This window comes from Psammomys obesus, unplaced genomic scaffold, assembly GCF_907164565.1.
Source record: "Psammomys obesus unplaced genomic scaffold, mPsaObe1.curated_primary_1811, whole genome shotgun sequence".
NCBI classification, from domain to species: domain Eukaryota; kingdom Metazoa; phylum Chordata; class Mammalia; order Rodentia; family Muridae; genus Psammomys; species Psammomys obesus.
In genome coordinates this window covers 3,936,535-4,080,713 of record NW_026590663.1, presented here as the reverse complement: position 1 = coordinate 4,080,713, position 144,179 = coordinate 3,936,535, and the positions used below count along the sequence as shown (strand labels likewise).

General features: G+C 41.0%; 5 protein-coding genes across 7 annotated transcripts in view; 3 read left to right on the top strand and 2 right to left on the bottom strand.

The window, feature by feature from the left end:
- Positions 1 to 19,514, top strand: part of Wasl (WASP like actin nucleation promoting factor) — a 49,891-nt gene extending 30,377 nt beyond the window's left edge. Inside the window, exons 5-11 of the mRNA XM_055608128.1 lie at positions 2,129 to 2,152; positions 6,530 to 6,698; positions 7,696 to 7,738; positions 8,492 to 8,645; positions 13,296 to 13,813; positions 14,596 to 14,704; positions 17,001 to 19,514. Coding sequence (XP_055464103.1) covers positions 2,129 to 2,152; positions 6,530 to 6,698; positions 7,696 to 7,738; positions 8,492 to 8,645; positions 13,296 to 13,813; positions 14,596 to 14,704; positions 17,001 to 17,062 — 1,079 coding nt within the window. The 3' untranslated portion in view covers positions 17,063 to 19,514. The remainder of the gene's footprint in view (positions 1 to 2,128; positions 2,153 to 6,529; positions 6,699 to 7,695; positions 7,739 to 8,491; positions 8,646 to 13,295; positions 13,814 to 14,595; positions 14,705 to 17,000) is intronic.
- Positions 19,515 to 27,511: 7,997 nt separating this feature from the next.
- Positions 27,512 to 35,733, bottom strand: Lmod2 (leiomodin 2). Of its 2 annotated transcripts, none has more exons than XM_055608207.1 (3): positions 35,457 to 35,733; positions 28,434 to 29,779; positions 27,512 to 27,960 (listed from the first exon to the last, which is right to left on the bottom strand). In XM_055608207.1, exons 1-3 carry the CDS (start codon positions 35,731 to 35,733, stop codon positions 27,934 to 27,936), a joined length of 1,650 nt encoding a protein of 549 aa, XP_055464182.1. In that variant the 3' UTR covers positions 27,512 to 27,933. The 2 variants fall into 2 exon arrangements, with proteins under 2 accessions (XP_055464182.1, XP_055464181.1); XM_055608206.1 differs by having other exon boundaries at positions 28,434 to 29,786; positions 35,461 to 35,733.
- A 15,634-nt stretch (positions 35,734 to 51,367) lies between these two features.
- On the bottom strand, positions 51,368 to 66,932 carry Asb15 (ankyrin repeat and SOCS box containing 15). The gene is made up of 9 exons (XM_055608141.1): positions 66,826 to 66,932; positions 65,091 to 65,143; positions 64,872 to 65,003; positions 63,336 to 63,494; positions 59,842 to 60,087; positions 58,115 to 58,286; positions 55,855 to 56,425; positions 55,290 to 55,443; positions 51,368 to 51,543 (listed from the first exon to the last, which is right to left on the bottom strand). Exons 1-9 carry the CDS (start codon positions 66,930 to 66,932, stop codon positions 51,368 to 51,370), a joined length of 1,770 nt encoding a protein of 589 aa, XP_055464116.1.
- A 34,546-nt stretch (positions 66,933 to 101,478) lies between these two features.
- On the top strand, positions 101,479 to 112,111 carry Ndufa5 (NADH:ubiquinone oxidoreductase subunit A5). Of its 2 annotated transcripts, XM_055608187.1 has the most exons (5): positions 101,520 to 101,624; positions 101,793 to 101,837; positions 105,925 to 106,041; positions 111,504 to 111,569; positions 111,950 to 112,111. In XM_055608187.1, exons 1-5 carry the CDS (start codon positions 101,604 to 101,606, stop codon positions 112,049 to 112,051), a joined length of 351 nt encoding a protein of 116 aa, XP_055464162.1. In that variant the 5' UTR covers positions 101,520 to 101,603; the 3' UTR covers positions 112,052 to 112,111. The 2 variants fall into 2 exon arrangements, with proteins under 2 accessions (XP_055464161.1, XP_055464162.1); XM_055608186.1 differs by lacking the exons at positions 111,504 to 111,569; positions 111,950 to 112,111 and adding an exon at positions 110,420 to 110,569 and having other exon boundaries at positions 101,479 to 101,624; positions 105,925 to 106,079.
- A 9,025-nt stretch (positions 112,112 to 121,136) lies between these two features.
- Iqub (IQ motif and ubiquitin domain containing) overlaps positions 121,137 to 144,179 on the top strand; it is a 61,590-nt gene continuing 38,547 nt past the window's right edge. The window contains exons 1-6 of the mRNA XM_055608203.1: positions 121,137 to 121,536; positions 123,952 to 124,086; positions 127,478 to 127,639; positions 127,726 to 127,898; positions 128,554 to 128,709; positions 132,378 to 132,588. Of these exons, the coding sequence (XP_055464178.1) occupies positions 121,137 to 121,536; positions 123,952 to 124,086; positions 127,478 to 127,639; positions 127,726 to 127,898; positions 128,554 to 128,709; positions 132,378 to 132,588 (1,237 nt within the window). The remainder of the gene's footprint in view (positions 121,537 to 123,951; positions 124,087 to 127,477; positions 127,640 to 127,725; positions 127,899 to 128,553; positions 128,710 to 132,377; positions 132,589 to 144,179) is intronic.

Here is a 144,179-nt window from a genome sequence, read left to right as displayed (position 1 = left end):
CCTGTCTCTGCCATCTGCAAAGCTTTTTCATGAATTCTGGAATCCTCACACTTGCCACGCAAGCACAGCATCCCTGAATCTTCTCTCGGGCCTTCAGTGTTGGTTTTAGTGACATTTTATGATGGTCATCTAGTAGAGCTTTGGGAAAACCTTTAGCAGAATAAATGGCATTTTGATGTGAAAAAATCAAAAGCACTTGTTAAAAGTAATTTATTTGAAACCCATAGGTAAGTTCAGGATGCGTTTTACCTAGGATAGGAATTCTGCATATAGTGGCTGTCTAAACTTTAGGTAAAGGATTTCAGCCACACAGAGAACATGGCCTTAGGGATACAGCCATGTTGTTAACTGTTTCTAGCTCTCGTACCAAGTCAAACCCTGTCTCCTCTGTTACCTTAGTCACACGGGTCTAGCTTGTACCAGTAGATTAATCTGTTTTCTCTCCTTCACTGCTTGCCATTTGTAGCCCTTACCTCACACTCTCTCAGGCTTTCTCTTTAGTCTTGCTGGGTCCATGTTTGAAGTAGTTTTATGATACAGTTTTAGATTAGTCGTCTTGAGTACTGTACTTGCAGTTCAGCAGCTTGCATGGTTTTCAGTGTATAAAAGACTTGAGCACGGCACATTGTAGTGTGAGCAGGCCAGTGATACTGAGACATGGCCGCACAGCAAACACACTGTTCTGTTAATACGATCAGCAAGTGTCGCGCAGGAGCCTCCGATTCTGTCCTGTTCAACCTGCTTTTTTTTTTTTTTTTTTAACTTAAGTGCCTTCCAACCAAGGATATATGTTTTCCAAGTTTGCTCTTAAAACTTGCATTTTAAACCTCTTATTCATCTCAGTAGAGTTTATATTTAAGTAAACACCATTCTGCATGCAGAGATGTCACTATGAAAATAAAGAGTCACAGTATAGAAACAGCTTTCCTTAAATGATCAAATTATTGCTTCATTTGATCATGAGATGGAATATTATATCTTTGTTTCCCGTTGGTAGGATTTTTAATTTGTCTACCAATTGAATCTTACTGATAAGGCTTGTTATTATTTATAAGCTAATTATTTTACTACATTAGTCATTGATATTTCTCTTAAAATTTCGAAAAAGTTAGAAAAATATGTAAAGATTATAATTGTTTAAAAGTCTTTAAACACAGCCAGTCATGGTGGTGCATGCCTGTAACCTTGGCTCTTGAGAGGCAGATGCAGGGTAATTGTCCATGAATTTTGGCCAGCCTGGCCTACATAGCAATTTCTGGGTCAGCCAGTGCTGTCTATCAAGATCCTGCCTCCAACAAACAAAAAAATTGTTGAAGTGTACTTTTTTTTTGGGGGGGGGGGATGAGGATCTCTGTTTTCTTCATTATTTGGCTATATCATTTTAGAGCTCATATGTATATGTATGTATGTATTATGTATACATGTATATGTATGTACATGTATACCCCTCAAAGTCCCTCCGTTTCAGCTGTCTCTCTCCATGTTCCCTCCCACTACACTACCCTTCCTATTCCCACTTGATCCTCCTAGAAAATCCCACTCATAAAAATTTATTTTATTTTCCTTTCCTAATGAGATCGCTGTTCCCTCTAGTCCCTTGCTCTATACCTACCCTGTGTGGTTCTGTATGTACATTGTAGCTTGGCTGTCATTGGCTTCACAGCTAATACCCACCTATCACTAGTTTCCCAGCCTGCTGTCCATTTCTTCCCCTGTTGTCTCTTTGCACACAACACTGAGACTAGACGTGGAGTGTAGACTTTTCATGTCACTTGTCCTCCCACCGGAAAGCTTTCTGTACGTGCTAAGTAAACTGCGGCTCACAGCCTTCCACCCGAGCACCAGCATGATGAGCCCCTGCGGTGTTGACTGGCTTCCCCGTGCACTCCTCTCCAGTCCTCATGGCATCCCCGCACTGAGCTTAAGCTTTTGAATGCGGTTTTTCTTTTACTTGGATATCTACATTATTTCTGATTTTCAGAAAGATTCCTTAAACAGCTGCACATCACCTCAAAAGTAAGGGTTTAGATAAAGTCTGTTACAAAGATTTTCTTTTCATTAGGTATATAGTCTGTTTTTAAAATGTATTTTGTGTATAATTAATGCTGTTTTTTTTTTATTCTAACAGAAAAAAGACGAGATGGTCAAAATGGTAAGCTTTTGGTGATTATTGACCAAAAATAAATAAATAAAGTCTCAAATTATAGTTTAATTATTGTAGAAATGTATAGCATGAATTAATACTTAACAGTTATGATCGAATACGATAGTCTAAGTTCTTATTTTCATCTTATAGAATGATAGGCAAAACTTAGAAATTTACTGTTCTTAATTTGTTTCCTCTCATAAAGTGAAAGCATAGTGTGAATGTGGGAATTATTCTGTTTTCTTTTCCCAAATTCATTGTTTAGAAACTGCATGCTCTTAGGGCATTCTTAAAGATATTGCATTTATTTGGTATATGTGTTTATTTCTTTTCAAGTTTTTTTTTTCCATTTTAAAACACTTCACAACATAATATTTAATATTTGTCATGTATTATGTAACACACTTTGTTAAATGAACATTTACTTGTGAAAGTGTGTTTAGTATTAACTGTAGTTGCATATAGCCTGCTTGAGTTTGGCAGTGAACTCTTAAATGTGATGATAATTATTCTTCTCTGCATCATCATGCTCCATGTTTTTTTCTCTGGAGATAGGCTCCATTGCTTTCATTACATTTTAATGTGAACCTTAAAAGTAAAATCCTATTGCTCAGGAATCTTATGAAAGAAGGGGGAGATGAAAGACCTGGAGGGGACAGGAGCGCCACAAGGAGAGCAACGGAACTAAAAAATCTGGGCCCAGGAGTTTTGTGTGTGTGTTGTTGTTTTTTTGTTTTTGTTTTTTGAGACTGATACTCCAACCAAGGAGCATTCATGGAGATAACCTAGAACCCCTGCACAGATATAGCCCAGGCTGCATCAGTCTCCCAAGTGGGTGTCCTAGTAAGGGGAACAGGGACTGTCTCTGACATAAACTCAATACCTGGCTCTTTGATCACCTCACCCTTAGTGGGGAGCAGCCTTACCAGGCCACAGAGGAAGACTTTGCAGCCAGCCAGTCCTGATGGGACCTGAAAGGCTAGGGTCAGATGGAAGTGGGGGAGGACCTCCCTTATCAGTGGACTAACTGCTGTTTTTTAAATGCTTCCTAAATCTTTCCTTCAGAACTTAGATTATTCGGGGAAATTTGTTTAACACTTAATATAGGATGACCGTTAGTGATTATTGAGGTCTGTGTTCTTTATACAAGTAGATTACCTTTTAATTTTGTTCTTAAATCTATTTTCCAGATACAAAACATAGACCAAAGATAGATGTATTAATTTTATTTTTTTAACCTTTTAAAAATTTCAGTGGGCAATTGCCTTCAGTATTGTTTACTCTGTACCAAAGTTTGACACAGTTTGCCTTTTGCATAGGAATATTACTAATAATAGCTGCTGTGGAATATAAAAGATAATCAAATGCTTAGCATAATGATCAATAAATTAATTATCATAACAATAATAACAGTAATAATGAAGGAGGGCCCAGTTAATTATCATTTACCACCTGCCAGGCATTATTCAATGTCTTTTGAAGTAGCTCCTGTTTTCTCCCCTGAAATAGATGAAAAATAGGAATATATAAGTAACTTGCACTGTTAATATTGGGGAAAACTTCTTTCCCAAGTGACCTGACTCAAGAGTTGGCATAATCACTGTAATGTTAAAATGATTTTGAAAGAGAAACCTAGTCCTAAAACAGAGTAAATAACACATCTCAAGATAGGAAGGTGGTATGTGGCTGCAACAAAAAACAAACAAACAAACAAAAAAAACCCAGCTGAATCATGGGTTGTTCATCTGTGAACCTTTAATACAGTTTAGAGGTTTTTCCTGATAAGTGCCAGTATTTTAATTTGGGAAGGGGGGTTATTATATTGAATACTAGTTGTAAAGTCCTTGTAGGGGTACCATCTAATTTTGTAGAAAATTACTTGAAATATTAAAATAATAGATTCATGAACCGTAGTTTAAAATTTCTGGAAACATTTTATTTCAGCGTGCACAACATGTGTTGTCATCAGACCCCTAATTGCTGTGAATACATACAATTTTAATATTCCTACTGAGTTGCTCATAATTTTCTTATCTTTCTTGGATTGTTCTTGGTTTTGGTTCGTTGGGTGGGTGGTTTTATTAAGACAGAATCTTTGCACAGCCCTGACTGTTCTGGAACTCACAGTCTAGACCAGGCTGGCCTTGAACTCACAGAGATTCTCCTGCCTCTGCCTCCTGAATGCTGGGGTTAAAGGTACTCTTGGTTTTTAATTCCTGAGTATATAGTTTTGGCCTTTTGGTCTAATAGTCCTAACTTGTTTTCATTAAATAAATGGGAAAGTTTGTTTGTTTGTTTTGTTGTGTTGTTAAAGGGAAAAATGCTGCCAGTATTGCCAATGCATTCATACTTTCCAATTTATAAAAATATTTAAATGTACCGATATATCACATATATGATAGTGAGTGATGAGATACATTATGGGAGTTTTAAGACAGCAAGTTTTGCTCTCTCCATGGTGTGGAGAGCAGTAGCTTTGATGCATATTTGTACTGAATTTTGATGTGTCACCACTAGATGGCAGTGGACACCTTAACCATGGTTTGCTCTGACTGCTGGCACTCTCAGGTCCTCATGTGTTAGTGTATGAAACCTTTTCAATATGTAACTGTTGTAGGTGGCAATTAAAATTTACTATGGGTTTATCTTCTAGTAACGCTGCTGTTAATCCTCAGCAGCTAACCAAATCACCACACAGAGACTGGGTTTTTAGTTAATCTAGAACACAATGCTGGGCAATATTTACTCCCTCCTAAACCTCCAAGCCCTCAGTTTCCTAACATTTAGATTTCCCACATTATACTTGCTTCTTGTGAAATCTTAGGTCTGGTTCATGCTCCAAGTCCTCCAAGCTCTCTCCTCTGGCTCTGCTCTCCTCGTCTCCTCTCTTCAAGCTCCTCCTCCTTCTTGCCCCTTCCTGTTCTCTAGCTCCTCCCCTCTTTCCTGTCCTCTGGCTCCTCCCCTTGCACAACATTGTATCTAGTTGCTTTATTTGTGTCCTGTTTACACAAGAGTGAGTATCACAATGCAATATCCAGATTGAAACCAGAGAGTTGGGGGTGGGGAAATCAGCATTTGAATTAACAAGGGTAAGGCATATACATTTTAAAAGAACATTATACCAACATTTTCAATATGTAACTATTAAAAAGACACTTTATTTAGAAGTTATATATATTCCTAAAATGTAATTTAGTTTTCTGCCTCAGTAGGCCTCTCTGCCACCTGTTTCTCAACTCTTACCTTAGTATAGTTCTCTGTTCTCATTATAACTAAATGGAAACTTGAGTTACTTTAGATTACAGAGTGAGAGGTAGAGTCCAGGACCATCATGGTGAGGAGCATGGCAGCCAGTGGGCCAGCAGGGTGCTGGAGCAGTAGCAGAAAGTTTACTTCTGGATCCAGAAGCAAGAGGCAAAGAGAGAGCTGACTGGGAATGACAAGGGCTTCTGAAACCTCAAAGCTCTCCAATGACCACACCTCCTACTCCTTCCCAAACAGTTCCACCAACTGGAGGCCTTTGTATTCAAACATGTAAGCCAGTGGGGACCGTTTTCATTCAAACCAACTCACCAGACTCAAGCTTTGATTCTTCTTTATAACTAGTGATATTTTGATATATTTTGAAAATTGTTGTTAGTGTAATGAATTCAAAGGAAACTTGGTCTTAGAGGTTTTGTCAGAGAATTACATATTACAATGGGATGTTTAAAAAACGTGTTGACTTTAAGTTTGGGAACTCATAAGAATTTTTAAATTGAATGTGTTGTACTGAGACTTTTATTTCTTTAGATAATCTTTGTGAATCATACACAAGTGTGGGCATCATTTATATAACTCCTAAAGAAATTACTGACATTCTCTGAAGGTCCCTAGGTACTTCTACCATTAGATCTTTGCAAGAGTTCTGAGTGTTAGAATTTCTTCTACTTTAAGTATTTGAGCCTTGTGCCTTCTGGTAGCCAACATATATATATATATATATATATATAATATATATACACCGGTCCTTGACTCTTCCAGTTTGGGGTAGGGGACAGGGTGGTAGTAAAACATTTTTTTAAGGGTTTTTTGTTTGTTTGTTTTTTGTTTTTTGGGGTTTTTTTTGTAAATAAGGTTGAAACAAAGAAGACAAGGTTAAGGATTTCATCACTTTCTTTATAACTGTTGTTTTGTGTTGTATATATCATTTTACCAGCATTACAGTAAAAAAAAGAAATTTAAGGGACCAGGTTAATTAAATTTTATAGACATTAATGTATTTCATGAGTTTTAAGATAAAATAAGTAGGCATAAGTTACATAAAATACAGCAAATTATAAATTATTCTACAAACTTCTCTTAAATTATATGTCTCTCATACAAATTTGGCTCTTTTTGTAGGTCCCAATCTACCTATGGCTACAGTTGACATAAAAAATCCAGAAATCACAACAAATAGGTTTTATGGTTCACAAGTCAACAACATCTCCCACACCAAAGAAAAGAAGAAAGGAAAAGCTAAAAAGAAAAGATTAACCAAGGCAGATATTGGAACACCAAGTAATTTCCAGTAAGGCTCTTTTTCTGTGCTATCTTCACTTAAAAAGTAACAAAGACTGATCTTGCTGTATTGTCTAGGCTGGCCTTGAATTTACAGAGTAGTACCTGGGATTACAGGTGTGTACTACCACACCCAAATTGATCCTCATTCTTTTATGTAAAGAATGCTTTTGATTTTGGTTTGGGAGGTACTATGTAATAATCGCTTTTCTGTTGCTGGGGTAGACTATTCCAATAAAAAGCAACTTTGAGGAAAGTTTATTTTGGTTTACTTTTCCAGAGGGGAGGTCAGCCATCCTGATGGAGAAGCATTACTACAGGAGTGTTGGACCAGCTGGGCATTTGGGATGAGAGAGCAGGGCCAGGCTATAAACCTCAGTCTTGTCACCAGTGGTAAACTCCTGTAGCAAGGCTCCACCTCATAAAGGGTCTGCAGCCTCTCATATGACATCATCAGCTCGGGACAGTGTTCAGATACACGAGCCTTTGGGGGACATTTAACATTCAAAATACAGCAGGAAGGATGTGTACATTCATCAGGTTTTTTAAATTTCTGTTGTACACAGAAAGAACAGATGAGGAAAAAGTGAGAAGGATCTCCGAAGGAGCAGGCTTTCAGAAAAAATACCCACATCGTCTGATTTTAATAATTAGATATATCTCAGTAGTGTTTATATTACTTGCTTCTTGAAACACTGTGGATTTTTTGTGTTGCCCAAGCTGGCCTAGAATTCCAAGTGTCCAGGTGTGTGTGTACTACCAAGCCAGGCTTGTGCCATGAATCTGGCAGTTTACTTTTCAACTCATCTGAAAAGAAAAATTAGATGTCATTTTTTTAAATTCAACTAGTTGTTGAACATAATGTTTTTTCACTTTGATGTATAAATAGAATGGAAGATGTCTGCAAGAAATGTATAGAAGCAAAAGAAATTGGGCTGTATATAACAGACTTCAGGTATTTAGGCACTGTATGCATTACTTTTCTAATTTTTCTGTTTTTCTATTAGGCACATTGGACATGTTGGATGGGATCCAAATACGGGTTTTGACGTGAGTATATTTTTAAGTTGTATTTCCTATCGCTCAAATACATAGGAATGCTATGGCTTATCCTTGGATTTTTATTTATAGTTTTAAAACCATTTTACAGCTCATAAACAGTTTTAAATTATATAACCATTTTAAACCTAGTATATAGTGCTGCTGAGGTTTGAATTCATAGTAATCTGTCACAGTTGCTAAGTCTCTTAAGACAAAATGTTTGTTTTCCTTGATTTTGTGCTTTGAATGCAAAAAAAATAATTTAAGTAATAATTTCAGGAGAATATGTATCATATTATTGGAAAAAATAGTATAATTAAATTCTGAGTATCCTGTTACAGAATTATCCTGTTTGTTTCTAAACTGATTATTCTTTGAGGCATTATCATTACTCATTTGATTAGCACTGATAGCACAAAGAGGTTTTTGCCCTCAAATTTTCAAACTTTCTGTGTAATTCAGGATTAAAGCTAAATCTTACTTAGGACAAGTTGGAATAGATGAACACAAGGTCTAGTCTTGAGTGGGTTAATAAAAATAGAAATAGGATGCCCTTTTTGAAGGCATAGAAGAGATGAGATAAAATAGAATATCTCTTGTTTGTATCTCTTAATAAAAATATTTAGTGTTAGCATTTAAATTACATAACCATTCTAAAAGTCTGTGAATCTTAACTTCAGAAGGACATAAGTAAATTTTAAGTTTTGTCGTGTTTGTGTTGGAACAGAATTGCCTACTTAGAAGTTGTCCTATCTTTTGTAGCTAAATAATTTGGATCCAGAATTGAAGAATCTTTTTGATATGTGTGGGATCTCTGAGGCCCAGCTTAAAGACAGAGAAACATCAAAAGTTATTTATGACTTTATTGAGAAAACAGGAGGTGTAGAAGCTGTTAAGAATGAACTCCGAAGGCAAGGTAACTTTTAGTCTATTTTGGCACGTGGCTATTTTTTCTTTTGAATTTTCTAAGATTAGCTTTATGGTGGGCAACTATGCGCCCCTCCTTGAACAGAATGTTAAATTTATGGATGGCAAATTTGACGCAGTGTCACTACATCCTACATTATTTTGGTACTAACAAAAGCGAGCGAGGCGTGATAGGTTGACCTTTAATCCTAGCGCTCCAGAGGCCGAGCCGGCAGATTCCTGTGAGGAGTCTCCTTGGGGTTCAAGGGATACGTAGATAACTACATAGTGAGACCCTCTCTTTAAAACAAAGAGATGACGGGCTGGAGAGATGGCTCAGTACTGCCTGTTCCTCCAGAGGTCCTGAGTTCAATTCCCAGCAACCACATGGTGTCTCACAACAACCATCTATACTGAATCTGATGCCCTCTTCTGACATGCAGGCACATATGCAGAAAGAGTGCTCACATATAAAATAAATAAATAAATAAATAAAATTTTAAGGAGCAGGCAAAAACTTAACATTATTATTGGTATAAAAGGCACCATATAATCTGTAATAAAAACGTTTTCAGAATATAAATTAAAATTATGTAAAATCTTTCATTTTTGAAATAATTCTTTCTGCTAGAGTGTAATACTTTCTCTTGGCAACCTTGATGTGGGTAGTTTATAGGGCTTTGTGATTTGGTAGCTCCCCAACACTTAGGACAGTCGGGGGCAAAGCGGATTGGTAACCTTGGCAGTCACAGTCAGTACTTTGCACTGTCCGCACTTGGAACCCAGTTTCCCTACTCCGTGCTCACACCAGTGTAGCTGAGGTAGAGCTCCAGTTCAAGTCTTGAATCTATCATTTGAAAATGGGTATTTAGCTTACCCTTGTCTGCTTTGAACTGCTGACTCTCACTTGATCTTTGATTGAAAATGTTCATAGTAACGTCTCACAGTCTTTATAGCTTAAGGTGGAAGCAAACAGGTCATATTGCTGCTGTCTACGCAGCTAGCTCAATAGAAACTAGCATGGAGCTAATTTATCTTACTAGCAGACAAATTATACTTGAAATAGTGTAGATTTTAAAACATACTGTGCTACAGTGTCATTTTACAAGCTGTACAATGTTTACTGGTATGTCCAGGTACAGGAAGGTCTTGAGGATGTCTCTGCCTTGCCACTGGTGCTCAGGGCTGTTCAGCTCTGTTAGTAAGTGTGCAAGTTGTTTTTTGTGCCTAAAGAAAAGTGGATCATACTAATTGAACTTTTTTTTGTTTAACTTTGCTATAGCTATCTTAAAGACAGTTGGGCAAGGCTTTTCCTTAAATTGAGTTACCCTAAAAACAAAGTCACAGACTTTGAAAATTATGTTGGCACCAAATGTCAAATTTAAAAAAAAAAAAAAATTATATTTCAAAAACCAGACCTTTTCAGTGTGGAACCTATTATACATCAAAAGATGATTTTATGTAAAATGTTTTTGTTTTTGTTTTTGTTTTTTAATATTAATCACAGGTTATTTACTTTGTATTCCAGCTGTAGCCCCCTCCCTCATTTCTTCACAATCCCACCCTCCCTCTCTCATCTCCTCCCTATCCCTTTCCAAGTCCACTTAAGGGAGGTCCTCCTCCCCTTCCATCTGACCCTAGTTTATTAGGAATCTTCAGGACTGGCTGCAATGTCCTCCTCTGTGGCCTAGCAAGGGGAGGGGCGAGGTAAAGAAGATGTTTTTTAAAAAGAAGATTTTATTTGTAATTATGGATTTGTTTATGGGGGTTGGATATTATGTGCTTCTCTATGGAGGTCAGTTATGCCTGGTGCAGTGCTTGCAGAGCCAGAAGAGGACATTGGTCCATCATGGGTTAGGAACTAAGCTGGGTTCCTCTTAGCAGTTAATGCTCTTAGCAGTGAGCCATCTCTCCAGCCCAGATATATATATGTATGTATATTTTTTTTAATTAAGAGCAAAAAGGTAAATTAACGGCTTATTTTTTTCTAATTAACATTTTTTTTTCTAGAGACAACACATGTAAATTAATGGAGACGTTAATGAAATTTGTCTTGCTTGAATTAAATCTTAAGTCATTTATTTTATAAAGTCATGGGATCAGATTTATAAAGGCAAATGTGTGATTTCCATCGTATCTTTATGTGTAGCTTGTAGGTATTTAGTCTGTTAACTTGTAACAATCTGTTCTTCAGGTCCACCACAGTGGAGCGGTATGTAGAACAGCGTTTGAACCAGTGCTCTGAATTTTGCATGATTTGCTGTGTTGATTTTAGAGTAGCTAGACTTCTTAAGTCCAGCCTTCAACAACTAATGTTTTGACCAAAAAGATTTTTGTTTGTTTGTTGGGTTTTGGTTTTGTTTTGTTTTGATTTTGATTTTTTGAGACAGGGTTTCTCTGTGTAGTCTTGGCTGTCCTGGAACTTGCTCTGTAGACCAGGCTGGCCGAACTCATAAAAATCTGCCTGCCTCTCTCTCAGGAGTGCTGGGATTAAAGACATGCACCACCACCACCTGGCCTGAATTAATAATTTTCAAATGTGTCAGCCTTTTTCTGTGCATGAACACAAGGATTTTTTTCCCTCCTATGAGATTCCACATTCTTGTAGATTAATCAAGGGTATTTATATATGTATTGTATATTGGATCTGTATTGAAAGTATCTATTTTTGTAACATTCATGTTTTCCTCTTCGTTACTTTTTAAAAAAAAAATTGAAAAATAACAATTGCCATTTCCTTGTGGTGTTTGTGGGTGACTCTTAAAGTTTCTCACACTGGTGCCTGAGTGCCTAGCATCTTGGTGCATCTGTCCTAACCACGTGACAGCTGTCTTTACTCTTCTCTGCTAATTCTTTCACCTCTGTCCCTGTGGTGTGGTGTGTTTCTGTGTTCGATAGAATAGAGATAGTACAAAGTAAGGATTGGAAATACATTATTTAAAAAAAAAAAAAAAAAGCAGTGAAGTTTGCTGTCAGACCTCGCAGGCAAGAACACTCGCAGGCAGGAACACTCAGAGGACTCGGGTTTGATTCCCAGCTCCCCCATGGCACCTTACAGCTGTAACGGTAGTTCTGGCTTCCATGGGCGCTCATGGTGTACTGCGTACACACAGGTGGAACACTTAATGTAGATGAAACAAAATAAATACATATTTAAAAATAATGGAAGTGTCAGTAGTGTGAGAGCTCCTTTCCTCTTGTGCCAGGCAGATGCTCGTAACAGTGGCTTGAATAATGTTACTCAGTTCTCTGTACACTTTACATAGCTAAGTATCTAGGTATGCTTCTACGGTCCCTAAAAGTCAGCTTTTTTCTGATCAGTCTTTAAACAAATGGAGAAATGATGTAGGACTTAATGTTACATGGATTTGCTTATGTCATTGGTAAAAATCAGTCTCCAGAAATACAAGATTTACTCCTTAAAGAATTTACTATTTCCCAGTATATTCTGATATCTGTACTTTTGACTATTTTTCTTAATATGTCTTACATCCTCACTTAATGAGACTAAGGATAGAAGTGTGGCTATTGTGGTAGGGCTAAGTTTGTATTAATAACGTCAGTGTAATTCTGTAGTTTATAAAAAATCTGTCATTAATAATCAGTTCAGTTCTAAATAAGTAATTGAACACTTAACCAAACAACCATCCTCTCTTGATACCATGTCTAGAACTGCTGAGCAGTTTTTGGTGATGTAAAACACTGTATTACAAAGTAGAAGGACATGTAAAGTAGACAATGGAACTTTACGTTTCAAAGAGAAAGTTTTATGTTTAGGTTTAACTAATTAATGTTAATTTTAATCTTGCCACACTATAAAATTTGTATCTAAGTTTATTTTATACAAAATCTAAATGTATTTAATTCTAAAGGGAAGTCACTCAGTTACTATGAAAATGTAATTACAGTCAAAATATAAGATAAGGCTTACAGGCAGTGTTTAATTACATTGTTATATAAATAAAAAAGTGTATTTTCCTAAGTATTTTGGGGTTGGGGTGGGTGCTGGTGACCAACCGCAGGGCATGTTAGGCAGCTTTGCCAACGAGCTCTGACTTGGCTTTTACCCTTTGTGTAACGGCCTTCATGTGCATGCCATGCACAGCTGTGTGTGTATGTGCATGCCGACAGTCCAGAGGGAGATCAGAGCCTCTGGACTCCCAGGCTTGGGAGCGCAGCTTATTTATTCCCCCATGTTTTTCTTATCGCCCTCATAACTAGATTGTATTGTTTATTGACAGCAGGAAGGTAATTTTTTTTTTATTTCATTTTATTTATTTATTTTAGGCAGGGTTTCTCTGTGTAGCCCTGGCTCTCCTGGACTCATTTTGTAAACTCAGATCCACCTACCTTAGCCTCCCCAAGTGCTGGAATTACAGGCATGCACCATGGTGCCAGGCTTCAGGAAGGTGTTTTTTGTTGTTGTTGTTGTTGTTGTTTGTTTTTTGGGAGGTTTTTTGTTTTGTTTTGTTTTTAATTTATAAAGATTTTTTGTTGTTTTTAAGCTCAATATTTGTTTCCAAATAAAATTGGAAGATAGCACCTGTAAATAGATTGCAGAGCTTTGCTCTTTGTTTTGTACTGAGTTTGTGTGTGTTAAAGTAAATTGCTTTATTAATGTGTTTATGCTTTTATTTTTTTTTCTCTGCTCTTATTTCAGCACCACCACCTCCTCCACCCTCAAGGGGAGGACCTCCTCCTCCTCCTCCCCCTCCTCATAGCTCAGGTCCTCCTCCCCCGCCTGCCCGTGGAAGAGGGGCTCCTCCCCCACCACCTTCAAGAGCTCCCACTGCCGCACCTCCACCGCCGCCTCCTTCCAGGCCTGGTGTTGTTGTTCCTCCACCCCCTCCAAACAGGATGTACCCTCCCCCACCGCCAGCGCTGCCCTCTTCAGCACCTGCAGGCCCACCACCACCTCCACCGCTGTCTGTGGCAGGGTCCACAGCACCACCGCCTCCTCCTCCCCCTCCGCCTCCACCAGGCCCTCCCCCTCCCCCTGGCCTGCCTTCTGATGGTGACCATCAAGTTCCAGCTCCTTCAGGAAACAAAGCAGCTCTTTTGGATCAAATTAGAGAGGGTGCTCAGCTAAAAAAAGTGGAGCAGAATAGTCGGCCGGTGTCCTGCTCAGGAAGGGATGCTCTTTTAGACCAGATACGACAGGGCATTCAGTTGAAATCTGTAAGTAATGTCTTCTTTTAATTTTGAACGTTTTTAGTGTTGTGGGCTTTTACCATAGCTCATTATAAGGTGTCTACCTTAGAAGCTTATTCTTTAACTTTTTATAATTTTTTAAATGGCTGTGTACAATGAAATGTACACATTTTGGGTGAATATCTGTAGGTGTGTAATCCATACTTAACATCAAATATAAAATATCTGTCACCATAGAAAGTTATCTTACACTTCCTCTCAGCAGTCACTGATCTGATTGCAACGTGCTATTTCTGTCTATTCTAAATTTCACATGGATGGATTCTTACAGTATGTTTGCGGTGAATTGTTGCATACTTTAAATAAAAGATACTTTAAAGAACCTACTAAACTAAGGGGAATTTAAAGTAGCCCTGCTTAGAAGCAGTTGCAGTAATCATGGTAAGTCCAAGCAAGTAACTCTGAAAATGGAAGCATACTCTTAAACACTAAAGGTTTATATTTGAAATAAAAAATAAGAGTCCTTAGACAATTGAAAGAAATTCCAACTCTGAGAATTTACAGCAGTGATGGTGTGTAAGTTTGGATTCTCTGACTTCGAGAAAATAAGATTATTTAATCATCTTCTAAAGGCTAAAAACACTCCACCTTGCACTTCAGTTACAGATAAGCTATCTCACCTTGCAGTATGTGGGCTAGAGATCAGAGCTCAGGTCCTAATGCTTACAGGGCAAGTACTCTGCCCCCTGCAGCCACAGAGATTCTCTGCCAAGGATTTGTAATTGAACTGGATAATTTTTTCCTCCGAGGTGTCTGATGGCCAAGAGTCCACACCACCAACACCCGCACCCACTTCAGGAATTGTGGGTGCACTCATGGAAGTGATGCAGAAAAGGAGCAAAGCCATTCATTCCTCAGGTATTTTCCAATGATCTAAATGGCAGTGGGGATGCTTTCATATGACAGCTGAAGCTCTGCAGTTTGTTTGTTTTTGTAATTTTCTGTGTTACCATTTTCACTGCTAATTGAGCAGCTCACTGTTAACGAGTTTTACAGCATATTTAATCATATTGTTTCTTCAGTGGCTGATCTGACTAAAATTTTATAGGTATCAGGACACCATAGCCAAACATAAACTAGAAGAAAAACTGGATAAAAAATGATGAATTTCCCATATTGGGAAATGCTAATGGAATCAGCCGGACATGGTAGCACATTCCTTTAGTCCCAGAGCCTCTGGAGGCAGATAGATCTCTGTGCGTTTGAGGCCAGCCTGATCTACAAAGCTAGTTCAGGCTAACCAAGACTACACAGGGAAACCCTGTTTGGAAAAGAAAGAAAGGAAGGAAGGAGAAAATGCTAATAGAATCTTTGACAAGTGGACTCTAAACAAGGCATGAGATTGCGTATTCTGTTAATGAGAGCTATAGTAGCAAAGATAGCGTGCACTGGTACAAAAATGGACACCCTGACCAATAGGAAAAATAGAGGAGTTCAGAGATAAACACAGTGATGGACAGAAAGTGCACACTTGAAAAGGGACAGCCTGCTGCGGAAAGGTGCCGGCAAAACTGAATATGCACGTGCACAGGAGTGCATTCATCCTGCACAAAAATCAGTTAATACCAGATCAAAAGACCTTATTTTAAAACTTGGAATGCTGAGTGGTATGCTAGTGTTAATCCTAACACTGGGGAGGCAGAGCTCAGCAGATCTCTGAGTTCAAGGACAGCCGGTGCTACCCAGAGAAACCCTGTTTTACAAACAAAAAATTGGAATGCTAGAGAGAGGGGATTAGATTTCTTTTGCTTTTCTCTCCCCTCTGTTACTTTTCAGATTCTGATACTAATAATGAAATAGTTCCTTATAGGATCGTTGTCATACAGAGGAAGAGAAGATACTCTGTGCGTTTATCTGGTCTACATATTTAGTGTAATATGCTGGGTACTTTCTGGTTCTTTGTTGTTTTAAATATAAGTATTCAGTAGTGTCACTTATAAACTTGGCCTTCTTAGATTTTGTGAGGTGTAGGTATGGAGAAACTGATAGAATGTGGACCTGAGCTTGTAGAATTGGATGACATCAAACCCTGAATTCATTCAGAGAGTAATGACTGACTACCACTAAACAGTACTTCTGTGCTGTGGATCCTCTGATACATAACAAACCAATTTTCCTCTGATACATAACAAACCAATTTTTAGCCTTTGTGGAGCTTGTATTCTAGTATGAAGATATAAATTCAGTCTAAGAAACTGAGGTAGTAGAATTATGAGGAAAGGGAAATGGAATAGACAGTTATTGATTCTGGAGTAGGGTTACACAGAATGGTCAGGAAAAGCATCTTTCATGAGGTGCTTTCTCGTTGGGTGATGAGACAGCCAGAAGGAGGAAAGAGCTACTTCAGATGCTGGAATGTGAAGGAAAAGTTTAAAGAGAGTGAGGGACGGAACTGCAAATGATTGTGCTAGAGATGGTGAGTGGAAACAGAGAAGTAGGAAGACCTAGGAGAGCAGAAGGGCTGCGCAAGTCACGTGGTGGTTCAGAGGGAGCTCAGAGTGCTCCCGGGCAGCAGTAGGCAGCCTCGGAGACCTTTAAGAGGAAGAAGGTGACATTTTAAATGTAGAGTTTGAGTATCCCTCCTTCTGCCTAAGGTGAATCTACTGGAGAACAGCAGTAATTGAGGCAAAACCTGACAGTAGGTATGCACTGTGGTAGAAAGGCAGAGACTTGATGGAGGAAGAGGAAAAATAAATCGTAAATGACTCATGCCTGCTCACCTGAAAGAATGATGATGTCACTAAGACAGGGCAGCTAGAGTCAAGGGAGAAAAGCAGATTGTGGGAAGAGAAAAAAACTTAAGTTCTGCTTTGCAAATTTATGTAAAGAATATGAAAGTAGTTGTGCTTAGCATGTAGACCCTAAGTGCTCAGCATCTGAACCCTAAGTTCAGAAACCCAAGTTTCAGACTGACCGAGATCTTTTTCACATAGGTACTGAGGGGCTAAAACCCAAATCTTGGATCTTCTGGTCTCATCTTTTTCACCATTTAGAGACTGTAGAATGATTTTATTGGATTAATTTTAAACTATCGTAGTAAGTAGATTTTAGAATTAAATGTATCGTTCAGGAGTTAGCTACTTGGAGAAGTGACCCGAAAATTATGCCATTTTATTTATGTGTGCTTAACTCTTGGTTTTGGGTTAATTTTTAGATGAAGATGAAGATGATGATGATGAAGAAGATTTTGAGGATGATGATGAGTGGGAAGACTGATCTATATATTATATATATATTTTTAAGGTGAAATACTAAACACTACTTTCTGTCTATTGATCTGTAAAATTATCATGTAAATGTTCTACCAATTTGCTGTATATTTTTGTTGCCTTTTTTTGCTTTTTTTTTTAAATTAATCTGTGCAATACCTCATTTAATCTGTAAAGGTTTGTTATAATCTTATAAAAAGCTACTCCCTGTTACTGTGTGCAAGTTTACAGCAGGATGCTCACGTGATTTGTGAATATTTTCATTCCATCAACAAGGGAGTTTAATTATGTGTGAGACTGACACAAACCTTAATGTAATTTAGTTAGAATGCCAGAAGGAGAACACTATTTTCATACCCTACTTTTTCTGTACCTAAATTTTCTTAATAAAATTTAGTATAGCACTACATTCTTTTTCAAGTGATGTAAACTTTAGTTTCTTTAGCCCCTTCCTTTTGAATATGATGCCACACATGAATGTTGAAGCGGATACATTGCACAATTCTCTAGACACCACTACACTAATGCAGGTTTTCAATAGTAGTAATATGTTTTGCTTAACATCACTACAGACATACTAATGCAAAGAACAGCAGCAGTGTTACCTGCTGTAGGTAAGCAGAGGTCTCTGCAGGCAGGAACCCTGATGAACCCTCACATACCTGTACATGACCAAGGTTACCTTAATGCTGTGACAATTGTGACAGGCTCTTTTTAGCAAGGAATTCAACACTTGGAATCAGTCCTCAAAATAGTTTAAGTTAACATTTTTGGATGTAGTTCCATGCATCCTAAACGATTGTTGTCGTGCCCGTATTTGGCTCAAAGTGGTATCAGAACAAGGCTAAAATGGAATGCATAAAATGGAATGGAACTATAAAAATTTTATAGTTATTGTATTCACAAATACCAATTGTAAAAGTCAGATTTTTTTTTTTTTTTTGGCAAAAGTATACATGAATGCTAAGTCTTGCATATACTATATGTTTTTACTTTGATGGTTTCTCAAGGTTTTTGTCAAATATCAGGTGTAGAGTTATATTTTTCTTAAGATGGTCCCAATTGCATATTTCTTAAAATACATAATTGATATGATAGACTTTTTTAAAATAAGCCTTTACAGCCTGAACAGTTGTTACACATACAACATGGTATGTTAAAATTAGGGTTTCCTTGCCTCGTTACAATTCACTAATCTGCCTAAAGGTGACCAGTTCACATTTACAGTAATAATTATCTTACCTACCTACTTTAAATAAATTTTAGGTAGACGATTATCTGATCTAAATACGAACATTTTTCTCACATTGAGTTGTATGCAGAATGTAGCTTCAAGTATATTCATTAGAGTCGCACTATCCAACTAAAAATTACGCTATCTAGAAGTATACCGACCAAATCTAGTATTGACATGGTCTTGACAGGCTGGACCTGTAAGATACGGTTTGAATTTTAACCAGTTTATCACATAAACTCTAGTGACCGTGCATCTAGTTACTGTCAGGAATAATTTAAAAGGTTTAGTCGCTGAAAGCAGTTAAATGGTCTAGTAAGATAGTTAAGTTATTCAAAGAATGTTGCCCTCCTTGCAAGAGTAATTAAAGCACATTGGAAAGATTCTCAATTTTGTGTTTCCTATAAAAACAGTTCGCTCTGCTGCTAGGAACCTTTCTCTGCTTTACTGTCATTTTCATGTGGCTTGAGCTCCGGTGAGACTGGTGTGGATGAGGCTGAACAACTACCCATAAAATTAGGAATTTGTGTAAATAGTAATTATTTTAAATAAGTAACATTGGGCTTTTGTATTTTTCTTTTTCACATTATAAAAATATTTTTAATTCCAAAAAATGTTTTTGAGATAATGCCAATTCTGATGTCCCTTACCTTTTGGTCATTTGATGTTTGACTGGGAGCTTATCTAGGAAGATTCTCAGTTCTTTGAGTTGGATATATACGGGGGCTGTATTATTTGCCAAAGGTAATTGAGTTTATTCTTTTTCATACAGAAAAGGGTTCTTTTTGTTGTTTTGCTTTTTATTTTTGTGTGAAGTCTAAATTACAGGAGCTGCGGGATTCAGTCCAGGCATGAAGACTAAATCCATTCTACTGAGTAAGGCATCAGGCATTTGTCTCAGCCCTCCACCGTCTTGCACTGTGGGTGGCACTCTTCCTGTGCAGCATCTGGAAGCCTCGTGGGTATATCCAGCTACGCGCTTGTCTGGTAGCCTTTGCGTTTAACAAACTAGCATGAGGCCTTTTATATCTAAATGCTATGTGATAGACAATTTCAGCTAGCCACATATTGTATTATGAAATTCATAAAGATTTTCAATCATTCAGTTCCATTTATCAACTGAAATTCTGCTTAGTATGTGAATTTTTTTTGAAATGTGTAGTAAATAAGATGTTGCACTGGTGGCAATTCATCAAGGAGCATAATAAAATTAATTTGACCCAAAGAGTGTAAAATAGTGTGTCTTATTTGTTTATTAAGACATTAAAACAAGTTTAAAATTTTAACTGTTGAGTCTAAGCCAAGCGTGCACAACAGTGCTGGGTAATGGTTGAGGTATCCCTGCGTGCCCTGAGAGGCAGCATATGCCATGAAGTAAACAGGGTGAGTAAAAGAATTCTGTAGCGTGTTTCCTGGGAGACCTGTTGGCTGCTCAGTGCCTGCTGTGAAGCCTGTGTGGTGCAGAGCCTCTGTGTGGAACATTAACAGTGCAAGCTCAGATTGCTGGACTTTCAAACCAGAAATGTTGAGGTCTTCCAGACTGGAGTGATCCTAGAGTCAGTAGGAGTTTTAATAAGTACCGAACATGGTTCGTGTGGGACATTTAATAGACAGTAGTAGATAGAGGTGATGCCCATTTAAACCGGAAGCTTAGTTGTTGATAAGTAGCGTGCTCTATTCCACTGACCCTGGCCCAACTGGGAGTCTCAAGTTGAAGCTGGCTTTGGATGTGCAGGATGCGGCAGAACGCTTTTCAAGAGCTTTGTTCTGTGAAAATTTTTTGTTGTACAAATGTGAACACTTAATGTATTAAACTGTTTGAAAAAGTTGTCACAGGAGCAGCATGCCTTAGAATTATCCTGTTCTGTTTTACTTATCTAGATGAAGATTGGACTCCTGAAGGACAAGTATACACACATTGAACAGTCCAACTGGAAATCCTTTACAGAAAAGTTGAAACATCTTACATTGCTTGCTACACGTCTCCACTCGACACCATTTTTCTCCCATTTTCTCTTGTCTTTTAACTCAGACTCAAATTGCTCAGAGCTGGAGCGGTGGCAGAGATTTAGAGCACTGGCTCTAACAGGCCCCAGGGTTCAGTTCCCAGCACCCACATGAAGGCTTACTGCTGTCTGTACTTCAGCCCTAGAGGATCCAACAAACTTTTCTGGCTTTCTCGGCACCTGGCTCCTGTGTGGCGCACAAACACACATAGCAGCAAAGTAGACACATAGAACTTAAAGAAAAGTTTTTTTAAGAAATTTAAATTTGAGAAGTCCGAGAAAGATACGCTCGCAGCTCATTACAGAAAAGATGGTATGAATGCTCTGGATTTGTAGAGGTTTGTGGCTACAAATTTCACCTTATCTACTGAGTGTTGATAGAAGCCACCAGCACCTGTGCCCGTCTCTGCCCCTAAAAGCTGAAGGAGTCAGCCTTTGCCTGTAACACATGGTAGACACTCAGCATGCCTTGCCCAGACATTTAGACATTGCAAGAGACTTAGGGGTTGAAATGAGTTTGAGCTTTTGATTGCACATCCAAATTATTTCATTAGTTTCTTTGTAGTCATTAATAGACAGTGTTTTTACTTAGACGTAAGTATTCTATAAACTCTTACACAACTTACCTGAAAGAAAAAATAGTTTGCAAAGTGAGTACCTGAATAATTTTTAACCAGCAGAGGTACTGTCAAAGACTGGGAGTTCTTCCAAGGAGCCCAGGAACAACATGGACATTTAAACCCAATGTCCTAGTTTTACTGAGAAAGGGGACGGTCTGCTTTGACTGCATGCACTTCAGGTTTATCAGAGAAAAAACGGAGAAGTAAAACAGCTTGTATTTGTCAGGCTGAAAGAAACAGGTGGCACAAAAGCGATTATTATGCAAAGTGTCTGCTGGGAAACAATGCTGATAATGTTTGGAGGTCTGTGGAACCCATTAGCCAGCAACTCAAAAAGAGGTAACCCATTGGTATAGTAGGCTTTTGGTTTGGGGCAGCGAATGGTGTCTATTTAGGGTACTGTTCCCCCCCCCCGCCCCCGCCTTTATAGCCTCCATTTAAGTTACTCGTGTATGTGTTAGGAAGCATCTCTAGCATGAGGTTTCCATATGGCTTTCTCAAAAGGCCATTAGTGTTATCCCTCCTCATTCTTCCCTCTACACTACCCTCCCATCTATCCTTCCTATTCCATTTCTCCCTTTCCTCCTTTTATAACATGGTGAACTAGTCAGTTTAATGGGAAGAAACAGACATGAGAAGTCATTTTCTATCGTATCCATATGTCTTCATAAGTTTCCAGGGGTCTGAAATACCTTTTAAACCAAAGACAAATTCACTTGAGTACATGTGTTAGTATCTCAGAGCCCTACAATAAAGCCATTAAAAATAATTAGTTACTTACTATATACTGAAAATAAACACTAGAATGAAATCTCTCCATGAACTAACCTTTATAATAGTGGTTCTTAACCTTCCTGATGCTGTGACACTTTATTATAGTTCCTCATGTTGTGGTGAGCCCAACCATAAAATTTTGTTGCTACTTTGTAACTATAATTTTGCTATTGTCACAAATCGTAATTATTTGATATGCAGCCCCTGTGAAAGGGTCATTTGACCCTCTGCCAAAGGGGTCATGACCCACAACTTGAAAACCATTACTCTGTAAGATTATGGTAGTAGAAAAAATTTCCTATGGCCATATATAGTACTAATCCATCTGAGGACCTTCTTTCTGTGTTTTTGGGGGAGGGGGGAAGCTTTGTTGAGACTAGGTCCCTTTATACCTGCAAAGAGATCCTCCTGCCTCTCCCTCCCAAAAACTGGGATTAAAGGCCTGTACCACTACACCCAGCCTATTGAGGAACCTTTTTAAAACTGTTTCTGATTCTTAACAGGTTTTAGTGATTTTGTGAATTAACTTGACCCAGGATTGGAGGTGTGCTCATGATCAAGAAAGAACAGAAAGACATTAATTGGTGAAGTCAGAACAGCTGACTGACACTAAATATTAGATGTACAAAGATAACTTTTGATTGTTCTCTTAACATCCTTGAGGTGGCATATGCTGGTTTTAGCTTTAATAAATGAAATTTTCAGAAGTTAAATAATAATGCAAAGGCAGATCTTAACTGCCTTATGACCTTGGCACAGGTGACATTAGCTATCAGTAATGATCTGGGTAAGAAATTAAAATGTTACTTCAGTACCTTTAGATGTATAAGCTTTGCTTTTTTCATGCTTTATAAATAGAAAGATCTGAGTGGAATGCTGTGTTCTGTTTTCAGAACAAAACAAAATGCAACAGAAAGGAAAATACGTTATAACCATGCAGCTAAGCCAAAGCCTCTTATGCAAACCCGAGGTCAGAATGGCCCAGAAGATATGACTGAATATAATGTTTACGTTTTAATTACTACTTTTAAATACTCTTCCTTGATTTGACTATCTCTGGCGTACATTCTCTCCTCTATCACAGTTAAAACATTTTTCCATTTGAAATATCAGATTAGGTAACTGTCGTTTGAGTAATCCCAAATGCCTAACAAGTGGTTGTGTAAGAATTACAAAGAATTTATTTGGAATTACCTCAAGGTCCTTCTTGTGAATTTAAAGTAAACCTTGACAGTATATCTTAAAATTTTCTTACTCATTTCATATTTCTTTAGCAACTAAGTGTCAGTTTTTACAAAGAGGTTTGGTTTCATCTGTTTTAACCAGCAATTATGTAATTTTACTTTAGTTTGTTATATTTCTTTTGGAGGTTGTAGGGGTTTGTTTGTTTGTTTGTTTTGGGGGGGGTGTTTTTGTTGTTTTGTTTTTGCAGTTTTCTTTAGGGCCATTCTCTATAGGAAGGTGACTGATCCAGCGTGGGTTTTGAGAGCTTGAAGTTGCAGTCAGGTGTTCTGAGTGAGGAGTTGCCAGGCTTCTTGGCAGCATGTAGAAAAGAAATGTTGATACTGCCTTGATTCTGTCCGTTATCGCCTGCAGGCTAAGCATCCCTCAACCGGGGCTGTGTCAGAAAAGCAGAAGCTGTATAAGGCTAAAGTAACTTACAAGAAGACAGTCACAAACAGGCATAAACAAAGTGGTTTTTCTCTGACTTTTCTCTTTTTAGTGTAATTTATTTTCCAACTCTTTATCTAGGTCAAGGACAGGTTTGGGCTTCTAGTTGAATCTTCTGGTTTCGAATGAGGATTCTTCTGTGATAAATTTACAAAGGACAACTTGCAAAATTGTAACCTAAAGTGACTCTAGACCATTTGTTGCTGTTTATATAACAGTGAGTAATGGGTCATCAGATTTCATTCAGGAAGAGAAATGTAGTACTCGTGCCAATGATGGCTTACGCTTAAGCTGAGGAGAGTGGATTGGAATGCTTCTCAATTGGGAGCCTAATTTTTAAAAATTTAAATATATGACTCCATAATTTTTATGTTGCCAAATGTTTACGGGGGGGGGGGGGTAATTACTCTACAGCTAATTGCACTGTTTTGGTTGGGAAAGAACTTGTCTAAAAAGCAGTGCACAGAAGCATCAGCCTTAGGTGCCAATTTGTTTAATCTCAAAACAAGGATTTAGAGGATACAGTAGCTTACCTCAGGGACAAGATTTTCACTTTCCGGTTGTAAGTACTTTCCTTTCTCTACTAGTGGAGCCTGCACAGCTTCCCAGCAGTATCCTGACCACTGCCCACCATCACACATGGGAACACTGTGTGATGTCACTGTGTGATGTCGGTGAGAAGGGGCCACCTGGCTGCTCCCCAATGGTACTCTCTTGAGAGAGAACTTAATGGCTGTCCATAGGCAGCCTGAGTTGGACTGAGACCAATCCTGTATGCTCATATTTCAACCATTATCTCTTTGAATCAGCATAACAGCTTTGAATTTGGGAGCTGAACATAACTAGCTTGCTTTCAAGTGGTACACAAGACTTGGCTGGCTGCTTTCCTTTTCATAGCATTCTCTAAAGCTAAGCTAACCTCCACTGTGAGGATCCAAGATGCTACAAGGAGCTCAAAGCCCTTTGCTCTTGAACCCAAACAGCGACAGACAGGTTTTGCTCTGGCCTTCATCTGCATCCCCATGCCTGTTGGTGGATGTCTTCCTAGAAGCAGACTGGGACCTGGGACTTGCTGTTCAACTGGCATGGCTGGCCAGCAAGGCTCAAGGGTCTTCCTGTTCCCCCTCTCAGTGCTGGGATGGCCACAGCAGGGTTTTGTGCAGGCTCCTGAGTACCAAACCGCATTCCCAACTGAACCATCCCCCAGCCCTGAAAAGTTCACTTAAACACCGACTTTTCATCAAACTGTCTTATTACACAACAAATAACATTAAATCTTGATATCTGGTCACCTACTATAACACACCCTAACTGAAATGTTACCCCACATCATTGGGCTTTTAGGTTGTGTTGCTTGTGTGTGTGTGTGTGTGTGTGTGTGTGTGTGTGTGTTTGTTTTAAGCCTGGTAACATCTTTATTAAAAAATTCAAATTGTCATCCTGTCTAAAAAGCTCTCCTTCATCCATGTCCACTTTAGATAAAGGGTCTGTGGTAAAATGTGACTCACCAACAAAAGCCACCCAATGCCTATTTTTGAACAACTTGTCAATTAAAGAGGGAGTTGACCTTCCTGAAAGGGTTGGTGTCCTTGGGATTCCCACGGCTTTAATGTACAGTGTTTCTGGCTCAGCGATACTCCTAGCATAAAGCAGAGTACCTCAGCTTGCAACCATTGGGTACTAAGGGCGAGGCATGCTGTAAGCACCTCCTGGCACCGGAATACAGGTCCTAGCTCCTTGGTTCCTAGTGTTTGGAACAATGTCTGGATACATAGTAAGCACTTAGGAAATACTGGTGGAAATAAAATCCATCCAGTAATCTTTAACCTTTTATATCATTTCTTGATGAACAGAAATAAAAGTCTGCCTCAAGACCCTTACAGAAGAGATTGTTTACTGAATCTATCTCTCTCTCACTCTCTCTCACTCTTTCTCTCTCTCTATGTGTGTGTGTCCCTTCCTCCCTCTCTCTTATCACACACACACACAGCACCTGGAAGACTTAGTCACAAAAGGAAGTTGTTAGGAAGTCTTTACAGGAACATACTGATTTACTTCCGTCTTTGAAGCATCTCAGTGTGGCATGGCCTGTTCCTGTTGCCTCCTCTCACTCCTTGGTAGTAAGTATCTCAGGGCAGGTGGTAAGCCAAGATCTTGCTGACACAAAGTTATTAAAACCTTTGACCATGGAGCACTGCCTGGGAAGCATAGTGAGACGTGATTTGGGCCCAATTTCAACTCAGGATGAGGTGTATTCTCAGAGACCAGTGTGCACACATAAATCAACACCTAAACACTTCCTCTGGGCTTGGGTAGCCCTCAGTGAGCTGACTGCTTTTTATAGAAGCTGACCTAGTTTTCTCATCAGCTCTGAGTTTTCAGGCTGTTGAGTGGGGGTTATAGTGCTCTGCCTTCTTGCAGTACCAGATCCTGACAGAGCATATCCTACACCTGTTTCTCGTTACTAACGTGCTCACTGGATACCTGGCTACATCGCACTTGTCCTTTTTCTGAACTTTGTGATATACTGTTTTGTGAGCCATGAGAATCCATGTGTATTCTGTGTTTGTGACATGCCTTGTAGGTCATTCTGTACTCTCCTAAGGTTCACAAAGATCCAGCAAGGCAGCCTTTTGCAATGCAAAGAAGAAATGAGTCTTCTACACACTTGCTTCTGGAGAGAAGCGTATCCAGCCTCCACAAACCGGTAACACGCTATCAGCCATTCCCCTTTAGGAAGTCCTGTGTGGTCTTACTAAGCGGTTCCTCGGGACCACTGTCATTCCTCCCTACCGTAGGTGTACTAGAGCCTGTCTGCAAGCAAAGGTCTGGAATTCTCTTCTGAATCTTTGTGCACGGGAACACAAAATGTGATTTTGCACACAAATGGAAAGGCTAGAAGTAGTGAAAAACGCCACCACCACAGGACACAGCTGACCACAGGACTCCTAGACACACAGTTGACACTGAGTGTCTAGGAGTAAGGGCCATTGGGAGGCAGCATCTGGGTGGAAGCAGTCAGAAGCAGTGCACAAGAGCCGCTGGGCAGTCAGTCAACAGTGCCCAGCTTCACACGCTATATCTTCTGCTGCTCCACTTCCTGCTTATTACATGGCAGTGGCACCTCTTAATGCTGTGAAATGTACACAAAATACCTTATTTCAGAAAATGACCCTCATCTATTGCCTCCTAGTGTGGGTCCCAGGCACTGACTAAACATATAGCCTCTGGGATCTTCTGGGATACTAAGAGCTGGGTTGAACAGAAAAAAATCCTGAGAATTCCTAGAGATGTTTCAAAGCATAACACAATCCTCTCAATTGGAAAGCATTAAAAGCTCTGCCCATGAGGCAAAGCATTATTGACTAAATGTCTCAGAGAACCTGCAGGGCAGGAGTGACACCCCCCATGAGCTAAAGGATCAGGAGAACGGAGAGAAGGAGGTCTGGAAAGCATGTTTCTCTTACCTGAATTCAGATGACTCTTGAAAGGCAAGGGAAGAGAGGAGTTGTAGTTGGAACTGTGAACAAGCAAGCCTAGGGCCTCAAGTGTGGGTTTGTGGGTGTTGGCACCATTCAGATTTGCCGAGGGCAAGAAAAGAAATGATTCAAGGGAAAAAGAGGCAGGAACGAAAGGAAGAGATGGAGAGATGGGGGAAGAACAGGGAAGGGAGAAACCAAAGGCTAGGAGGTAGAGCAAGGGGAAGGGAAGATAAAACAGATAGAGCTGAGATTCACTGGGCCCGCAGTGTCAGCAGGAGTGCCCAGGGGGATGGCTGCAAGTTCTTCAGCAGCCACAGGAGGACACCCTCATCTTTACCCTCCATCATTTCCTGAGCACTTTTTCCACCCATGGGACTTGCCAACATCCCACATTCTCCTTTCCAGAACTTGTTGATTAGTAATGATTAGATCCACTTCTGGTTGTCCACTGGACTGAAAACACAGCAGCCGCTGCTGCCGCCTGTCTTTACAGATCAGTGAATCCGGGGAAATGGCCACATGGAAATCTTTCCCAAACCTGTTTCATACTACCCAAAGAGTTAAAGTTCTTTAATTTTGTCTTCTAGAAGAGATTTGGCCAGAATTTCTTGGACATGAAGAAGGAAAGCAAATGCCAAGCGCGTGAACACTTTTGGTGTGAGAACGTAATGATTTTAATATTTAGCAATATTACACATACCCAGCCGATGTACTAACTCACAGAAAAATATTAGTTTCTTTAAAAAAAAAAAAGAAAGAAAGAAAAGAACTTTAATCTAAGGTTATTGGGATTACAAAAATACATTTCTTTAAGTGATTTGAGCTCAGTAATCGAGAGCCAGAGATGAGAAGAGATCTTCCGAAGCTTCTGCTCATATGACTCTCATGACATAAAAAAAAAAAAAAAGTTTATTTCCATATTTACAGAAGAAACATGCTGATTGCTTCTTAAAATTCCCTTTGGAATTCCACAGTGACCCTATCTTTAAAGTTGGGAAGTATTTCAAATTAAAGAAGGCAGTTTGGCAACAGCTCCCAAAGCACCTGGGGCCACACCACCGACCAGTTCCGGGTCCTCTTCTAGGGTTGTTCTATCTCAGAGCATCGGGAACTTCCACCTACAAAAACAGCGAAGCGACGTGCATGTTAGAGTAAATTCTCACGCCACCACCGGGAGGGTTTACCTGTAGCAGTATTCCCCAAGAATAATATAGATGTGGCATCTACATTGTAAATGTGGAGGCGAATCACCTACAGTTTCGTGGTGAACATTCTGACAAGTGATGGATCCTTTTAGAATGCAGATGATACTGTTTTGTTTTGTTTTTTTAAGGAAATTTGAATGTTTATATGTTGGAGTATCGCAAAATGATCCTGGCTGAGACAATAAGTTGGCACAAATGTACTGGTCGGCATGGAAATGTGTTAATTCGCTCACTCATTGCACCCACCCCTTGGGTTCACACTTGTGGTCTCGCGAGCACAAATATTTAAAAGATTGGCAGGAATTTGGAGAGGCGGCTTTGAGAGCAGCCGTCCGTGGAGGCTGACTCACGGAATCCATTTCACCTTAGGGTCTGGGGGGACTTACCCTCCGGAGCTGTCTTATGCTGCTCCCGCGGATGGCTTCCATGAGGTTCTCGTGAGCCGATCTCTGTGGGGTAGAGGGCCGGGAGCTGTCTTCCATTTTCTTCTCTTGCACTGACCTCAGAGAATTCTTTATTTCCTTGAGGATGTTGTTTGGCTGTTTCTTCACCTTTTTCCCTTTCTTCTTTCGCTGTCCATTTTGTAGAGCCCGCTGGGCGCTTTCCTGCTGTTTAATGACTTCTGCAATGTTTCTGGTGATGAGCTTTTTCTCTGGGAGAGGAGGAGCAGGGGGAGGAGGAGGAGGAGGGAGCAGGTGAGGAGGAAGGGGAGGAGGGGGCGGGGGCGGGGGCGGGGCCACAGGAGATGGGGGTCTGCTCCTCCCGGTGTGGACTTTCTTGGAGACCTTGGGAGATGACCAGGGAGACTGTCTCGGCGATGGGTACGGAGAAGAGCCAGGCGTCCCTCTTTGCCAGACTTTGGTCCTTAGCGTAGCACCTGCCTCAGACCCCTCTTGCTGTTTTTGCTCCTGCATGCGTTTTTGCCTCTGTTTATCCATATTCCTTGTTAAAATACTTGTCATACTCATTCTTGGTCCTGGGAGCTCAAAATGGTAGCCCAGCCGCAGCAGCGTGGTGTTCTCCTTGAGCAGCTTGACGATCTCCATCTCCACTTGGGAACCCATGATGTGCCTCTGGTTGTGGAAGCGCAGCTCCGTGAGCACCGTGTTGTGCTTCAGGGCTCGCATGATGGCCAGGATCCCCTTGCCGGTGATGAAGTTGGACTCCACGTTCACGCTGGTGATGTGCCCGTTGACCTTGAGCATTTCTGCAATGGCAGTGGCCGCAGCATCGTCAGCGTGTGTGTTGGCCAGACTGAATGTCTTCACCACTGTGTTCTCCTTGAGAGCCTCTGCAAACCGAGAGAGGGTCTGCGTGGTGATGTTCTCGATATTGTTCAGATTAACCTCTGTGGTATCAGGGTCATTGCTTTTAATCTTTTCCAGAGCATCCTCAATAACAGTGGGATTTCCACAAGGGTGAATGGCGGCTGGTGACTCTGTGTTCCTCTGTGTCCCTCCACTGTTGCCATTGGTTAAATTTATATTTTCTATTTGACTTTTAAATGTCTTTGGCTTCGAGTTGTCAGAATTAACACTATTGTGGCTTACAGTGCCATTCATATGCTTTATGGCTTCAGCAGTAGTTTCCTCTTCCTCACTGTCCTCCTCTTCTTCCTCTTGAGACTCCTCTTGTCCCTCCTCTTCCTCCTCTTCTGTACACACCTCCTCAGAGACTTCACTGTTGCTCTCAGTGAAGATTAGTTCTTCCTCACTCTCTTCCTTGTCTTCTTCTGCAAACTAAGGAGTATAGTGACATCGTTAAGGTTTCTACTTGAAGCGTATTTACAGTGTACAAAAGTAGCACATGAGCCTGTAATCCCAGCACTCAGGGAGGCAGAGGCAGGTGGATCTCTGTGAATTTGAGGCCAGTCTGGTCTACAAAGCAAGTCCAAAACAGCCAAGGCTACAAAGAAAAACCCTGTCTCAAATAAAATAACACATGTACCACAGAGGTCTGTAGTGAGCAGAATTAGCAAGTCCTTGTTTCTGACTCTAGTTTAAGTGACCAAGGTCACCATTTTGTTGCATAACCAGTAACAGCTTTTCTGTAAACATTTGTCTTCTACCAAATAGCCAGCATCTATTGAATAAAAAATATGGGATTATTTTTCTAGTTTGAACACATAAGTCCGAGCTTCAACTTCAGAAAATGCCAGATAAATTCTTCAACATTTTAGGCCTAGCAAGATACATCAACAGATAAAGGTAGTCAAGGCCTGAGCGCAATAGAATCCGATCTCTGGGTCCCACGTAAAGGAGAAAGGAGAGAACTGAGTGCACAAAGTTATCATTTGCTGCATGTGCCGTCATGAATAACAAAATAAAACAAGAAAGTTTAAACTGACTCATTTTTTTCCAGTTTTGCCAGGCCACGCCTCTCTCCGGAATCAGTGCACCAACCTTTCTATTTCTTCATGCCAAGCAAGTACAGCAAAAGTCAACAATATGGTAGGGAATTCCTTTGTTTATTTTTTTTTCTTTTCATTTTTTGATTTTTCAAGACACGAGTTTCTCTCTGTGAAGCCTCGGCCATCCTGGACTCACTTTGTAGACCAGACTGCCTCAGACTCACAGAGATCCACCTCTCTGCCTCTCCGAGTGCTGGGATTATAGGCATGCACCACTGTGCCCAGCTGAATTCCTTTTTCTTAATGCTCAAAATTTTACCAGGTCTGTTGGGACACACTATCCTGGCTAATTGGGAGTTGAAGGAAGAGGGTAGTGAGTTCAAGGCTTGTCTAGGATAGAGAGTGAGTCAGAGGTCAGCCTAAGCAATTTAGACTGTCTCAGAGGAGCCAGGGCTGGTACATGGCTGAGCAAAAGACTTTTTAGTCAATTGCAGATATGGCCATGCCAAGTGCCCTCTGTCCTGTTTTCTTTCCGAGTACAGAAGCAGATGCAGTTTGCTGCTCTGGCCTTTGTCTGTTGTGTGCTGGCATCTCCACACTCCCATATTACTGCTGATCAGGGGCAGAGCAAAACCTGCTCTCTGGAAAAACAACAATCAGAACCGTTAGCAGAGGCCATTATCACAAGGGTAAAACCTGAGAGCCTGAAGAGCAGTAGCTTCCCCAAGTCCCCCAGCAGTGTGCATTAGCAGACAGCAGCAGAAAAGCTTGAAACAAGGGCTGGCCAAGCCCAAAGCTTTAAACTTACTTAGCACCCATTGTAAAAGGCTTTCGGGTAAATGGGATTTGAAGCTGGGTGGCAGTGACACACTCCTTTAATCCCAGCACTCTAGAGAGGCAGAGGAAGGTGGATCTCTGAGAGTTCAAGGCCAGCCTGGTCTGCAAATCCAGGACAGCCAAGGCTACAGAAAAAATCCGAAAACAAAACAGACAAATAAAAATGGGATTTGATTTAGCTTTGCTACTTCTGTTCAACTAGGACCTCTGTACACTCTCCCAAAAGACTGTTTTCTCTTCTCTTTCTTATCTTTTAATACAAAAGGTGTTAGAAGCGCTGAATGTGTCTGATTTTTCTTTACTCTCTTGTGAGTCCTTCTTATCTTTTTGAGAAGCCCCAGGGCCCCTACTGCCCCCACAGCCTGAATTCTTTCCTCTACATTGAAGTACTTTTTTTTTTTTTTTTTTTTTTCTCAACTTCAAGGGGCGTTGTTGTCCGTGGCATGTGGATGGATGGAGCTTTGGAAAACACTGTGTTGGGCTCCAGGTTTCTCTGCCCAGCTGCTGTCACAATTAGCCTCCAGTTAGCCACACTTGTTTGGAGTGGCAGGCACCAAGTGATGGCCTGGGAAAGGGTCAGCCTCTCCTGGGGTGACCTAGCCAGTCTCAATTTACTTGATGTATTAGGAGAGAGAGAGACTGTGCGTGTCTGTGTCTCTGTGTCTGTATGCCTGTTTGTCTGCCAAAAGATCGGTAGAGGGACAAAGTTATAAGTCAGTAATACAAAACACCCTGCAAATAAATAAATGAATAAATGCTTGCATCAGTGGGACAGAGTTCTGACAACCCCACCCCAAGTCCCTTTGTTTTATGTACATTCTTGCAAGAGGAACCCCATCAGCTTCCTACAGTTGTGCACTGTCCTGTCTCCAAATCGAGAGTATGCTGCCTTTCAGACAACCACGAAATCTCGTCTCCTTTATGTTTAAAGGTCTTTAGGCTCTATTTGCAAAAGTTGTTCCCCTTCAAAATACATCTAAAAATCATGTCACCTCTAGCAACGTGAGCTGTTGCTAATATCTAAAAATGCCTCTTCCTGGGGTCTTACTTCAACACTTCCTGAGTTGTCCCTGGAATGATGTCGGGGCTTCTCGGATGGAAGCTATGTCTCACCTTAACTGCTTGTTTCCCATTTCCTCAATAGACTGTTAAAGTGTTTTTTTTCACCTAGCACAGTTCTTAGCGTGCTATAGAGGCTCAGTAAACATTGTTTATTGGGTAGATGATCTAAGTTGACATTAGTTAACTCCATCTCATAGTCAGGACTCTATCTAGAAGAAAATACTGATAAGGTCAGCGAGGGCAAGGTAACCAGTTATCCTGGATGTTTGCCTGAGCCCAAGCGGTTTACCAGGATACAGGAATTTTCTAAAGCAGTCCAGGGCACTCTGAGAATCATTGACCACCCCAGGAGGAGAGCATGTGAGAGAAAAATAGCAGGACAAAGGGGAAGGTAGCGTGATTCATAGAGCAATCCCTGCTCCTTTATGAATCCATCCTATACTGGAGGGGGTGGGCAGTGCTTCCTACATCTGCTGTGCTGGAGTTCGATCCGATCCTTTGGGGAATAGGGTTGGAAAGATATGCACAGAGGATGAGGTGGGAGGGACTGAGCAGAGAGAATGCAAATGCTGCTGAGTGGGGAGTAAATAGAGCCACAATGAGGAGATAGCCATTGACAGCCTCTTCCATCACCTCCATGACATCATCACATCCACAAGGAAGCAAGAGGCTTGGCTGTCAGCCCTTGTCCTGGTTCTCCCTATAATAGGCTGGTTCACTTCAGATAAATCACTAAACTTTTCTGGGTCTCCAGAAAGTGAGTGATTCTTGCAGTCCTAGTGTTAACATATGCCCTAATCGCTGGGGGGAGTTGAGAGACCACAGCTGGTTGGGCCCTACCCCAAGTTCTCCTCTGCAGGTGTTGAAGAGGCTCAGCATGTGTGCTTTCTGAAGTACCAGGTGAAGTTCATCGGGCTGGCCAGGCTAGTCTACAAGTCTGGAAGACAGCCTTCGCGCCGAGTCTCTAATTTCAATTGCAATTTGACTGACAAGCTGCTACCCTCACATAAGTTGCTTAATTTCTCCTTGTCTCAGCTCTCAAGTGAAGAAGAGTAAGATGAGATGAGACAATGTGAGGAAAGTCATTGGCACCTGTGCCTTAAACCCAGCAGCTACTCTAGCGAGGAGAACTGGACTGTTGCGTGTCCAGGGTGCCTAGAGCTGGTGTGGTACACATTTGTGTCGCCCTAGATGGACTGGAAAAAAAAGGCTGTCACAAGGTGCTACACAGAATATTCCAAAACCTTCACAAGGCCTGGTCCCTCCGGCCGCCCAGACCCCAACTCCTCCTCACGGACCCTCTTTGAGCCATTGTCACTGAGACCTGTCCCCTCTCCCCTCAGCTGCTTGGAAGTTTTCCCTGCTGGTGGGCCTGGATCTACTCCCTCGGTCAACCGCTTCTGCTCAGTACCCTTGTGACCCCAGAGACAGCTGGCTGGGACAGTGAAGTGGGAGAAAAGTGAACCAGATGAGAAAGGAATCAAAGTCAGTAAAGAAGGCAGCCGCTCTAAGGACCGATAAGCCATTGGCAGGATCAGCAAAACCTTTGGCAGCGGGAGGTGGGGGTCAGCGACAGCTGACAACAGGCTTTGCCCTTTAGTTCCCTCTCTGTCATAACATCATGACATTAAAATGCCTTTGTCCTGTTATTGTCGTAGGTGCCTCTATGTCCTGGCTTCTTACAGATAGTTGTGTTCTTATTTTGAAGAAAATTCTTTAGTGAGTATGATAAGATGTCATCCTATTTCATCAGACTGTTGACTCTCATTTCCGTTCCAAACCAAAAATCAGAAACAAATAAGGAAACCAAGCAAACCAACTCTTAAGTCATGGTTGGGGAAGAAGTGGCTAGTTCAAATCTTGACTGGTGCCCCCTCTGCCATCTCCCCCTGTTCCTCGCTACTGTAGCCATAGTGGCCTTGAAAGATCCTGGCTTGGTCCCAGTGGCCCTTTCCAAGATGACTAACAAGGGCATAGCTCACACACATTTGCTGCAAATGTGAACAGAGCAGCTATCACCAAGTTCTCCACAGCTCCCACATCAGTATGGTAGAAAGCTGGCCACCATGAGCCTTTTCAATCATAAGTGATTTCAGTGGAGCACATAGGCTTTTAAATAAATGGCTGTTCCTGGCCTGTTTCCTCGCATGAACTCAGGGTTTCTTTCCTCTACTAACATTATACTGTAATGACTTTCCTCAAGAAAAGTCTTCTGAATTTCCTTTCAGTAATAATTCATTGGCGAATTCAAAATGGCTCTTCCCTGGGCAGCACTCAGGGCTTCCTAGCCCTGAGTTGTCCAATACAAGTGTGGTTCCTTGTCTCAGAATCTCAAGGAGAAGTAGGAAGATTCTCAGGGATGGATCTGCACCTGTGGGCTTAATCTGCATCTTTGGTGGGTTTCATCATGTAGAATCCTGTGTGGACATGTGCATTTTCTTTGGTGAACCTCTAGAACTTGTTAAAATCTCAAAGAAGTGGGGAATCTTGATTCACAAAGGAAACAAGAAATTGAACCCACTCAATCCATAGATGGAAAGAGAACCCTGAAGAAATCTTTGTGTGTACAAACTCTAACAACTTAAGGACAGAAGAGCACGAAGAACAAGGGCTCTTGACTCCCACACCCTTACTGAAGCCTTGAAAACATAAAAATAATTTTACTGCTGCCATTATTGCTGCCAAAGAAACAGGAACTAAATGTATTTAGCTGAAAAAAAAATGTATCAGAAACATACAATGCAATATCAATTTGAGTATTTGGTGACTCATCCAAACCCATACTCTGGTTGTGAAACATTTTCTGCTCCAGGTTCCCATCTTAATAAAAGAGAGAGAGAGAGAGAGAGAGAGAGAGAGAGAGAGAAAGGAAGAAAGGAAGGAAGGAAGGAAGGAAGGAAGGAAGAAAGAAAGAAAGAAAGAAAGAAAAAGAAAGAAAGAAAGAAAGGAAAGAAAAGAAGAAGAAGAAAAAAAAAACCTCACCAAGATTTGTTTTACTTACAAAATTGGTGAGACCATTTTTGGCCTGGAAAATATTTCAGTAATGAATACAACTGAGTTATGAGATGAAGATTGAAAGCTACAGAAAAGAGAGGTGTCGGGCATTGGAGTGGGGTTGGGGGTAAGAATGATAGGTGCAGACGGGCACAGTGCTTGAAGCCTACCTTTCCATATTCCCCCAGCCGTTCCTTCTCCAAAAGTTTTTGGGACTCCTTTTCCCAGTATGCCATCAGCGCCTCCCTGCTGAAGTTCCCTGTGGGGGTTTTCTCTGTCAGACTCTTTTGCCTTAGCCCCACTGGAAGGGTTCGGTCGGGTTCAATGTCTTCCAGCTCCCTCTCAAGCTCCTTCAGCTCCTCAGCCGAGAGGGAGGCCAGGAGTTCATCCTCATCGATAGATTCATATTTACTAAGTCCCCTTCGGTAGCCAAACGTAGACATAGTCCCGGCCGCGTCAGACACCCCAAGAGCTTGGAGAACCAGGCATTCAAGGCAAGCAGAGGCTGACAGGGAGGCAAGGCAAGCGTCAGGCTGGTCGGCAGCTGCTGTGAGGAGTGGCCTCGGGAGCCTTTTAAGAGCGGTGATTCAGGGCTGTGACAATGTGGAGAGGGTGAAAGCATGGGCTGTTTTAGGCATCAGACGTCAGCTAGACATTTGAACACAAAGAATGTCCCATCGGTGGTGGATGGAGGTCTCAGAACCGGCAGGGATTATTCTCTCAGCGGCCAGAGCCATATTTAGCCGAGCCTGATAGCTGCTGAGTGTTTCAGATAGGAGGCGACATGGTTCTCCTTACTTTGTGTTCAAACAACGGAGGATAAACTTTGTTTTGAAAATGTCTTGCCACACAGACACTGAGATTAACGAGCGGCCTCTTTCATTGTGAATTTAGGGGTTGAGAAACAGCATCACCATGTCCTATGGGCAGTTAGTGTGGTTCTTCTGTAAACATATCCTGGATGGTGGGATGGGGACAGGAACTACAATACAGGATTCTACAATTTATTATGCTTTGCCGTATATGTCATACGAGGCCCTCGCTGTATGTACTTCAGACTAACAGTTTGACCCTGGTTTACAGATTTGGGCAATGGAGATTGCCATGTCACCAAATGGCTGCCTCCTTCCTATGAGTGAGTACAAACTTCATTATTCCAATTTATTAAAGACCGTCACTGTGACAGTCCAATGCCAAGCACTCCGCATATTTCGTATCATTTAATCCCATCATCTTATGAGGAGTATTATCATTGCCCATCTCTGACAAGCACAGACCCCTGAAAGGTTGTGTAACTAGCCTGGAAAAAAGAAGCCAAGAAGTAGAAGGCCTCTAATTTTAACCCAGGTAGTATTGGGGCTGAAAATCAGAAAGACACTAATTTTTAATTACACATATGCATTCATTCTTGTGAAGGTGTTATAATATTTACGGTTTGTAGGATTTCACACTAATTTTAGAATGCAGATGTCTAACGCTGTAGTGATACATGAGTGTAGAAAGATACAGACACACGTGCACATCTATGCAACCAGCTGCTGGTGACTATCTGGGTTATCTCTAGGTTTGGGCTTTGGATGAGGCTGCTTCATGTGCTTACCTGAGAGTCTTTGAGTTCTCGTGGCTTTTGCTGCTCTGCAGTAGAAGCATTGGGCTATAAGCTACACTCACGTTTAATGAAGTTGCAGCACCATTTTCTAAAGTGGCTCACCTCGCACATTCCCAGGAGTGGAGAGTGTCCAGTTTCCTTACACCCCCTGCTACTATTCCTTTTCCTGGTCACAGTCATTTTAGTGAGAACAAAATGGTGGTTCTCAGTTTCCTGTTCACTAATGATGTTGAGTGGCCCTTGGTAAAATGTTTGTGCTCATTTCTAAATTGAGCTGTTTTTTTTTTTTTTTTTTTTTTTTTTTATTAACTGAGTTGTGGGAAACAAATATATATATGAGAAACAAATACTTCAATGACATTAATGATTTGTATATATTTCCTCAAATTCATTGCTTTGTCTTTTAGTATTTTTAGAAGGGTGATTTTTCTTTAAAATTTTGATGAGGTTCATCAGATCATTTGTTATTCCATTGGTTGTTTCTTGGTGTTTATTGTTAAAAAGCATTTTCCTAATCCCAGGCTACAGAGATTTACTCCTGTGTTTTGCTCAAAAGTTTTTCAGATTTTGCTTTTTAGGTTTAGGCTTCTGGCCCATTTTGACTAAATGTTTGTTTACATAGAAAATAAGGTTTGCATTTTTTTTTTATACAGATATCTATTCTTCTCAATACTATTTGTCAAGAGGATTCTCTTCTCTGGCAAGTGGTTTGGCACCTTTGTGGAAACGTAACTGACCATTGATGTAAGAATCAACTTCTGGGCAGTTCTTGTCTGTTGACATGTGTCTATCTATCTCTCTGCCAGCGCTCTATAATCTCACTTTCTGTAGCTTTGTAGTGCAGTTGAACTCAGAGAGTGTGAGTTCTTGCACTTAATTCTTTTGCATGAATGGTTTAGCTAAATATGTTTCATATTAACTCATAGTATTCTGACTTCGGAATCAGACACTTTGCAGAAATGACATTCAAATAGAGAATAATGAAACTGTGAATTATTAACCAATATTTAAAAATTACTTTTATATCTTGAGGACAGAGAATATTTGTTTATATTTCTGAAGTTCAATGTGGTTGAGTGATCATTAAGTCAAGGTGATTAACATCATTGGGTTTTGGTTTTGATCTTAAGCCAGTAGCATACACTTTTGTGGAAAATGTGGTGCTTTTTTTTGTAATTAAGAAATAGATTTGAGTTTGGGTAGTGCCAAAATATGATGTAGATATGACAGATATATAAATCTGGTGAATGAAATGAATTATTCATCTTAACAATGATATTTTACATAAAAATAGTCAAAAGTATGCAAAAACTGCTTTAAAAAGGAGAAAATTTTATGAATTCTAGCATTGGTCAGTGCAAATATTTGAGAACAAATAATTATGTAAAATTAGGAGAACTGTGTTTGAATCTTTTCTTTGTAAGTTTTTGATATATTTAATTCACTTTTGTCTTGAAATTTACTGAATACACAGCATGTGTTAGACTTCAGTTGAAGTACTTGGATTAGAGCAGTGAACAAAACAACCAAGTCTTTTTTCATGGAGAACAACAGAAACACATAAACACAGAACATCTTAACAGAGTGTCTACAGAGAAGATTGGACAAGGTGGGAGCATGAAGATTTGGGGAGGGCAACACTTATTTCAAAGGCTTCTGTAATAAGACAGCATTTTGAACACAGATCTGGAGAGGCCCTCTATGCGTGTAGAATATGACATACACGATACATGATCATGAAATCATTGCACAGATATTCTCAAAATTATAGACTTGGAATTCAAAGGATCATTTTGAAATAACTTTAACTAACATATAATAGATAATTTAACTTTTTCTTATGTCAAGAAAAGAACAAAACATCCCATTGGACATGTATTCTAAGTGTCAATATTTTATATTTTAGAATTTTCACTTGGTCTAATTGATCAATATAATTAGAAACAATGTAGTATAATACAGTACAAAGCCCTTTTAAGATTAGTGTGCTTTGTTTAAAAAAAAAATCTCTGCCTGTTGAAAATTTTTTGTTGTTCTTGAGGGGCTGATTCACTAAAACATGTAACGTCTCATGATAATGCAGTTCCTTGTTAAGGGAAAACTGAGTTTTCTCTTTCAAACTGTTGCTCTTTTCCCTTTTAGTTTTTCCTTGAAAACGTTCCTGGCTGTTCGTCCACATAGTCACTCACTACTTGTGAGGTGTCTCTGCTCTGCAAGCTAGGACTGAAGACAAGAACCCAGAAACCAGTCCAGTTTCTGCCCTCAAGGAGTAGAGACAGAGAGGCAATGTGGAGCCACCAGCCAGGTGCCAGAGGGGGAGCCAGAGCCCTGCACGGAGGAAGATGAGGGAGATGTGGACTGGTGGAAGGCACAGGGTTGGGAAGAGGTTCCAGGCAGAGAGGCAGCCTCTGAGGAAGCGCTCAGCAGAGAGAAAACAAAAGTGAACTTTGCTTGACAGAGTGGGGGTGTAGATGGAGACCAGGCAGAAACTTCCCTGGTTCAAAACTTGCTTAGGAAGTTAGTTCCAGCACACTCTGCACCAGCGCAGTGCCCTCCTCGTGCTGAGTGCTCACAGAAGTCGAGTTTTTGATACGAAGATCTCTGTAGGTCATGATGAGGGGCTCCTTAATACCGCCTAGCACTGTGTGCTTATCTCTCCCGTCAACCCACACAGCTGCCATGTGTCATGTCGCCTGAAAGTCCATTGTTTAGGCAAGTGCCGTGACAACCATCAGAACTCCAAGAGACGGGAAACAGGTCGTCGGTTCCTCCAGAGGTCGGTAGTACCACTCTTGCCAGCAGGCTGGTACTCCGTTTACGTTTTGTCTCTTCACTTTCTGTAGTTTATTTGAATGCTTTACACACATAGTGGAGTTTGTTACGACGTTTTCTTTTTTAACATAAGCCTCCATGAGAATACTGGGAACTGCCCTTGGGTCCTTTGCCAGAGCAGTTAGCGCTCTTAACTTCTGAGCCATCTCTCCAGCCCCGAGTTTGACGTTTTCATCCATGCACACGCTATGCTCATACTCTTGCCTCCCCGACTACCCATCCCCTCCTGTTTCCAAATAACTCCTACGTTCATCTTTGCTCTTTAGTGTGGATTGCCTCAGACACAGGCAGTAAGTGTTCTCCTAAATACCCAGGCGCGTAGAACTACTTCAGCCTAACAGAGGGAGAACACCTCTTGTAAGAACGATTTTGGCAATGGTTTCTGTACTATTGGTGGCTACTATTTAGAGGCGTTAAAGGGCCATATAATTGCCTTTTACTTTAAGCTCAAATCTACCAGAACTGCCTTCAGAGAAAGCTTTTCTATCCCTAACACAGTGACCGCCCCCCTAACTTTCTCCTGCTCCTGGACAGCGGAACACTTACAAAGGCCACTGGCCATGCTTTTTGGTCACTTTCCCCTCATCTGTGTGTGATTCACAGCTAAGAACCAGCCCAACTGCCCAGGAAGCACTCCAACTTTAGGGTGATAGTTTTGTTCATTTCATGAATGTTTCTCTCTCTCTCTCTCCCTCTCATCCATCTATCTATCTATCTATCTATCTATCTATCCATCATCTATCTATCTATCATCTATCTTATTGTGATACTGTGAATTGGACCCAGGACCACATTCATATCTGCTCTCCGAGCACACCCACTCCCTTTGGTTTTTGAAATAGGATCTTACTGAGTTTCCTGCATTGGCATTGAACTCACTCTGTAGCCTCAGTGGACTTTGAACATGTGAGCCTCTTGCATTTACCTCCAATGTAGCTGAGAATACAGGCAACTGTCACCAGTCCAGGGTAACTTTTTTTTTATTATTATTATTGTCAGTAAGTTGTTGAGGAGAACAGAAATCACATTATACTGCCATTTGTTAGCATGGAAATTTTCTTTCACAAATGTCGAAGATGTTTTGCCTGCTTTATAATTATTATTAAGTTTTACCTAATCCCCCCCTGTGCAGATACAAAGCTGCTTCCTGGAATAAGGCTAACACGTTTTCCACTTACACAGAAGGCCTTGAGTTTCCCCACTTCTGGCAGCTGGTTTGCATCAAGGCTGATGTGGTGTAGTTCCTAAGAAAGTTAAGCTTCCAAATTTGCTCAGACTGTTTACTGGAGCCTCTAAGAAGACTAGAGGAAGGTTCCCAGGAGAGAAGTTTAGGGACTGGCCAAGCTCTGGACAGACAGCAAACAGCAGACAGGCCCCAGGGATTTGATGAGAACTAGCGATTCCCTTATCAAGCCTGCACTCTCTGGCTTGGCAGACAAGCAACTCTCCCAGCTATGCCAACTTGTGGCGGAGAGTGTGAGTCAAATTTAAAATTATTAGGGCTATTTATAATAGCATCTCACAATTGTATAACATTTACAGTTTACAAAATAGTTTTTATATAGCCATAGTGCCAGACAGTACATGATCTCTCTTTATTAATGTATATTCTAATTATGTGTCTCAGATAGCATTTCATGAATATGATTTATTCCATTTTACAAAAGATAAAAGTGGGTTCTGAGAATTTAACAATATCTTATATCACCTCCCTCTAGGGGATGCAGCCTTGCCAGGCCACAGAGAAAGATGAGGCAACCAGTCCTGATGAGACCTGATAGGCTAGGGTCAGATGGAAGAGAGGAGGTCCTCTCCCATCAGTGGATTAGGGGAAGGGCATAGGGGAAGAAGGGGGAGGGAGGGTGGGAATCGGAGGATATGAGGGAGGGGGCCACAGCCAGGATACAAATTGAATAAATTTTAATAAATGATAATAAAAAGAAAAATATTTATATTCATCCAGATAACAAGTGATGAACATGGTTATTATGTTCTATAACTCCGAGCTGCTTCTCACACTGGTCTTACTAGTTTGACATTTTGTGTACCAAAAGGAAGGACACATAAAATGAAAGAGTGAACTTTGGAACGGAGCTTCTGTGGTTTTTGGTCACATACAGCTGATCTGTATGTGACTTAAATCTTCATCAGACTTAAACATATAGAAATAATTGTATCGTATGCAAATGAAAAGGTGAACTAACAATGTTAAAACTATATATATATATATATATAGTCACAGTCTTTGAGGAAAAAAAAATCCCAAAATGGGAAATGAATGAATGAATTCCATTAATCAAGCCTTTTATCTTATACAACGTCCTAGGTGTGAAATTCCACGTTTTATCTTTTATCTTATACAACGTCCTGGGTGTGAAATTCCAGATTTTATACTTATCATCTGAAGTGCTAACAGCTTTTGCTTGAGGTGCAGGAAAGGCTCTCTCATTGATTTCCCAGCCAAACCAAGGATACTTTCCTACGCAGTTTTCTCCTCAACTTCAGGGCGGCCTCCACTTAGAAGCAAGTCCTGCTGGAAACCATCAGGTACATAGGCCCTGCTCTGAAGAGGGTGGGAGGGCAGTAAGATCAGAGCAAAGTACTGGAATATGGGGGTGCTTATGTGGAACAGACACTGGGGATCTCTCTTTGGCACTTCTGTCAGGAAAATCCAAGACTCAAAGCAGTAACTGACCTTTCCTTCCAAACAGCTCTGACTTGTTGAGATTCACACTCGTTTCTGTAACCCCATCTTCCCTTGTTTCCTATTTGGAGCTGTTTTTCAAGGTTTTTATATGATTCTTTGCCAGTTAACACCCTACAGAGAACTAAAAAACCTCCCTTTTAGCTCTTCAATCTACACACAGTGTGTGTGAATGTGTGTGTGTGTGTGTGTGTGCATGTGTATGCGTGTGTAAATATCCTTTGAGAACCAGTATGAAAATATCAGAAGCTGGCAAAGATACCTCTGTTGATCTGGGAAGAATCGTGCTGCCTCTGAGGGCTCTCGTCTTCTGCTCTTAATGGTCTTATCCGCACAGTGACAACAATAAACTGTGCCACCCGCCCAAGAACCAAGCTCTTTCTCTGAGGCAGAAGATTCCACCGGGTGCGGGTAGGTGTTGGGTGGAGGGCCCCTGAGCGGCTGCTCACATTGTCCTTTCCTGTCAGATATGGGTTCCTCCTGTTCTTTCTTCTAAAGTGACTCTTTAAGGTTGCAATTTATATAAAACTCATCTATTGTAAGATTAAATTTACATGGCCTTTTAAAAATATATAAATTTGCCAAGCTGTGTCACCATCATCATAAAAAACCAAGTCTGAACATATCTCTTGGTCCCCAAATATTCTTTATTGCAATTAACCCTCTTCCTAGCACACATAGCCTTGGCTGCCCTGGACTCACTTTGTAGACCAGGCTGGCCTTGAACTTACAGCAGTCTTCTTCCCTCTGCCTCCCAGGGTGCTGGGATTAAAAGTGTACACCACCATGCCCAGCTACTAAAATATTTTCTGTTTTAGACTTGCTTTGTAGACCAGGCTGGCCTTGAACTTTCAAGAGATCCACTTGCCTCTGCCTCCCCAGTGCTGGGATAAAAGGTGTGTGCCACCATGCCTGGCTAACTTTTTTTTATTTTATGTATGTTTTTAAAATATATCTTAAAATATTTTATTTTTTATTACAATTTTAGAGACAGCACCATGGAATCGCCTGCAAATGAGTAAGTAAGCCAAGCTTGTCTTAAACTCATGACCATTCTTTTGAGTTCTGGAATTACAGGTAAACACCAACACCCCTGTTTTAAACTTTTTTAGCTGTCAAGTAAGAGAATTTATCTGTACTTTTGAGAAGCTATCTGATGATCATAGATGTTTACAGTTCAGATAAGTGATATTTGGGTTTTATTAGGACATCCTTCAGCCTGCAGTCACCCTTTAGCTTCTCAAGTACCTCCAATGAGGTGCCAGAATGGAGACTGAAAGGTACCAATGAGTCAAAGCAAAGCCTAAGCAGGTGTTAGCAGCCTCCCATCAAAAGTGGTTGGAAGTATTACTGCATTGAAATAATCTGGAAAACAGTTTAGTTTCAGGTGTCCAGAGGCATTCAGACGTTCAGGAACACAGTATGCCAACCAAGACCGCCATGCCCACCTCCTCGGTTATCAGAGAACAAGTACTGTGTGTGGAAAGAGAACATGGACTTTACCTCGAACAGAAAGAAGTGGATTCTGGCATCTCCCACAGTTTCTAATTAAATACTATAGGTGATTTCCAAAATGCTTTAGCTTAAATTGCCTTGGGAAATCCCAGCAGGGACATCTCACATGGTAAAAGCAATGGCTGTCTTCTTCCTGGGATCCAGACTGCAGAATGAGTGTTCTTGTCCAGGCCCTGTGATGGAACTGCCGGATTCAAATTACGAGACCGTCTCCTGTTGAAAACAGCAAATCCCCAGACATCCCCAGCACTCCTTAATGTTGCACAACACGGACTACTGAGGTCAAATGAGTCTCCTTTTCCTACACATCTCTTCCCTAAGAAGCTCTCTTCTTCTGTTGGCAGCAATAGATGACTAGGACTCCATAAACCCGAAGAAGACATGAGGATTTTATGTGCTAGGCTCAAGAGTTCTGTGCTGAGTTTTTATCTTCTGAATGTTTTCCAAGTATTTAGAGATGACGGCGAGACGCCACACACGGCGCTAACATAGGTTTCTGTGTTCGGAGACGCCACCATGACAGTGTGCAGGCTTGTTCCTTAGGATGGACATGTTCACTTCCACAGTGTCAGTGCCAGTTCCATCGCTCTATGATAACAGCAGCGGGAAGTGGTTTTCTCGTGCTCCTGGTTTAGGTATGTGTAATGACTGAAACGAAGCTAAATAACCTGCAAAGCATGATTCAGACTGTTTCAGCGTCTATCTTAATGATCAGATATATTTGCATGCTTCATCTAAGGATGCAGAGGCAATTAATTTTTTAATATTTGTTAGTTGACAAAATTATATACATATGTATGACATGGAACATGCTGTTTTAAAATATGTATATATTGTAGAATGGCTAAATTGAGTCAATTAGCATACACATTGTCTCACATATTTAATATTTTATGGTGAGAATGCCTAACATCTAAACTACCCTTTTCTTCTTGGAGGGTGGAGAGGGTTTGTTCTGGTTTATGGTTTGAAAGAATATAGTCCACCATGTTGGTTTGATGGCTGGCACTATGGCAGAGGAAGTACACAGGAACTGGTCACAGTGGGTCAGCAGCCAGGAGACAGACGCCAGTTTGGAAGTGGGCCTCATTACAAAGTCTCAAGGTTCCACTAGCTCAGTCTCACCTCCTAGGGTAGTGGTTCTCAACCTTCTTAACACTAGGGCGCTTTCATACAGTTCCTCAGGTTTTGGTGATTCCCCAACCGTAAGATTATTTTTGCTGCTACTGCATAACTGCAACTCTGCTACGCTAACAATCATAATGTCAATATTTTCAGAGATACAGGTTTTCCAAAGGGGTTGTGACCTACAGGTTGAGAACGGCTGTCCTGTAGGCTCTACGACTGACAAAACCAGTGTCAGCTGTTCAAGCAGGTGTGCAAATACGCAGGCGTGCAATGACATGAGTCTGTGAATCCCTGCCCCTCGTTGGCTGTAAGCTTCTCATATGTGAAATCCATTCAGTCCAACTGACTCTTATAGCTTAGTTCTGATACTGTTTGAAAGTCCAAAGCCTCTTCTAAAACTCAAGGTAATCTCTTAAACCATGAGCCCACGTAAAAATCATGAAATACATCGCACACACCCACCAAACCATTACACAGAGTGGACATTCTCATTCTAAATGTGAGGAAAGACATAACAAGAAAAGATCGGACCAAAGGAAGGCTTTAAACCAGCAATCAAGTACAAGGCCTGACTGCTCCTGGTCCAGCTCATGTCATGTCATCTGGGCACCAATAGGCTTAGGTAGTCCTTCCCCTACAACAAGTTTGCTTTCATCCTGAATGGCCTCCCTCGGGCCATCTCTACTTGGCTCTTTCGGCTTTTCTTAGCAGATATCCTAACTTCTGACATGTTCAGTATCCTAGAGTCTCCATCACAGCTTAGGCTATATATCCATAGCTTCACGCACAGCCTACTCAAGAGTTCTTGTAGAGACTCCAACCTTGCTACATTTTGTTTGGTCTCAGAGGCTTACTGAAGTTTTGGGTAAGCTTACATGGCTCTCTTACTCTTGCATCTTGCAAGCCTATAAACACAACACTACAAGATTTGGTGCCAGCTTGAGATGAAGTGTGGGCCTCTTAGATCATAGCTTCAGTGGCTAAAATCTGTAACAACTGTACCCATTTTGTCAACACTGCACTGCCCTTAACTTGGTTAGGTTTACATTTCTTTCTTAACCAAACAACACATTTTTCCTATATTTCTGCTTTCTTTGCTCAACATACGTGTGTCTTTGACAAGTGAGTACAGACTATGCCACAGCCTGGATGCCATACTGTCTTAAAAATTTCTTCCTCCAAAATACTTGGTTGCTTTTTAATTTAGCGTCACTCAACTTTTTCAGACATGGGCAGAATGCAGTCAGACTCTTTGCCATAATACAACATCAGTGTTCTCTATCTCGGGTCCAGGTGTAATCCTTCATTTTCCTGGGACTTTCTCACCCTTCCTACAAACCACTTCAGTGAGTCTATGACTCACATCATCATCTTCAGCAAGGCAGTGACTCAACTACTTGGTACGAATTTCCTGTATCGGTTGTTTTTCTGATTGATGTGACCAAAGACTCAGGAAGGACTTTAACGGATGCAGAGCTTATCTGGCTCTTCTTAAAGAGATACGGCCCGTCAGAGTGGAGAAGGCTTGGTGGCGAATGACTTCATGGAACATGAGCATATGGCTGGGGTACCTCTGTATTATGGTGAAGGAGGCATGGTGGCAGGTTCCTTCATGGAAGGTGAGCGTGAATGGAGGACTCTTCTACAGTCTATCATGGCAGAGAAGCCATGGCTTTGGATGATCTCACGGAGAATGGGTGTGCATGTGGCACTCCTCTCCTGCTCGTGTCTTGGCAGAACAAGCAGCAGAATTCTTTTGGTAGTTTCTATATTGTGGTGGCTCATCTTCACTGTCTACTTGTCTGCATTTAGAATCACTTAGAAGATACACCTCTGCGCTTGTCTGTGAAGGTATTTTTAGAGAAGATTAGTGTAGGAGGGAAGACCTACCCTAAAGTTTGGGATGCTATCCCATGGCTTAGGAATCTAGACTAAACAAACAAGCTGGATGAGTACTCACCGACTCTCTCAACATTCCCTGTTTCATCATTCAGACAGGTGTGAGAAAGCAGCCTCGTGCTCTTATGGCTGTGCCCCTTCCATCACAATGAGTGGGACCCTCTAAACCTGAGAGACGAGCAAGCCATTCCCTCCTTACGTTACCTACTTTCAAATATCCCATTTACAAAGGAGAAAAATGACACTAGATGCTGGTGGCACACACCTTTCATTCCCACACTCAGGAGGCTGACGCAGGTGGGCCTCTGTCAGTTTAAGACCAGCTTGGTCTACAAAGAGAGTTCCATAACAGCGAGGACTGTTACACTGTTACACAGAGAAACCTTGTCTCAAAACACCAAAAAAAAAAAAAAAAAGAGAGAGAGAGAAAAAGACTAACACAGATATACACTGTGTTGTCATTAATGATGGCTACCATGTTGCATAATTAAATTTTTTAAATTATTCATGTCTAACTGATAGCTGCTATCACTTGAGATATCCCCAATCTCCTCTCCTGCTTACCAATTTCTTGTGATTACTACTTTCCTTGCCTTTCCAGATTTTGCATTTAAGTGAGATCCTGTGATTTCTGTCTTTCTGTGCTTGACTTAGTCCACTTAAGGAAATGGATACTTAGTACAAAGTACATGTTCTTGCATTATATACATGTACTAGTTAGGTTTTTTTTTTTAATTGGTATACACTGGAGGCACTTGGGAAGAGGAACTCTCAATTGACAAGCTGTCTCTATAAGATTAGCCTATAGGCAAGTCTATCCATCATTTACTTGGTTATAGATTAATGGGGGAGGGCTCATCGAAATTTAGGGGTTATTACCTCTAGGCGAGTGGTCCTAGATAATATAAGAATTCCTGCTGAGCAATCTATAGGGAGCAAGCAAGTAAGCAGAATTCTTCCATAGCCTCTATATCAGTTCCTGCCTTGAGTTCCTACCTTGACGTCCCTGCATAATGGACAATAAGCTTTAAAATTAAATAAACCCTTTCCTCCCTAAGTTTGCTTTTGGTTGTGTCTTATCAAACCAATAAAACTTCTAATATAATATGGTACTGCAACAGTATATTAGAATATATATACATACATAAGTGTTACCTTAAGTGCTCAAATAGCATACATGTATTGTATATATATATATATGTATATATATATACATATATATATATGTATTTATGTGTAATGTTAATTTTTAATGAATAAGTTGAAGCAGATGCAATTTTTATATGTTCTAAATAACTTATGATTTGGGAAGTAGATGTATACACAAGCATAATGACAATTAAAACCCAAATTTTGGCAGGAATATCTAATAAAAGGTTAAGGACTATTAAAAAGATTAAGTATTTCCTGTTATGAATCTCTTGTATTTTTCTTGCTGTCGGATGTCTGTATTTTTTAAAGCCTACTTTGAAGGGAATATTGCACATTTAGATAACTGTTTTCACATTTCCTACACTGTCTTTCTTTTGCCTGAAAATATGTCCTGTAATCAGTTAAAATTATTAAACCATATTCTTCAAGAACATGGTTTCAATGCAGCTGTTGAATATGTTTTACCAGAAATGAAAGTATGAATTGACTGAGGTCTATTGAAATACTAACCCAAACCCCACTCAGCTAAGAGATCATTTTCACTTTTTCCCACCCAGATTCTCTGAATGACACTAAAGAGGAGCTACAGTGACTAAAACAGCCACAGGCCGGTTGGCAGCATGGGGAGATGGCATCCACACCCCGTCCTGTCAGGGCACAGTGGAGACATTGGCACCACTGCAGAGTGCTTGGCATCTTAGCCTGACTGGAGGAGCAGCTGCTGACCTCCTCCAGATCAAGTGACACAGGAGGAGACACACAGCTCTGGTTAGGCAGGGATCAACATCTCTCAGAAAACAACAAACACCGTTGGAAAAGTCCAAATTGTAACGAGTGTCAGATGTAGGATCATTTCCAATTCTTAAGATGAATTTTGTCCTTTAGAAGAGTCAAGGCAGTAACTTTAAAAGCCTTTACCATGTGCACCCAGTTCTTATCTTTATGTCCAGGTATTTTTTGTACTTATTATTCCAAATACATTTAATACCTGAAGCATCAAACAGCAGACTCACATCTTCAGTTTTATTTTTCATTTATTTAGAGCAAAATTTATAAGAAGCAATGAATTTTAAGCAAAATAAAGAAAGCAACACAAGAATTAGGAAATATAGTACATGAAACATCACACTTCAAATTAAGTACATTATGATATAATTTGTATTGAAAAACACTGAAGGAAACAAGTACATTAAAACCATAACCCTAATTATATATAGTTTTCTTTCCAGACTTATTTATCTTTCAAAGATAACTGAAAGTAAACACACTTCAGAAAATTTAGAAACTAATGAGATGTTACTGCCAAAAAAATGTAAAAAAATTACACTATTAAAATGAAAGAATAATTAATTTAAATAAATAATTACATTACTAAGTTTACACACCCAGTCAGAAATTCTATCACTTCACCATGAAGTCACTGACTATTTTAGACTGGCTCTTGTAGGACATTCACAGTCTAGGAAATGTGTTGGGCTCTGAGGACACACTGGCAGATAAAGCAGACACGATCCTGCCCTCGAGGAGCTTCCAGTCTAATGTAACACAGACTACTGCGATACCCCATGAGCAGCTCTGGGCAATGTCCTCCATTACAGAGGAAGCGACAGCTGAGCCAAGCTCTGCAGTGTGAGGATTAGTTAATCTGTGGGAGAGGAAAGAAAGATGCATGAAGAGGGTAAAGGAAGCAGAGGTCCTGGGTTCACAGTGGTTTCCATCAAAAAGATGCAGATACTTGTTGACCACAGTGACAGTTCGCTCGTCCATGAGGAGATGAGAACAGTATGGTCAGTCTTTTCAAGGCTAACATCAATCCATTTTAATGAGTGAGCTTACCACCATCTTGTTTCCTAGCATCCTAAGGAATAACCTCTTTTAAAAATGAAATGGTTGTAATAGACAGTATCCTTTAAAACGATGGCCTTATTTTTGCTAATAAAATGAAAACCTCTGGTATTATAAAACTTATGCATAAGACCTGAGGATCACCGTGGAAAGTATGTAACAATGACACTGCTGAGGGGGTGTGGGGGATGCGGGCAGGCTACAGAGGACAGGGTAGTTAAAGCATGGAGGTCATGTGAGAACTCAGGATTTTTATCCCAAAATACTGGAAGTGATTTTCAACAAGGGAATGAGCCATATCAAAGTCTCTGAAAGATCATTCTGAAATGCTGTGTGTAGACTCTGTAGAGGACAGAAAAACACAAAGGCAGACAAGCCAGAGAAGCAGCCCTGAATTGTCTCAGAAAGAGGAAGAATACAGTCAGTTGGATAGTGAAATTTCTGGAACTGAGTAGGAAATGGTGGGTTTAAAAGAGAAAGTTAATGACATTTGGTGAGATGGAATGCTGGGTGAGAAAAGGGCAGGTTGGGGTGGAGGAGACTGACACCAAGTCTTTTTCATTTGGAAACTGAATTGACTGTGCTAATATTGAACAGCAGAATATAAGAGAAAAATGCCTGGTGAAGGGAGGATTTGAGGACATGCTGCACTGCAGATATCTTTGTGTTTCGATGTGTTAGGTCAATGTTTAGCAGGTCTGAAGCCTAGGAGACAAAAGGTTGAACTTGAGCTGTAAATGTTATAGTCCCCAGCAAAATGGTCACAACCACCAAAGTGAATGGAGTTTCCCAGAGAACACAGCATATCAGAAAAGGACAGAGGATGTCGTTGGAGGAAGAGGAGCAGCATAAGGAAGCAGAGACAGAGGAGAGGCAGGGGAGGAGGGCTCAGAGGGAAAACTGAGCTATCAGCGTGGGAAAAACCAAGGGCAGAACAGTAAACAGAGTCAGATGCTGTAAGAGTCAACAGGAAGGTGGGTAAGGGAGAGGCCAGGATGTAGGGTGAATCTGCAGGTGCACATGAGCTCTTCTAGATGGTGGTTCTAACAACAGAACAGGACAGCAGCTGGCATGGGGTGATGGGGGATTTGAGCAAGCGGCTTTTTACCTTTTAAGCCTAGACTCTCAAACGTTGATACTCTGTTGATAGGGAGGATTTGAAGACTTGTAACAACTGAAGACAATCAATAGAAATTCAGATACCAGATATTGCTTATCTTAGAAGCCTAAAAGTCTTTAAGAGGGTGCATGTTCTTCCCACAGAGACATGACTTGACTACAAAGTTCTCAGTGGATTTAAATATACTTACGAATATGAAACAATTCCAGTGACCTCTAGGGAATCACATTTTAAAATACTTTAAGAATCACATTTTAAAATACAATTTAAAAGTTATATCATTAACTCCAGCTGTTGTCCATAGAGATCATATTCTTTAAATAATAAGTATCTCCGAATCGCTGCTGGGAGGGGAAGCTTCTCCATGGAGGCTGGCTGGCACAGTCGCTGAAGTCCCATAACTCTACGAATTTTTAACCGGCACAGATGCTTTAATGAGCAAGGACTCTCTAAAAGAAATGAGGGAACAAACAGAAAGTTGAAAAGTCCTATTGGCTTCACATGTAAGATACAGATTGTTTCAGAGTAGCATACAGAGTGTTTTTCTGCAAATATGCACATTACCAGGTGATAATTTTGACCTCAATACACATTTCAATGAAGTACTCCAGCCCTTTCCTCATGATCTGAGCTCCATGAGGATGGAAATTCCATCTGCATCTTTGTGAAGAGAGCCAAGTCTGGCTCCTCATGGGTGTCCAACTATAGTTGGTTAAAAAGACAAATGGAGTTGACTTTAAAAGCAAATGGTCACACTTTTCTTTTTTTTTTTAAGAACTAAATATTATACAGACATATTTCTTTATTTCCTCTCTTTTCTACTAGTTTTTCTGATAAATAATTATCAGTAAAACATTACTCAATGATTTTATATAACATTTATGATTCAGTCCGAGGCCTGTTCCCAGTGTCTGTGACACATTGGCTACTAATGTTTACATATTTCATGATATGTAAACATATTCTTCGTATCAGAATTATAAAAGAGCCAGTGAGGAGGCAGCACAGTACAGATATACAAGTAAATGATGGCTCTGGACTCTGTCAGCTGGCATTACAATCCTGCCCGTTACTTTGCATGACCTTGCACAGTGGCTTAACCTTATAATTAGTATTCTCATTTATGTAAGGTGGATAACAATAGTACCTACTTCACTGGATCATCTAAAGGCTAAATACACCATATGAGCTGCTAGAAAAGCCTATGATGCCAAAACATTCAACAAATGCTGGGGTTGGGGCCGCTCCATAGGTAACGTGTTGCCTGTGCAGCATTAAGACCTGAGTTTACCAGAGAGGCAGAAACAGGGGGTACTGGAAGCTCACTGGCCAGCCAGCCTGCCTCATCAGGAAACCCCAGAGGAAGGACATCCGATGTGGACTTCTGGCCCGCATACACACATACACGTCCACTTGAACTGCCACAGACACAACCAAAGAAACGTGAGGGAGCATTCACTTCACGTGATGGCGTCTTTGGTATAGCTGGTGATAAAATTTCAAATCACGTTCTTTTAATAGTAAAACAAAGTTAGCATTGGTGGCATATGCCTGTAATCCCAGCATTTGGAGGCCAAGGCAGGAAGGTTTGAGGTCAGCCTGGGATAGAGAGAGAGTTTCAGACTAGATTGGGCTGCATAGCAAAATCCCATCCCAAAAATAAATTAGGACAATTTTCTACAAACTTGAGGCAAAAATAATAGGGACATGGCATTATGAAACTATGAAGCCAGGCATAGCGGCGCACGTCTGTAATCCCAGCACTCAGGGAAGAGAGCCAGGCAGATCACTGTGAGTTCAAGGCCAGCCTGGTCTACAAAGTGAGTCCAGGGCAGCCAAGGCTACACAGAGAAACCCTGTCTCGAAAAACATGAAACAAACAAACGATAAAAGAAAATATGAAAAGGTTAGGATCAAAGTGGGCACTCTCCCATGTTTTAATAAAACTGTGATTTTATTTTGCTACTTAACATACAAACCACCTATGGCTGGAGGAACGCTGGCATCCAGTGATTTTCTCGGCTCCCAGCAACCAGCTGATGCTGGCTGCAGGAATAAGCCACTGAAATAGCAGAAAAGCACCCTGACTTCATTCTTACCTAGAGTTTCTTTCTTTCTCTTTCTTTCTTTAAAGATTTATACAGGATTTATACAGTATTCTGCCTGCAAGAGGGCACCAGATCTCATTATAGGTGGTTATGAGCCACCATGTGGTTGGTGGGAATTGAACTCAGGACCTTTGGAAGAACAGCCAGTGCTCTTAACCTCTGAGCTATCTCTCCAGCCCTCCCCACAGAATATCTTTCTAAAATCATCACAACTAGGAGTTTGTTTGAGATAAAAACACATGGACCATTAATTCTCATTTCCTAAAAAAAAAAAAAAAAAGAAAGAAAGAAAGAAAAAAGAAAAAAATTTCTGCTACTTATGATAGAAATAACAGTAATTACTGCAGAAACAGCCAATGTTATCAAGTAGGATAAATGAGGCTCAACCAACCCCTGGCTTTGTTATCGCCCCAAACTTTGGGAAATTAATTTATTTATGCTTCACTGGTGTTTTCATTTTTGAAAACACCATTTAAGGTGAATCATTTAAGCTTTTTTGCCTTTAAAATTTTAAATATGAGACTAACTACAAACATGCATAGTTTCATGAATTAAGAATACCAAATAGATGAACATCTTTGACTGCCTCTCAGGTTATGAAATAAAACTTTGTCAGCCACAGAAGATGGCTGCTCAGCCTTGCCAACCTTCGTTCTTCCTTCTCCCACAAACCACCACGACACTGATTTGTACAGCAATTACCCCATTTGAAGCGTCATCATCTAAGGGGTCTGTCCTTACACTAACTATAGGATTGATACAAAGTGTGGCTTTCCTGCCTTGGCCTCCGAATGCTGGGATTACAGGCATATGTCACCAACGCTAACTTTGTTTTACTATTAAAAGAATGTGATTTGAAATTTTATCACCAAACATAACAAAGATGCCATCACTCTCATCATTGAAGTGAATGCTCCCTCAGCTTTCTTTTGTTGTGTTTGTGTATGTACACACACACACACACACACACACACACACACACACACACACAGTGTGTATATCACCAGCTATACCAAAGACGCCATCATGTGAAGTGAATGCTCCCTCACGTTTCTTTGGTTGTGTCTGTGGCAGTTCAAGTGGACGTGTATGGGTGTATGTGGGCCAGAAGTCCACATCAGATGTCATTCCTCTGGAGGATGTCATTCCTGCAGCTGGAGGATTAAAAAGTTATGCAATATCCTTAAGCATCTTAAGATATTCAGTTCTTCATCCATTTTTTAGCACGTCACTTAATCACTGAAGAACCCAACTGCCTGTTTTCCTGGGGCTGGAATGTATCGCCACCGTGAAGCTCCATGTCAGTTTGCCTCCTCTGTTTTTTGAAAGGTGGTAGCTGCATCCAGAGATTGAGCATACGTATGCCTGATTTCTCTGGCAAATGATTTTCTCTCATCTACAACCTCCGTAATAAGATACTGGCAATAGCCAAGGTGTGACAAACACATCAATTCATTTATTTGGGCTATAAAATGAAGTTATGTAAAAGTTCACTTATTACTTGAGACACTTTCATGGAGAGATTTTGCTCATCTATTTTGGTTACCTATGACAGGTATATAAACATATATGGTGTATGTTGTTTGTATGACATATAAACAAGGCAGAAAAATGGCTTAAGTGTTTTTTTTAACAAGTTTCAAATTAAGTCAATTTCCTATAAACCCTTTGAAATGATCAGGTTTTAAGGTACCGTGTATTTAGACATTTGGACATAATTTGGTTACTCTTTGAAAGAACCATGTTTTTGAAACTTGAATAGTCCTGTTTGTCCATTGAGAGTCTCAAGTTGGCTCATGGACTCTCAGACCCAGCTCTGGTAGCCACTGGTGCCTGGTATGAGCAGATACTTCAGGTTCACGCTTACGAGTTTCCTTCCTCAGATCTGGAATCATCACATATAATTTATTATTTCGGGGATTGGCTTTTCTGCACCAAATTCTGTGTGACAAGGATGCTCAGAACTATGGTCACTGCTAATTGTAAGTTTCTCTGAGGAAACACACTCATCATCACATTCACAACAACACATACACACAATAAACACGTAAACAAAAATTTGAAGTAAAGAAAACATCTGCTTTTACCTATTATTTGGCGGATTTCTGGCCATTCTCTCTGTGCTTCTAGCACAGACTTCAGTTTGGCACACAGAGGGACGTAGTCCATGTAGTCTATGAGTATACGGACGGTGCTGCCCACCAGGTGCTTCATCCATGGAACTGTAATAAACTCACAGAACTGAGAAAATTGAGAAGTTAATTTAGTGGTTTTAAAATATATCATACACATAATCAGTATTGCTATAAAAAGTTGCCCTTTGTCTTTTTACAGGAAACATATTCTTGATATGTTCTTGATATATTCTTGATATATATATATATATATATATATATATATATATATATATTCTTGATGATAAACAAAAATGAAAAAGAAATGCCATGATTATTACTTAGGACTAAAGTACTAAACGCATATTCATGTTCCTGTTGGGATCAGAGCAAACATGACATGGAAGATTGTTTTTCTCCCTAGCCCCAGTATAATAACCCAGTATAATAACCCCAGGGTTAAAAAAGAATCAAAACTTAAAGACAGATGTGAATTAGGGTACTGATCCAAATTGAAGAAGGAAAGGATGCAACTCACTGGGTTATCTTTTATTATGCATGATGTCCATCCTGGCAGTTCCTCCTCCTCCATCTCTGACCACGCAAATGAATTTCCAAAGATGTCACCGTGCAAGCAGTCAAAGCACAGCTCCACCCGGTAGCCATTGTTCAGCAGGAGCCTCAGCATAAGCTCATCATTTAGGGCATACTGAATGGCACTGGGAAAGTGAGTGTCATTCACATGCATAAAATAACAATTGACGTTAGCTCCGTAGGAGAGAAGCAGCCGGACAATCTCGTGGCTGTTGGCCCTCACTGCCACCAGCAGACAGTTGAGGGGATCTAAGTTGGGCTCTGCACCTGCAGCCAGAAGGATTTCCGTGCAGTGGACATCATTATTAGAGACGGCAAAATACAGTGCAGTCTTCCTCTCATCGTCGTAGCTCTGGGAAATGTGGTCCGCGAGCAGGGCATTGACGTCAAAACCATTTTCAATGAGCAGTTCGAGGCACTGAGCATTTTGTCCATCTGTGGCTGAGTGAATTGGGGTTAGGCCACTTTTCTGGATTGCATGTTTGGATGTGACTGGGATAAGATATTTCAGAGCACTAGAGCAAAAACAAACAAACAAAAAACAACAACAAAAGTCTTTAAATACCCTTATTGTATAAAGAAAATTAAATAATTGAATAAAACTTTCTCATTAGACAAGTGAATTCGCTTTGTTTAGTTTAATGCAGTTTAGTTGAGTTTTAATTTAGTTTCCCATTCTAAAAATTCCCAAGGAACATCCTGGATCTTACATGTTTGGTTCTAAGTTTGAATCCTCAGGACTCTCCCCACTTTTACAATTCTGCCTCTTAAGAGTACAATTTTTAAAACCAACAGGTGTGATTGTAATTTGCCAAAGAGCATAAGTGCCTCTGATGGCATAGAAAAACAATGGACAATCCTGGCCACTAGAAACCATGCAGTCTTGGGCAGATGACTTGGACAGCATAAATATAGCCTTCTCACTTAAAGATGTACACTACAAGGGCTTAACAAGGAGATGACTTGTCTAAGGGCCTAAGCTCTATGTGAAAGAGTCTTTTGAATCTTATTAATTTTTTCCATTAATGTTAAGACACTTATCCATATTGTCTGTGTACGTCTTGTCTCTTATACAGCTCACAGGTGAATTCTTTTTTTTTTTTTTAATTTTTATTTTACTTTATTTTTGGGTTTTTGAGAAAGGGTTTCTCTGTGTAGCCTTGGCTCTCCTGGAACTCAAACTGTAGGGCAGGCTGGCCTTGAACTCAGAGATCCACCTGCCTCTGCATCTGTGTTGGGATTAAAGGTGTGCAGATGGCTCAGTTTTCTCCACAGGAGGGTTCTTAGTGAAAAGAAGGATCTTTAGCGTTCCAACATACTTGCATCCATCCTGATGACATAGCTGTCCCTAGCTCAAGTTTCTAAATACATGTGATGATACTTGTCAATTTCACACTTCACTAACCATCTAGACATTCATACGAGCCACAAGCAAGGATAACTCGATCCCCTGTGCCTAAGTCAGAGCTATCATGTGTGAATTTATGAACACTGGGAGTAAATCCAGTGAAACTTTAACAACATGTCACTTCACATCAATTATGCATCATTGGTCCCTTAACTTTGCCAATGTGGCTACCAGAAATAATAAAGCCTAGCTATTTCAAAGTTTTTGAACTTGTGAGATACTTTTAATTTCTTAAAACCATCTTCTCTTGGAGGATAGTTTAATGTTGTGATTTTAGACTTCTATTACTATATTGGTTATAACATATTTTGTGGTTGAAAATTATACTCAATCTACGTTATAATGAATCTTTTCTATTTATTATAATATATCCACTATTATAGTATTATGTACATCATGGCAATGCTAGGAAATGACCAGACTAAAAGTAGCATTACAAATTCTAATCCTCAGTCAATGGCAAAATGTTTAGAAACTTTGTAGCCGTTTGTTGAACCATTTTTTTTTAAATACAAAATGACATTCCTGCTAGTTGGTGAAGATTTCTCAATTACAACTTTATTCCTCTACAATGAATACTTTTTATTTAAAAAAATTCTATAAATTCATCCTGTGAAAATCAAGGCTATAGAACGGAAGACAGTAAGCTATGAAATCAATTTCAAGCAATGAAATACAAAATGTGTGAATCTCTACCTTTGAGATTTGGGGAGTATCCTATATTGAGAGATTTTACTGTACATACAACTTAGCTTTTTTTTTTAACGTAAAGCAATCGCCTCAGTATATTACTCACAGGTAATGTCCCTCATAGGCAGCTCGGTGTATTGGAAGATGCCCTGCCCTGTTAGGCACATTGCCGCTTCCTCCGTATTTCAGCAGGAGGGAAATGCAGTCAGGGTTTCCGCCTCCTGCTGCCTCAAATAGCACAGATGCCCCATCATCCGCCAAAGCAAACACATCACCACCTGGCGGGGTAAAGCACATGGCTTAGATGGCAGTGCTGAGAGAGTCTGCTAACGTAACCTCTCGGCTTCCTTTCTGATTCAAATCAAACAGTGTAGAATTTTGACCAGCTATGTCTGCTTGTTTTAATAGCTTCAATAACAGCTAGGCAACATGCTTCATTTTATTAAACTTTCAGGAAGAGAGAGTAAAAAACCATGAATGAAAACAAGTCAGTTTTTATGATGGACACATGCTTTAAGAAATATGATCACAGGACTTTTTAATTTGATGAGAACAGGTATCACTCTTCCAATTCAACAAATATTTATGGATACCTATGAGGTGTAGACACTGTGTGCGGCCCAGTCTGAGCTTAATAAGCCTGACTAAAGGAGCTTAAACAATAAACGAAGACGTAACTAGAGCACACACAGTGTACGATGCCGGTGGGATGACAGCTTGAGGAGGACTCATGCTCTGAAGGGAGGAGAGCTGTCTTTGATAATGGATCTGCTGTTTGACTTCATGGATAAGGATGAGGTTTTCACGTGTCCATGTTTCTCCATCTATAAACTCATGTAGCATTTTTCCCAAGGTTATGTGGTTATCCAATGAAGTCTATATTGGGAAGCACAAAAAAAATGTTACCTTTCTTTGGGGGATCATGTGATTCATTTATGGATGAGGACTCTGGGTCCTGAGCATGTAAGTAGACAAGTGTTTCATAAAGACAAGGTGGGGTAGGAGCTAGGAGATAGGAATTGACTTTCTTTATTCCTGGTTGTACAGCTTAAGCATTTTGAAGTTTCAGGGGTGGAGAATGTCACCATTTGTTGAAGAGACTTAGGAAGTATTTATGAGAATGTATCAAGAGACTGCATATTATTCCAAATGAGAGCAAGGATCTGACCTAAACTGAGGCACCAAGAACATCCATATTCTGTTTTTCCTGGAGTGGAATACACAGGATTGGAATAGTGAAGCGCAAGTCTGGAAAAACAATTCTCATTATCAAAAGCAGCTGCGGTGGAGTTTTGAGTAGAATACACTATTGATATTGTGCTTGTGCAAGAGGAACTAAGTTGTACATAGTATGGAGTCTCTGACATGCAGAATGGAAATCTGGAGAAGAGTTAGCAAATGATCACACGGGTCCAGGGAAGATGGGAAGGACCTAGCCAGGGAGGCAGACAGATGGCCACATGGAGACAAGACAGACTTTTATACTTTGCAACCATCTGGATTTGGGAAAGAAAGTGACAGATATTTAGTGGTAAATCCAACCTCTAGGTCCTGGTTAAGAGAGACTGTGACATCAACAAGTGGAAAAAGAGGAGGAATTAACAAGGATTACAGTAAAAGCCTTCCCACAAGATCGATGTGGAAACTAGGCTGTCTCTAGAGAAAGCAATCAGGGCTGCTCTTCCCAATCTCTGCTGGTCACAACAAACAGAGCCTCAGTGGTGGGATAAGGGCTTAATGAGGCACTAGGATAAAGCCTCACCCAAAGGAGGAGGAGGCCATGTGCAACAGAGGAGAGCCTGAGGTCAAGACAGAATAACTCATTCCACATACCTTTGTGAATAAGATGTTCTAACACATCACAGTGGCCGTACTCAGCAGCAACTCCTAACGGTGTCACTCCAAATCCGTCTCTCAGGTGGACGTCGCCTCTGTGGTTCAGCAGCAGGGCTATAATATCTTTGCGGCCTTGCTTAGCCGCTTCGTGCATTGCTGACCATTGCTTGACACAGGGCTGGTCAAGGCTGGTGTTGTATTTAATCAGTTCAGATACCATGTCATAGGAGCCCTTTTTTATAGCTTGAACAGGAATATTAACATGAAGTTGCCTTATCAACTTGAGTATTTTATATGGAATTAAACTAATATCAAAATAGGTAGAAGCTATTCCATTTCTTCTATAAAAGGATATGGTATTTCTCATGTGCTTTCTCTTTCACGTGCTTAATTTTTGTCTGTGGAGTCTTCAGGACTCAGAATGGGTAAGAACTTCATAAGAAATGTTTATCATCAAGATAGAATTTTGTCACCCGTGGTGACATGTGTCTTTAATTACAGCCCTTGGAAGGCAGAGGCAGGCAAACCTCCATGAGTTCAAGCCAGCCTGGTCTACAGAGTGAGTTCCAGGACAGCCAGGGCTACACGAAGAAACCCTGTCTTGAAAAACAAAAAAGAGGGGAAAAAAGACAGAATTTTATGTGTACCCATTCCAAACATCAACCTCTTTAAAAAAAAAAATGGGAACAGCACACTATAGGGTTATGCCAATTAAATAATGTATGTTAACCATTTAGTATAGTACCCGGTATACAATATATATACAATAAATTATTCTTAGCATCAATATCATTTCTAGGACTCCGGTCCTCCACAAATGAATATTTATTAGGTTTCTCCCCGACAGAAACAAGTATTATTTTTCCCACCAAGGACAGTATTTGTCAGACAGTGAACAGGTAGGGAGCTGGACCTAGAAGAGAGGGATAAAGTCCCTCTCCTCCTCCTATACTGCATGCTGCTAACTAAGTGGCTCTTCCTGACCTGTCCACCTTCCACCGTGGCTCTACCTGTGGTGCCCTGCTCGTCCTAGCCACTGTCACGGCAGAGAGGAGTGAGCCTGACTGTCTCTCACAGCTACTGTTTCATGTTTTTAGATTTTGGGGGAAAATGTTTTACATAATAAGGCTCTTCCCTTTATGGTGCTGCCCTTCTGCTCCCCTCTGGAACGTACTAGTAGCAAGATTAAGCTTTCTTCGTGAAAACAACAGTGTAAGCAGGGAATCTTCAACTTAAAGTAATTTCTTAAAATTTATATTTTCAGTTCTTATTTAATACTTTGGAAGAATGTATTTTCCATAGAAATCATACCAATGGTAGGGACTTTTTCTTTTCAGATAACCTGTAAAGACAGTCTAAACTAACAACCAACTGAAATATTTACATCCATAAGGCACATTGTACATTGAATATAGTTGATAATACAATATGAACTTACATATACAGTTTTGTGCATAGTCTTTCATATATGGTCTACATATAAATTCTATAGAATTTTTTGGAAAATCCAATTTCAGTTGCTTTATTTACATGCTTTACATATAAATTCTATAGAATCCAAAATTCATATTTCAATTAGAATTGCCTAGTGTTATTTAAGATTTCTTTGGAAGTCTGTGGTTTTCCGGCTTTCCCTTTTTATTTCTACTTTGTCATTTTCTTCCTTTTCCTGAATATATGAGTTTTGCTAATAACTTACAGAGCAACTCCTAGGGATTTTCTGACTCATAAGCACACAGAGAAGGGAGCGCTGAGACTTCTGGGTAAGGAAGTGAAAAAGTGAAAGAGCTGAGAAGGGTGTGCTTTGATTTGTGAGCAAGACGCTGTCAGAAGTGATGCGAACTGATGTCAGAATGCGGAGTGCCGTGAGAATGGAGGCCAGCGGATCTGAGCCCCGTGAGGAAGACTTCTCAGCGCTTCTTACACATCCAGTTGTGCTGGCGAGGGTAAGCATGCCTACCCAGCAGAAGAAAGGGGACGCATCCTTTGGATGAGCAGAGAGTCCATCCAAGAGAGGAAACCCATAAGTGTCAGATCACCACAAATCTGATACCTACCACTCATCAAGAAGACTAACATGGCTGTGAGGCATCAAACACTGCAAGTCACAGCCAGATGACTGAGTGAGAGGAAGAGCCCTGAGTAGATTTAAGGTTATTTTATTTTAGCCATCTGAGCATGCTTCATAAATAGACACAGAGATGAAGAATTGAGACAAAAAAAATATTGAAGTGAGTTACACAGAACAAGGGCCATTCCTTCTCTTTTCTCTCTTTTGCAAATAATGATCCATGAGGAGCAAATTTCAAGGTAGCCCAAGAGCAAACCTGTTAAACTCACATGGATGACCCTTTTATTATAACTTAAAAGCCCTATTGATGCTGTCTCTATATTGCTCAAGACAGTTCAGGGAATTACATCCCTATACAGTTTTTGCAGATGCAATGATTTTATTTTTATTCCCTTAATTTACTTTAAGTGTCTGCCTTCATTGTGGCAGTTACATTAATTTTCCGCTTATGTTTACCTAGCTCTCCTACAATTTTCAAGCAAAAGATTAATCAATGTCTTTATATCCGGAATGCCCAGCAAAGCATCTGGCTTAATATGACTTCTCTTTCCTTGGACAACTGTCATTGTAAAGCCCATTTTCATGGTCTCACAGCCAAGGTTTGAGTCCACAGATCTAAGGCACCAAACCCCAAACTATTATGCCATCCCTTTGTCCCTCAGAAAAGGCAATGATTATCTTGGGTCATATACAGTCAGGCTCATCTCTTTTTTTTTTTTTTTTTTTTATCAGTCATCAGATTCTTTTTGTTGTTGTTTGTTTTTGTCTTGAGACAGGGTTTCTCTGTGTTGCCCTGGCTGTCCTGGACCTCTCTCTGTAGATCAGGCTGACCTTGAACTCAGAGATCCATTTTCTTCTGCCTCCCTGAGTGCTAGAATTAAAGCTGTGCACCACCACTTTCTTATTCAACACTAGCGGAGGACGGAGATTGTAAGGCACAGAAGGTTTCCATTGCCACCCTTTCTGCTCAGAGTCACTGCTGTAAACCCTCATGGGGACCAGGCTCAGTACCTCCCACAGAATCTCCTCTTTCTTTCCTTCTGTCTTGTTTGACTATTCCAATTCAGAACTGTATTTTTTTTCTTTTGGTCATCTGCTTTCTACTCTTTTTGCTGGCAGTGTCTTGCACACACAACCCTGCCTTCACTCTACCTCAAGGGTATTTCTTTAGACTTGACACCTCTGGTATCACTGAACTAACTTGGGTCCCTCCTGTGCCCACCTCTCATGATGCTCTTTGTAGGGGAGGACAATGAAACTTATGGACAGGTGAAATGGGACTGGGAACGTGGAAAAGTTGTGGAAGGGAAAGAATTCAGGTAGCAAAATTTAGCCAGTGCACAGTAGTTACTAATAAACACTTATTAAATATTTGTATTTGCTTAAAATTATAAAAATTTTAGAAAAAAACATCATTTACCAATCAGAAGAGGCGTCTCTCCTTTGTCATTTTTGGTGTTGGGCCAGACCCCTTTTTCTAGCAATGTCTTGACATTTTCCACCAAACCAGCTTTGACTGCCAGAGTCAAGGGTGTTTCCCCATTACGGGTTTTGAATTCCCAGTGTGTCTTATAGGATGCTGCGACATGAAAGCATTTTGTTGAGAAGTTAAAAATTATATCTGCTTATGTGATTTTATGTAACTCAGAATCACCTAATTTTTATGCATACCAAAAAAACAATGATAAATCGAATACTAAGAGAAGATACAGTAAAAAGATTGCAAAAGGCTGTGAGAATTAGCACACACAGACCTGCAAGCCAGCGGACAAACAACACCCATGCTTTAACTCGTTTTCCTTAAAATGAGTTACTAGTTCTCTTTTCTGAACACATTGTAAATTGTTTTCCAATCCTTTTAAACATGTAAATTGTACATGAGATTGTTTTTGTCAAATGAATAATGTAAATGAGAAATATATTTGAATGGATGCCTTGTTATGTTGCACAAGAAATACCATCAATGCTATATATATCTGTCACTCTGGCTATTTAATTTTCAGTTGGCTCGCTGAATATCAAGTATTTCTCAGCTGTCAAAGTAAAAACTAGGAAGCAACACTGAAGCTTAAAAGCTTATATGTTCTATACAATGTAGAGATATGAAAAAATACTTAAAACCAATGCTGTGCTGACAGTGACATTTACATTATAAAAAGATTAATGTAACATGAAGATATTATTTATTGTAATATATAATGTATATAATAGTATATATCCGTTTGGAGACTAGACCAAGAATAGTTGAAGACTGAACATTTTTAAATAACACCCTTAGAAATCTTTTATTTTTTGTTTCTCTGTTTGTGTGAATGTGTGTCTGCGTGAGTGCTCGCCACATGTGTGCAGGTGCACACCCAAGCCACGAGGTGTCAGATCCGCAGAGCTGTAGTTACAGGTGTTTCTGAGCTACCTGCTATGGATGCTGGCAACCAAGCTCACGTCATCTGCAAGAGCAGCCAGTGCCCTTAACTGCTGAGCCATCTCTCCAGCCCCCAAATTAACTTTTAAAGGAAAAGTAACTTTGTATTTGAATCAGCTAAGTTGTGGCTTATGAAACACTTATCAATTACATGTTGTAACAGAACCTTTCAGCCATCCTGAACAACATTCTTTAAAAAGATTTTTATGTTATTTACGCTGTATTCTGTACTGCATGTATGGCTACGTGCCAGAAGAGAGCACCAGATCTCATTAGAGATGGTTGTGAGCCATAATGTGGTTGCTGGGAATGGAACTGAACTCAGGACCTTGGGAAGAACAGTCAGTGCTCTTAACCTCTGAGCCATCTCTCCAGCCCCCTGTACAGCATCCTTAGGTGAACCAATGCAGACGCTAACTTTCAGATGCCTCAAATTGTGCTAGTCTTTTATTCTGCTTTTAAGTTTTGCTTGTTATGTTCATTGAACTACCGTAACATCTACATTTTTGCTCTAGTTTTCTTAAGCTTTCTTACCGTCCAGAACAGTCTCAAGTATCTGTGTAATGGGTTGAACAACAGCTTCATGCAATGGGAACCATCCTTTCTCATCAGCTTCATCCAGAGCATATTTATGCTGCACATACTCCTGGAGCTCAAGAATGTGGCCTGTGTGAAGTGAGCGGGCTCATTAGACACTGGTCCTGACAAGGAGGATGCTCAGATCCACACCCTGTGGAGCATCTGCCCACTCACCTTGCCTTATGGCCTCCACAAGCTTTCTGTTTTGATCACTTAGTGGTACAAATCTGGCAGGGAAAAAGAAAAGCAGTCAAGCCGTATTTGTACTAGTGATGCGTTTTAAGGATCCAGATGATAAACTTGAGCTTTTGCAAATATCTGTAATAATCAAACTGTTCAAGACAATCATAGAGCTGATTTTCCTCACTTGAAAATTTCTCAAGAGCCTGCACAGAGCACCCCAGTAAAGACAGCAAAGTACAGGATTAAGAAGGTTTGGGGGTCTCTCTAAGCAACAGAAAGGAGATAAATGACTGGAGTCATAGTCAAGGGTCTGGATGCAGGGCATACCCTGACTTTGTGGCCCTCAGAAAGCGTGTTAGCCTTGCTGGGTGTTGTTTTCTTCATCTGGGTGAGATTAAATAGTAAAATTCTCCAACTTTCAAAACTATGTGCTCAATACATGTCACCTAGCTCCTAGTGGTTGTTGAGAGATGCTTGGGAGTTTGTGGCTCACATGCATGTTAGAAGTCTAACCAACTGATCAATGGGCAGAACATTTACTGAATACTCTCACCCAGTGGCCCAGCAGGTCAGGCGTTAAGCTCATGGGGCAATGTTTTGGCATATGTTCTTCTTAGATGGAAACAGGAACTCAGAACAAAGGTATAAGTGGAAGCATCAGATAACATTACAGGGTTCTGAATGCCCTGTTGGAAAAATCTGTCAGCGGTTTCAGTGTTATGAAAAGTTCAAAGACCATAAATCTCATGTAGCATGTATTTTTTTTTTAAGTTAAAAGATTTTTATGATCTGAAGAGAAACCAGAGCATTACAGGTTTCAAAAGCTCAGGAGGAGAAGAGTTGGAGACGGCTAGCTGGAAAAGTGGGGGTTGCACAGGCATGAGTGCCCGAGTTCAGATCCCCTGCACACGACTGTCATTGCAGTACTGGGAGGTGGAGACACGCGGAGGCCGCGGCCTTGCCTACCCAGGCCGTCTAGCTAAACCCCAGGTTCAGTGAGAGGTCCTATTATAAACACAAAGGCAAGAGGAAGTCACTCAGTACTGGCCCCTGGCCTCCCCAGGGGAGGAGGGGTCATTTCCTTAAATGCTCAAGCATGCATGCGAACACACACACATACACACAAACGCACTGCACACACAGCTCAAGAGTAATAACTTCACAGCAATGAGCATTCTCAAAAAAGCCACCAAGTGCCAGAATATACATTTCTAAACCTGATAATAGAATGTAAACGAAAAACAAGGCCTGTTTTTTTCATTCTGTGTCATGTACAACAGGCATTTATTTTTTGCAGTTTTAGATTCTATTGTTACTATGTTTGGAACAGCAATTTTATGTATCTTGTTAATGTGTCTACAAAGGTTAGCTGACAAGGTTGCAGGATGTGTTATATACGGAACTTTTGTCTATCTGTCTGTTTTACACTGTTCTCACAAATTTGTTCCATCTTAACTCCACATTAACTAAGAATATAGGCAATCTCCAAACAAATTAAGCTACAGGTTTCCCACTTAGGAAATTTCCATTTTCTACACGAGATGCATAACGTAGACCAGATTATTAAAATACCTGCAAAGTTGACATTTAAAATTGTTAGACATCATGCCAGAAAAGAGTGTGTGTTTGGGGTTGGGGGAAGCATTTTTATAGAGGAGGAGTGAATCTCACAGCAAAAGGACTGCCACAGAGAACTTGGTTGAAGGTGGTTGGTTTTGAACACTACCTTTCAGGATAAGATACAGCCTGGCTCGCTTCAATGGACTCCTGAATACAGAGCTGAATGTCATAACTTGCAAGATGCTCATCATTAGGGTCATCATTAATATCCATATCTGCAAATAATTTTGAAAGAGTTGTTTCTTATTCTCAACAAGGGATTCAGAACAACAGGTGCAATAAATGTAACAAATACAAAATGAAACACAGAATACACTTAGCTTTCTTCGGTAAATACACACAAATACCTAAGCTCTTAATCCATGTGCATTGAAACTCCATCCTTCTAACTTCAGTTGCTCTGTTGAAACTACCTGTCCCTTGAGTGTCTGTGTCTTTTAACTGTGGCTTTCCAGCTCTGTCTACAGAAGGCCTCGTCTTTTATCAGTTGTCTTCTGACAGCGGCTAACTTGGGCCCATCATCTGACATAGCATGTTAGAACCGTAGAATTCAACTGGAGGAGAAGGGGGACAATCTACAGTGAACCTGTAGGCCACTGTATGACTATGACGGGATCATATTCTCTATGGTCCTAGATGTCATTGACTGCTACTCTCAGAACAGCATTTGCACATTTGACATGAGGATCGTCCTAATGTCGGTTATTCCCGGGACGAGTGCTTCAGCAGACACCCATTAATTCCTCACATCATTCTGTCCACTCATCACAAGCTGCTGCTTCTGACAAGCCTGTTTCCCCAGAAACAAGTGCTATTTTCGTAAATATCTGATTAGAAGAGTAAATATCTCTCTTCAATATTAAGTCAGCTCCTTTGGTTACATGCAGGAAGTTTAATAAGTGTAGAAGCTGAAAATAGTCTTACAGTGGGGTGACTAAGCAATATGAAATTATCATTAGTTGGCAGAACTTCCAAGCAGAATGCATTCCTTCTGACATTTGACACAGGACTATGCCTTTTCAAGGGGAGAAACAGAAACAAGGTCTGTAAGCAATGTCCAGACACAGTTGACATGTGCCGTGTGTCTTCTGAGTTTTCAAGGTCAGATAATCTGGAAAGACAGCTCTAAATGTGCTGATAGTCAAGGTCTCCAGCCTTTGGACAGACTGCACGGAAACTCTATAGCATTGCGAGGATTTTGTTCTTTGTTCTTCTGTAACAAGTCTTGCCTGGTGGTATACCCATTGTGCTCCCAGCATTTAGAAGGCTGAGATAGAAGGCTCAGAAGTTTCAGGCCAGCCTGAGCTGCAATGAGACCTTGTCGTAAAACTTCAAATAAAAATAAAAACATTGTTCTGTATAAGCAGCCTTCCAACTGTTTTAGAATAGAAGCACAAACAGTGAGGATGCTAGGAGACTGAATGAGATTAGCATTAGCATCAGCATTAGCAGACTCCCTAATGCTGGCAGAACTGTCTCCTTGCAGGCCAATGTGTACAGACCTTCACCAAACAAATTCAATGGTACTCATTTATTTATTATAAACTGGTCCATGTTCTCTTGTCCATTGAATGTAACCATACAAGGTCAGAGAACTAGGGTGCGACCTCAGTGTCTGGAGAAGTATGTCCGCGTAGATCTGGGGTCTCCCTGTGTACCTTGAATGATGAATGGAGGAGCCAGTAAATGAATGAGGAGTCATTTAGCTTTTCCTTGATCTTACAACTGACCATTTCTGTCAGGAATGCAGTCTTTCTTCCAACTGAAACAAGCCGACTGCTGACTCTGTATCTGGCTTCCTTTTCCTTTTCCCTGTGGTTTCTCATCAGCGTCTCTCTTCACAAGGCTGCAGCCTGGTGCCCACAGCCTCAAGCCTGGCACAGGAGGCTTCCTCCCACAGCAGCCGTTGTTGGAATTCTCCACTTCCTCTCTCTCGCCCTCTTTCTGTGAATAACTCTTCTGATATGACATTTTCTTGCCATTTAAATTTACATGTATCCCATATTTGCAAATTCTTCACATATTTGTGTGTTTGTTCTCACTGGGCCATTTATTGCTTTCTTGAGAGAGACAGAAAAAACTGCTTTCTTTCTCAAAGTGCTGGGCTCCCAGGGCCTCACGCACGCAACACAAGCACTAAACCTTACCTTCAGCTATGCTTTCTCTTTTATAGCGGCCCTAATTTGTTGGCTCTCCTAAGTGGCGGATGTCTTCTCTCAGTGGTGAAAGGAAAAGTTCTGGACTTGTTTCTAACAAGTATGCACTGAATTCCTCAGACAACACAATTCAGTGACACAATTAACTCTTAGGCACTGCTGCCTTTCTTGCTGTTGTAACTGTACAGAGATGAGGCTTGCATGGTTATGAGATTAGTATGGGAGGCAGGGCCTCTCGCCTGTTCAAATACACAGTTTAAATCTAACTCTGACTGAAATGTGGGCAACTAGTGCCTGCAACACAGTGTGTTAGATGCTAGAGTTGGTCTGTCAAATGGATCCATAACAGTTTCAATACTGTTTTTAACTATTATCAAGAGGGATGCTGTCAGCAGGGCCTGGTGGCCCATGCTTGTAGCCCCAATTCTTATGAGGTGGAAGCAGTAAGATCTACTGGAGTTCAAGGCCAGCCTGGTTTACAAAGAGAGCTCCAGCACAGCCAGGGCTGTTACACAGAGAAACCCTATTTGAAAAAACAAAAAACAACAATAACTAAAAGAGGCATGTTATCAGTATTCTTAGCTGTTTCATATCCATAATAAAAAAAAATAAACTTGTAAAATTATGGAAAAACCATGACAGAACATCTCTACCTTACAGGCTGTCTCCAGCAGAACGGACAATTTAGATGAATTTAAGTGCTATATAGGTGTTAGTCAAGGTATCAGAATGGGCATGAGGAGGTATCATTAGAAGGCCCTGGAAGGTATTAAGACAAATGAGAAAGGCAGGTAGAGAGTGGCTGATATGGATTGAAAACTTGAAATGACTAGGCTGACAGATAAATTGGAAATTATTAAAGAAAGAACTGGGGGCTGGAGAGATGGCTCAGAGGTTAAGAGCATTGGCTGTTCTTCCAAAGGTCATGAGTTCAATTCCCAGCAACCACATGATGGCTCACAACCACCTATAGTGAGATCTGGTATGCAGGTAGAATGCCATGTAAATACTAAATGAATCTTTTTTAAAAAAGAGAAAGACAAAAGCCAGTGATAGTCAACATTAACATAATTGGATTCCCAGACTGTTTAAGAAGTGACTGAGGAAACAGCTCAGTTGCCTGTAATCCCCATCCCTAAACTACCCTTCCCCCAAAGGGACCCCTATTGAACTATGGGGACCAACGGAATGGTCACGTGTGGCCACTGATGGTTCATCCGTCGCCAATGACAACAAAACCAGTGTAAAGTGGCAGCCTGTCGACGAGTGAACGAAATGACCAACACTGAGGAAGGAGCCACAAAATCCGCACAGCTCTACTATAAGACGAACAACTAGGAGAGCAAAAGAAAAACTTCTGTCTTCTCCAGTTCACACAATTCATGGTGCATGCGCAATGGTATAGCTATGCGGTCATCAAAATGGAAAACCACTAACTGACAGGTCAATGGCAAAGATATCTGGTCAGGGGAGGAATGAATGGAAATGGCAAAACCTAGCAAAACTTAGCAAAGACTTCAAATTGTATGTAGCTCATACAGGCAAGACAGAAAAATATAATCTGAAAATAATGAAATAGTGGACAAACTGGCAACATGTTTAATTAAGACTAGAATATTAAAATTTGTCAGGGAACAAATTCAGAATAAATCAGCAAGAATGATAAATTATACATTCAAAAAACTTACCTCTAATGCTAAAAATAACTGGAAATGGAAGGAAGGAAGGCTGGAAGAAAAAAAGGAGGGAAGGAAGAAAGGAAGGAAGGAAGGAAGGAAGGAAGGAAGGAAGGAAGGAAGGAAGGAAGGAAAGAACAGCTTAGTAGTATTGGATCCAGGCAGTCCTGATGAGATTTGATACGCTATGGGCAGATGGCAGAGGAGGAGAACTTTTGCTTTCAGTGAACTAGGGGAGGGGGATAGGAAGGAAGATGGAGGGAGGATCAGACTGGAAGGAGTTGAGGGAGGGGGATTCAATTGGGATATATAATGAATAAATTGTTAAAAACAACAAAAACCCCAAAACCAATGTGCCATAGAGCACTGAACATTGTTCTGGGAAGCCCACTATGAGAGCATCTGCTCTTGACTAGTATACTAATAGCTGACTTACAAGGAAACTCTCTCCTGTCTCTCCTTCCCTCCCTCTTTTCCTCCCTCCATCCCCCCGCCCCCGTGTGTGTGAGTGTGTGTAGGCCAGCAGTCAATGTTGTGTGTCTTCCTCTGTGGTTCTCACATTATTTTTGAGAGAGGCCCTCTCACTGAATCTAGAGCTCACAGTTTCAGACTGACTGGCTGGACAAGATCCAGATGTCTCTTTCCTTCTCAGAACTGGGGTTACAGATGTTCAACACCATGCCTGGTGTTTTATCCAGGTGCTGGGCTTAGTCTACTGATCAATTTCCCAGCCCAATATATTAAGAAAATTTTATGCAAATTGATTTTGTTTACAGCACTTGTTTACACATTTAGTGGCATATTATGGATTCTTTCTCTGACAGGACACGCCAACTTTGAATATAATAACTCATGGACACTCTGAAGCTCCTTTACATTTTAGATACTGTTTAAAAGACAGCTGAATCCCAGATTTCAAATGTTTAGGATTTAAGCATTTATCGATTTGTTTTATAGATGGGCTGAGTTAAATCCCAAGTTTAGATGTATGGAAAAGGGAAGTCTGGTGACTAGGAAAACTATAGCATATATTTGGAACGAATAAGGATGGTGCGTGCCTTCCTTTAGTCCCAGCATTTGGGAGGCAGAGGCAGGAGGATCTCTGTAAGTTCAAGGCCTCAAGGCCAGCCTGGTCTACAGAATGAGTTCCAGGACAGCTAAGGATACACGGAGAAACCTATCTCTAAAAAAAAAAAAAAAAAGAAAGAAAAGAAAACAATAAAATAAATAAATAAATAAATAGTTAAATAAATAGAATAAGGATGGTGATGGTAGTATAAGCACACCTGTTTTTAAACCCTTATTCTAATTGCATTGTGCAGCATCACAGATAAGTGAAAGGTGAGCCTTATCAATTTTAAACTCTCATAGCTGATAAAAGAGCCTGAATACAGCAAGGAGAGTGTACTCTTCCAAGACCTTTCAGAAACAGAAAACACGTTAATCCTGTTCCTGACAGTCAGCTCTCTGTGACAATAACTTCCAAAAATAAACACCAGCATCTAAAGGCACATAAATCACCTTCTTTGGCTCTGTTGCAGGGGTTTTTGTGTTGGATGGGGTGTTCTGAAGTTTCCTAGGCTTGTCTTCATTCTGCACTTTTTGTTTTGGAGTCTAAACATCACTGTCCAAAAAACAAAACAAAAGAAAACAGAACAAAACAAGGCTCAACATGCCAGTTGGTGCCTGACTGAGGTTGGGGGTGTAGTCTGGAGTTTGGGGTGGTGTTGCAAGGCATGCTGCAAGAGAGAGCACCAGGACATGGTGCCTCTTTACATCAGCCTCTAAGTTGCTGCCCATCCTGCATCTGCACTGATGCCTTACTGTCAACGTGATGGTACGTTCGTGATACCCCCAGAGCATTCCTTGGATTGTGCTAGTTCCCTGTGTGAAGAAATCACTGCTCTCCTTTTTCCCTAAACAAGTACAAAAATATCATGCTTTTCATGAACTATTTTATAGGTTCACTACTTGACAACATCCAAGTTTGTTGCCCTATCTGCCATCGCTGTCTTGGGCATAACAACACAAGCTCTTATCAGTCAGTAACAAGGGTGGACAGTAGCTTCTACTATGCACAGAAGGGCTCTGTGTCCCTAAATATCATATTGCCCTCAGCACCTGTCAAGTCAATATCATTGTGTCACATTAGGGAGAGAGTCTGTCCTTTGGGACGCATTGTTCCCACTTCCAGTATCCTTTTTAAAACGCCAGTAGCGGCTGGGCCTTGTGGCACAGTCCTTCAATCCTAGCTAGCACATGGATGATTGAATCAGGAGAGTCTAAGGTCAGCCTGAACTACACCGTACAGATCACTTCAAAACAGACACACAAATCAAAAAGTAAAATGCCCATGGGGCCATGGTGGTCCCCACCACACAGCCAGGATTTCTAGAAAGAGTTTCAGGCATGTGAGGCAAGATGGCAGAAGTCTCAGGCTAAAATACGGTAAAGTGAAAACAGAGTAAAACAAGCACAATCCTGAAAAATTATGTCTTCTTTCTTTTATGCAAGTGAAGCCCATACTCAGACCCTGGATTTTCAAAAGTAGTGCAGGCATCTGCTGTGTGAAAAGCTGAGCCTAGTTCACAGAGACTTCTCTCTTTTACCTTGAAAGTGTTGTGATTCCCAATTGGTGAGCTGGTCTCCTGGCACGCCAGGGAGGATCACATGCGTTTACCCTACCAGAGGAAAGGCAAGAGTTAAGTTTGTTTGTTTTTTTAAGAAAATATGTCTTATATTATATTAAATTATGCTCACTTTTATTTATCTGCATTATGCTATTTGTATTTATAATTTAAAAACATAGCAAAATAAAGTATTTTTTATGACTTTGATTTGTTTATTGGAGGTCATACACATTTGTTTTCTGAGTCCCTTAGTACTTAGTAGCAAACCAGATTCATGGTTTTAACCAGTAATTTGAGCACCAGAGTTCACTAGTCCTGAAGATTTCCAGAGAGAGGTAAACCTGTCAGAACCTGGCTCCATGACACAGTCACATCCCACCCTTGTTTATAACTGACACCGCGTGACCAACAATTTTTTATGACGTTTGCTTTTCTATAAGAGATAACTTATGAATGATGGGAAGAACTAGATGTAATCAAGTAGAATCTTTCTTTCTTAACAGCACAAGGTATCCTGGCTCATTTCATACACAACACACACACACACACACACACACACACACACACACCATACCACACCCCTTAGTCCAGAAAACAAATATCATTTTTGTGTTGCCTCAAAGATCTCTAACTTCCATAATTTGGCAAAAGAAATAAAAAGCTAGATGAGACAATGAATCTTTAGTATGACAGCTGATATATGGTGAGAATTTAGAAAGAATTGGCTGGATGAATGAATATTTAACCAGCCCTTAAGATGGGACTGGAAGTGGATTTGTCTTTTTTTTTTCTTTACATAATACATACATTTTTGGGGCCTAATTCATTTCCAGTTTGGGGACTGCATTGATTAATATTTGATTTCTGTGTAAATTCTCTATTGATAGTCCTTGCTACAGCAGCTTTGTTCAACTCCTGTTTCACATAGCAAAGGCTGAAAATTTCCTCCTCACTATTAATTTCTGAGTCAAGTTCATTTGTGACGGAAACGTAGGAGGAATTACACTAGCTTTAGGAAATGACTCAGCTTATAGGAAGGAGCTTTACGTACCTATGTACATGATTTCCGGAGGAAAACAAGCTTACCGGAAAGGGAAAAGCCCTGGGTGAAGGATGACTACCAAGAGATCAGCTCCTGCTGCAAGCAAATGAGACCATAGTTTAAAATCTTTTTGTTCTTTATAATGCTTCATCTAGATACCTGTCTTATAAAAATGATCAGGGTCGTGGGAAAGTATGTATACGTGAGAATGTTTATCTGAATTTAAATAGCCAAAACTTTAGAAACAACTCAAATGGCCAACGATAATGAATATGAGACATTGATGTACACACAATACAATAAAGTTCCCAAAATTAATAGATGAGAAGAATCCTAGGGTCATACTCAATAATGATCATCACTAACCAAATACAATCAGTTGCTTGTAAAACAGTAAGATTGACCTTGTGTTCCTTCAGTTAGACTAAGGTGAAGGAAAACTTAACCTGACATAAAAACGTGTATCTTTAGGGCACTGTGTATTTTCAACTGTTGGGATAAAACACTATGGCCAAGGTAACTTCTAAAAGGAAAGGTTTGGTTTGAGCTTATAATTCCACAGGCTTAAGAATCCATTACCATCATGGCAGGGAAGTAGGGGGTAGGAGCATCTGAGAGTTCACATCTCAAACAGGAAATCAGGAAAGAGGAACAAATTTGAAATGGCCCTAGTCTTTTAAAAATTTTCAATTTCTTTTAAATTTTAAATTTTCGAAGCCAGTCCCCAGTGACATGCCTCCTCCAGCAAGGCTGCACCTCCTCATCCCATCCAAAGAGGCCACAAAGTCTGGACCAGCTATTCAAATGCCTGAGAATATGAGGAATATCGCATGAAATGACCACAGTACATAACTTGAAAATTACATATAATTAATATATAATAAATATATAATATATAGTATATAATATATAACATTATATATTATACATGTTATATATATATTATGCATCTATATATATATATAGTTATATATATTATGCATCTATATATATATCTATATATATATATAGATGCATAATATATATATATACACACACATTGTAATTTACTACAGTACAGCCAATTTGAAAATGCCACCTCACATAGCTACTTTTAATTTTGGAACAATCAATATAAAAACAGTATAGTGGTTCCTCAAAAAAATAAAATAGAAATAAATAATTATCTAGTCTACTTCTAGGAATTTCTGGAGGAACTGAGGTCTGGACTCCTATGCCCACTATGACATTCATTATTCACAATAACCGAAGACAGAAGCAAGCTGAACATCCAGGTGAATGGGGGAAAATGTGCTGTGTATTCCCATGGAGTCTTACACTGTCATAAAAAAAAGGGAAGGAAGTCATGCGACAAGAAGGATGAAGCTGTAGAGCATTATATTACATAAAACCATTAAAACACCAGAGAGAAGATATTGTAAGATCTCAAAACACGAAATTCAAAAGTGCTGACTCATGGGAATAGAACTGGATGCTAATTGCCAAGGGCTTTGAGGCGGGCATTTAATGAGATGTCTTTTTAATGGCATAAAGTTTCAGTTATGCAAAATGAAGAATTCTGAGGATCTATTATATGACAATGTGTCTACGGATAACACAGTATCCTACACTTGACATACTTCAGTATCAGTAAAACAGGTGAAGCCCAGGGCAGGTGTTTCTTGGTTTGGGAAACAACAGAAATCTGACAGATTAATAATCACTTAACGTGTCTCATCAAGCACTGGTGTCATTACTTAAGGTAGTATATCTGTGTGCACCAAGAGGAATGTTTACATTTCAATAATCAGTGAGGCAGCTCCCAACAGAGATGATGCCAATGTCACATAACTTAAAAGGTGCCTTTGGCTTACTCAGTTGGGAAAGGTGAATAAATAAATTCGATAGGATCACAATTAAACACTTCTTAAAGACTATGGGGTGTGTGTGTGCGTGCGCTTGGGTGAGTGTGTGCATGCGTGTGAGTGTGTACATGCATGTGTGTGGAGGGTGGGTTGTTGTCTTTGATAGCCATTCACTTTATTTACTTTAGGAACCCGGAGCTCAGTGACTTAGCTAGTTTAGCAAGTCAGTTCGCCCTGCAGATCCCCTGTTCTGCTCTGAAGGGTTGGGATAAAAAATGTTCTCCCGTGTCCACCTGGATCTGATATGGATCTGATATGGAATCTCATCTCTAGTTGTCAAGTTTGTATGACAAGCACTGTGTACACCGAACCATTTCCCAAGCCTCCTATTATTCTTATACATATATGCATACACACACACACACGTAGATACACACAAAATATAACTATGGTCACACCTTCCTGAAAATATTTGTTCTAAGGCACGGTTCATTTTGTTGGACATAAAAATTCCAGTGTGATATTCAACTCTTTTACAGACTCACTCCAACAATTCTGTGCTGTTGCCGAACTTAATATCTTATGTTAAAACCGTGCACACACCATTAACCTTCTCCTGCTGGAGGCAGTGGAGGATTAGAGTCTAGCCCTCCGCTCCCGTCCTGGCCTGTCCACAGCAGCTGCCTGCATGTCAGTAAGCAGCATTGGATGGCTAAACTTTTCTGGAATGAGGACATAGGAGCTTACAATGTTTGAGCAGTTTTGATCACCCGAGGACAGGTCCTCTAGTATCTTTAATATTTCACTCTTTCTTTGCCGTGGAACTCACCAGGCAGCCCACCTAAAAGTCCCCTTTTCTTCTTGCCCAACACATGTCTAACGTCAGCTTAAGTACAGTGCCAGGGAGCTTCCTTGTCTCCACACAACCCCTTGACACCGTGTCTAGGTTTACAGGTTGGGAAGAACAGAAAACTATCCCTACCTTGAAATCAAAATTCGATAGCCTGAGTTCTCTGTTCTTCAGAACCGTTCCAAGAAATGTGGCTCCTCTGGAGCCCTTTCAAATATCTCCTTAGTGGCTATCAGGACTCCGTTGAGCCTTCTCTTCCCAAGGCTGCATAGCCCCTCTTACTGTGACATAGTTGAACTTCTCGTCATTTTGACAGCTTTTCCATGAACACACTCATTTATCCATCTCCAAAAGAGGCTCTGAACTATCATCTGTCCACCAGGCACAAGCAGAACAGCACACCATCAAGTAGGCATCCCTCCTCTCTTAAACATCACACCTCTATGAACTTGGGCAAAATCAGATAAGCTTGGAGGCTATAATGTCACACAGTGAACCTGAACCCTTCCTGCCCCAGCACCACAGTTCATATTTTTCACTCCATTTGCAGAGCCGTTCCCCATGCCACTGTTTATTCCTACTGTTTTTTTTTTTTCTTGTTAAGGTTTGACCTGTATTCCCGTCTGCTGAGATTGAATGCATCTATCTCTACCCTCCCAACTATTCTATTCACAGACATAATAAGCACGTCTTATATGTTCTTGTGCTCTGTTGACAAGGACAAACTTGGAATAGAAATTAGCATAGAACAGAGGCCTCCAGGCTGGCATGTCTCTGTTACTTAGCACCCTTGAGAAAAGCTGTTTATCCACTTCAAATCCTCTTGAAGTCACTGCCATCCAGCATCCATGTCGTCTCTTTTTTGACATTCAGATCGTTACAGAACATGTCAAATACCTTGTAGATGCAGAGTATGGACACCATTCCGCGACTTTATTTTTATTTTTATTTGCTTTTGTTTTCAAGACAGGGTTTCTGTGTAGCCCTGGCTGTTCTGGAACTCGCTTTGTAGACTAGGCTGGCCTCTGCCTCCTGAGTGCTGGGATTAGAGGCCTGCACCACTACACCTGGCTTTTACTTCTATTTTAACATTCCTTTACTGATGGACAAAAATGCCAAGGAAATCTGGCACCTGGGTTCCCAACAGTAATCTTCCCAAGGGATTCAGGTATTCTATCCATTATTCAAAAATACATATTCAATGTCAGTGTTTCATGGCCATCCACCCATACACTATGGACATCACTGGAGTTTCTTGCTTTTAAATACTGTGTTCTAGCTGCTTGGGGATGGTTCAGTCAGTAAGGCACGTATTGCATAAAGGTATGGGGACCAACACCCGCATAGGAACAAAACCAAACGCCAACAAACGAGCATGAAACCCAGCATGGACACCTGTGTCTGTAACCCCAGCACCAGGAAGGCAGAGGCGGGCAGACTCATGAAGCTCCTTCTCCAGGTCCAGCTAATGACCCTGTCTAAAAGATGGAGATACCCCAGGCCTCCATATGCATACACATGTGCAGGTGTAAATAGAAAATAACAAACTCGGGCTATCAAAATAGGTAGTCGGTAACGTTTGCTGCCGAGTCCAAATGACCTGAGGTCAATCCTTGGTTCCCGTGTGGTTGGAGAGAAGCCATTGCTGCAAGTTCTTTCCTGAGCTTTAAAGTGTGTCATGGCATGCGTACTCACCCACACGGTACACACATGTATAAAACTTATTAAAATCAAGAAATAAAGCCTTTAAAAGAACAGTGCATCGTAGACACCTTCCCCATCCTTTCTCTTCCCTTTCAACGTTAGCAAACTCACGGCTGCTCCGCAGGAAGTGTTATTCAGTGAACTTAGCAATCACCACAGCAAATGTCTGCTGAGGCCTCAGATACTGCATGCACTGAACAGATAGAGTCACTCAGTGTTCACAGCACACTCCTCCAGTTTTACTGGTGAAACCAAAGCCAAGTTGGTCGGTCAGCCTGCTTGTGCTCACACATCAAAGTGATGGTGGAGATGCGGTCATCTCTAACGGCCCACACAGGCTCGCCCAGTTCACCACTGCTGAAGGGTGTCAGGAAGCACAGGCCTCCCTTCATAACCCACAAACTCATCAATGCCAGGAAAAGTTTTGTTGGAGAATTTAAACAGTTCACAAATTAATTGACTCCTAAAAATTAGGCATATTTTTATTTGAAACTATTAGGCATTCTTATAAAAGCAACTAAAGTATAAAATTATGATATTTCAATTCTCAACAACAAAGCAGTGATAAGTACTTTATAGAAATAAAACATTTTCTACATAGACAATTCCCCAGAAATTCTTCAGTTAACAGCCAATGAGTGTTGGCCTTTTTTTTTCATTTTAAAGAATATTTTTCTGATCTGAACAAAAACATCTATCTTTACAATTTATGACAAAAATAATCCTTCATAGAAATTTATGTTAATTATTCAAAAAAAAAAAAAACCCAGCAAAACCAACCCGTTATTTCTAACCCCTCAGAAACCATGAGAACAGATAAGGCCAAGCTTGGGGTTTTACACGGTGTCCCTCATTAGTACATTCCTGCTTCAGCTGTTTTTCTCACAATATAGTTCTGTGATGCATAATAACTGAGTTGATGTTCTATGAATCAACGAATCAGTCCCGGCCTTCTGCTGTAATTAGATAAGGGAGCCCATCAGTGATCAATCCGACGAGTTTCTACAACACCCTGTGTGTCCATCTGTTCCAAAGATTCCCAATGCCGACACTCCAAAAGCAAGCCGGTGAGGTACAGATCAAATATTTCATAATCTCACCTTTTGGAATGATCGTCTTGTTATTCTTATCCAGGGCCTTGCCTTCCTAAACCAGAGGAAGTGCCGTGGAGCTAATGTGTTCCTCGGTGTATCTAAAATTAAGTATCCAGCCGGTTGTTAAATTAAGATCTGACCTCATGCGGCAGAAACACAAGTGTTCCCTGGCACAGAGAAAGAATCACCCATGACTTCTGTTGACTCTCATCAAAAGAAACACAAGGCCACAGAAGAATAATAAGATTAACTGTGTTCTGATTGGTTTAAAGAGTTTACAGAAATCATGAGCTGCCTGCCAGCTAGCTGCAGGGAGGCGCCTTGCTGAAGGAGCAAGACCTTCCACCCACACTAGTCACAACACCCTGCAGGATAAAATCAAGGAGTCCATTTGTCCATTTTGTGTGTCAGCAGACCCCCATGCTCCGGGTAAGTTTCAGTGCCCACTAGCTTTTTCATTCTTCAACTTTTAGACCCAAGTCAAATGATATTTGATGCAATCATACCAATTTACTTGCCTTGACTATGATTTGCTCTTAGTTACCCACTGCCAGTTACCCACAGATACAGAGGTCTCAGCTGTTGATACACAGATCAACAAGGAAGTATATGGACTAGTAAATGTGTGTGTGAGTATGTGTGTGTGTGTGTGTGTGTGTGTAACAGATATAAAGCAAGCAAAAACAAGACAGAAAAGTACTTTAGTTTAAGGGACCATTTCCTTAAAGGACCACAAAATCAAAGAAAAGAAAATTAACTGCAACAAATGAAGCCTGCTGTCTTGCCGGTTTCCTGAGGGGGACAGACTGCCTTGAGTTTACTTTGACGAGGATATCTCTGTGTTAACCACTGTCAGCATTCACAGAGCCACCTGGCTTCTGTCTGTCCCTCTCCCTCCCACACTGACACAACCCTGCCCAAGGCCCTCTGGACTCCTGGTTTCTGACTTGAGTCACAGACCTCACTCCTCATCTTACATCTCCGAGTTAGATTCCTCGGCCTTGATTTTCCTGCACTTTCCACTGTAGGACTCTGGGAGCAGAAGCGTGCTAGATGTCATTTTTCTTTTCACCTCTTTGTCTTTTATGCTACTGAGTAAATATGACTACTGTAGTAAATCTGCCATTGACCTACCACTTCAGAAAAACCCGAGTGTGGAAGCAGCAGCCCTCTGCCTGCCCTTCAGCTATGATAGACAGGGAGCGCTTTTGTCGTCCTTGGAGCTGGAGCAAGCTTTGACAGCACAATTGCGCTTCTATCACTTTTGACCGAAAAAGCAAAGGGCGAGGCTTACGAGCTATGCACATTTTCTAAATTATTAACCTAGTTTGTTATTAACCTGATGGAACTTTTCGGTAAAAATTGTTATAAAAGGCACCAAAGATGCCAAATACTTCAGTTTTCATACAATGCTGTTCTGATGGCCATACTAAAAACTCACATAAATCTTTGGAGTCTAACAATTTATGGGAAAACGTGAAGTGAACATTTTCAAATGTGGTTCAGCGTGTTTCAGTAATCTGTTTGCTCTTAAATCATTTTGGGCTCCCACTCGTATAGAATGGTTACTGTAGATTCCTTTTCCAAATCTTGTTCAATATAGTGTTTAAAGCAACTCACAAAAAGGGCAAACATGAGAGACTTTGTGGTTAAGCGAATGCCACAAGCTATCGACCAACAGACTTCTAAATAAATGCTATGGCCCTCATGCTCTCTGACACCTTTGATTTGCTTTGAGTCGTGTGTAGTGGCAGATTCCTGTACTGCCAGCACTGGGGAGGCAAAGGCCAGCTTCCGCTACAGGCTAAGACCCTTTTTTAAACAACAAGAAGTATCGAGACTCAGTGTACTCAGCAGGGTTATGGAGACTAATAATAATGGGACTGTGCCATTCACCGCCTTTTTGAGGCCTGTTCCTCAAGTCAGCAGTCATCCACATACATACGTAATAATAACCTTTGAGTAAAGAGTGATCCTGTTATCAATAATTATCTTCACAAGTACCTTTTAAAGTGTCATTTCCTGTCAATTTTCTCAAAGTGGAAATGAAATGAATCTGATTTCAAACAATGTACATGGGAAATTGTAAAAGAGTAGATAACTTTTTAAAAATCATGTCTTTGCTTCTGGGATAGGTCACTCAGGATGATCTTTTCTAGTTCCCACCATTTTTCTGCAAATTTTATTATTTCCTTGTTTTTAACAGCTGAGTAGTATTCCATTGTGTAAATGTACCACAATTTCTGTATCCATTCCTTGGTTGTTTCCTGATTCTGGCTGTTATGAATAAAGCTGCTATGAACATGGTTGAGCAAATGTCCATGTTGTATACTTGAGCATCTTTTGGATATATGCCTAGGAGTGGTATAGCTGGATCTTGAGGCAGCACTATTCCTAATTGTCTGAGAAAGCACCAGATTGATTTGCAAATGGAATAGACATCAGAAGAAGGGGAAAATAAGGAACAAGACAGGAGCCTACCACAGAGGGCCTCTGAAAGACTCTACCCAGCAGGGCATTAAAGCAGATGCTGAGACTCATAGACAAACTTTGGGCAGAGCGCAGGGAATCTTATGAAATAAGGAGGAGATAGAAAGACCTGGAAGGGTCTGGAGCTCCACAAGGAGAACAAAAGAACCAAAAAAAAAAATCTGGGCTTAGGGGTCTTTTCTGAGACTGATACTCCAACCAAGGACTATATATGAAGATAACCTAGAACTCCTGCTTAGATGTAGCACATGGCAGCTCAGTATCTAAGTGGATTCCTAGTAAGGGTAACAGGGACTGTCTCTGACATGAACTCAGTGTCTGGCTCTTTGATCACCTCCCGCTGAGGGGGGAGCAGCCTGATCAGGCCACAGAGGGAGACTATGAGAGATAGTCCTGATGAGACCTGATAAGCTAGGGTCAGATGGAAGGGGAGGAGGACCTCCACAATCAGTGGACTGGGGAAGGAGCATAGGAGAAGATGAGGAAGGGAGGGAGGGAAGGTGGGATTGGGAGGAGACAAAGAGGGTGGGGCTACAGCTGGGATACAAAGTGAATAAATTGTAACAAATAAAAATTATATTTAAAAGTGCCTTTGATTTGCTAGTGGCAGTGAGTTTCTGAGAGAAGTGGGACTGACCAGCAAGGGATTATTGACTAGCCCCCATCTGAGGAAGGTGCATGCAATGTGAATGCAATCCAGAGACGCCTCCCTGCTCTCTATATTTAGGGACACATGCATGTCCTGGTTCAAGATGATAATTATAGCAAGGGACATGGAGAATCTGAGGCTAGAATGCCTGAGATGTCCTGTTAGAGGCTGCCGTTGGACGAAGCCGCGTCTATTTAGGGAGTTAGGGAGTTTGGGTGGTATTGAATGGGAATTCCAAGGGAGTGGTGCGGTATCCCTTCGTTCACATTTAATTAAGGCACCTGCTGGCCCTGAATGCCTCACTTTGTGAGATCTGCAGGCTTGTCACCCTGAAATGAAATACAACTCTATCATTACACCCAATCCGTGCACTGTCCCTCAAAGCCATTTATCACGTTCCCACTACTCTAGCTAGTTTCTATAAAACCCTATAAGAACTGTACACTAAGTTCTCCCTGCTGGAAAAAAAGCTGGTGTTATTGAAACCCCGTGGAGGAATCCTAGCCTCACGTTGACAGTGTGCAATACCTGTGTATGTGCCATGAGGAACAGCAGAAGTGCAAGAAAGGAAACCATCAGTTTCCAGCTTGCTTCCAAGGTGCTTGGATGATCGTCTTGTTTTTTCAGGCTGGAACCCAAAGAACCGACACCGAGCCAGATGTCTCAGCACCAGACTCCTCCAGGAGCGCTGGTGTCATACATCTGTGGAAGAGCCCGGACTGCTGACACCATTCTAGTCACCTCACAGACAAGCACCAACACATTTGCAAGTGGAGGAGAGAATTAATAAAATTTATCAAAGACATTAAAAATTAAACGACCACATGGAACTGGGCACCATGGCTCACACCCGGAATCCCAGCACCCCAGAAGGCAGAGGCAGGCGGGTCTCAGAGGCAGTTGGAGGCCAGCCTAGTCTACAAAGGGAAACCCAGGACAGCCAAGACTTCACAGAGAAACCCTGTCTCAAAAAACAAAAACAAACGAACAAAACCAGCAAAACCCCCATGGTATGATCTAGCATTCTATTTCTGAGCATGCCTGTGCTCATTGAGGCATGATTCAGAGTAGGTGACATACAACCAAGTCATACATCCAGCAGTAGATGCCCAGTGTACGTCGTAATGGGATGTTATCCAGGCCTGCAGAAGAAAGAATCCTGGCGTTTGCAACAAGACGGAGGAGCCGAGGAGGAGCTGTGTGAAACAATCCAGACACAGACAGACAAACACCACTTATTTGTGGAAACTGAAAAACAGAACTTGCAGAAGCAGAATAGAAAAAAATAGTGTTTTCAGGGTCACAAGGGTAGGCAAAAAATGTACATTATTTCAGTCATAAGACGAATCAGCTTGAGAGTTCTAATATACAACATGATAACGTGTTACATACTCAGAGCTTGCTAAAATAGATCTCAGGTGTTCTTGTCATACACAATGGCCATTATCACAGATGATGTCTGTGTCTATATTAACCTGATTGTGCTAATGATTTTACTTATCTCAAATCACCACTTTATATATATATATATATATATATATTTACAACTTATTCACTTTTTATCCCAGCTGTAGCCCCATCCCTCATCTCCTCCCAGTCCCACCTTCCCCACCTCCCACATCTCTCTCTTAGTCCATGCACATTATGTATTTTAAGTTTACATGAATTTCATTTCTCAATTGGGACCTCAATAAAAGTAAAGTCGTTTCTTTTTAAAATTTTCATATAATATATTTAATATTATTCTTCCCCTCATCCAACCCTCCAAAGATCTCCGCCTCCTTAGCATCCAACTACACGTTTTCCCTCTCTTAAAAATCCAAACAAAACAACCCAATCACATATCATCATCACCACCATCATCGCCACCACCACAACAATTACAAAACACTATGGAGTCCACTCTGTATTGGTCAACCACTCCTGAGCATGAGGTCTACCATCCGGGGTAGCTGACAGACTACTGAAGAACATGGATTTCTCTCTTCCTTCAGGCATCAACTGCTAATAGCTTCTTGGTTAGGGGTGGGGCTTTGTGCCCATTTCCCATCTTTCATGCTGCTGTTTGACCATTCCATACATGAACGCAAGATTTTCTGACCACTCTACTGCTCCTTTATCTCTTTCCCTAGTCTGTTGATCTCCCTATTCCCCGGCACCACTACTCATCCATTTTCTAGTTTTATGACATTCGATTCAGTTTTGTGACATATTTAGTTTAACCAGGGACATTACCACTGGATTTGAACTAGCCACTGAAGACTGGTGGGGCCATCAAGCTGGAAATCTTTTAAAAATAAAAGCAATAATAGGGTTGAAACCCAGGTCAGACAGTACAATTGTTATTCTAGCTGCATTATTTATTAATTCTTACCTGTCTACGCTAGTGATTTTTAAATTGTTCTTTAGGGCAAGGGGGAAAGGACTTCTCTTTCTTGTGTGAACAAATTTGTTTCATCAGCATTTAACAAGGTTAAACAGCTTACTTTTTTTTTTCACAACAGTGAATCTGTAAGAGGAAAAATATATATAATATAAATGCAAGGTTATTTTATTTCTTTGTTCAGTTAATTATATCCCACATCTGAAGAACTGTCGAGGGGTTGCTAGCATATTTATTTGCCTGTCTATTCCCTATACTGCTACTACAGTGTTTTAATTACTGCAGCAGCACAGAATGATGTGACATTTGGAAGAGCAAGACTTTATTTTTATTTCAAAATCCTTGATGTCACATGTTGTTTCTTACACATGATCTTCAGGATCATTTCTAGTAATAAAAATGAAATTTCAACTAAAAGAATGCCAAGAAAAGATTCATTTGGGAAAAAATTGACATATGTAAAAATATTGACTTTTCTCCTCAGGAAAATTATATGTCTCAATTTATTTTCTTTTGAATTAAAAAAAGTTTCAAAAATTCTTAATGAAATTCTGAACAGTCCCTCAAGAATTTATTGATTAGTATTTCATAATTTTTGATACTTTCTGAGTATTGGAGCCTTTCTCTAATATACTTGAAATCATTGACTTTGACATATTGAAAGCTAATCTTTGTGTGCTAATTTTGGCTCAGTTGCTCTTCAGAGCTTTTATCTGCTCTAACTTTCAGGGTTGCTTTTCTCAACGTGTGTGTGTGTAGTGTCTCAGCATTATGGTTGCTGAAAGGTTGGAGATCTATGTCTATGACTAGCCTACTGTGGAGGTGGAGCGGGAGAGACTCTACTAAAAACTTTGGATAAGAAATTAGCATGTAAGCACCAGTAAGTCTTTTGAAAAGCTCATGAAGCAAGCATAAAACAAAGAGACACTGCAGAGCCAAACCTGAGGGCTCAGAGAAGAAGGAAGGGCCTGCACGTCCTAACCACAGCTGCTAAGACCATCAGAAAACGAAGCGCCTGGGCGCTGTCTTCCTGGGCTGGAGTCTCCCAGTCACATGAAACACTGTTGTTGGGCTTGGGAGCTGGATGAGCTCTGATTTCTCTTTAATTCTCTGAGCTAGATCGCTGTTATCCGAAGCCCAGTTTGTAAGCATCCCCTAATTTTATAGTTTGGGATTTTGCTAAATTATTTAAGTAGTTTTTACCCTGCCTTTTCCTCTTATGTGAGTTATATTTTAAACCAGGGGCTAATGATTTGCTAGGCAGTATATACAGTGGTTTCTTTCGTAGTCCTTCCATCACCTCTGGGCATCTGAATGAGATGCTTCAGTTGCTTTTGAACAAGATTCATTCATCTGCTAAGCATGTACCTATTACTTACCATGTGCCAGAAACAGGACTGTAGCAAATTCTCATAATTTGATTTGTACAAGTTTAAATCAAAGAACATCAAGGGCCAGAGAGATGGCTTAGCCAGCGCGGTGCCTGCCATGAAGCATGGAGATCTGATTTCTAGCACCTACAGGTTGAGCAGGGTGATGGATACCTGCAATCCCAGTGTTGTGAGGGAGGAGGCAGGGTGTGGAGACAGACAGATTCTTGGCTCTTGTCCTCCATCCAATGAGCCTCAGCATCAGTGACAGATACAGTCTTAAAAGATAAGGTGGACATCCATAGAGGAAGGCACCCAGTGTTCACCTCTGGCCTACACACACACACACACACACACACACACACACACACACACACACACACATTTTTAAAGGATATTTAGAAACTTATCTGTTGTGTAGTGAAGCTTGAAGCCAAAGCATCAAGAGTCAGATAAAGGGATAAAATATCCCCATAGGACTTTTGCTGGGCAGGGTCCGCCTTTCACAGCCTTAATCTAGGCACCTGGAAAATGATCTTATTTTTTTTTTTTACAGTTGCCTAAATAAATGGCCATATCCTACCTCCACTCCAGAACGCTAACACTTACCAATGAGCACAACTAGTAAAGTGAAAGTGTTACTTCATGCATGAGTTCTTGATGATCTTGTTTTCAAAATCTAGAGATTGGGGAGTTAGAGAGCTTCTACACACAGCTTAAAGACGCAGAGACTCCCACTGGCTGTGTTTAAGAGGACTGCACCCTCCCTGTGAGAGACATGACAAATCCGGACAAAGCTGACTGCTGAGGGATCAGAAAGGGAAGACATTTTAAAAGGGAAGTAAGATCCAGTATCACTTACTACAGTGGATGCCCATGATGCAGCCAGAGCTAGCTAATGGGAGATGAGCACAGGGCACAGATTTTCTGTTCCACTTGCTTTCCAGATGTATTTTGAACTCTTCCAGGATGGAGACATGTATAATAAATATTGGTCTCTTTTCATAACATACGTAACAAGGCGGTCTCCTACAGTCCTTAGCACAGTTGCTTTTGGAGTAGTTTGTGTCTTAATAGTCATAATGCTGGGTAGTATTTACTGAGATTTTGTTTTAACCAAGCATTAGGCCAAGGCCTTTGCGTGGGGCTTCAGGTACACAGCCTGAAGCCACAGAGACACTTGAGTGAAAGAACAAAAAGATTAAATCCACTTTCATCTTCAGGCACCTATGTGGTGCTTTGGTGAAGGGTTGCTTCCATGTAGGGAACAGTTCCAGAGCTGCTGACCTTCACAAAGCAATTTTTATCCTCTATATGTAAAATCCCATTTAATTACCCCGAAAGGTAGATGACATGTCTTAACCCTGTGACCATTTTCCAGGAAGGAGGAAAAAATTAAGGGGTTAATTAAATTTCTGCACAGTCATGTAGCTAATGAGAGGACCAGCTAGGATTTTGACCCAGACAGAGGTAAGCATTATGCTAGATGTTTTCAGACGTGTGAATGTGTCTGGGAACAGACACTGGTCCTAATCACAGTCATTCTGCTCCTAGCTGAGCCAGAGATGCTGTGTCTTCCTACCATGATGAGTGGCTGCCTCGAGGACTGGAGGGCAGAGGCACGCTCGGAGCTGTCCCTGTGCCTAGCAAGCTTGGTGGTGATGGCTGTTTCTCCCAGTGACTTGAGCCTCTCCAGTGGCCGAACTATGAACATGCCAGGTTCTGTGTTGGAGAACCTGAATAAGCAACACGCCTTAGGGGTCACCTGCGCCCTCAGGTAAATTATGCTTCCCTCCCTACAGGAGGGTGTACAAAATTCCTGAGCAACAGGGAAGGATGGGTAAAAGTAAGAGCCCTCACCCTCAGGATCTGGTTTTCATTTCCTGCTGTGTGAAACTAACAATTTTCTACACAACTCCAAACTGTTGTGAAGATAGACTACATAAAAACATCAACCTCTTCTCTGAGAAACAGCTCAAATTAGACTGTTAAAATGGTATAAGCTCTGGCCTAAAGCAGACACCTACTCACTCTCTGAGTTTGACCTGTTGGTACTCTGCTCTCATCAGCTGTGCCTCATACTCTGCCATACAGTTCCATTTACAAGAGGAAAATCTTTAAGAGAAGTAAGCACGCCAGCTCATATTCTTAACCTAATTTTCAGATTTACCTAATTTCTAAACCTTGCTTAACCTTTATTATAGATGTTAAGATAAATTTACGGCTTGCTTAACAGTGAGTAGTGCTTAAGTGTAAAAGTATGTGCTATCTCTTTCTTTAAAAAATAAACTGTGTCACACTGACTCATTCTGTGTAGTCATTTTTAATTAAAAAAAAAATGGTTCCATGGGTTCATTTATCTGAATATTTGGTCCTCAGTTGGTAAAACTGTTTGGGAAGGATTGGACCACAAAGTGTGTGGTCTTGTTGGAAGAAGTGTGTCACTTGGGGCAGGGCTTTGAGGTTTCAAAAGCCCATGTCATTTAAGGTTAGCTCTCTCTCTGCCTCTTGTTTGTGGATTAGCTCTCAGCTCTTGCTTCGGTGCCACTCCTGCCCACCTGCTGCCGTGCCATGACGGTCCTAGACTCACCTCTGAAACCGTGAGCCTCAAAGAAACCCTTTCTTCTATAAGTTACCATGGCTGCGGTGTCTCTTCACAGCAACAGAGAAGTACCGACGACACCCTGAAATTCTTCAGAACAAGTCAAGATACTGGTCTCACCACGGTTTGTAGGAGGCAGTATGTCTTGCACTGCAGCCCACTGCCACAGGATGCACCTCCTTCTGCTTCTGACATCATGCTCATCTGTCACTTGGATCACAGGTCTGTCTGATACTCTACCATTGCTATCTGTACAAGTCTATTTGTTCCTTTAATACAGGGCTGTCTTAGTCACAGTTCTATTGCTGTGAAGAGAAGCCATGGCCAAGGCAACTAGTATAAGAGACAGCATTTAACTGGGGCCTTGCTTACAGTTTCAGAGGCTTAGACTGTTATTATGGTAGGGAACACAGTGGCACACATGGTGATGAGGTCTGTCTTCTGATCTGTTCGCAGAGAGGGAGAGCGAGACATACTTGGCGTGGTGTGGGCTTCTGAAACCTCAAAGCTCCAACCCCAGTGACACACTTCCTCCAACAAGTCACATCTAGGACAACAAGGTCATACCTCCTAATCCTTCTCAAATAGGGCCACTCCCTGATGACTAAACATTCAAATAAATGAATGCCATTCAGTTATTCAAATTATTTGGGTCATTCAAATTTGGGGTCATTCTCATACAAACTACCTCTTTTTCCATGAACTTCTAATCTTGCCAGAACTCTATCTCCTTCCTTCACTTCCGACATGTTTAACTTATCTTCAAGAGTAATTATTTATGTCCCTGTATTATAAGAGGTTTTATTGTAAACACTTTGAAGATGGGCAGAGAGTCAGTAGGATTTTTACAGTGTCGACATTTGGCAAATGTGAATGTAAGTGAAGACCAAGGGCTGAACCACAGCAAGAGGAATCTCCAGTTTCCTCATGTACTTTATGCTCATAATTTCAACGAACATCTAAATAAGACTTTTATAATATAGGAAATGATAAGTTGAGAGTCTTAAGCCAGATTTACAATGTATTCTATAGCAAAATCAACTTGTTTTTAAATAAAAACCTAGTGAATAATTGACTTAATTTGTGGAATTTTTTTTTCCCCATCATTATCTGAGTTTCCAGAAACTAAAGGACTTTATATAGATTTGTGAATACCATAGAACCAGGTAGATTTCAAAGTGCTCTCAGATAATTTTTTTAAATTTATTACAATTTATTTACTTTGTATCCCGGCTATAGCCCTCTCCCTCACCTCCTCCCAGTCCCACCCACCTCCTCCCTTCTCCCCCTATGCCCTCTCCCTGGTCCACTGATAAGGCAATGCCAAAACCCACACCAGTGTTGCCATAGTAGCATAATCTACAGGGCAGGGGATACGCTTTCTCTGGAAATTCGCCCCCTGGGAGGTCCCTGGCAGACTCATCCCACTTGGAAAAGAAATGTATTCTGAGATTTCTACGCTTTTTCAGTTGTGGCTCTGGGGCTGGATTAATGAATCTTTTGATCTTTCTCTGTGACTCCTGAAATAGCACAACTAATTTTATAAAGAAATTTATTATTAGTAGATTGTTAAAAGCTTTAATAAAAATAATATGTAAAAAAATAAGTTTAAGAAAAGTAATGAATTAGATTTAGTATTAATAGGCATTAAGAATAGTGAAAAAATAATAGGCTCCTTCTTAAGAAAAAATAGCATGAGAGGTGCAGCTGGCGGGAGTTTCCCCTCCCTTCAGTGCCTTGTTCCTAGGGAAGATCGTAAATCTTAAGCAGGACATATGGGAGGATGGTTAACAAAGGTGTAGTTAGATTTTGATACAGAGAAAGATTTTGGCAGGCATCTGACTTAGCTCCTGACTTTCCTCTTCACTGGTTAGCAATAATGAAACTGCATTTGAGGTTTCTTTTTCTTTGTTTGCTCTGATCAAAAAGTTTTTAGGCCAAGATTTCTTGTGGGCACAGCTTTATGTTTGACTACATTTTGAGTTAAAATGTAAACTTTGTATTCTTGGTAAAAGTCTAAATGGGAAGTATGCCAACTTTAAGGTGCCTTTTGTGAAATCATTATAAAAATACTAGCTTGATTTCAGTAAAGTTGCAGCAGAGTCAAAACCATCAAGGTGTCTCTGTCTGTCAATTCTTCGCCAAAACCGTGTCTTCCTGTCCAAAGCCTTGTTCTCCCGAGGACAACGGGAGCCCGACTGGGCCGGTCTGTGGCAGGGCAGTCCTCCTCCCCTTCTATCTGACCCTAGCCTATCAGGTCTCATCAGAGCTGGCTCAGGCAATTTTTAACTTTAATTTTCACCCCAATCACGTACTGACTTGTTAAACAAAAGTCAAACAGATACTAAATAAAAGAGGGAAAATAGAAAAATCACTCAGGTATTTCTGAGAGTATTCACAGTTTACTTTGCATACGAGCAAACTGGTATCCATTCCTCAACTGAGGGACAACTGGGTTGTTTCCAGCTTCTGGCTATTACAAATAAAGCTGCTACAAACATGGTTGAGCAAATGTCCTTGTTGTGTACTTGAGCATCTTTTGGATATATGCCTAGAGTGGTAGAGCTGGGTCTTGAGGAAGCACTATCCTAATTGTCTGAGAAAGCGCCAGATTGATTTGCAAAGTACAAGTTTTCATTTCCACCAGCAATGGAGAAGGGTTCTGCTTTCTCCACAACCTCTCCAGCATGAGTTTTTGGTCTTAGCCATTCTGATGGATGTAAGGTGAAATATCAGGGTCATTTTTATTTGCATCTCTCTGATGGCTAAGGATGTTGAACATTTCTTTTAAGTGTTTCGCTGTCATTCTTTCCTCTACTGAGAATTCTCTGTTTAGCTCTGTATCCCATTTTTAAATCGGATTGCTTGATTTGTTGCTTTTTAACTTCTTTAGTTCTTTATATAGTCTGGATATCAGCCCTCTGTCAGATAGGGTTGGTGAAGATCTTTTTCCAGTCTGTAGGCTGTTGTTTTGTTCTGGCAACAGTATCTTTTGCTTTACAGAAGCTTTTCAGTTTCATGAGGTCCCCTTTACAATGGAATACTACTCAGCAATTAAAAACAAGGAAATAATGAAATTTGCAGGCAAATGGTGGGACCTTGAAAAGATCATCCTGAGTGAGGTATCCCAAAAGCAGAAAGACACACACTGTATATACTCACTTATATAGACCTATAAGATAGGATAAACATGCTGAAATCTGTACACCTAAAGAAGATAAACAAGAAAGAGGCCCCAGGGTAAGATGATCAATCCTCACTTAGAAAGACAAATGGAATGGACATTGGATGTAGGAGAAAACAAGCAACAGGACAGGAGCCTACCGCAGAGGGCCTCTGAAAGACTCTACCTAGCAGTGTATCAAAGCAGATATTAAGACTCATAACCAAACCTTTGGCAGAGTGCAGAGAATCATAAGAAAGAAGGGGGAGTTAATATGACCTGGAGAGGACAGGAGCTCCACAAGGACCAAATATATCTGGGCACAGGAGTCTTCTCTGAGACTGTTTCTCCAACCAAAGACCATGTATGGATATAACCTAGAACCTCTGCTCTGATGTAGCCCATGGTAGCTCAGTATCCAAGTGGGTACCTTAGTAGAGGGAACAGTGACTATTTCTCACATGAACTCAATGGAAGGCTCTTTGACCACCCCTCCCCCGGAGGGAGGAGCAGCCCTATAGGCCACAGAGGAGAGCTTTGCAGCCAGTCCTGAAGATACCTGATAAACCAGGGTCAGATGAAAGGGGAGGAGGTCCCCCCTATCAGTGGACTTGGAAGGTGGCAGGGAGGAGACGAGGGAGGGAGGATGGGATTGGGAGGGAATGAGGGAGCAGGATACAACTGGGATACAAAGTTAATAAACTGTAAGTGATATTAAAAAAATTTAAAAAAGAGCAAATTGGTAATGGCAAAGAATTTGGAAACAAACAAATAACCATTTGTTAGTGAGTACACAAGCTGGGAATGGTGGAGCATGCCTGTAACCCCAGCACTCAGAAAAGCAGAAGCAGGCAGATCTCTGTGAGTTCGAGCCCAGCCTGGTCTACAAAGTGAGTCCAGGACAGCCAAGGCTATACAGAGAAACTCTGTCTCAGGAAAACAAAGGGAGTACATAGCAATACATAGATTTAATGAGTGTCACTTTAATAAGAATCATAATAAAGAGATAGTTAAGTTATCCCCAACTGAAATAGTTAGGGGAAAGAGTTAGGGAAAGCAAAATTCAAGTCAAGAAAACATTTCAAAAGATAGCACAATGTATTTCCATATGTGTTTATTATGTATGAGAAAGGTACTAAAAGGTGTAGCTAGAGACCCTAAAGAAAGAAGATTTTAAAAATAACAAGCAAGAATTTAAACATACATCAAGGAAATATTCCTGAAGTAAAAAAATATTTTAATGTAACTGTAAGACAATCTACAAATGCCAGCGGAAGTCACAGCAGCTGTCAACAGAGACAGGAACTAGAAATACCAGTGGATTTTGAAGAAACAAGAAAATGTGAGTTCAGGTTTTTCCAAAATCTAATCATCTGTAAGAGGACACACAGCTCCTTGTAACAGTCCAAAGTTATGTGTTTCAAATACTCAGACTTGAAACACTTGGGTGTGTTTTTCATTCAATTACAGGAAGAGTCCTAAAAGATCTTAGAAAATTGCAAGAGACTGACTTGAACCAAATCATAAAGACAGAAAAAAATAAGAGAAATGGATTAGTGGAGACCACTGGAAATTTTCCACTATAGGACTAGTAATTAAATAAATTCAGGGCCTGGGCTTACCAAATAGGATGTTGATATCCTGTGCTCTGAAATTAGAAATTTAGAGACAAGAGAGAAGTCAAGTGGTATCGGGTGTCTGAGCTGGAGTAGTGAAGGTGAAAGAGATAGCCTGAATGATGTAGCAAATTCTGGAAGCCCAAGCACATTTACATGAAGGCGAATGCTAGGAAACACAAGCTTTAATTAAAAGCAATAGAAGAGGAGATGCAGAGCAGACAAGAGGAAGGACGTAATGTATTTTCCCTTATAAGGGTACTAATAGGTATTATATAATAGAACTGAAAATCAAAGATGTTGTACATTAGAATTAGCCATTAAGGAAATTTTAAAAAGTCAGTACTCCTAAATTCTTAATGAACTACAGAAAATAACTGAATGTATATGAAATATTTTTAAATAATAGCAGTGCAGCTACACCTATCATGCCAAAATGTAAGTGAACCTTTTTGCCCAAGAGAAAGAGTCACACGTGCATATTGTATTCTTCTTCCTCTCTGTATTTTTCTCCCTTTTGTATCTTAGAATCCAAAGGACCTGGGAATTAACGGGATCAATACAAACCCAATGAAGAATTAAAGAGTGAAAGAGAAAAGTATATAAAGAGGTAAGAAAGCATCAAGGAAAGAGACAGAAGCCATGTCCACCTTCTTTGCAGTGCTTGCTGCTGGGTAAGAAGCGAATTTATTTCTCAAAAATATGCTGTATGGTATTGTCTTCTACACCAAGTGCAGGGGATTGAGGAGAGAAATCGGTAGGGAGGGCGAGACACTGTGTGGGAAGTCCTCAAACATGGGTGGGCAGGTGTGATGCTACTGGGAAGGAGACTACTCCTGAGTGTGCCAAGTAGGGTATGCTAGGACGTCGGCAACAAGGTGAAACAGTGTTTCCTGAGTGTGGTCCACACCCTGTCCCCAACATTATCACCTGGGAATTTCTTAGAGATTCATATTTAGGTCTTACCCTAGACTTCCAAGCCCTGCTAAGCATCAGAAACTAGAATTTGGGAGACACTTTGGGGTAGGTATTGGTTGAGGTCCAGCATTCTCTGTCTTAATAAACTTTCAGATGATCCGGTAACCTCCAAGTTCGGAGAAGCAATATTTTGGAAGTTAACCGGGTTAGTGAGTTACCTAGAAACAGTTTTAAAGTGTTGGGAAATGAGAGCAGACTAGGGAGAAGTATTAGACACTGAATCAAAGAAGATGGGATCTAGTAGCCAATTTTATATAAAAGAAACAAAACCCAAAGTGACCCTGAGGAGATTTTGAGGGAAGAAGTAGGAACGAGTAAAGAGAACGAATGCTGAACTAAGAATAAGTGGAGACAGAAATGTTTCATTTTTCATGGAATTTCAAAATGTAACTTTCATTTGTTTGTCACTTCATCAAGGATTTATAGAAGTGATTATTGAGTGAAATTAAATTAAAATAATATGGTTAAATTTGAAATTTCCTTCCCTTTTACCCCCTAAATGAAGCATTTTTTTTTCTGTTTTGTTAAATTAGTAAGATGTAACCATGCTAAAAAATAATTTCAAGCCTAGGGGGAGAGGTATGTAAGCACACTTGCTGGAGTAAATGAGGAAATTGAAGGCAGGTTCCTATATATTCAGGGTTACCTGGTCACCTCCGAATAGCCCATACAGAGGACAAGACTACTCAACAGAGGCAAGCCAGGAAGGCTCCTGTGGGTCCAGTAATAACAGTAGCCTGTAGAGAAATTTTAATTCAGAACATGGCTGCTCTGGCAAGAGATCACATCAAAAGACCTAGGTCTGCATGATCCAGCTGGAACACAGACACACCTTGAATCCCGGGAGACCGAGGCAGGGAGGTCTCTGAGTTCTGTTTAGGCAGTTCAGTTGAGTTGGTGAGTTGAGAGACAGTGTAATAGAGTTGAGTTCCTGGTAGTTCAGTTTGTACCAGGGGAGTTTTGCAGAGAGAGGTTAGGAGCCAGAAGATAACAACTTGCTAGAGGTAGTTTGGGGCCAGGCAGAATAAAACAGTGAGAAACTGAGAGAAGCCACATTGAATCAGCCCGCTTGGAGAGGAGTTTGAGTCAGAACAGAGTGAGATGAACCAGCTGGCCAGAGTTCAGAACAACCTAGAAAGGGTGAGCTTATTCAGAAGCAAGTCTCTCTCTCATAGGCTAAAAGAATCCTAGGCCTAGATTAGTTTGTACGAAGGCTAGAAGCTTCTAGGACTAGGCCTAGGTTATCGGACAGAGGCAGTAAGCTTTGGAGACTTAACATCTGGCGAATAAAAGTTACTTCAGCAGCAGCTCCAGCAGCTTTCTGTGAAGGGACAGCATGCAAACCACCAGGAAGAACAACATGATGTTAAAGACGGAAACACCCCCTATATCTAAGATTTAACCACACTCCATCAGAACGCATTTTCCTTTAACTGAAACAACAGCTTTGACTTCGTATTTCTAATTGTCTAAATCACTCACAGACGTCATTTTCTCCAGGCTGTACTTCCTTCCTGCATCTTTTTTTCTTATAACTTCCCAGGCAACCAGTTTGGTTTGGAGTGCTTGCCTCCCAAAGTTTCTTTCAGAGCCTCTCCGCCAGCTCCCCACAGCCATGACAGCTATGCCAGGCTCTTAAGATATGATGGAAATTCCACTTAAATCTCTTCATCTACCCCATTCGTTGTAGTTGAGCTTCAGTGAACATTCCTGTCACACCTCCTGCTCAGCTGGATTTCATTCTAATCATATACACCCTTCTCAGTCCCAGTCTCCTTCCAGGCGCTGGCGACATGCTGGCGCCTTTATTCCCTTATTTCTCCAGCTCCTTAAGTCACTGTCACACAGACTTAGTATCATATAACATACTTAAGGATCATATAAGGCCACATGACCGAGACTTCTTTGGTTATTTACTGTTACTAGCTCTGACTGTTTGAATGGCAGGTGGACTCTGAGTTCCCTCTATCTTGGGATACACTTTTTTCCCCCACTGTCAACATGATGCTGAGATTTTTTTGGTTCAGATCCTTTTATGCTGTACTGATTGTATTTTATCTCAAATGAATCTTCCAAAACACATAAATGAACTCACACACAGTGCACGTGTGCACACACACACACACACAAACACACAGCAAACACACACATCAAACACAGCAAAATCCTCCATTACCTTAAGTGATGTAAGCTTGTCATTAACTTCTATTGCCACCTGCTGGTCACAAAGCTGTATGTCTTACAAATTAACTGGGAAAGGAAGAGGCAGTGTAGGATGTGCCAATTATTTCTGCATCGTAGGATAACACTGTAGTAGAGAAAGGGCAAGTTGCTTAAATATAAAGACTCCTAAGACTATTTCTTAATGTGTTATGAGTTACACATTCTGTGTTGTATAATATCTTATACTGCAAAAATATTTTAGGGCCTAAAGCTATGTCAACTATGAAATTTTAAGGCAGCAAGTGGGCAGGAGTGGGGGTAGGGCAGGCAGCATCTGATAAAAATATTTACCCAGGCCTTCAAAACATTCAGACCAGTATGGCAATTCCTCCCTGGCCATTGTAAAAGCTTTCATAGTTTTAGGCAGGATTAGGGAGGTTCTGAATTTTTCTTTCCCCCAGTAGTTAATGCAGATGTTCTTGTCCGTGCCCTGTCCCTGGTGACATGGATATCAGTCCCTAAAGCGGGCGTTACAGTTTAAATTCTTTCCTTTGTTACCCCATCATACTGCTCTTTAAATGTCTTGACCAGTGCTCTTGGTAAACATGACATTTTTGTTACTGTTTGCTTTTCTCCTAGCGGAAATTTTCCAAAGACATAGGCTTGGCTCAAGTTAAACGTGGGAGAGTTTGGGTTAGTTGGAGCAGTCTGACAGCTGAAGGTTTATGTTTCTCCAGAAGGTGCCTTGGTCAAATGATGTTGGCCTTGATGCTGCCCAGGGAACAGGACTTTCTGTCCTCAGTCTGTCCTCAGCACTTGTCCTCTGACTGTTCCTTCTGGCTGCAGCATCCTTTTTCCTCACTCACCTCCTCGTCTCTTCACATAATTATCACCTCCTCAGAGACGTGCTGCACACTGTTCATTCCCTTTGAGAATGGTCACACTGGACGATTTTACTCATTCCTTTGGTTAGGTGTTTTTTCCTTGCCTAGCCACTGCAAAGCCTGTTGGCGACTGAGACCCAACTCCCTCACTCATGTCAGAGGCCTACTGTCCCTATACATATGGGTCTCTGTCACAGAAGAAACAATCAGTACTACAGCTCAGTGAATTGTTAGTTTCATCTTATACTGTCTGATCACGTTTAAACTCATTTGTGAACTCCCTTCTATATATTAGTTATTCTGTCTCCATTTAGTCTTGTCTACTTCGCTTCGTTTGTAGTCAGATGAAGGAAATTAGTCAAATATGAAGTATTAACATGTAGGAAATATTTTTACTTTTTGCCATATTTAAACATTATTCCGTATGCCTAACTTTATGGTTTTATTTATTTATTTTAAAATGTAATTTAAATTTTTAATTTTATTTTTAAATATTAATTACAGTTTTTTCACTTTGCACCCCAGCTGTAGCCCCTTTCCTCATTCCCCTCCAATCCTACTCTGCCTCCTCATCTCCTCTCCAAGTGCACTGATAGGAGGGGTCCTCCTCCCCTTCCATCTGACCTTAGCCTATCAGGTCTCATCAGGACTGGCTGCATTGTCTTCCTCTGTGGCCTGGTAAGGCTGCTCCTCCCTCAGGGGGAAGTGATCAAAGAGCCAGCCACTGAGTTCATGTCAGAGACAGTCCCTGTTCCCCTTACTAGGGTACCCACTGAGCTGCCATGGATGGCTACATCTGTGCTGGGGTTCTACGTTATCTCCATGCATAGTCCTTGGTTGGAGTATCAGTCTCATAAAAGACCCCTGTGTCCAAATTTTTTGGTTCTGTTGCTCTTCTTGTGGAGTTCCTATCTGGTCCAGGTCTTTCTATCTCCCCCTTCTTACATAAGATTCCCTGCACTTTGCCCAAAGTTTGGTTTTATTTATAAGTGCTAAAGTATTAATTTTTTTAAACAACCATGGCTTTCTATACTATCTATTAGTACATTCTTATCATTTACATTGAGCATGCTTGGTTTCCTTCTCTCTCTCTCTCTCTCTCTCTCTCTCTCTCTCTCTCTCTCAAAACTATGTAGCCCAGGCTGGCCTCAAACACGTGATCCTCCTGCCTCTGCCTCCTGCAGCAAATCCTACCGGTGTGCGCCACCACAACCGGCAATTTCCTTCTCTTTTATACTGTTCTTTCTTATTTCTAAATGAGGTATGCAGAAGTGAAGGGAGACACCTTCCAGAGCAGGTTGAGGAAATCTTTATTATTTGGTTCCCCATTGGGTTTTCTCCTCTATTTCCAACAGAAGATATATTTAATCTCAGTATTTAACTTAATTTCAACCATGATCAGAGTATTAGATGCTACCATCTTCTCACTTTCTAGGAGTGTATCTAACAACTTTGAAAAACTCTGGGAAAAGTGCAAATAATTGGAAACAAGCCTGTTTCTGGACAACCGGTATAAGAGATAATCTCCAAATGGCTGGGGTTTTGTTAAGCCATTCTACTTTGATGACTCACTTAAACAGGGTCTTCCTTCCTTCCTTCCTTCCTTCCTTCCTTCCTTTCTTTCTTTCTTTCTCTCTCTCTTTCCTTCTTTCTTTCTTTCTTTCTTTCTGAGAGGGATGCAATCCAGCTGGCTTGGCATTATTATCTCTGTTGCTACATGCTATAAAAGATAAGCTAGATATGCCAAAGGAAGAGCTGTCCCCTTGGGCTGGTCTTCAGAAATGATTTCACCATCACCTGGGTATCAAGACGCTCTCTCTCAGTTGTTTTCCTAGTTTTCCCCTCAGTCAAGTCAGAACCCTGGATTCCAGGGAGATGGTTTGACCACCTAAATTGGATAAGATGGAGCCTCTCACAAAAAAAATCCTCCATCACCAAGAAACAGAACTGGAGGCTCCAACTTCTTTTGGGCCTGAACTCTGTAAGATGTGGGGTCAAGAGTGAGGCTTTAGCTCCTTCACCTCTAATCTCTCTCCACCATTTACAAAATCTCCTAACATCCATCTTTCCCAGGATTGGAACATTCACTCCTATGGCCACAGAGCATGCTTCTAACACCTGAGAACTCAGAATATTCCATCCTTACAAACTTAAAACATTCCCAATCCTTTCTGATGTCACGGATGTCACGGGATTTATCCCTTGACAGTGAATTTTACTGCCAGTAGCTTAGAATACCCCTAGCCTTCATTCACAATGTGCCCCTCTACACAGGGTTGGCTCAGAAATCTACTTATTTTTGTACCATATGGAAGTGACCAGTTTTGTAGTACCTTATAGTCAGGATCAGCCAGGTCTGTCTGCCCTCAGGGCCTTTAGAAAATAACTCCTGAATTCTGTCTTTAGCAGATACCTGAATCCAAAGTTACGGAGAACACATGCAACTTTTATAAAGCCACAAGTCCACATTCTACAACACACTCAACAACGACAGACATTCTTAGGATCTGGAGGGACAGAGAACAGAAACTGTGACCTCATTAACTTGGAACAAATATGACTTCATATTTATCAGTCTCCTAGGAGCAAACAGATGCCTAAGGTGGTTAATTCCACTTTATAGTACATATTCACACATGGGGAGGAGAGAGGTTTTTTTTCATGATGCTCAGGTCTGTTTCCACCCTCATTTCAATAAGCTGAGGAAATGCAGTCAAGACATCAATCAAAGGCTAAGCAGAATCAAAGTCCCTGCAATGGGGTATCAAAGGAGACACTGAGACTCATAGCCAAACTTTGGGCAGAGCGCAGGGAATCTTATGAAAGAAGGGGGAGATAGAAAGACCTCGAACGGATAGGAGCTCCACTAGGAGAGCAACAGGAACCAAAAAATTTGGGCACAGGGTTCTTTTCTGAGACTGATACTCCAACCAAGGACCATGCATGGAGATAACCTAGAACCCCTGCACAGATGTAGCCCATGGCAGTTCAGTATCTAAGTGGGTACCCTAGTAAGGGGAATAGGGGCTGTCTCTGACATGAATTCAGTGGCTGGCTCTTTGATCACTTCCCCCTGATGGGGAGCAGCCTTGTCAGGCCACAGAGGAAGACAATGCAGCTAGTCCTGATGAGTCCTGATAGGCCAGGGTCAGATGGAAGGGGAGGAGGACCTCCCCTATCACTGGACTCGGTGAGGGACATGGTAGATGAGGGAGGAAGGGAGGGGATTTGGGAGGGGACGAGGGTGGGGGCTACAGCTGGGGTGCAAAGTGAATAAACTGTAATAAATTAAAAAAAAATAATTTAAAAAAAGTCCCTGCAGCGACGACATCGGGGGATTTTCGTAGTGTAGCGTTTTTGTTAACCTTTAGCCCTAACAGCGGGGTCAGCCAATCTCGGTTGTGCCCAGGCGGAGGAGCTGCACACGCGCAAATCTTTCCCTTCCAGGTGGGTGGGGTGAGGCCCCGCCCTGCCGGAGAGGTTGGGACCGAATCGTTTCCTAGGTGACAGGGCCGCAGCATCGACGTTCGACTGAGCGCGTCTGGCAAAGGCTCCCAGAGGGCCGCGCGCTGCCGGCTGCGGGCGCCGTCATGGCGGGTTTGCTGAAGAAGGTGAGCAAGTGGAGGTCACCGTGGCGCTGCGGATGGGGCGGGGGCGGCCGGGGCCGGGGCCGGGGCCGTGGCTCTGTCCCGGGGGGCGGCCGGGGGCCCGGGGGCGGCGGCGGGCTCGCTCTTCTCCTGCGCGCAGTCACAGCTCGGTCGCGTTTTGTTTCCGCACAGACCACTGGCCTGGTGGGATTGGCTGTGTGCGACACTCCGCACGAGGTACGTTCTGCTTTCTGCGTCCTTGCACCTCCCTGAGGAAGACCGCCCTTGCTCGGCCTGCAGCTTCCCACCACCCTTTACACGTGCCTTAGCCAGACCCAGCCAGAACCGTTTCCTCAGGCGGGTGGCAAGTGCCCGTACCCTCTGTGCCATGTGCTTGACCCAAGAGCAGCGGTTTTGACCCCCTGGATACGCTGACGTTAAGTACTTCGTTTACTGGGTTAGGGCTTCTCCGTTTCCTGGCTTCGCTTTCGTTTTCTTGTCGTTCGTTTATTGTTTTTTTTTTTCCCCCTAATCCTTTGCTTTTCCCAGTTGTTCCTCGTTTCCCCCACTTTTATCCTCTGCTGTGGTATTCAGGACCCAGTCCTTAGACAGTTTTTAAGTGTAGGTTTGCGCTCATGGAGTGGGGCCAACCTAGTGATTTCGAACACTGCCAACAGCTCATTTTTATATTTCCATGTCAGGTACTGACCCCTATATATAGTGTATATGTACAGGTATATGTAGGTGTACACACACGTACGCTCTTAGCGAACAGCTTCACTTACACGTCAGACGGGTAGCTAAATTGAACATCTATGTAAGGTTTCCCCTTTGAATGATACTGTTCTCATCGCACATCTTGCTGCTTCAGCAGAGCCTCCGGATCCACCCTCAGAATATATTCAGATTTTGTCCCCATCTCACCACTTCTTGGCTAGTACCATTTTCCTCTGTCACTACCCTCACTCCTGTGATAACTGAATTTCCTTGGTAACTGCTTTTTCCTGCTTTTTTTTTTTTTTTTTTTTCCAGCTGATTTGTAAGTGCTGAAATGTGTTGGGTATGTCGGTTTTTTCTTTGAAATGCTCTTGTGGCCTTATTTTAGGGCCCTTTTTGGGGGGTTCTCCGGATGACTGTTTAACAGGCCACAGTCTGCTGATGTATCTTGTATGTCCCAGGCTTCACAGAGCTAAGACTTTATTGTGTTTTCACTCTAGAACTCTGACTAGTACAGTACTAGTGCATTCGTTGTGAGTTTGTATTTGATGCCTGTGGAGGACGGAACTCACAGTTTTCTACTTGTAAATATTCTTCCTCTGTGGGTTGTATTTCTCGTGATGATATATGAAACTTTCTAGCCCCCCCAGCTCAAAATTTGGATGTTGTTGTTAATATTAAAACCCTTTACTTTCATATTTGTTCTAATGATGAATTATGCTGATCTTTCTCTATAACAGTCTCCAGTTTGACCTTTCATCTTCCTTCATTTACTACTGCAGTTTAAGCCCTGTTCTTGTTTAAATTATTGCAATAGCTTTACTACTGGTTCCTTATTTATTTCTTTTCTTCCCTTAACTCATGGCCACCCTGTTAATTTTCCTTAAACATAGACCTGACCACACTTTCGTTTATTTATTTTTTTAAAGCCTTTTAGTTCTCCGCACAAAAAGACCCAAGTGCTTTGACTTGGGATACAAAATCAATATGCAGTCCGACTTTTTTATCTTACTATCTCCTAAGGGCTTCCTTTGTGTACTGGTTTCTGGTCAGCTAGTATCCAAATCAATAGAAGCTCCAAATGTGTAAGCCATCTTAATGTAATTTTTGTTGTTTTTTGTTTTTTTTTTTTAAATATTAAAAACTAAAAGTGGTGCACGGTTGTAATCCCAGGTGTTGGGAGGCTAAGAAAAGAAAGTCTCAGGTTTGAAGGCTGCCCAAACTACACAGTAAGACCCTGTTTCAAAGGGAAAAGAATGGGTTGGGTTTTTTTTTTAATTATTTTTTTTTTTATGATTTAACCTAACATTGGACATAACTATAATTTTGGTATAGAATCAATATGAAAATTAATGCTAGTCTGCAGCCTTTTTTACAGTATATTTTCTTTACTTCATATCTCAGCCTGAGGTAATTGCATTTTAAGCACTCCGCAGCCATATTTGACTAGCAGCTGCTTACTTAGCGCACAGCACAGCTGTAGAGTTGTATGCTGCTTCCTTTCTGTTCCTGGTGGATTTTGCCATTTAGCTGTACATTACTTTATATGTCTATTGCTTCTTCCAAAATCTTCAGGGATCCAACTCCTGTTCTTCCCCAAGCTCTATTTCAGATGCGTCCTTTTTTATGAACCACTCTGTTTGCTGCTGGAGTGATTGTTTTCAGACTGCTGATACTGCCATTGAGACAGTATCTGGCTGGTGCTGCCATGACCCAGCATCCTATACAGTATTCTGTACATTTTATGGATTTTACAAATAGAAGCAGCTTGTCCAGGCAACTAGGCAGTGGAGCTGTGTGACTGGATAGTTGGCTCTTAGTGTAGTCAGTACTGCCTCTCTGCTCTGTGTCTGACCCTGGCCTGCCATACGTTGTTTGTGTTTTACGGTGTTGATCATCTTTTCCTCTTCTGTTTTTACCGTATTGTTTCTTGTATATAGAAAGAGTAGGATCCATGTGCAGTCTGTATTATATCGAAACAACATATGGCAGCACTGAGAATTCATTCTTACTAAGAACGGAAATGTGTTCTTGGGAGGTGGGGACTGCCTGTGTTACTGACATGTGCAGGTGTGGACTGTTCTTGGGAGGTGGGGACCACCTGTGTTGCTGACATGCTCAGGATGTCTCATGTGAGAGCACTGCTGTGGTTTACACGTGTTCTGGCATAGCAGAGCCCCTTTTCACTGAGAGGTCTCTCAGTTTGGATGATAAATTAAATAGACTCATTGTCCTATACTGATTCTGGTTCTCATCTGAATTTCTGTAAGACTAGATGCACTCCCTTTTATCCCGGAAGATGAAGAACATGTGCTTTGAATTTATTTGATATTTGTGTGCATGAGTTTTTGGCCTGTATGTTATGTCTACGTGCCACTCGTATGCTTGGTGCTGGCTTACAGGTATTGTAAGCTGCCCTGTGATGCTGGGAATAGAACCCAGGTCCTCTGGAAGGGCAACAGTGCCATCTCTCCAGCTCCCCCTCCCCAATTATTTTTTAAAAATCTCAAAATTTGAATCAGATTAAGACTTAAATTCTATATTAAAGTGAATATGTGTATTATATTCATAAATTTGAGAGGATAAGAATTAAAAGGATGCCAAAATTAAGAGTTTAAATCAGATTACATTCTTTCAAAATTCTTTTAAAAAAAATCAACATACAGAGTTTAGATCTCCAGAAACCATATAAATGCTATGTGGGCATGGCAGCTACCTATAATTCCGGCATTTGGAAGGCAAAGGTGGGATCTTCAAAGTAAGCTCTAGCTAGGCCAGTCCTGTCTGCTAGCTCTGGGTTCAGTCAGGAGACCCTGCCTCAGTGAATAAAGTGGGGAGATGAAAGTAGATTCTGGGTTCTCTACACACATATCCACACACACCTGCATGCTTACACATGGAAACATGCATGCATATGCATGTGCATGTATATTACATACACATGTTATCCAAAGTCTTAATTATGGGCTTCTGTAAGATCAAAAACAAGTTACCTACTTCCCTATTCCAAGAAGGAAGAACAGGGCACAGTTAGAACCAGATCAATGCAAGACTAAAACCCAACGGTGTAAATAGCTCAGTGTCTGACATCCGGGATGGACTCATCTTCTGTGCTCTTGAGAACTTGGAGTAGACCCCTTCCTTATACTCCGTGATCTGCAGTACAAACAGCTTGATAGACGTCAGCTGCTCCATTCCACCTCTGTTCCTCGTGGTCTTCCTACAGTCCTGGCATCTCTGATGTGTTCTGTACAATTTTTGGTGCCCATTACCTAAAGATGAGGAATTCTGCTTTAATAAATAGTTTGATTTCCATAAAGGCCATTAGTATTTTAATTTTAGGTTAATTTTAATTTAGCTTTTTATTATAATTTTGATATACACACACAATTTTTATATGTATCACATACAGGGAAAAAATTCCACATTTGTATGTCACTGTTCCTTAGGTTGTAAAAAAGTTAGATTAAGCTTAAATATGAATTTAGTAAAGCACAGTTTAAAATTGTGACTCCCCTTTTAGTTTTTTTCTGTGAGATACCTAAGTGTGTTCTGTCTAACGTTTGGTGGTATTTTAGCTCATGAAATGTGTGGTTTGTCTCTCCAGAGGCTGACAATATTGTACTCGAAGCTTCTCGATATTATGAAGCTCTTCCCTAAGCAGGCAGCCTATAGGAAGTACACGGAACAGATCACCAGTGAGAAGCTGGAGATGGTCAAAGCAGTAAGTAGCTCAGCCATTGGAGGACTGAAACGCCGCACGTAAGGAATATCTCAGTCGCCTACTGCAGCTCTCCGTTTGCGCTGTCCTTCCTTTACTGCTCTTCTTCCTTTTTTCTCCTTTGCATTCAGCAAACGCCCGCATTTTGACTGATTGTGTGTGTAAAGTGCTGGTAGGGGGCGACGATAAGGTCGGGTCCATGCAGTGTGTGTGCTTTGTACCACCCCCTTGTCTAGTGTCAGCGACCTTTTACCTCTTACTCTCGAGGCATCCATCTTGATGTCATCACAGTGGAGAACTAAAGCACATAAAGACAGTTGTATGGTGGTGACAGTACAGAAAGGTGTCAAAACAATTATTTAAAAAATGCTTTATCCTGGGTCTGGTGTTGCAGGCCTGTAATTCCTACCTTCTGGGGAGACTGAGGCAGGGGGATTACAAATTCAGTCCACCTTGGACTACAGAGGAAGCGCAGAGCCAGCCTGGGTAATTTTGTGAGGCTTTGTTTAAAATAGAAAGCTAGAGGTATGGCATGTCTAAGCCCAGGACTCAGTCGCTAACACCAGAAACATACAAGCGCCTTGGGCCACATTTGGTTTCGTGCCTACCCAGAGCTACACTGAACCTGAATACTTTGTCCCCAGACATCTGTATGTCAAAGCTGAAGTATATAGTATTGCTTGATTTAGAAATAAGCCAGTGGACTCAGATGTGGCTGATTGGCAGCTCATTCTCCATGTGGATCTCTGAGTGAGGGGAGCAGGGGCTGCCTCTATCATGAACTCAGTTGACTGCTCCCCGATCACTCGCCCCTGATGATGTAGCCTTGCCAGGCCACGGAGGAAGAAGATCCAGGCAGTCCTGATAAGACTTAACAAGCTATGGGCAGATGGCAATAGTGGAGAACTCTGCCTTTCAATGGACTAGGGGGAAGTGGATAGGAAGGCAGAGGGACGGAGGGTGGGACTGGGGGAGTTGTGGGAGGGGACTTCATTCGGGATATATAATGAATAAATTGTGAAAAAAAATAAAAATTAAAGAAAAAATTTTTAAAAAGGGATGCAAAAAATAAAAGAAAAGAAAAAAAGAAGCCAATGGAAACAATTAAAGTAAAATAAACTTAAAAGCATGGGGCACTCATAAGAATTAGCATACATAGAAAATAGACACTAGACAGCTAATGCCTGCCCCTTGCCTACGAGTGCCCAGGAAGTAAAGGGTGTGGGAGCACATAGCAAGGTGCCAGCTGTCTGTGACTTTAGGGAGAAAAACCCTCACTAGACTCAATTGTGTTGTCACCTTGATTTTGGACTTCTGTGCTCTACAACTGTAAGAACACTTTTGTGTGTGTGTGTGTGTGTGTGTGTGTGTGTGTGTTTAATGGTGCTTGGGACTGACATAAGCCCTCACACTAGTGAGGCAAGCACACCAACTGTATCCCAAACCCCTCCATTTTCTTTCTTCTTTGACACAAGGTGTCATTAAACTGCCGAGGATGAACTTGAACTTACTCTGTATATTGCTCAGGCATGCCTAGAACTTGTAATCCTCCCGCCTCAGTACCCAGAATAGGTGAGATTACCTATTTGGATCACCAGGCTCAGCTGAAATTTCTAGTGTTTAATCCAGTCAGTCAATGTATTATGTTATGGTGGCTGAGCATATGGAAACTTTCACAGCTTTAAATTCAGAGCCTGGTGGGAAGACAGTAAGAGAAATGACATTTTGCTTAGAACTCTTGTCAAAATGTGGCTGAATTTTCACCCCGTAGTTATTTCACAGACTTTAAGGAATTCAAAAGCTGTTCATCCAGGCAGAAGTGATAACAGTATATAAATTATTATTAGGTTACCAAAAGGTCAGTTGGTGAGACCTCTTCTTGATAGTTACACAGCAGTTTGAGTTTTAACTTTGATTCTTAGCTTGCCAAGTCGGAGAGTAACTTATAAACTCAGCCTTTGAAGGAATTTAACAGCAGCTTGATTTGCTGGAGGAATGGGACCTCATGTCTTTTTTCCTCACAGAGTAAGGCTGCCCCTACTTTGCATATGCAAACCTGCTCCGCTACCTTTGCTTCTTCCTCACTTTCTCTCTCAGGACCTTTATTCATTTATCCTGTCCTCTTTTTCTGCCTCTTCCATTTTATTGCTATTTCCATGTCTGACATGTTTAGTTGGTTCCCATTTTTCAAGAAAATATATCTCAGTATTTCTTTTCAGTAACTGTCTTATGTCTTTGTAGCCTTTCACAGTCAGTGTCACAGTTTGTTGCCATCGCCTCACTTCAGGTGTCCATCATACTTACTCTGTGTCTCAAATTACCAATAATGAGTGTGTTCTCAGTGTGTAAATCATAATCTTTTTCCTGTTGAAAAGTGATCTTGTGGCTTCCTGTACCATGTTTCTGAAAGACTCAATTTTATGCGTCTTTCTGAGTTGGGTTTCTGAAACTGCACTTTTGACGATGGAGTGGAGGTAGAGTCATGATGGGAACTACAGTCTCACAGGTTAATTTTGGCGTGGTCTGTAAGGTCTGCTAAGGTTTAGGGGTTTTTTTTTAATTAAATTTTTATTTTTTATATTAATTACAGTTTATTTACTTTGTATCCTAGCTGTAGCCCCCTTCCTCATTCCCTCCCAATCCCACCCTGCCTCCCTCATCTCCTCCCAAGTCCCTCTTCAAGTCCACCAATAGGGGAGGTCCTTCTTCCCTTCCATCTGATCCTAGCTTATCCGGTCTCATCAGAACCAGCTGCATTGTCCTCCTCTGTGTCCTGCAAGGCTGCTCCCCCATTAGGGGGAGGTGGTCAGAGAGCTAGCCACTGAGTTCATGTCAGACAGTCCCTGTTCCCCTTACTAGGGAATCCACTTGGATACTGAGCTGCCATGGGCTACATATGAGCAGGGGTTCTAGGTTATATCCATGAATGGTCCTTGGTTGGAGTATCAGTCTCAGAAAAGACGCCTGTGCTCAGATATTTTGGTTCTGTTGCTCTCCTTGTGGAGCTCCTGTCCTCTCCAGGTCTTGATATCTCCTGCTTCTTTCATAAGATTCCCTGCACTCTGCCCAAAGTTTGGTTATGAGTCTCAGTATCTGCTTTGCTACACTGCTGGGTAGAGTCTTTCAGAGACCCTCTGCGGTAGGCTACTGTCCTGTTTCCTGTTTTCTCCTTCCAGTGTCCGTCCTGATTGCCTTTCTGAGTGAGGATTGATCATCTTACCCAGGGTCCTCCTCCTAGCTCAGCTTCTTTAGTTGTACAGATTTTTGTAGGTTTATCCTATATTATATGTCTAGTATCCATGTATAAGTCCATAAATGAGATGAAAAGAGCACTAATGACATACCATGTGTGTCTTAAGTTAAACAGCAACAAGTCAAGCAATCCAATTTAAAAACGGGGTACAGAGCTAAACAGAGAATTCTCTGTAGAGGAATATAGAATGGCAGAGAGACACTTAAAGAGATGTTCAATGTCCTTAGTCATCAGGTAGATGCAAATCAAAACAGCCCTGAGTTTTCACCTTACACCCATCAGAATGGCTAAGATCAAAAACTCAAGTGACAACACATGCTGGAGAGGATGTGGAGAGAGGGGAACCCTCCCCCATTGCTGGTGTGAATGTAAACTTATACAACCACTTTGGAAATCAATCTGGTGCTTTCTCAGACAATTAGGAATAGTGCTTCCTCAAGATCCAGCTATAACACTCCTAGTTATATATCCAAAATACTCTCAAATACACAATAAGGACATTTGTTCAACCATGTTCGTAGCAGCTTTAGTCGTAATATCCAGAACCTGGAAACAACTCAGATGTTTCTCAACAGAGAAAAGGATACAGAAATTGTGGTATATTTACACAATGGAATACTACTCAGCAATTAAAAACAAGGAAATCATGAAATCTGCAGGCAAATGGTAAGGTTTAGCTTTTGCTATCTTCTTAATCCACCGTCATGTCCTGTTAGGCCTTACATTTCAGCATTCAAGTTCTACAGGATTCCATGAAGCTTTATTTATCTATCTATCTATCTATCTATCTATCTATCTATCTATCTATCTATCTATCTATTTATTTTTCACAATTTATTCATTATATATTCTGATTGAGGCCCCTCCCTCAACTCCCCCAGCCCCACCCTTCCTCCCTCCTTCTCTCATCTCCTTCCCCTAGTCCACAGAAAGTGGGGAGTTCTCCACTATTGCCATCAGCCCATAGCTTGTTAAGTCTCATCAGGAGTGCCTGGATCCTCTTCTTCTGTGGCCTGGCCAGGCTTCATCATCAGGGGCGCAGCTTTATTTTTGTGGTCTCTTTATTTTCTTTCTTGAATGTCCCATTACTTTGTCTAATGGTTTGAATATGCTCACTCTAAAATCCAGGTGTTTCTGGGGGTGTAGCTCAGCAGTTGAATATTGCCTCACATGTGGAAGGACCTGGTTCTGCTTTCCCATACCATCATCACAAGTAAATGTTGCTATCATTAGTGCTCTTTTCATCTCATTTATGGACTAAAAAAGCCCCTGACAATGACTGTCTTATATGCATATATGTATAAATTACAGTTCCTGGCTTTCAAAAGTCATTCTAGAATTTCCTTAGATATTCTACGTATCATATTAGCAGTTTTCTTAAAGTAAAGAATAATGTACATTAAAAATATGCAGAATTTGTAAGTGTAGGGCTTGATGGATTTTCAGAATTAACACATTCTAATTAATACCAGACAAAAAAGGTGACATTTTCACATCACCAAAACACTTCCTCCAAGTTATCACCTTCCTAATGATAACTATAGTGTTCAGTTTTGTTCCTATTTTTCAGTTCTTAGTAATAGAATAATTTTAATATACCTATTCATGTCTGGTTTTTTGTACTTAATAGTGTATTTGAGGGAATCATCTGAGTTGTTGCATATAGTTATAATTTGTTTCTTATCATTGCCATATAGTATTATATTATATTTCAGTACCATAATTGACACATCAGCTCTATTGATGGTGGTAATTTAGGTTATTTCTAGTTTGGGGCTATAATTTGTGGCTGCTGTGACATTTTCATATTATTTGTTCATGATGCATTATTTAATATATATATACAGAGAAGAGGAGTTCTTTGGCCATATGATAACATTTATTGTTAATTCTTTTACAGGAGGTATAGAAAATATTTACAAAAATAAAATATTTGGAAATCTATTTTAGAAAGACTAAATTGTGTAGCTTATGTCCTCCCTTTGTTAAGTATGTCAATATTTAGTAGTTTTTTAATATTAAGACGGAGTAGCAGAGAAGTGTAGTGAATTTCCATCAAACTTTGGTTAAAAAAAATGAAGACTACAGTGAGAAAAAAACTAAGTTGTTGTAAGGGCTTTTATATATATGGGTTTTTTAACTTGTAGGATATTGAAATATTCAGATGTTGTGCTTCTGTGTTTACTTTTTTCTTTTCTCCTTGAAATTGTAGGAACCGGATGTTAAAAAGTTAGAAGACATGCTTCAGGGTGGTGAAGTAGAAGAGGTGATTCTTCAGGTAAAGAGCATTTGAACGCTTAGTGTTTGGGCACCCAGTGCTGGTCTTGACCTGCAGCCCTGGCTAAGTGAGGCCTTGGGTGAAATTTGAAAGCCCCTGATGTGGATGAAGGACAGGCTTTACGTCTCTAAGAACTTGTGAACACTGATTCCTGCAGAGCTCAGTTTCAGAATCAGAGGTAACCTTTCCTAGCGGTGACTGTGTGGCTGTGAAACTTTGATTATGTAACACTCAGTGTTCGCTGGTGGGTACATCATGGCTCTGGAACCCTGATTATGAAAGTCTGAGTTCTAATAGTTAACTTCCAGCCATTACTTTGAAAATACGTCTTGAATAATCAATCAAGTGATCCTCTTTTAAAATTTTGTTTTTTTTAATAGGCTGAAAAGGAACTAAGTCTGGCAAGAAAAATGTTGCAGTGGAAGCCATGGGAGCCATTGGTGGAAGAGCCTCCTGCCAACCAGTGGAAGTGGCCAATGTGATCACAGAGTCTGATGATTGATGGGAATTAATGTGCAATTAAATGTTCTATTATGCTAAAATGTGTCCATGTTATTGACATCTTATAATTCAGAAAAGTGGTATGTGTGTGTCCTATTTCCGGGACATGTTTAGGAGACAGCATTGGTTATGAGTTGGCTGAGACAGCAGGGTCTCTCCCACACTGGCTTTCTTATTTTCATTTCTGAGGTCACACAGGGAGCCTGCTGCGCCTTTGTTAGGCTTCATTGAATTCCCCTGTTATTTTTGAGCATCTTTGATGGTTCACCAGGTTGCTATAGCTTTATCTAGGGGGAGGGGACTTTATTGGCATTTGCATGGGATTTGCTAGTAGTTAATGTGATAGTGATGTGTTTTGAACCTTGAACATGAATGCCAGTCGCTATTCTCAGTGCCTAACTAAACCACACAACTTTTCAGAGTGGGATGCTTTTGCTTATTTCCATTGCTATGGCGAGAAAAGCAGAAGCCACCTGAGTGACGCGACTACACGCCGTGAGAGGTGCTGGAGGAGCTGAGGCCGTGGGGATCTAGTGACACGTAGGTGACATAGACAGTTTGTCCCCGAACTCGAACTCCTAACAGGCATCGGTAAAGTCACACCAGAATGTGCAATGCAGGTTGTTCCAAACATATAGAAGAAAAAATGAAGGTTGGAAACAGGACATAAAACAAGAAATTCAAAAACATGCAGAACAGAATAAACATGGAGGTTTAGGAGGGAGTAAGTATTGCCTAGCATTGTGTTCTAGGTTAACTAAAAACCCAGTCTCTGTGTGGTGATTTGGTTATACAGCTGTTTAAGAGTAGCAGCAAGCTTTACTAGAAGATAAAACAATAGTAAATAATAACCAATTACAACAATACCAAGATCCTCCTTCCTTGACTTGTCTGTCAGAGGACTTCAGCTGAAGCAGGCAGTAGAAACTGTGCAAAGATGTTGAACACAGACAATTATGGTAAAAGAAGACGAGGGAGACTGCATCTCATCTACCCTTTGCACTCACTGCTGTTCCTGTGGCCCACAGAGCCTTATGCTTGTTTTCACTCCTTCAGTTTTTTTTTTTCCCATTTGTTATATTAGCATCAAGATTTCGTGTCCTGATTTTGCAGCTGATTCTGTTAGTCCTAGATTTTTAATGTTGCTGAGTGTCTTCTAGACCAATTTGAGTAGTTTTTACGTCATGTTTCAGTTTGCTCAGTAGCTGTAGCTTTCCAATAACTCCTGCTCAAATTCTTACCATATCCTAGGTGCTTGCTTTTGAAGAGGAGCCATTGAAATTTAGCTGTGCGGACAGGAAACTGATCTTTAAGTTTGGTGTCTCTTGTCCTTTCCATATCAAGACTTAAGGCTGGATATTTCAGTTACTGGACAGTCTTTTGGAATGAAAATGGCTAACCACAAATGTACCAAGCTTTCAGTGACTGTGAATAGCTGTGTAATGGTTTCGTAAAGATGATGGGCATATCCCAGGTCTTTCCTGATCAAACAGCATATGGCATGCGGTGGTGTTACGACGCCTTTACCTGGAGGCCACAGTCTGTTGAGTGTGCAAGAGGAAGTTTTCTTTGTGCCTTCTAGTCTCATTCTCCCCTCACCTTTTCACTTAGGCTTGCAGGAAAAAGCGTGTCTTTTGACTTTCTCCCTTTCCTGAAGAACAGTCAGTGGAGTAATGCTAAGTCTGGGTGTCTCTTCCAGGGGATGAAAAGGAACATCTGTGGGGCTAGGCTCTATCAGCTTCTTGGAGTCTCTGATTATACAAGTTACGACCCTGTATAAGCATGTGCTAGACATTAATAATAAATGAAAAATTGCTAAACACTTTGTTTATATTAAAGTTTTCTATAAAAACTTATAGTGAGATACTAAATTGTACATTCAGATTGATAAGGGATTCGATGAGTTAATTGATGAGTACTACAGAAATACATGTGAAGTCTCTTTAAAAGGTGGTCAACTAAAAGTAGCAAAATGAAGTGACTTAGCATAGTCTGTCCCTGATCACAGGGATGTTCGCCAAGCATCATTCACTTTAATTTTTTTCTATATATATATATAGAGAGAGGAATATATTATTCTATTTTATTTTTAGACAAAATTATCTCATTGACCTAGTAATGTTCCTCAGCATTGGAATTACAAGCATGTGCTACGAACCCTGGCTTCTTTTTTCTTTGTGAACATGGCTTCTGGGAGTCAGATTTAGGTTCTTGCAAATGAGGCATCTACAGACTCCTTTTCTCCAGATTCCTAGTGCGAATTTCCTGTTGATTTATAGTTCACGTGAGAAGGCTTGACAAAGAGTACTCCTAAGAGATCTACCAGGGACACAGACTGAGCTGCGGCTACCAGAACATTCCTTCGTGAACACGGCTGTGTAGAATGGGGACATAGCAAATCCCATAAATAAAGACAATGTTTTGTATGTGCCATGGAACTCATAAATTGTGTTCCCCACACTGCTGGTTTTCAAAGCAGTCTTCAAATGTGGCATATCTAAATGTAATTAATGACAATTTCTTTATATGATTGTAAATTGCAAGATTCATTTTGGGATTTCATAATTCTCAGGTTTGTGTGGTGTGTGTGTATGGACTGTGTAGCTTCCTCACAGATAAGCTTATATTGTCACCAAATGTCACACTTTACTCTTTCTCTGGGATGGATTCCTTTTTTTTAGGGTAAAATAGGCCTGCAAATCTTTACGTTTTTAAAATCTCTAAAATAGAAAGTTTTCTATAAGTCATTTGTGAATAAACCCAACCTAAGTTGATAACAGGCTATTTGTGGTCTATCCCACTTTAAAATGAATGTCACAGAAGTTTCAATGCATTTGATTGGAGATTGAAGATGTATTAATACAAAGTATGTATCCACATTACCTTTCAAAATTCAGTGAAATCTTGAATATCAAACATCTGACGAACCTCAAAAATTTCAGGAAAGTGAGGACGGGCCTGTGCAAGTTCACAAATTATGCAAATTTAATCTAGAGATAACTTCCAAACAACTTTCAGGTCCTTAGAATTGGAAATGTTCTAATATTTTTTCTACTTTCCATTTTTATTAAGATAGATTTCCCCGGGGAGTTCCTCTGAAAGGCTTGATTTCATAGGGCCGCTAGGTGGTGTCTGTAAAAGCAGACGCTCAGGAAAAGAAGTAGCATATGCATAAATGCCAAGATGACAAGGTAGAGGAGTCATTTTGAACAAGACCTCAGCAAGTGCACAAATTTAGAATGAAGAGTAAAATCAGGTTTAGTATGACATTTTAATTTTGTAATTATTAATACTTTTGCTGTTTTGTTCAGGGGACATTGACCCTGAAGTAGCCAAATATGTGGATGTGTTTCTGAGAGAAAAATTGTGTGTGTGCTTTTGGTGTGTTAGTAACCTATTCAAGCTACACAGAGCACCTAAGAAAAGTACATCCGAGGCAAGACTATTGTAAAACTGAGCATATAAAGTTAAGTTCATCATACATTATCAAGAAGTTATTAAGACAGGGAATGGATAGCAACTCTTGATAGTGGGCAGAACACGAACCTTCCTGCTGCCTGTTTTTACGCCATTTTCAATCTATTTCTAATCCTCGTGGTTTCATCCTGTCTCTGACAGGAGGATAATGGATGATAATAAGCCTTTAAAGGTGAAGGTAAGTGTTAGTGGATAGGTGAGAGTGGAACTCTAGCATCAGGGCATAGAGATGACAGTGACTATTATAACTGAGGGAAATGGACTTTAGAATAAGTTTAATTTCATTAATCTCTTCAGTATCAGTATGTTAAACATAGTAGCACACAATAAGGGTTTAAAATTGGGGCTCGTAAGTCAGACTGGATTTAATCCCGACTCTCTCTCATTAAATCTTCATGCATTTTAGTTTTCTCAGTAATACAACAGCGCTATAATAGCAGCCGATTCAATAGAATTGTTGCATTGAGTTTGAAATACAGATAAGGTGCTCAATGACAGATTCACTAAACATTAGCTGCTATTGTGAGATAACCACAATTTGTGCAGGGAACATTTGATCTTTTCACCAAACTTGTGATTTTAAAGCTTTAAAGAGTTTGATGATAGGTAAACAAACTCATCGCTTCTCCTTACTTATAAAGTGGAGTTCATAGCTCTTTTTCCTGTTCTTTCTGGCTGCCTGGAAGCTACAGCAAAGATCTGAACTGGACGAAAACAAGCAGTTAGACACCCTGTTGTAAACCAGTGTTCGTATTTGCATTTTAAAAGAAAATAACCTGTGACCTTAGGCTGCCTACGGACTGAATTTCAGAAGTCTGAGAGCTCCGGGAGGCTGACTTCAAATAATCTTAAGGTCCATCATCCCGGCAGCTAACTACTTCCACTTCTGGCTTCTAGGCTTCTGCTCTTGCTGGCTGGTTCCTTTGCAACTGCGCGGGGGTGGTGCCCTGGCGGATGAAGCTGCCAGTTGCTAGGATACGGCCAGCAACAGAACATCTAGGAAGAAAAGAGCGGCTTCCCAGGCCTGGAGAAACCTCTTCATCTGTAATAGTTGTGTTTCTTGAGCAGGTAAGAGGACGCTTTTGGCATCCCTCTCCTAGATGGATGCTTGTTGTAAGCGTGGGTGACTCTGATGTGACTTGCGGGGGTGCCAGTCTTGCCTAGGCACACGCTCTCTAGTCAAGGGATAATGCTTCTTAACTTTACTTAACAACAAAAACCTCATAAAGCATCACGCTTCTCCAGTTACTCCCTCCCCACTGATTTGCTTTCTTGAATCAACAGGGTCAAGACGGGAGGATTACATCACTGCACCACCTGGTGCTGATCATGGTAACAGTAGGAGAGGAGGGTGGCCAGATATGGCCTTCTGTGGAGACCATTTAAGTCTGCAGGGAATTCAGGGCCTTTAGGCTTTCCTCCCCAGGCACGCTGCTTTCCTCCACAATGGTCTCACCCACTAACAAAAGCTTCAGTAGGCCTGTCCCACAGAAGGTGAGACAGGATCTCTGCCTTACCAGTAGTCCAGATGCAGTAAGCTTTCATGGCAAGAAATGAAATCATGTATTAGAGGTGAAGGGGCAGATTGTATATTTATATATAATCTTAATAGCTACCGAGTTTTATTTTTAAACCAAGGACTAAAACATATTTGAATAGATGATATATAAAAATGAGGAAAAACCCAGCATTCTTGGGGATGTATACCCTTAGCACTGGGGAGATGAGGCAGGAGGATGACAAGCTTAAAGGCAACCTGGGGTTCATAGTGAGATGCTGTGTCAAAATCTGCACCTCCACCAAATGGAGTGAGTCTGTCTCAGTCACTGTTCTTTTGCCAAGAAGCATGACTAAGGCAGCTCTTATAAAAGAAAACATTTAATTGGGGCTTGTTTACAGTGTCAGAAGCTAGTCAGTTATCATCATGGCAGGGAGCATGGTGGCCTAGGGCAAGCACTGGAGCAACAGCTGAGAGCACTTCATCCTGATCCACAGGCAGAGAGACAGAGAGAGAGAGAGAGAGAGAGAGAGAGAGAGAGAGAGAGACTTCCTTCAACAAGGCCAAATCTCCAAATCCTTCTAATCCTAAAAAGGAGTTCCACTTCTGATGACTAAGCATTCAAATATATGAGCTTATAGGGTACTGGCCTGATTTTTTAAAAAAATCTATTTTATTTGGGTTCTTATATCTACCACTGTTCTCCACCCTGATCCTTTCCAACACCACAACACCAGGTATGAGAGACAGGTTAGTGGGGTGTGGGCACATTGAGATCTTTTTAGACTGCTTCCTGCTGATTAAGGGGCCTTGTTCCTTGAGCAAGTCCAACATTCCTCTCATCAGGATATCTCCAGTTTCTTCTTATTTCTTTTCTCACCACCACTTGACAAGCCACCACCACCAGCAGCAGCAGCAGCAGCAGCAGCAGCAGCAGCAGCAGCAGCAGCAGCAGGAAGAACCCCTTCGCCACCCACGCCACACCAGGCTCTGGTGTTTTTATACTCTCTCAGGAGTTCCCAGATTTAAACTATCTTCAGCTGGCAGAATCGTGCCCTGCCAGAACAGGAGGCAAATAGTTTGCTGCTGTGAACAGTCTGAAGCAGTCCTGTATCCCATATCAGGGCTTAAAACAAAAACATACTCACATAACACAACTGGGTTTTTGAAGATGCTAAAACTCTCATTGTAACAGGGGGCATTCTTACCCAAATCACATGGTATAACAGTGAAAAATTGAATAGCAAACATCTTTCACCATTTCAAACCTCCCCTCCACCCATTCATTTTCCAGAGGTGTCAAAGTGTATGTGCTCTGTGTGTACACATTGTTCTGTGTTAGCACTATATGTTTCAAAATGGCTTCCTATTGGTATTTCCTGCTCTGCCTTATTTTTTATATATTTGTGTGAGTCCAGGTAGGTATTGATGCTACAATGTGAGACAGTGTTTCTAAGCACATTATGAAAGTTGGAAACTCAAGCAAAAAGACTATTAAATTTCACTACCAAAGAATCCAAAACTTCGTCGGAATAAAAAAACCAATATAACATTAGGTATCTTTGCAGTACAATAATAATACACAACAAAGGGATTTTTTTTTCAATAAAAAGATGAAAGGAAAAAAAGGGGGGCTGCATTATGTGTTGAATTTTAAGAAAATAATTTTATGGAATTTAATGGAGATCTGCATTTTTTTTTTTACTTTTGAATTATAAGAAATTTTTTGTAGTGTGTTTAAACTTGTAAACAAAGATGATGTCCATTTGTGACAGACGTACCTTTTACCCTTTACTTGTATAAAATTGGAGACAGTTTAAAGGTTTGTCAGTAGAGCAAAAATAGAATATGATGTGGCTTACTTAGCTCTGTAATGAAGTTACTATATAATCATTGAGAAAAATGAGGTAGAAACAAATGTCTAAAAATGTTAAGTATATAAGTAAACAATTAAAACTGCATCAGTTTTAAAATATATTGGAAAGTTTATATATTTAAAGATATATGGTTGCAATTATAAATTCATCATGAACAATTTGTAGAAGAACTATATTGCTTGGCACTGAGAAATAAAACTAGAGTATTAACAATAAGAGGTTTATTTTACTGTTTATTTTATCCCTTTCTGTTCTATTAGTTTATTTTTTTGCTTTTAAGCACATTCTGCTCTCATAAAACTATATAAATTTAATTAACAGTAATCAAAAACTTTCAAATAAGTGAAAACACTACAAACCAAAATTAACCAGGCCCAAAGTCTATACAAATCAATAGACTTCTATAGTCAGAATAGGCATCTGGAATGGGCATTGTGGGCTTCACATCCAATTTTGAACCTACTTACCACCAAACCCCAAATGGTCCATGACAAAAAATTAGAATTACAAGATAGTTATCTTTATATCATCTTTCATAGCTTGTGTTATGAAAATTGTAATAAAGTTATAAAATTAAAAATTAATTTAAAAACCTTTCCAAACAGTAGCTGATTGTGAAATTACTGTTTAACTTTGGACTTGACCACCTGTAGCAGGCAGTGGACATGCAAATATTAGCTTGTTCATATGGACAGAATTGCCATTCTGGTGCTGTCTGACATGAGGCGAGACAGCCAGAGGGTTCCTTGCCCGACGCTTGGCCTTTGGTCTTCTGGACTGTGGGTTAGATAAGTCACCTTTCTTTTTAAAACATGACTCTCACCTCAGCCCCTTCTGAAGGGAGCACCCTGATGACCCATTTCACTGTCTTCTAGGAACATGTAAGGGCCAACCTTGCAACACATCAACCCCTGGGTGACACTCAATGAGAATCCACACCAGTCCAGCGAGACTGCACGGGTGCCTATTTGTGGCGCTCTTAACGCTTCTGTGGTAAACCAAAGGAAACCTGCTGTTTGTTTGGGGAGGGGTTTTCTCAGCCTTCGTGGATTTTTTTTTTTTTTTTTTTTTTTCAGTAAACCAAACCCCAAGTAATGAGCTAAGCAGCGGTCGTAGGCTTGTATCTGTCACACTGAGTAGTGGTATGAAAGGGCACCCAGGCTCTGTCTGTGGCAGATCGCTCCTGTCAGCAGGAAGCTTTGACTTCAACCATTACATATTTTCTTTCAAATGCACGCATATACGCGCAAGCACAACACACTCGTTCATTTTCTAGTAGTGAGATGGCGCCACTGATGTTTTTCTCCGTAAGGTTGCTACTCAAATCGGAGGACCCAGAAAGAGCCCTCACGCCTCTCTATGGCTGCTGGGTTTCATCCATACCAGGCAGAGCCGCAGCAATTCAGCCTATGGGCTGCGCCCATCCTGCTTGGCGGCTGCTGCCTTCTGTTGGTAGAGTCCCTCCTGTCCTGGCTATGGCTCTCCCCCAGTCCTTCTGCAGCCTGCCTCTGGCATGAGCTGGGCTGAACACGGAGGTATTGTCTTTCTGCTTCCCAAGCCCAAGCTCTTACTGACTGTAACTTTGACCCCAATTACCCTGCAGCACTTCCTGCATTTGGCCTTCATTTGATAGGCTATCCATGTTGGGGTCAGAGGTCATTGAGTTCTCTGCTAATGCAGAGCTTACTTTTCATCCAGGGTGCATTGCCTGGTTGGTTGCTTGAAATACGTAGTCCTTTCTATTGTCAAAAGCATAAATACCGTTTCAGTTTTATAATCTGAAAACAAAACAAAACAAAACAAAAAACAGGTCCTTTCTTAAAGAGATACGCTTCACTGACCGACAACAACAGAAGATTCTCCTCCCCTCAAATGCTCTCAAAAAATATCATATTCCAAATTATGTTTTAAGGTTCTCGCTTATTTTTAATTTTCTGTAATCTTTAAAATTAGAATCTCATCTGATGCCTGTCACTAGTAAGAAAATAAATAATAATAAAAAAGTACTGGTATTTCAGGTGTCTGAGAGCTGTGTGGGCATGTGCTCACACCAGTTGCCCCGGAACTGGACTTTCAGGCCGAGTCTTCCTGCGGTTCTGGAGAACCAAACCTAAGTCCTCCACAAATGCATTTAGCCACAGAGCCATCTTCCCAGCCCCAGTGAAGGAACTTTACATGTGCTGTAACTTTAATCATTTGTCTTAATTTAGGAAAATGTCGGACACTGAGGATCATGTTGCTCCTCAGAATGCAGACGACTTGGCAGCTGACAGGGAAGCAGCTGCAGCCATCATCAGTATTCCTCATCCTTCTGAAGATGTGGAAGAACCAGATGAAATTTATGAGCAAGACTACGAAGTAGAGGTCTTCACCACTGAGAGCGAGACGCCAGACACGCGGAGTGAACGAAGCATTTCAGCTGAAAAATTTGATTCCAGACACGGTGAACGGTTTGGGCCCTCTGACAGCACCAGTGTGAGTATGCAATCTCTGGATCAAGATCAGCAGCACCTTGATTACCCGATCTCAGAAGAAGACCCCTTATCATTTCTGAAAAAAGTAAAAGTCGCAAAGGAGAATGTGTGGAGGATGGTGAAAGAAGCTTCAACAACAGGTACCAGCTGCAGGGGAACAGATATTTATATTGCTTTGTTTCAAAGGGTAGTTTTTTGTTTCATTTAAAATTCAGTTGAAAGGTTTGAAAGTTCAGTTAAAAGTCTCTGTCTCAGGGGAGGGGCATAGGAGGAGAAGAGGGAGGGAGGATGGGATTGGGAGGAGATGAAGGAGGGGTCCACAGCTGGGATACAAAGTGAATAAATTGTAATAATAATAAAAGTTTTTAAAAGTCTCTTTCTTACTCTCTCTCAGTGTGTATTTCAAATAGAGTAAATAGGAATAGGTTCTGAGTATAATCAAATATTTTGGCTTGCAGATTTGGAGTTAATTATTGCACATAGCTAGTAAGATATAGTGTGTAACTAGAATACAGATCCTCCTTTGCATTTGCTATTCCCTTATATACCACGGGTTTTGTTTGTTTGTTTGTTTGTTTTTTGCTTTGTTTTGTTTTTGTCTTCCTGGTAAAACTGTATATACAGCTCAGAAAAACATTTTGGCTTTCATTGTAGGTCAGCTTTTTCATATTTTCCATTATTATTATTATTATTACAATTTAGTTACTTTGTATCCTGACTATATCCCCTACCCCCATCTCCTCCCAGTCCCATCTTCTCTCCCTCTTCCTCCTCTATGTTCCTCCCCTAGTCCACTCATAGGGCAGGTCCTCCTCCCCTTCTATCTGAACCTAGCCTATCAGGTCTCATCAGCACTGTCTGGATCCACTTTCTCTGTGGCCTGGTAAAGCTACCTTGCGGGTCGGGGGGGGGTGATAAAAAAGCAGGCAATTGAGTTCATGCTAGAGGCTGGCCCTGTTCCCTGTACTTGGGAACCCCATGGAAACTGAGCAGGGGGTCTAGGTCCTCTCCATGTATGGTCCTTGGTTGATTCATCAGTCTCTGCAGGGCCCAGATTTTTGGTCTTCTTGTGGAGCTCCATTCCTCTCCAGGTCTTTCTATCTCCCCCTTCTTTCCTAAGATTCCCTGCACTCTGCCCAAAGTTTGGCTATGAGTCTCAGCATCTGCTTCGATACCCTGCTGGGTAGAGTCTTTCAGACATCCTCTGTGGTAGGCTCCTGTCCTGCTCTCTGTCTTTTCCCCTGTCTGATGTCTATCCTGTTTGCCCTTCTGAATGAGGATTAAGAATCTTCCTTCAGCTTTAGTTTGACATGCACAGAACAATGTGGATCTCATGTAGGTGTCACCATTACTTGATAACAGACTGGGGGCAGCAGTACTGTGGTAATACAGCTGCTGACTGCTCTTCTTTGCCAGTGAGTTTTGGGAATGCCCACCTGTGACAAAAAGAACAGGGAATTCAGTTTAACAGCAGCAATAGTGTCAGCAGAGAGGAGACAGAGGTGGGGAGAGAGGGAGAGAGAGGCCCACACTGTCATCCTTAGCACCAATCAGTGGTTCCCTTAAATCTTTTAAGGACCTCACTCAGCTTGAGCCAAAGTATAGTTTATAACTTCAACATAGAAAGAAATTTCTGAGAAAGCCAAGATGCTGCAGAGTTGGAGACTTTATTAAAGATAATTTACTACAGGACTTAGGCGTGAAAGTTAGAAGAAAGAGATACCACTCAGGGAAACCAAGCTACATGGAGAGCATGGAAGTGGAGTCCAGGAACAGAGTGCTAATTAATTGTCCTATCATTTGCCATATATACTGTTTCCTGTGGTTTTCAAGTTTCACCTCAAAATATTCCTAAGAAAAATGTATTTCCTTTTCTCTCTCCCTTGATAAGTGAGGTTATTGGATGGCTTCAGAGGTACCTTGGATGGAATTATAATCTGATAAAGCAGAATCAGAAGCCAGTAGGATTACGTAGCAGGGTTCAGTCCTTTCTCTGCATATGGGTTGTCTAGTTTGATTCCTAGAGGACTGCAGGCGTAGAGTTGGCTGGGAGACAGGCTGTCAGTATTGTCAATTGTGCTTGAATTCTTGCTTCTCACCCAAGGAGTGGCAGCCATCTGGTTGGGGAGGGGCTTCTCTTCCTTCTCACGTCCCTGGAGCTTCCCCTGTCTTCTTACTCAACCTCAACAAGAGCCTTTATTTTTGTGAAATGTAGCTCTGGAATACACAAGTGGCATGTCAGATGATCTGTGCATGCTGTGCCTGCACAAGGCAAGAATGGCAAGGGGCAGGGCAAGAAGATAAAGTGAGCCAATCTCACCAGATGGGACTCAGTAGCTCTCAGTTTAGTTACTCCACATAAATTGTTGGTGACTTTTTGGGGATTTCGGTGATTCCGGATATTGTAACTTATACCAAATGCATCATGATAAAAAAAAACAAAACAAAAAAACCCAAACAACTGGCTCTTGCTACCCTCTTCTGTAGCTATAGGTTGCAGACCCTTGCTGTATTTGATGATGATCATTTTCTCTCTCTCTTTTTTTTTTTTACAGTAAAAGTTGTACTTATTCCTGTAGGCCAGGAAATTAAAATGCCTTTAAGAATTGATGCCCCACTTAGACTCCTCAAGGACCACTTTTCACACTTGCTGTGCATCCCTCAGCAAGCACTGCAGCTGACACTTGCAGGTAAGTGTGAAGGCTAATGGGTTTATCAAGACTGTCCTGGTTTTCACATGTAAATTACCGAAGTTCCTTCATCTTAATATATCTTTAAAATAGCCACCAAGGCTTGAATATTACAGAGGAAGGAACCTGGGTGGCTATAGGATGTTTCAGACAAACAAACAAACAAACAAACAAAAAAAAAAGTGATAATTATTGGAAAAAGTCCTAAAGAGGTTGGGGACTTGTAACCCCTACAAGAGTGAATGAACCCCAAATGTTAAGATTTTAGGAAAGTGTCAAGAAGTTTTGAGTGTGTGGAGGGGAAATGAGATTGAACAAAAATAGGTGATGAACAAGAACATCCAGAGCACAGGAACGGTAGTTTCTGAGTTTTTCCATACACTAAGGTAATTTTCAGAGTGTAAGCCTTGCTTACATTTTGCGGCTGCTGTTGAGAATATCTGCTTAAGTTATCCGGCCTTATGTTGCAATGAGATAACTTGCTCATAGCTGTGGGAGTCTACCAGGTCAGTGTAGCTGACATGTTTACACAGGGCACATAGGAACAAATCCCAATGTTTTCACTAAAAGCCTTCTTCTATTGACCTATAAAGATGTTACACGTAGTTTCCAGAGAACAAATTTAGTTCTAAGTCAATTTTTTTAAGGCCGGGTATGATGGCACAGCAGGTCAAGACACTTTATGCCAAACCACACAACCTGAGACCATATGGTGAAAGGAGAGAACTAATTCATTCAAGTTGTCCCTTGACTGTCACTCTGTGCATGACATGCACACACATACTTGCAGGCAAGCACCCATGTGTATGCGTGTGTGCGCGCGCGCGTGCGCACACACACACACACACACACACACACACACACACACACACCAAATCAGTAAGTGAATAAAAAAATGCAACAAAATGTTTTAACCCCCACAAGAGTGAATGAACTCCAGACGTTAAGATATAGTGAAATAGCCAGTGAAAGGTTGATTGGGTAAACTAAGCTCAAGTTCAGAGTGATTCTCAGCAAAAACGGTAGCCATGATCACAAAGGTTGGCATGCCGAGTCCTCAGCAGGTCAGCACCTCTGCAAAATACTCTGCTTATTTTATCATCAATGTATACCCAAACCATTTGAGGGGATGCTATTGCCAACCCTTTTGACAGTAAACTCAGGGAACCTCTGTAAAGTCAATGCGCTAGGATGTGGTGGAGTTTGAACTGCGTGCCATCAAAGAGGAAAGTTTAACCTGCGGAACCTTAACTCAAATGTGAAGGTTAAAATTTGAGGCTAGAAAAAGCTTAGAGATCCAGTAAAGGACAGCGACACAGAGTGAGCTCTGTTCTTGGTGTTTTATGACCAACTGTACAACCTCTGGGTAGCAAGTTTATGTCAGTACCAAACAGAGCACTGTGAGATTCTATGCCAACCAACGATCCTTCAAAACAGGTGCTTTCTTTGAGCCTGAGGGCTGTAGCTCAAGCCTGATGGTCTGCGGCTATGCTAGAGAAGAACAGAGATGAAGAAAGCTCAGGGGATGTGCGTTAACTTGCTGTGGCTATTGTAATGACTGATATAACCCAGAGGCGCAAAGTAAACGTCCTTCACAGTACTAGAGGACAGAGGCATAACGTCTTTTTCAGTGGGGTCCAGCTAAGGTGCTTGTGGATCTGCTCTCTCTCTCTCGGGACTACCTAGTGGGAAATCCACTTCCTTGCCACTCCAGCTTCTAGAGTCGCAGTCCTGGCATTCAGTGCTTCCTTGGCCCTCATCCATCCTCAGAGACACATATTTAGGCAGATCTCACTTTGCTTCTGTTGTATTAACTTTTCCCCTAAGTCTTTCCCCCCTTCTTTAACAAGGGTACATGTGATGCAGAGCACAGCTAGGTAGTGAGGATAAGCTCTCCATTTTGCATCCTTAATCAAATCTGCAGTCATTGTTGCTGTGTAAGTTTAGGTCTTAGGGATCAGGACAGGGGCTACTCCTGGTGCCATAATTCACTTAACCAGGAACCTACTGATATGACTAGACCAGCTGGGGAGCAAGTTTCAGAATCCTGCCCACTGCTGGGCTTACAGATATGCGGAAAGCACATTCCCAGTTGGACCAACCTTAGCTCTTCATTGTATTTTTGCATCCCACCAACCAGAAAAGGATCAGCTACTTAGCTGAATACACTGGTGGCAGTGCAGAGCAGGAGAGAATGCATACAAGTTGAAGCAATGTAATAGAGACATGGTGTTCGTTGACTATGGCTTTGTTGGGAGAGCAAGGGAACGGATCAGTGTTTTTCTACACGGGAGAGTGGATCAGCTTGGAGCAGAGATCTGCTTGCTTGCTATTCCAGATTCTAGATTGACAGATTATGCTCCACTCACTTGGACATGGCCTGTGTTATCTTTTGTGTCAAGTAAACATTTAGTACATGATTCTGCTCATACTATAGGGAGGGTTTATATTCAAGTGCTTTTAGAGTTTCATGGTTATTGGATATTTATATCTCTGAAGAACTGGAAGATAGCTCTGTTTATAACGTGGCATTGCTTCATAAAAGCCACTAACTATTCCCATTATGGCGTCTTTACTTTTTATTGTCTTATGTAAACCTACCTATGGGACGCGGAGTGATGATGTGATACATCTACCTCATGCAGAATTAATCACATAATTAACATTTCCATCTCCTTAGACAGACTCTTACACTGTAACCCAGCCTACAAGTCACTATATAGCTTAGGTGGGACTTGAACTCGTAGGTTGATAACCCTTTTGCCTCATCCTTTCCAGGAGTAGGATTACAGCCATGAGTCACCATGGTTGGCTTTATTTTTTTTTTATCTATGTATCACATGCATTTTTATGAGACAGCATGATGCTTCAGCAAGTTATAAAATATGAGCTGATTAAAGCAAGAAAAATGAAATTTTCATCTCTTTATTTCTCTTTCAGTTATCTATAAAATATATCAAATTGTTTTGAACTATAGCTCCCGTCTTGTGGACTTGTCTGTACTAACATAGCAGGAGGCAGAAATCATTAATATTACATTTAGTAATTTACTGACACGTGTCCTTTACAAGCACCTTCGTGATTCTCCATTTCCTTAAAATGTGATCATCTGGTTGGTTACTGCATATAATGGTGACTACGGCTAACAACATATATTATATACTTGAACATCACTAAGACAGTAAAATCTAAGTGTTCTCACCACAGAAAGGAATGTGCGAGTAATGGATTTGTTGGCTTGACTTAACCATTTCACAACATGGGCATGTGTTGATTGAAACATCATTTGGTACAAATTAAACACACACAATTTTCCCCATTTAAAATAAAGAATAGACAGAAATATCCATTTCTTTGTCATAAAAGAACTCTGATATTTTCATTTTCTTAGGCAACATTGTTGGCAACAATGATACTTTATTACGATTTGGAATTAAGCCACAAGAAGCTGCTCAGGTAGAGATATGTTCCACCCAACCTGAACAATATCCAGTCAAGAGGATAGAGGGCTTGAGTGAGGGCTCCCAGATAATAACGGTCACCATACAGACAAGTGAGTCCTCTGATGTTTTCTAGATCAAGTACTTTAGTGTGCCCTGGTGTTGAACTTGCCTTCAGTCTTGGCTTTCATCTCTTTAGGCCCTGATCACTATGAGGAGATAGCTGTTGAGATAATAAAATCTGACTTCCACAAGCCATTTCTTGGTGGATTTAGACATAAACTAACAGGAGTAGAATTTCACAATGCTGGAACACAAACCGTACCTAAAAAGATTCCGGAAAAGCCCAATCTGTTTTGCAGGGACACCCAGGTAATGTCATTATCTTCCTGTTTATGTATGTGACATTATAAAATCAGCAATCATGTACTGTATGGCCCCTCAAATATCTTAAGTTGTGCCCCAACCTGCACAGCTTTGGGGTTTACCTTGCTGTGGTGACAGGTAACGAAGAGAAGGCAGAAAAGCTGGGGACAGATGTGTCAGATGCTCTGATAGAGATGCCCCTGCAGCCCAGAAACTCGGTGCGTTTATTACACAGCACTGAAGGGGAATCTGCTGTGGAAGGAGGAGGCTTGTACAGCTGAATAAGGAGCCAGCCAATCTCACAGGGCTGACCAGGGGAGCAGTCTGGGTTGCAGTTCTCTCAGAGGAGGAAACTGAGGAGGATATTTTCCTCACACAAACCTTCCTTCTTTAAGCAATGGATGTTAGGCCTTGCTCTTGCCCTGAGCCTAACCCCGGGAAGGCCCTGCCATTTCCATGGGACTGAGGCACTGGGGTCTTTGAAATGGCTGTGCTCAGGACTTCATCCACTCACTCCCCGCACCGTAACCTGTATGACAACTGAGGTGATAAAAGAGAGTAATGTAAATGTGTAGAAAACTCTCCACTCGCAGATGTTTATAAGAGTTTCTTTACTATAGAAATCATGCAGTGGGTGCTTAATTGAATGTTTTTATTTTAGACAGTTTTTCAGAGAAAAAAGTTGCAACAAACTACAAATACAACATCCACTCAGATGACTAAAATTGGTGTGTATGTATCAAACTTGACTGATAAGCTGCTCAAGCCGTCGAGGTACTTTTCAGCAAAACAGTACCATGATATGAGGCTGCGTGCGGTAAGACAGTGTTCATGGGGGTCAAACAGTGAAAGTTACCTGCTTATGCCAATTATTCTCTGCGTATTTTTCTAAGCCATGGCATAATGGGGAAGAACAACATGGGTTTAAGTCCTCCCCCCCCCCCTTTTTTTTTTTTTTAGACAGTGTTTCTCTGTATAATGGCCTTGGCCGTCCTTGACTGTTTTTGTAGAGCAGGCTGGCCTCGAACTCACAGAGATCTGCCTGCCTCTGCCTACCCTAATGCTAGGATCACGGGTGTGTGCCACTATTGCTACTAAAGGCAACCATCCTGAATGTCCCTCCACATAAATAACCAGAAATTAAAGTTTTTTAAATTTTTATGTTTTTCTTTATTCCTTCAGGCAGGAATGAGATGTTTCAGTCTCCCTGATCACAAGTGGCAAAGTTCTTGATGGCTTATGGTTTTTGAGAACAAAGTTTCTCAGTAAGAGAAAAGTAGTCATTCAAAGAGAGGGGTTGCACTGACATCTTAAAGATACAGAGTCTTCCAAAGAAATACTGCTGTTTTGTTTTTGTTCTTGTTGTTGTTTTCTTATTCTTATTACTCTTATTATTAGCTGACTTCATTAGTGCCATTAGCTTGCCAGCCTTTGGTTTCTTTACTTCTTTTTAAATCTTTTTTCTTTTTGAGACTACAGAATAATTACATTTCTTCTTTTCCTTTCCTCCCTCCAAACCTTCCCATATACCTCTCCATATTCTCCTTCAAACTCATGGTCTCCTTTTTCTCTAATTGTTTTACACACGCACACACTCTCTCTCTCTCTCTCTCTCTCTCACACCCACGCATCATCATCATCATTCATTATGCGTTCCCGCTGTCTAACGTTAGTGTCCCTCTATTTTCAGGGCTGACCACTTGGCGCTGGACAGCCAATCAATGTGCTCTTTTCCTGGGGAAAGCCATCTCCCTTGCTACCAGCTTTCCTCAGTTTCTTATAGTTCTTTATGTAGGGCTGAGGCCCGTTGGACTTTCCCCATCTGTATGCATGGACTACATGACCACTTCATGGCATAATAAAGGGCAAGTCTTTTGTTTTTATTGTAGCTATGAGAGGGAAGAACAGAGGTGTCTGGAAGAGATAGTAGACTGAGCATGGCCTGCAGGCCGGACCTGGCCAGAATAGAACCAGGAGCAGAGCAGAAGAGACAATGGGAGAGGATGACATATGAAGACCGAGAGAGGCCCAAGCCAGAGAGTGCCTAGCCTAAGTAGCGGGGTTCTAAGACTGGGTATCTGGGGGAGGGAAGCCCATGAGCTAGTGAAGTTCAGGGAAGGGAAGAGGCTTAGTGACTTGGTGGTGATAGATTCTCCTCCAGTAACCATGACTTCAGCAGCACCGAGAGTCGTTAGCCAGGTTTCCAGTATCAGGCGCTGTCCCCCTCTTGTTGAGAAGGCCTTAAATCCACTTACAGAGCTGTCTGTTACCACCAAGTTTTGGGTGCCATTATTGCACCCTTAATGTAACCCTCCTATGCTTGTCATTGATGTGGTTCATGGGAATTGTATGTGAGTAGGAGTGTAGTTTGCTTCCCTCCTTTGGAGGCTTGTGTGATGTCTTCTGGTACCATGAAAGCTAGTCCAGAGAGAGAGAGAGAGAAAGAGAGAGAGAGAGCGAGCATCCTAGGTAAGTTACAGCATTACAGCTCAGGGTGCTTTGGACCCTGTTTCTGAAGTGTATTGTGTCTTCAGCAATCAAGGTTTACTATCCACCTCTCGGTGTCAACCAAGGGCAACAGCAACTAGAAAAGATCATATTGAGTAAGGTTAACTCAGACCCAGAAAGACAAATGTTGAATGTTCTCTTTCACTGGAGACCTCTACTCCAAGTCTACAGGTGTGAGTACATACCCTGTAGTGAAACCAAGAGAGTAAAAGGAGACTGTTGCGAGTACAGTGGGAACAAGGAACAATAGAGTGGGGAATAGCAGGGTACATTTGGTGCGGTCAGGGAAGAGGAAAGGAGGACTCTTTAGGAGAGGGAAAGAGGGGAAGTACAGAAGGAGGTAAGAGGCGGGTAAGGAGGAGCATAAGGATAGAAGTGAAGGAAGCTCCCTAGGGAAGGTAGAAGGAGGTAGTGTGGAAGGAAGGAGATGGGTGAAATAAAAATATGAATGTCTGAAAAAGCCACAAGGAATCAGCTTTTTAACCATTTATCTAAAATACTATAATACATGCAATTCTGTATATAAATATACACATACAGTTTTAACGAATTTTTATAAACTGAACTGATGGTGCTCCTTCCAAGAGCCAAAGACCACTGAAAATCCCCCAGTACCAGACATGAGAAGCCCTCTTTTGAGTTGTTGGTCAAGGCTGACAAAGAGACTCTTGTATGTTTATATAGCCAATTGATGTTGCCCTGGTTCCTTAGGTAAGAATGGGAAAGCTTTTGTATTCTTGTAGAAGCTTCTTTTGAAGCCTTAATGACTTTAACACGTTCAAAAGCACCTGTACTAATACATATCCTACTTTCTTACTTATTTTTAATTTCAAAATGTATTTTTCTTTTCACACTGACATCTTTCTTTTTACTCTAAAGACATTAACTAGGTCTAGTGCAGTCTTCTTTTTGTTGTGTTTCATGTAAGTAAAGTGGCTCAGAAACTTTAGCTTCAGAATTTAGTGAAGAGCTTGCTGCTGTGTTGGATGCTCCGTTCCCCAGCAGCTCTGGAGTAGCATCAAGAAAAGCCACACTGGCGGAAGTTTCTAGATACTCACTGATGTTGTCAGTCTGGGCCCTGTTTTGATAACTGCTTTTACAAGTGGTCCTCTCCACAAAAGAACATAGTTCCTTTTGTTCCGTGAGGGGCCTTCTCTTTTGTGGGCTCTTTAAAAATGGTCAATTATTCTTTGGTGTATTCTCAAAGGAAATTCTGATGTGGTCAGAGGGACCAAAATGGAAAATGCCCCCCCCCATCCTCCAAGGTTAATTATCCCTGGGAAGCCTGAGAACATGTCCCACAATGTCATGTAACTGTGAGGAAATTAGCTGTTCTCATCTTCAGGGAGACCAAGGAGGCTCCATTGTGTAGACTGTATCTAGTTCAAGTCTTCATGGGGGAAGGTCTACACCAAGGAAAAATTTTCTTCATGCTTCCAAATAAAATAATGGTCTAACCATAAGAGACTCTAGCCTGTTTTTGATGACATGCATGTGTACCTCCTTGCAATGTGTTTAGAAAACGCAATTCTGTTGTAAATATGTGTTTAAACTTGTAGCCACTCGTAAGCTAGAGACAGTTATGATTTCTAACTGCTGTAATGTTTATGGAACTATTCTTGGGCTAAAAACTTTCTATGGCTATTGCATATGAGAGAATGGTTAGTTAGTTATCCAAAGCCAGACATGGAGGAAAAGCAGAAAGAAGATTTACATCAGCTTTCTCTCTAGAGTCTGTGCTCTTAAGCACATAAAACAGTCTGATAGTAATGTACTGCTAGATTTGAAAGCTGAAGAAGAGTGGCACATTATTCATAGCCTTTACATTACTATGCATAACGTCTCAGGAAGAATTAAAACTAGGCTGACAGTTTTGTTTTGTTGTAGACTTTGAACTGAAGCAACCATTGTTGCTGTTCTTTGTGTTCTGGTCAGCAAGCCAGTGACACCTTGTGTTTCCTTCCGACTTAAACCCAGGTGTTGGTGATACAGACCAACTACAGGCGCTGGCATGCTAAGTGCTATGTAGACAACTTAAGAAAACAAAAGCAACTAAGATTGGAGTGGGAAGAGGAGGAAGAGCTCAAGAAGGTCAGAGAAAAGGAAGACTGGATACAAATGGACTATTACCGCAGGCACAACCCTAAAACAAAAGAAGACTTTGAGCTCCTTTACAACGCTCTGGAACGTAAGTGCTGTAGGAGTTTTGCAGGACAGACAGAATAGATGGGAACAAAAGAAAGACACCATTGTTGTAGGGAATAGTCTAGGGACCGAGGTTAGAGAAATCTATAAAATTCACACACACGAGTATATGTATATTTATAAACATATGTACGTGTTTATTTATACACATATACACAGGGATATAAGTGGTTGTCCTGGATTTCACTATGTAGACTAGCCAGGCCTGTGTGTGTGTGTGCATGCGCGTGTGCCCCACTGTGTGTAAGGAGGTTGGAGGACAGTTTGCAGGGGACAGCTTCTTCTTTCTATCATGTAGGTCCCAACAGTCAAACTCAGATTGTCAGGCATGGCAGCAAATACCTTCACCCACTAAACCTCTTGCCGGTCCCAGTGATTGAGTCTTTCTTTAAAAAATATGCTTTAAGCCCCGTGCAGTGGCTCATACCTGTAATCCCAGCACTTAAGAAGACAGAATCAGACAGATCTCTGTGCGTTCCGGGCCAGCCTGGTCTACAAAGTGAGTCCAGAACAGCTAAGGCTACACAGAGAAACCCTGTTTAAAAAAAAAAAAAAAACCAAAAAGTTTTTAATTCAAATAGAATTATAACACCTCCCCCCTTTACTCCAATCCCTTCCTTCTACCCTCCCTCCAGCCCTTCCCAATCTCACTCACTCCCCCCCAAGTTGATAGACTGTTTTTCTTTATTACATATATATGCATAATATGTAAGTACATCTCGCTGAGTCTGTTTTGTTATTTGTATGTTTATACGTTCACAGCTGACTCTGCATGGGACCACCAATAAGGAAGAGGCTAGTTCTTTTTCTACCAGCAGTCGCTAGCTTGTCTGTAGCTTTGTCTAGAGGTTGGGCCCCGTGAAAATTTCTCCCTTTCCTGTTAATGTACCCATTGGTGCTGCAGCTTGTTTATGGATCCATTTCCAGGAGAAGCTGCTTCACTGCAGACTTCCTGGTGTTCTGCCTAGTACAGCCTTTCTGCCCCCTCTTCCATGACGTTCCTTGAGCCAGCTATGGGGGGGGGCAGCCCCGCCAGGGGGAAGTGAGCAGAAAGCAGGAAACAGAGTCCATGACAGAGACAGACCCCATCTTCTTGCTAGAGGACCCATATGAGCTGCGCATCTGCCGCATCTGTGTAGGGGGCCTAGGTCCAGGCCGTTCGTGATTCTTGGTTGGTGCTTCAGTCTCCACAAGGCCCTCTGGGCTCTGGTTAGTTGGTTCTGTTGGTCTTCTTGTGGAGCTCCTGGCACCTCTGGGTCCTTCTAACCTTCCTCCCACTTTTCCACAAGACTCCCCACACCTCTCCCAATTTTTGGCTGTGGGTCTCAGCATCTGTTTCAGTTAGCTGCTGGGTGGAGCCTCTCATAGGACAGCTCCTGTCTTGTTCTCTCTCTTCAGCCACTTCTGATGTCTATTCTATTTCCCCTTCTGAGTGAGAGTTAAGCATCTTTCCTTGGGTCCTCCTCATTGATTACTTTCTTTGGGTCTGTGAATTGTAGTGTGTCTATGCTATACTATATGATTAAAATCCGCTCATAAGTGAATATATACCATGTGTATCTTTCTGGGTCTGAGTTACCACACTCACGATGACCTTTGCTAGTTCCATCCATTTGCCTACAAATTTCATGATCTCCCTATTTTTAATAGCTGAGTAGTATTACATTGTGTAAATGTGCCACAATTTCTGTAGCCATTCCTCTGTTGAGGGACATCTAGGTTGTTTCCAGATTCTGGCTATTATGAATAAAGCTGCTACGAACATGGTTGAGCAAATGTCCTCATTGAATGTTTCGGGTATGTGGCCAGGAGTGGTATCGCTGGGTCTTGAGGTAGAACTATTCCCAATTTTCTGAGAAAGCACTGGATTCATTTCCAAAGGATTGATTCTTGATTTGATGATTCAATAGAGAGGATTGTTAGCTTTGTTTCTTTAAAAAAAAAAAAAATCTTATACTCACAAAACTAATGTTCTATTATAGCAGGAATCTATGAGAATAATGTTTCAAATCATATATGAAATTAGCTAAAGTTGTCAGTATTATTTTGTCCTGTTGATGGACAATTGTGAAAAAATATCAGAAAACACCAAATTCTGTCCTTTCTGCTTGTTAATAGTGTTAAATTGAACCTCAGTTTCCCGAACTCTGAACAGAATACAACAGTTTTAGTTAAATCTTATTCAATAACCTGAAAAACATAAATATAACATTTAGAGGAAATGTCCTGTCCTGTAGTGACTAATTTTGAGGAATTGTATGGAGAAAATGAAAACAAATAGAAATTTCTTCCATAGAAAACTTATGTTAGTTTTTCCATCTTTGAATCATAAACTTAATCATTTAGAATAATTGCAAATTTTTTGAGGGGCTTACTTAACATCTGTTTACATGATCAGTGTTTTATGCCAAGTTATACAAGTTTTTCAGTCCATTTTTCTAGCTGTGCTTTGTAACTGCTGCCCTCTTGTGGCCCACAGACACAGTTGCTTGCTTTGAACTGCAATTCATAAATCAAAAGTTTTTTTTTTGTTTGTTTGTTTTTATTAGTTACACTTTATTCACTTTGTATACCCACATAAACCCCTCCCTTCTCCCCTCCTAATACCACCTTACCACCCCCTTCTTCACGCATGCCCCTCCCCAAGTCCACTGATAGGGGAGGTCCTCCTCTCCTTCCTTCTGATCTTAGTCTATTAGATCACATCAGGAGTGGCTGCATTATCATCTTCTGTGGCTTGGTAAGGCTGCTCCCCCCTCAGGGGGAGGTGATCAAAGAGCAGGCCAATCAGTTTATGTCGGAGGCAGTCCCTCTTCCCATTACTATGGAACTCACTTGGACACTGAACTGCCATGGGCTACATCTGTGCAGGGGTTCTAGGTTATCTCCATGCCTGGTACTTGGTTGGAGTATGAGTCTCTGGAAAGACCCCTGTGTTCAAATTTCCTGGTTCTGTTGTTCTCCTTGTGGAGTTCCTGTCCTCTCCAGATCTTACTATTTCCCACTTCTTACATAAGATTCCATGCACTCTGCCTAACAGTTGCCCATAAGTCTCAGCATCTGCTTTGATAGTCTGCAGGGCAGAGCCATTCAGAGGCCCTCTGTGGCAGGTTCCTAACTCATTTCCTGTTTTCTTCTTCTTCTGATGTCTTTGCCTTTTGGGATGGGGATTGAGCATTTTAGTCAGAGTCCTCCCTCTTGATTAGTTTCTTTAGACATACAAATTTTAGTAGGTTTATCCTATTTTATATGTCTATATGAGTGAGTACCGTGTGTGTCTTTCTGCTTCTGGGACAGCTCACTCAGGATGATCCTTTCCAGTTCCCACCATTTACCTGCAAATTTCATGATTTTCTTGTTTTTCATTGCTGAGTAATACTCCATTGTGTAGATGTACCACAATTTCTGTATCCATTCTTTAGTTGAGGGGCATCTGGGTTATTTCCAGCTTCTAGCTATTTAAAAGTTTTCTTTTTAAAGACAATCTTTCCTCAGTAAGAAAAGCAAGATGTTATCTATTTAAGAAGATGAACAGGATCAGCCAATATACAGCAGCAGGATCATCCCCAGCTGACACTCGATGTCTGTGTCCTTCCTTCTATAGCAATGTGATAGGGCTGAATTTCATGAATGCCAACAGCTAAAGAACATTGGTTTGAGTACCCGAATTCTTTTTTTTCAACATAATAGTTTTATTGATTATTTTACATATTGAGCCCAATTATACTCTCTTCCTAGTCCTCTCAGGTCTGCTCCCCTAACCTTTGGGACTCCTCTTCTCCCAAGAAGAAAGAAAGGAAGAAAGAAAGAAAGAAAGAAAGAAAGAAAGAAAGAAAGAAAGAAAGAAAGAAAGAAAACAACAACCAAAAACATGAGTCCAATTTTTATTGCCTGTATACTTGCTGGAGCATGGTCAAACTCCCAGCAGCCAGCCCCTAGGACACATATCTTAAGGAGACTCCAGAGTGCAGACTTGTCTTTCTCGTTTTCAATTTGTATAGAAGTAGAATTATTCAGAATAAAATTTTAAGCCTGTCTTTTATAGTGCAAGTTCTGTCTATGTTGTCATAAGCAGTTCAGTTTTCATCATTTCCATAGAGTATGCCATTGCGGAAAAAAGTCACAACTATTTCATCCATTTTACTGTGGATTTGTACCCAGGCTCTGCTTTTTAACACATAGGTAATGCCCTTTGCTGAAGAAGACGAGCACATGTTTCTCTAAGGTGTAAGACCCAGGAGTGGAGATTCTAGTTCATAAGACATGCATTTTTCAGCTTTAGTGAGCTAACAGACTGCCTTTCAAAGAACATACCAGTTTGTGCTTTTCCAGGAAAAGTATAGGCTTTAGTTATTCCACCACCGATCTAATCTCAGGCACATCTGTCATCGGCTTCTCCTCCTCCCCTTCCTCCTTCTTCGTGCTGTTTCCGGAGGATGTCCATCAGTATCACCGAGATTCATTTTTGGCCAAGCGCCCAAGAGGTTGGATAGCAGGATATCAGAGTCAGTGTAAGACATTCTGGCCCCCTTGTAAGAACTTTATAGGAGAAATAAATTGAGAACTAATCCTTGGCCCATGGACCACTCAGTAAGATCAAAGAAATTAAAAAAGAAGGAAAGATGTGAGGAGGCTAGTAAAAGTGTTTTGTTTTGTTTTTTTCCCTTAAAGTTAGCCATTACTTTGAAGTAGTTTCCAAGAGGATTGTGAGAGCTATTTCAAAGGAGTCCTCCTGGGGAGTCTTTGAAATATGTTCCTTCAGTTTGAGGAACACAGAGGCCTTGGTGGTGACTTTCGCCCAGTGTCTGACTGCAGCCCAGGGTTGCTAGAGATCTAGAGAACATTGCGACGTCTATTGCTCCCAGGATACTTTGCGTAGAAAAGCACAGTTGTCTATCAAACTACACAGGAGTGAGGGAGTGAACAAGCCAGGGTCCTCCCCTGTCTTGTTCAATGGGTCGACTGGAGAAACAATGGGATTTTTGTCAGGAAGAGGCTCAAGGTGAACAGTTGACACCCTCATCACAGCTACCTGCAGTTTAGGCATCTCTCTGGGCCTGGAGACTTAGAGAATGGGGAGGTTTAGGTTAAGTGCCCCAGGCTAGAAAGCATGAGTCACCTGTCAGGTTGGAAGAAGAGGGACTCAGTCAGCTCAGTAAGAACACACCTTCTCCCCTTTCTAAACAGTGGGCAAGAGAAACATAAAGATGAGAGGCTGGGCGAGCGAGGTTCCAGAGGCATCTATCCTTTCCCCAAACCTCCTCCATGGGTTCTGGCTTTACACCTTTGACTTGTGTTGTGTAGCTGTTTCCTTTGGATCAAGGCAGTACTGATACTGCAGAGGGAGGGCTCCTGAAGCTCAAGGAGATCATCAGGAACTTGCTACATTTCTGCAGCGCCTCCCTGAGGCGCTATGTTAGAGTGTGCTACAATCATGTGATAATCGCTGGGGCAGGCGAGCTAGGCCATCTTCCCATCTGCGTAGGGAACTCCAGTTCCTGAGAGCTGTCACTCAGGGTGGCTGGACTCTGGTGATCCAGGTCAAGTCACCCACACTGTAGGTAACCCTAAAAACTAATTGTTCCCCTAGACTGTACTTGAAGGAAAGATTGTCTTTGGTTTGTCGTTGTCTCTCTATGAATAAGCGTTTTTGTGAGTCTACTCAGGAAAAGCCATAACAGCTTGTCTTCCATTCTCCTAGCGCCGTCTTTGCTGGAGCGAACATTTTCATCTTTGATAAAGTTCAGTTTATCAATTTGTTTTCATATAGATCATGTACTTAGTGTTATATCTAAACATTTTCCAAACTCAGGGTCACATAGCTTTCCCCCCTAAAACTATTTTATAGTTTCATGTGTTACATTTATATTTATAATTTAATATTAAAAAATATATGAAATACGAGATGTAAGTTGAAGTTAATTTTAAATGGTTTTGAGCATCCAATTGTTCTCTTTCCATTTGATGAAAATACAGCCTTGTTGCCATTGATTTGTTCTCATAGTTTCTTCAATGTCCTACTCTTCACAGGCTTCTAAAGCAAAGTACTGTAGGTTGTGTAGCTTATAAACAACACATATTCTAGGGTGCATTGCTTGCTTAGGCTCGTTTCACAAGGACTTGGTCTAATTGTTGAGCAGTTCACTGCCAGAATCTAGTCTCTTCCTGGAAGCCCGAGCTAAGATCATTGCCTCGAGGATGAAAGTTCACACGTGAAATTGGGGCACACACACATCCAGACCACAACAGTAATGAGTCACTTGACTGTATGTGTGTAGATGAATTTCTTGCTGACCCCTCTGTTTTGTCTCTGCCTTTCTCTTTCACCAACACTACAATGTTGGTGAAACTACACACAATGATTCTGTGTGTTTGTAGTCAGTGTTAAAGCTGAATAATACAACTCTTCCATTGTTCTTCCGACTACTTTGGTTCTGGTCTTTACACTAAGGTTTCACAATTAGCTTTATTCCACTAAAAAAACCTTTGCTGGGAGTTTGATTGGAGTTGTGTTTAATCTGGAGCTAGGCCGGGATAACCAACATCTTAGCAATACTGAACCTGTGGACACTGTATGTCTTTCCATTCGTTTTAATATTTTTTGATTCCTTTCATCAGTGTCTTGCCTTTCAACATATACGTCCTTCGCATATTTTACTTTTTCTTGACACCCAATTGTTTTGGTATTATTTAAAGAAATTCCAGGAGTGAGGATGTAGTTCTGTGGTAGAGTGCTTGCCTGGCTTAAACTCCCAGCACTGGAGAAAGAAACTTTAAATAAAACATCAGGTGTTTGTTTTTGCTACATAGCTACAAAATTGACCTATATACATTAATCTGATATCATCAAACTTTGCTAAACTCACTTGCCGATTCATTTGGAATGAATTCATTTCTTATTTTTCATACAGACAGTTAGAAATGGTGCTAACTGTGAATAGAGGCAGTTTTTTTCTCTTTGGAAGTTTGAGAGTAAAAGTCTTCCTGGATGAACTAGTTAAGATTCCAGTATGAATGAGAATGACCGGAGAGCCTATTTTCCTCTACTTCCTAATCTAAAACTGGTTTACCTGTTTATTTGTGTGTGTGAAAGTCATTTTGTTTCTACACAATTTTGCTTTTAGCTTTTTTTACTTAACTGAATAACTTTTTCTCCATTGCCTTGCTGTTTTCATCCTTATCAGAAATCAGTTAACTGCCTACTTGGGGGTCTTTCTAGAAATACCTAGAATCTTGATCCATTGACTTATTTGTTAGTCTTTACACTAATATCACATTGTCTTGATTACTATAATTTTTGAATCTTGGAACAAGGGACTATTAGTCCTCTTGAGTTTTGTTTTTGTGATCAGAAAGCCTGTCACTGAGTTCATGCCAGAGACAGCCCCTGTTCCCCATACTAGAGAACCCACTTGGAGACTGAGTCTATGGGCTACATCTGAGCCGGTTTTAGGTAGAACATATTTGTACATTTTTGCAAAAGAGTCTGCTAGGTGTTTGAATTTAGAGACCATTCTCTTTTCCACACCAACTGACCAATGGATGCTAGAGAGAATGTGATGTTTTATGCTGAGCTTTGTCAGTTTGCATAATTTAAGTAACTCTTTTATTTCATTTCTGTTTATGACTATATTGGCATAATATCTACCACGTCTGCATTCCTATTTGTAGGGTATGTAATAATACTACCCTAAACTCCTAGTACCAGAAATCATGTCTTTCTCTTTTTTCTTGATAATTGGGCTATGGATTTACAAATTTTATTTCTCTTTTATTGATTTCTTTATCTTATATATATTTCTTTTGTTTTTATTATTGTTTGTTGCATCTTTTATTACCATTTCCTCTGTTTTGCTTGCTTTTGGTTCAATTTACTGCTCTTTTTCTCGTAATATGGCGAAGTAAAGACCAGTGTTCTGAGACCTGGATTCATTCCTGATATTGGAGTTTGATGGTGTAAATGTCCCTCACTGCTGCTGCATTAGCTATATCCCAAATTTATGATATATTGAGTTTGATTTTCTTCTTTTCAAAATGCTTTCTGGTTGCTTTTATAATTTGTCTTTGACCTACAGATTATTTAGAAGTAGGTCATTTAATAAAATAAAAACTTTTCATAGGTATTTGTTTCTGATTTCTTTTTTTTATTTTGGATTATACTTCTACATGATGAGTCTTTCTAAATTTATCAAGGCTTGTTTTAGTAATAAAATACAAGTCATCTTGGAAAACATGCTGTCGTACTTAAAAAGAATTTGTGTTCTGTTATAGTTGGAAGGGATGGTTGGTAAATAGCATTTATATCAGTTTGGTTTAGACTGTTCTGCTTCCTAATTTTCCACTTATGTGTTTATCAAATCCTGGGAGAACGGTATTGCAGTCCCAATACCGTTTTTGGTTTCTTTACTTCTCTTTGCAGCTCAATTCGATATTGCTTGATTGAACTTCTCTTGCTAGATGCAGAAGTATTTAGAATGATGTACTAGTACATATACTAATGATAGAATTAATTTTTTATCATTATGAATTTTTATTATTTCTTGTAACATTCTTAGCTATGACAGATTTGGAGTGATATCAATATATTATTCTTTTTATCCCCTCTTTTTCTCTTTCCTTTTTCTTCTTCCCTCCTCCCTCTCTCCTTTCATCTCTCTTCCCTCTTGCCCCTCTCTCTTTATTCTTGCTTTCTTCTATCCAGAAAAAGTCCAGCTTTGTAACCCAGGCTACCCCAGAACTCAAAGTCTTCCTGCCCCTCGAGATTTCAAGTGTCTGTCTCTATGCCTAGCCCCAGCTTTCTTTAGGGCACTGTTAGCATTATATACCTTTCTTTATTTTGTGACTTTTTGATCTTGTGTCTTTATGTTCAAGATACATACTTTGATATTATCATTAAAACCTAATCAGATGACCTGTGCTTTTTTCATTGGAATGTTTAAATAATAATTTACATTTAATGTGATTATTGAGACAATCACATACACATATGTATTTATTCTTGGTTTAAAAGATCCATTTAATTTTGATGTTCACCTGTTTACTGTTATTTGTTTAAATTTGCTCACCTTTATCTACTACTTTTATCTTTTTCTCTCTATAGCTTCTAATTTTGACAGTCTTGTCAGGTGTATGTTCTCCCTTTTCAGGCCATTTGGCCTTCCAATTTATGATGAGCATTTAAAATTATGGATGTATGCAAACTGCCATGGAGACAAGCTATTGTAGCTTCTGAAATTTCTTTCTTAGAGATTACAAGTTCAAATAAGATGTTTCAGAGTGAATACGGAATATATTTTCTTTTAATTTTTGTTTATTCCTTTTACATCCCAGTCATAGCCCCCTCCTCCACTCCTCCTGCTCTGACCTTCCCTCCCTCTTTCCCCATCCCCCCTCTCCTACTCCTCAGAGAAGGGGAGCACCCCCCCCCTACCTATCTATTCCAGCATATCAAGTTGCATCGGGACTGAACTCACCCTCTTCCCCTGTGGCCTGGATAGGTAGCCCCTGCAGGGGAAAGTGATCCAGAAGGAGGCACAGAGTCCATGTCAGAATCAGCCCCCAGTCCCTTACTAGGCGTCACATACGAGGACTGAGCTGCCCATCTGTTGTGTAGGGAGCCTAGGTAGAGTTCATGCATGGTCTTTGGTTGGTGCTTCAGTTTGCACAGGTGCCCCTGGGCCCTGGTTAGATGGCTCCGTTGGTCTTGTGGAGCCTCTGTATCTTCTAGGTCCTTCTATCCTTCCCCCCAATATTCCACCAGGCTCCCTGCGCTCCACCCAACGATTGGCTGTGGGTCTCTGCATCTGTTTCCATCAGCTGCTGGGCGGAGCTACTCAGGGATATCTATGTTAGGCCCCTGCCTGCAAGTATAGCAGAGTATCGTTAATCGTGTCAGAGGTTGGCTGTCCCTCATGGGGTGGGTCTCAGGTTGGGCCAGGCATTGGTTGGACAGTCCCTCAATCTCTGCTCTGTTTTCGTCCCTGTACATCTCGTAGGCAGGGTTAATTTCGGGTCAAAGTTTTTGTGGGTGAGTTGGTAGAACATTGATTGCCTCTTCAGCCTCCAGGATTGCTGTTAACTGGAGTCTCAGCTAGAGCCACCCTCGTATCCTCCCAGGAGCCTGCCCTGTTGTAGGTCTCCAGCTTGCCACAGAGAAGTCCCTGCCCAAGGTTTCTCTTCTCTCTGCAAGCCCTCTGTCTTCCTGCCTACCCGCCTCCTTTCAGGTCTGACATTGGCCCTCATTTCTCTCTCTGATCCTTCTCTTACCCTGCTCCCTCTCATCAACCACTTCTGCTGTCTGTTATGTTTCTTCTTCTGAGTGGAAGTGGGGCACCCTCCCTGGGGTCTACCCTGCTACTTATCTCTTCTGGGTCTGTGAATTGTATGATTAACCTGTACTATATGGCTAAAATTTACTTATAAGTGAATATATACCTTGTGTGTTTTTCTGGGTCTGGGTTACCTCACTCAGGATGATCTTTTCTAGTTCCATCCATTTCCCTGCAAATTTCATGATTTTCTTTGTTTTAATAGCTGAGTAGTATTCCATTGTGTAAATGTTCCACAAATTTTTAATGTATAATTTTATTTTATTATTAATTACACTTTATTCACTTTGTATCCCCCCATTAGCCCCTCCCTCCTCCCCTCCTGGTCCCACCCTCCCTCCCCCTTCTTCATGCATGCCCCTCCCCAAGTCCACTGATAGGGGAGGTCCTCCTCTCCTTCCTTCTGATCTTAGTCTATTAGATCACATCAGGAGTGGCTGCATTATCATCTTCTGTGGCCTGGTAAGGCTGCTCCCCCCTCAGGGGGAGGTGATCAAAGAGCAGGCCAATCAGTTCATGTCAGAGGCAGTCCCTCTTCCCATTACTATGGAACCCACTTGGATACTAAACTGCCATGGGCTACATCTGTGCAGGGGTTCTAGGTTATCTCCATACCTGGTACTTGGTTGAAGTATGAGTCTCTGGGAAGACCCCTGTGTTCAAATTTTCTAGTTCTATTGCTTTCCTTGTGGGGTTGCTGTCCCCTCTAGCTCTTACAATTTCCCACTTCTTACATAAGATTCCATGCACTCTGCCCAACAGTTGGCCATAAGTCTCAGCATCTGCTTTGATAGTCTGCAGGGCAGAGCCTTTCAGAGGCCCTCTGAGGCAGGTTCCTAGGTTGTTTCCTGTTTTCTTCTTCTTCTGATGGCCATCCTCTTTGCCTTTTGGGATGGGGATTGAGCATTTTAGTCAGGGTCCTCTCTCTTGATTAGTTTCTTTAGATGTACAGATTTTAGTAGGTTTATCCTATGTTATATGTCTATATGAGTGAGTATATACCGTGTGTGTCTTTCTGTTTCTGGGACAGCTCACTCAGGATGATCCTTTCCAGATCTCACCATTTACCTGCAATTTTCATGATTTCCTAATTTTTTTTTTTTTTTTTTTTTTTTTTTTTGGTTGAGGGACATCTAGGTTGTTTATAGATTCTGGCTATTACAAATTATATTGCAATGAACATAGCTGAGCAAATGTCCTTGTTGTATGGTAGAGCATCTTTTGAATATATGCCCAAGAGTGGTAT

What these genes read in the sequence shown, in the direction of transcription:
- Asb15 (XM_055608141.1), bottom strand. Translation starts at nt 66,932, where the DNA reads ATGGATATTAATGATGACCCTAATGATGAGCATCTTGCAAGTTATGAC. An exon ending in GCTGTATCTTATCCTGAAAG is followed by an intron (nt 65,144 to 66,825) that starts GTAGTGTTCAAA and finishes TTTCCCTGCCAG; the next exon opens with ATTTGTACCACTAAGTGATC. An exon ending in GCCTATGAGGGACATTACCT is followed by an intron (nt 56,426 to 58,114) that starts GTGAGTAATATA and finishes TTTTTGCTCTAG; the next exon opens with TGCTCTGAAATATCTTATCC.
- Lmod2 (XM_055608206.1), bottom strand. Translation starts at nt 35,733, where the DNA reads ATGTCTACGTTTGGCTACCGAAGGGGACTTAGTAAATATGAATCTATC. An exon ending in GGCTGGGGGAATATGGAAAG is followed by an intron (nt 29,787 to 35,460) that starts GTAGGCTTCAAG and finishes TATACTCCTTAG; the next exon opens with TTTGCAGAAGAAGACAAGGA. An exon ending in GCATAAGACAGCTCCGGAGG is followed by an intron (nt 27,961 to 28,433) that starts GTAAGTCCCCCC and finishes CTGTTTTTGTAG; the next exon opens with GTGGAAGTTCCCGATGCTCT.
- Ndufa5 (XM_055608186.1), top strand. Translation starts at nt 101,604, where the DNA reads ATGGCGGGTTTGCTGAAGAAG. An exon ending in TGGCGGGTTTGCTGAAGAAG is followed by an intron (nt 101,625 to 101,792) that starts GTGAGCAAGTGG and finishes GTTTCCGCACAG; the next exon opens with ACCACTGGCCTGGTGGGATT. An exon ending in TGTGCGACACTCCGCACGAG is followed by an intron (nt 101,838 to 105,924) that starts GTACGTTCTGCT and finishes TTGTCTCTCCAG; the next exon opens with AGGCTGACAATATTGTACTC.